This window comes from Bombina bombina, chromosome 1 (assembly GCF_027579735.1).
Source record: "Bombina bombina isolate aBomBom1 chromosome 1, aBomBom1.pri, whole genome shotgun sequence".
NCBI lineage: Eukaryota > Metazoa > Chordata > Amphibia > Anura > Bombinatoridae > Bombina > Bombina bombina.
In genome coordinates, this window is record NC_069499.1 from 43,030,938 (window position 1) to 43,175,116 (window position 144,179).

The 144,179-nt window shown below is 39.1% G+C and overlaps 2 protein-coding genes across 4 annotated transcripts in view; both read left to right on the forward strand.

The window, feature by feature from the left end:
* Positions 1-8,673: 8,673 nt before the first annotated feature.
* Positions 8,674-89,630, forward strand: LOC128644776 (potassium channel subfamily K member 1-like). The gene is made up of 3 exons (XM_053697322.1): positions 8,674-8,989; positions 69,425-69,820; positions 89,377-89,630. The coding sequence occupies exons 1-3, from the start codon at positions 8,674-8,676 to the stop codon at positions 89,628-89,630; spliced, it is 966 nt and encodes a 321-aa protein (XP_053553297.1).
* Positions 89,631-96,519: 6,889 nt separating this feature from the next.
* SLC35F4 (solute carrier family 35 member F4) overlaps positions 96,520-144,179 on the forward strand; it is a 411,231-nt gene continuing 363,571 nt past the window's right edge. For all 3 annotated transcript variants that reach the window (XM_053697324.1, XM_053697323.1, XM_053697325.1), the window contains exon 1: positions 96,520-96,622. In XM_053697324.1, the coding sequence (XP_053553299.1) occupies positions 96,520-96,622 (103 nt within the window). The remainder of the gene's footprint in view (positions 96,623-144,179) is intronic.

Consider the following 144,179-nt stretch of genomic DNA (forward strand, 5'->3'; position numbering starts at 1 on the left):
CATCTAAACTATTTTTAGGATTCAGCAAGCAGTTGTTTTTTAAGCAACATAAATATAGATTCTTTCCTATGACAATATTTTATTCCTACATCAGTTTTCTGGTTCATGGATTTAAGTGCATTTTCCATTAACCAGTCTTCAAAATAGCTTAACATTTTCATGGTTGTACAATGCTGTGAACATTTTAATGTTACTGCACATCATGTATTCCGCAAGTTAAAAGGATCATTTAACATCACTGCATTTACATGAGTAGAACGTGCTAGGATTTAATTATACATTTAAGAGTACCTTATCTCTTTCATTTCAGTTACTTAATATGTCACAAATAGTTAAGATATTTTACTAATAGTTTAGTCTGATGTGATGCTTGCTAAATGTATTTTAAAGAATATTGAGAAACAGGAGATCTGATTATCTGGCTGTGCTTAGAACAGGTATTTTATTTTGCCAATTACACCTTGAAAAGCTCTTGTGCAATTCTGTAAAAAAGGATAATTATCTGTCATAATGAAAACTCAACGTGTTATTATAAGCAATGAGTTTATCCTTCAGGCGATATCAAGCTAATTATTCAATTTCCCATCTAATAAAAATGTATTTTTCTAATGAGAATACAGAGTAATATTGTATGTTTAAAAACAGAAGCAGGTATTTTTACAAACACACTGTACAGTTCTCTACTTACAAATAATAAAGAGGCACATAAAGGGACATTAAACACTTTCAGATAGTAATATAAAATAATAAATTGTATATATAAAAAGAATTCTGCAATATACGTTCATTATTTATTTTATTCCTTTTTCCTGTAATTCCATTTTGAAATTGTGAGCATTTCAGTTAATGTTAGAAATGGAAGTGTAGAACACTGTTATATTTCACAAAGCCATTGGCTGCACACTCTAGTGTCCTATTTATAACTGTCCCTAATTGGCCACAGCAGAGAAGGTAACCTAAGTTACAACATGGCAGCTTCCATTGTTTAATAGACACTAAAACATTACACTTATTTTGTCACTATTTAAACAGTTAATAAAACGTTAAAAAATGTATCTGCATGTTATTCACAGACTAATCTTTGAATGCCTCATTCTATTTAGCATTTATTTAGTCTTTAATGTCCCTTTAATAGTGAAAGAAGGTCCTTCCTAATATATCTGGGGCTTGAGCCCAGTGAAAAATTCAGCACAGCGATGACAATTACCCTACAATGCACATGAAGACACACATGTATCTGCACACACACCATTTAGATAACCCCACATGTGCCTATCTCCAAATATATACACACAGCTTGTGCTGTGACACTCAGTGCTGGATGAGCCTCGACTGGAGGCTTCAGCATTCTAGAAAGTCCCTTGAAATCAGAGAATGAGAAAGTGTTAGAGCATATTGCAGAGGTTAATTGTAAGCTTTCTGGTCTGGCAAGATTCTATATGACACCTCTTCATTGTTCACTAAAATGCTTTATATAATGCTCAGTAAAATAAGCTGATGATTTGTCTTATGCTCACCTAAAGCCCCCTGATTCTGCAAAAACTGAAAAATCCTAGATGAGACAATTGTACCAGTGATCAAGCAAAAGAAACATAAAAAAGCAAAAACATAATGGTATTGGTCAGAAATAAGTTAACACCCAGAAAGAGATAAATATACAATTTAAAAACAAATGACCCCAAATGGGGTACACTGACATAATAATGGGGTACACACAATATGCTGTAACATCAGGACTTTTAGGAATGATCTAGAGGATCCCACACTCAAAAAAGTCTCTTTCCAAAACCCCCTATACTGGCACTTAGACAACCACCTAACCTAAAACAGAAACTGGCCAACAGGAAGCTACCCCTTGATAAAAAGAACACTCAGAATGGAACCAAGCGCTGCAATAAAGCTCTCTGCAAACTGTGTCAACAAATTTGTGAAAGCAGCACAGCAAATCACAAGAGTAAATCCTATAACATTAAAGGGGCATATTCATGTAGATCTGCAAATGTGGTATACATAATACATTGCACTGCATGTGAAGTGGGATGTTATATTGGAGAAACAAGCCAAAATCTGCACCTTCGGATGAACTTACACATACACTCAATTAAAATCACTGTGAAACAAAATACTGTACCCCTGTTGGTCACCATTTCACCCAACCTGACCACTCCATCCAAAACCTCAAAATCAAGATTCTCAGGGGCAACTTCAAAGCCACCATGGAAAGAAAAACCTTTGAGATTAAAATGATAATGCACTTCAATTTGCTAAATTCTGGACTAAATGTGGAATCTGGTTCCTTAACACATTATCAAAACATTTTTGTAATGTACTTTCATATAGTCAATTACGTTGTATATTCCACACTCTCTATGCATAGGAACACAGGTAAGCCTATGTCAACACTTTTGTCATTATTATTATTCCCTTTTTTTTTCTTTCCTTTCTCCTTTTTTGACTATTTTATATTCCCCCTTTATACATAATTTCACATCTTTACACATATTGATTCAATGTTGATATAAATCTTTATGTCAGTATATGCTCTATGTAAAACCATATATTTCCCCTGTCTGTTCTCCTACACTGGACACTGTCTGCCTCTGTCACCTAAGCCCCCCTCAGGATTTTTACAACACCCCCTCCTCTTCCTGCACTCAAACCTCTGTAACACTTTCAGTTCTTTTTAGCCACCATGTGTTTTAAGATATAATCTGTAAATTCAATTGAATTGGTCAGTATTGCTTCAGACTTGAGAAAGGAAGGAATTCTTCTGAAAGCTTGTCAACTTATAAATGTATAGTTAGTCCAATAAAAAAGTATCATTGCTCAATGCAATACTCTTGTTATTTTGTTATCTAAATCTCTGGACTAACAAAGCTACTCCAATATATATAGTCGTATGCAAAAGTTTAGGCACCCCTGACAATTTCCATGATTTTCATTTATAAATAATTGGGTGTTTGGATCAGCAATTTCATTTTGATCTGTCAAATAACTGAATGACACAGTAATATTTCAGTAGTGAAATTAGGTTTATTGGATTAACAGAAAATTTGCAATATGCATCAAAACGAAATTAGACGGTTGCATAAATTTGGGCACCCTTGTCATTTTGTTGATTTGAATATCTGTAACTACTTAGCACTGATTAATTGGAACACACAATTGGTTTGGTGAACCCATTAAGCCTTGAACTTCATAGACAGATGCATCCAATCATAAGAAAAGGTATTTAAGGTGGCCAATTGCAAGTTGTTGTTCTCTTTGACTCTCCTCTGAAGAGTGGCAACATAGGAGCCTCAAAACAACTCTCAAATGACCTGAAAACAAAGATTATTGAACAAAATGGTTTAGGGGAAGGCTACAAAAAGCTATTGCAGAGATTTAAGCTGTCGGTGTCCACTGTGAGGAACATAGTGAGGAAATGGAAGACCACAGGCACAGTTCTTTTTAAGGCCAGAATTGGCAGGCCAAGTAAAATATCAGAGAGGCAAAGGATGGTGAGAACGGTCAAAAACAGCCCACAGACCACCTCCAAAGACCTACAACATCATCTTTCTGCAGATGGTGTCACTGTGCATCGTTCAACAATTCAGCGCACTTTGCACAAGAAGAAGCTGTATGAAAGAGTGATGCCACGCCTGAAACAGAGTCGCTTGAGGTATGCAGACGCACATTTGGACAAGCCAGCTTAATTTTGGAAGAAGGTGCTGTGGACTGATGAAACAAAGATTAAGTTATTTGGTCATAGCAACGGGTGTTATGGATGGCGGCAAAAGAACACAGCATTCCAAGACAAACACTTGCTATCCACAGTAAAATTTGGTGGATGTTCTATCATGCTGTGGGGCTCTGTGGCCAGTGCCGGTACTGGGAATCTTGTTAAAGTTGAGGGTCGCATGGATTCCACTCAGTATCAGCAGATACTTGAGAATAATGTTGAGGAATCAGTCACAAAGTTGAAGTTGCACCGTGGCTGGATATTTCAACAAGACAACGACCCAAAACACTGCTCAAATTCTACTCTGGCATGTATCAGATGAATAAGTACAATGTTCTGGAATGGCCATCCCAGTCCCCAAACCTGAATATCATTGAAAATCTGTGGGGTGATTTGAAGCGGGCTGTCCATGCTCAGCAACTATCAAACCTAACTGAACTGGAGATGTTTTGCAATGAGGAATGGTCCAAAATACCTTCATCCAGACACTCATAACAGGCTATAGAAAGTAAATAAAAAGAGAGAAGCGCTCAACCTGAGAAACAGCAAAACCCCAGACGTACGTTTCGGCCTATTGTGGGCCTCGTCAGTGAGGTGCAGCCATATCCCTCTAGGCACACTGAGCAACGGGTCCACGTCTGGATTCCCGCATCACACTTAGGGAGACTTCCCTAAGTGTCATCATTTGCATAAATAAAAAGAGAGAAGCGCTCAACCTGGGAACGAACAATAGCATAATAGTTTGTTCTGTGGCTAGTTACCACCCAAGAAGCAACCTCTTTTTGCTCAACATGTGCCTTTCACAGAGAAGAACTTTCCTGAAGCATATCAGTCTGATCCTGACTTCAAAGTACAGTCCAGCCCCGAAATACCAGGCAATCCCTCTCTGAACGAGAGAATTACTGGCCATAATTTTGGCACTTAAGGAATGGAGGCATCTTCTCGAGGGTACTAGCGGGCCAGTGCTCATTCTTACTGACCACAAGAATTTAACTTATCTATCTGAAGCAAAACGTTTGTCGCCCCGACAGGCCAGATGGGTGCTATTTTTGTCTCGGATTAATTATGTGGTCTCCTACCTGCCTGGTAGTAAGAATGTTAGGGCTGATGCCCTCTCTCGACAATTTTCGCCTCTGTCCAAGGAGGAGTCTGTACCTACTCCTGTTATACCTCCTGACCATATTTTGGCTGCCATACGTACTAATTTGACTTCTCCCTTGGGGGAAGAGATCCTGGCTGCACAAACCAATGCACCTCTTGAGAAACCTAGTGGTAAGTGTTTTGTTCCTGAGAATCTTTGAACTAAACTTTTGCACACTTACCACTATCCTAAAGCCGCAGGTCACCCAGGCAAGAACCAAATGATTTGGTCTGTCACTCGACAATTCTGGTGGCCAGGTCTTTGTTCTGATGTTGCTGCTTATGTTGCCTTCTGCTCAGTTTGTGCACAGAATAAGACTCCTCGACATCTTCCTGTGGGTCTTCTTCAACCTATTGCTAATGGTGAGAGTCCTTGGACACATCTTTCCATGGACTTCATTGTCGAGCTTCCTGTTTCCAATGGCAATACTGTTATCCTTATGGTGGTTGACCGTTTTTCTAAAATGTCACATTGCATTCCCTTGATGAAGCAGCCTACCGCTCAGGAGCTTGCTTCAATTTTTGCCCGGGAGGTCTTCCGTTTACATGGGTTACCCAAGGAGATAGTGTCGGACCGGGGTAGCCAGTTTGTCTCCAGATTTTGTCGTTCCTTTTGTGCTCAAATGGGGATCCAGCTTTCCTTCTCCTCTGCATATCACACTCAATCCAATGGGGCTGCGGAACGGTCTAATCAAGCTCTGGAACAGTTCCTCCGTTGCTATGTCTCAGATCACCACAATAATTGGTCTGAACTGTTACCTTGGGCGGAGTTTGCTCGTAATAATGCTATTAATGCTTCCTCCAAGATATCCCCATTTATGGCGAATTATGGGTTTCAACCATCCTTGTTGCCCGATTTATTCATGTCTCAGGGTATTCCAGCTTTGGAGGAGCATCTCCAGCAACTCCGTTCCACGTGGGTGCAGATTCAGGATTGCCTTCATCGTTCTATGCAGCACCAAAAGTTCCAGGCTGATCGTAGGCGTCTGCCCGCACCTTCCTACCAGGTTGGTGAGAGAGTTTGGCTGTCCTCCCGTAACTTGAACCTTCGTGTGCCTTCCAATAAATTGGCTCCCAGTTATGTTGGTCCTTTTCGAATACTTCGACGGGTTAATCCTGTGGCCTACGCTCTTGACCTTCCTCCTGCTATGCGCATCTCCAATGTTTTTCATGTCTCCCTCTTGAAACCATTGGTTTGTAATCGGTTTACCACTGTGTTGCCTCGTCCCCGTCCTATCTTTGTTGACAACCATGAGGAGTATGAGGTCAGCAGCATTATTGACTCTCGTATGTCCAGGGGCCGTGTACAGTATTTGGTTCACTGGAGAGGCTACGGTCCGGAGGAGCGTTCTTGGGTTCCATCCTCTTATATTCATGCTCCCGCCCTCCTCCGTGCCTTCCATGCCCGTTTCCCCAATATGCCTTTTGTCCTCCCGCGGGGGAGGGGTCGTTGAGGGGAGGGTACTGTCAGGGTTTTTTCCCTGTTGTGTTTGCCATGTGCTGCTGGCAGCCATTTTACTCACCTCTCTTCCTGACTATGGTGCATTGTGGGGGATGCTGCTCAATTCCTGCACTTCCTTTTATGGCCAGACTGGTGTGCATCATCCTTTGTAGACAGGATGCAGTCTCAGAATTGTGATATCATCACTTATTATTTAAAGGGCCTCTGTTCAGTATGCTTTGCCTTTGCGTTGTCTCAAACCTGTTTGTGAGAGTTCCTGTGTATTACCTGGCTGCCTGACGTCCTTCCTGGTTCCTGATACCTGGCTTGTTCCTGACTCTGTTGTTTTCCTTGTTCCTGATTCCTGCTCGTCTGACTATTCGCTTTGGCTCCTGACTCGGCTCGTCTGACTACCAGCTCTGGTTTTGATTCCTGGCTTGTTATTTGACTTGTGGACTTTTTATTATTTTTTTGCTATTAATAAAGGTGTGATTATTTTTGCACTTCTCTTCTCAGTCTGATTCCTGGCACCCTGACACCACGGCTATCATTTCCTGTGAGATTTTGTCTACTTCTTTAGTAGGTAGAATTTAGCTGATGCATAAATTATTTTAGACTATCGAATAAATGAATATATAATGTGTTTAAATTTCTATCTTGCACTTGCAACACAAATCTCTTAGCCCTATGTGCTGATCTCAGTGCTTCTAAACAACATGGCATAACAATATTGGATCAAAGCCAGTCCAACAGCTTATTATTAAAAAAAAAATAAAAAAAAAAAATACAGAGACAAATAACAATAACAAATAAAATAAACTAAGGTTATTTATCATAATATTCCATGCATACACACACACTCTCACACATACACACACACTCTCTCTCACACACACATATTCTCACACACAGACTCTCTCACACACACACACTCTCACACATAGACTCTCTCACACACACACACTCTCACACATACACACAGACTCTCTCTCTCACACACTCTCACACATACACAGACTCTCTCACACATACAAACACACTCTCACACATGCTCTCACACACAGACTCTCTCACATACACACACGCTTTCACACATACACATAGACTCTCTCTCTCTCTCTCTCTCTCTCACACACACACACACAGAGACTCTCACACATACACATAGACTCTCTCTCACACACACACAGACTCTCTTACACACATTCTCACACATATACAGACACTCTCTCTCACACATACAAACACAGACTCTCTCTCTCGCACACACACACAGACTCTCTCTCTCACACATATACACACAGACTCACTCTCTCACACACACACACACAGACTCTCTCACACACACTCTCACACAGACTCTCTCACACATACACATAGACTCACTCTCTCACACACACACACTCTCACACATATACAGACTCACACTCTCACAGAGACTCTCTCTCACACATACAAACACACTCTCACACATGCACACACACAGACTCTCTCACACACTCTCACACATACACACAGACTCTCTCACACATACACATAGATTCTCTCTCTCTCACACATACGCATACACACAAACTCTCTCACACACACTCTCACACATACACGTTGACTCTCTCTCTCTCTCACACAGACAGACACTCACACACACACAATGTTTTGTTCAGTGCTTCACTGCCATTGGCACATTTACAAACTGTCATGAACAAACTGCTTACATGTTTGTGTTGTTATACTTAAATATTCCAGAGAATTAAAGGAATAGGAAAGTCAAAATCAAACTTGCATGATTCGGATAGAACATGTAATTTTAAGACAATTTTAAATTCACTTCTATTTTCAAATGTGCTTCGTTCTCTTGGTATCCTTTGTTGAAAAAGAATACACACATATCCTACACTAGTGGGAGCTAGCAGGTAATTGGTTCCTGCACACTTTTTTCTCTTGTGATTGGTTAACTAGATGTGTTCTTCTAGCTGCCAGTAAGTGCAATGTTGTTCCTTCAACAAAGGATAACAAGAGAATGAAAAAAAGTTGATAATAGAAGTATATTTTTAAAGTTTTTAAAATGGTATGTTCTTTCCAAATCATGAAAGAAAATGTTTGGGTTTCCTGCCCCTTTAATCCTCTAACAATGTAATATGATTGTCAGGAAACTCATGCAGCAAATGTATACAATCCTTGGAATTCCACTCCAGGTTTTTAAATAAGCCAAATGTTTGTAAACGTTTATTTACCTGAGATTGTAGAAGTAGGAAAAAAGATGTTGTGTGCGGAATTATCCTGCTCAGCTGAGATCGTCTCAGCACTGTGAAGCTTCTGTTGGGTGTGGTTCAGGTGAGGGCAAGAGCTCAGGTCTAGGCCAGAGAGTAAGATGGTGGAGAAGCACTCTGTATTCTTCTTATTGCTCTGCCTAACCTATATACTGTATGTTCTGCTGGGAGCTGTTGTCTTCTCCACCCTGGAACAACCCTATGAGGACAGACTGAGGTCACAGCTGGAGGCCCTATGGAGTGAGTTTATGGCCAGTAACCCCTGTGTGTCTGAGGTGGCTCTGGAAGAGTTTTTGCACAAGGCTCTGCTGGCTAAAAGCTTTGGGGTGTCATTCCATCGCAATGTGACTGAATATACTACCAAGTGGGACTTTGTGGCTTCTATCTTCTTCACAGGGACCACGCTGACCACCATAGGTAGGTGCAGCCTTGCTAGGAATCTCCTCTGCTCAGATGTGTAGGCCTAACCATATACATAAAAAACCTAGCTGAATGCTTCATGGAGAGACAAATGAAGGGCAGGTTGAGATCTGTTCCTGGGGATAAGAATGAGGAGCAAGAGCTAATCTAATGATCACTGCAGAGATGAAATAACATTGTATCCATTTGTATTAGAGTTTTTTTATGTTTAAACTGCATATTAATTAAATGCTTCTTTTTAACATTTAAAGGGATACCGTACTGTGAAATGTTCCCCTTTAATGGGACACAAAAAACATTTTTTTTCTCCCATGATTTAGAAATCACATACAATTTTAAACAACTTTCCAATTTACTTCTGTTATCTAATTTGCTTCATTCTCTTGACATCCTTTGTTGAAAAGCATCTAAATATGATTTATATATATATATATATATATATATAATCTAAATAGGCTCAGTAGCTGCTGATTAGTGATTGACTTACCCATGTGCATTGCTATTTCTTCAACAAAGGATATCTACAGAATGAGGCACGTTAGATAATAGAAGTAAATTGGAATGTTAATTAAAATTGTATTCTCTGTCTGAATCAGGAAAGAAAATGTTTGTGTTTCATTTCCCTTTAGCTGCAGATTACTAAATGTAATGGAAATTGGTCATTCATGTATTATTATTATTTTTATTTAAATATAGGTACAAATGACCAAATCCAGAATTCCAAAATCAAAACTTATTCTGAAATCAAAATGTTTTTATTAATATTTTTTAAAATAAAAAAATTACTCCACCCCCACCTGTAAATCACAATTCTCTCTGCCTGTTTCTTTGAGTTGATTTTTGTTGTTGTTTTTGTTCTAAAATGCAAATCATATTCTTTATTTATTTAAAACAACAAATATTACCTTTCTGATTACAGTACTGAATTATATTTCTGATGGTGCTAAGTATACAAAAGCATAATATAAAACTACCTTTATGGTGCATGTATAAGGTCTATTATAAAATGTAAATATTGCCTAAATGACATAAGAAATTGTTGTTTACACTATTTTCAATCCCCTCTTCAAACTGTCCTAATTTAGAGAGATAAATATTTAAAAATCCAAATAGTTTCTGGTCCCAAGCAGTTTGGCTAAAGTATTTTCTAACACTAAAACTATTGCTTTATTTTTCCCTCAAGAATATGACCTTTCAAATGGGCTGTCCCTGCAGAAAGAGCAGACCTGGTCATGTTGTGTACTTTGTACACAGAGTCTAAAGTTAGGAATTGAAATACTAAATAAAGCTGGCGGAATTCAATTAACAAAACCAGCTATTTCAGATACAAAGATCTCTGGTTACCTCTCATTGCAAGGTTATTTAAAGTGAAGGTCAGTTTCAATGAATCAGTGCCTGGTTTTTAAGAAACCTATTAAAAACAAGGGCACTTTAATTCATCAAAATTGACATTTCACTTGTTTTCTTTAAATACTTACCTTTTAATCCTGCCAGCCGCTGCAGCGTTTCCTCCGCCCGTTGCAAACCAGCTTCCTCCAATCATGCGTTGCCTCAGGCCATGATTCCACCGAGGGGGAAGCCGTGATTGGAGGAAGCCGGATTTCTGACGTATGAAGAGGCTTCCGACGGCCGGGGGAATCGCTGGAGCGGCTGTGAAGATTAAAAGGTAAGTATTTAAAGAAAACAAGTGAAATGTCAATTTTGATGAATTAATGTGCCCTTGTTTTTAATAGGCTTATTAAAAACCGGGCACCGATTAATCTAAATTGACCTTCACTTTAAGGAGAACATTTTTGCAGTACAATGTCCTTTTAAGGAAACTAGAAATGAAACATTCATGATTCAAGGAATGTGCAAATATTGGCTTTTTCCTAATTAATCTGTTGCCAGATTACTAAAATACAATTAAAGGGACAGTCTAGTCAAAATTAAACTTTCATGATTCAGATAGGGCATGCAATTTTAAACAACTTTCCAATTTACTTCTATTATCTAATTTGCTCAATTCATTAGATATCCTTTGTTGAAGAAATAGCAATGCAAATGTGTGAGCCAATCACACAAGGCCTTTATGTGCAGCAACCAATCAGCAGCTACTGAGCATATCTAGATATGCTTTTCAGCAAATGATATCAACAGAATGAAGAAAATTAGATAATAGAAGTAAAATAGAAAGTTGTTTAAAATGACATGCTCTTTCTAAATCACGGAAGAAAAAAATTGGGTTTCATGTCCCTTTAAATAAACTAAACTAAATTACAAAAAAAAAAAAAGATTACAAGATTTTTAACCAATCAGCCAATAGGATTGAACTTGAATCTGAATGGCTGATTCAATCAGCCAATCAGATTTTTCTACCTTAATTCCGATTGGCTGATAGGATTCTATCAGCCAATCGGAATTCGACGGACGCCATCTTGGATGACTTCATTTAAAGGAACCTCATTCGTCGGGAAGTCGTCGTGCCGGATGGATGTTCCGCGTCGGAGGAGCGAAGAAAGAAGATTGAAGATGCCGCTTGGAAGAAAACTTCGCCCCGATGGAGGACCTCTTCTCTGCCGCTTGATTGAAGACATCCCCGGATCGGATGAAGAGTTCTGCCTGGCTGGGTGAAGACAAGGTAGGGAGATCTTCAGGGGGGTAGTGTTAGGTTTATTTAAGGGGGGTTTGGGTGGGTTTAGAGTAGGGGTATGTGGGTGGTGGGTTGTAATGTTGGGGGGGGGGGTATTGTGTTTTTTTTTACAGGCAAAAGAGCTGATTTCTTTGGGGCATGCCCCGCAAAAGGCCCTTTTAAGGGCTGGTAAGGTAATAGAGCTGTTAACTTTTTTAATTTAGAATAGGGTAGGGAAATTTTTTTTATTTTGGGGGGCTTTATTATTTTATTAGGGGGCTTAGAATAGGTGTAATTAGCTTAAAAATCTTGTAGTCTTTTTTTTATTTTTTGTAATTTAGTGTTTTTTTTTTGTAGTTTAGTTTAGTTTATTTAATTTTATTTTAGTTTAGATATTTGTAGTTTATTTAATTTATTGATAGTGTAGGTGTATTTGGAACTTAGGTTAGGATTTATTTTACAGGTAATTGGTAATTATTTTAACTAGGTAGCTATTAAATAGTTATTAACTATTTAATATCTATTGTACCTAGTTAAAATAAATACCAAGTTACCTGTAAAATAAATATAAACCCTAAAATAGCTACAATGTAATTATTAATTACATTGTAGCTATCTTAGGGTTTATTTTATAGGTAAGTATTTAGATTTAAATAGGAATATTTTAATTAATAATATTAATTAGATTTATTTTAATAAGAATTTAGTTAGGGATGTTAGAGTTAGATAGGGTTATTATACTTAATATATATATATATATATATATATATATATATAATATATTAACTATATTAACCCTAATACAATTAGGGTTAATATAGCTGGCAGCGGTGTAGGGGGATTAGATTAGGGGTTAATCTATTTAATATAGGTGGCAGCGGTGTAGGGGGATTAAATTAGGGGTTAATGTAATTAATATAGCTGGCGGCGGGGTAGGGGGATTAAATTAGGGGTTAATGTAATTAATATAGCTGGCGGCGGTATAGGGGGATTAAATTAGGGGTTAATGTAATTAATATAGCTGGCGGCGGTGTAGGGGGATTAAATTAGGGGTTAATAATTTTAATATAGCTGGCGGCGAGGTAGGAGCTCACATTAGGGGGTAGGTAATATAGATGGCGGCGGTGTAAGGGGCTCACATTAGGGGGTATGTAATGTAGCTGGCGACGGTGTAGGGGGATCACATTAGGGGGTTATACTTTTAATGTAGGTGGCGGCGGGGTCCGGGAGCGGTGGTTTAGGGGTTAAATACTTTATTAGGGATTGCGGCGGGGGATCGCGGTTGACAGGTAGATAGACATTGCGCATGCGTTAGGTGTTAGGTTTTATTTGGCAGGTAGTTTAGGGAGTTACGGGGCTCCAATAGACAGCGTAAGGCTTACTACGGCTGCATTTTGTGGCGAGGTTAAAATGGAGTAAGATTTCTCCATTTTCGCCACGTAAGTCCTTACGCTGTATATTGGATACCAAACTGCGCGGGTTTGGTATACCTGCCTATGGCCCAAAAAACTACAGCCGAAGGCAGAAATATACGAGCGTAACTTCTAGGTTACGCCGTATATAGGATACCAAACCTGCGCAAAATTCGGCGTCGCCGGCTTTTGCGGGCGACTCTGCATATCGGATCGGGCCCATGACCTTTTGCTGCTTTCAGACTCCAATTGATTCCTATGGCATCCGCTGCCTCCAGGTTAGCGGATTGAAAAGCAGGTACGCTGGCCCGGAATAGTGGCGAGCGTACCTGTTAGCAGTTTGATAACTTGCAAAAGTTGTCAGATAGTGGCGAATTTGTATTCGGAACATCTGTAATGACGTAAGCATCGATCTGTGTCTGAGTGAGACTGGCGGATCGTATGTTACGTCACAAATTTCAACTTTTGCCGGTCTGTAGGCTTTGATAAATAGGGCGAATCAGGCTCTCCACAATTACGCTGCAGAATTCCAGCGTATGTGCGGTTGACGGCTTGATAAATAGGCCTCCTAGACTCTAGTCTAAAACACAGTTACACAGTATTTGAAATATCTTGGACAAATTAACAGGAATGCAATTAGCAATAGTAAGCGCTACCATGTAGCGTGCTTGAGAATGATACACACCTTAGCAAAAATGCTGTGTCAGAGAGGGTTATAGTTTATACATACTGTACATTGGTTTGTGGACTGATGAGAATAGTGAGAGAGAAGTTTAGTAGATGGTGGTCAGAGGGTATGGAACATTGGTTTGTTGACTGATGAGAATAGTGAGAGAGAAGTTTAGTAGATGGGAGTCAGAGGGTATGAAACATTGGTTAAGTGAGAAGATGGCACAGAGATTAGTGAATATCAGGTCAATGGATTTACCTTCCCAATTAGCCACAGATGGGGTTCATTGAGCCAGGCTGAGAGAGGTGGTAAGAGAAAAAGAAATTTAGGAGCTGCTGGTTAAGATTTTAAATGGGAATACTGAAAGTATAAGGCCAGAGACATTAAATGTAACAGACTACAGAAGTAGAGCTTCAGGCTCTTAAAGTGAATGTAAAGTTGAATGAGTGCCCGGTTTTTAAACATACTATTAAAAACAGGGGCACTTACATTCATTAAACTTTACATTGCAGCATTTTTTTAAAATACTTACCATTTTTTTTTTTTAGCAAGACCAGACTGGCGATCCTCTGCCCGCTTCTCATGCTGTACTTAGCACCCCAATGATGAAACCAGCTTTCTCCAATCACGGCGTGGCCTCATGAGCTGGACGCTCTGGGGTGCCATGATTAGAGGAGGCTGGTTTCGTCATTGCTGAGGTAAGTACAGAGGCGCTGCGGGCGGAGGATCGCCGGTCTGGGTTTGCTAAAGAAAAGGTTAGTATTTTAAAAAAACAAAATGCTGCAATGTAAAGTTTAATGAATGAAAGTGCCCCTGTTTTTTTTTTTTTTTAAAAGATTTTTATTGAGGTTATGTAGATAGCAAACCATAAACAAAAGTTCAGTAGCATATATACATTGGGTACAATAACAATTGTGTAGCTTGTACATTCATATAGAAAGAATTGGATTATCATGTATATGACAGCGTATAATTATAAAGACAGTACAGTACTATTGTACAAAACACTGAATATGCATATGGGAACCTCATTTTCTATTTTTTGTAGGAAATGAAAGCACCTCCACAAGACCAGCAGACCACTCATGGGCCTATGTACTTTAATGAATAGGAAGAGGAGCTCTAATGTTACATACGGTCACTTTTGGACCTTGAAATTAAGTTAATATCTTATAACGACCTGTGTCACATGAAATTAGATATAAAAACAGTAATATATACAACAAAATTATATGTCATAAGTAATGAGAGTAAATAGTAGGTAAATAGGAAAGGGGATCTTAATGGCCGCAATATTTGTAAAAATATGAAATAGGTATCAAGGGGAAGTACGATGGAGTCTGCGCTCCATTGTTTAACCAGTAAACAGATTTGAGGGGAGGGAAGATGGAGCAACTATTCTGGAAATTATGATCTCAGGGCAAACTGTATGGATATTTTCTCAAACCCAAAATTTCCTAAAACTATCTCAAGACAGTACATCTTAGCAACTAGTAGACAAAACGCCAACTTATAGTGTCTAGCAATAATTGGCAAACGTTACAACAGTAATATAAATATAATTCCCATCCTACCAAGAATGGTAACATATAGTACATTCCAGTATTTTCTGAAGTTAACAAAAAATGTATTATTGGGAGATAATTGCAGTCAAACCAAATTACAGATTTTCTACATTTGGTCTCTCAAGAATATACAAGAAGCCCATAATTTTAAGCTAAACTGTGAATAAAATAAACTGGTAGTATCACCCGTATCAAAACATGATCTAGAATCTGGTGGATAATTCTAGCAGCACAGAATTTACAATTGCAATTGCAGCTGCAGCAAAAATATAGTTCTGTAATATTATTCTTGCTTGATATAGCATGATCCTATAAAAGGAGTTCACTATCTATTAAGTGCACATCTAAATAACTGGCAAGCTTTAGGTGAAAATACCATATATAATAACAACCTATCATAGCAGAGAAAGGTGCAGCTTTTGTGGAGTATATGATGGGCACCTATGTACTATGACTCTATTAATGTAAATTGAGCCAGAAGAGACATTTACAGGCTGCATGTGAAAAGGTATTAGGATCTATAAAACATATAAAACATATAATATGCAGTACTGCTATAACTAGATATGCTAAACAGTAATGAAAAGGCAACGTTTGGGGTATGTAGAAATTTTCCATACACTGGTATAGTCTCAGGCTAAACAACTTCCTGAGTATAACTAGACTGTGGACAACGTTTGTCGTGTTGTTGGGATATCACTGACTAAATACAACAGTTCTCGCATACTTCTTGAGGACTTAGCATACCAGTTCAGAATTTTGATAGTAAATACCTTAATGGCTGGGAGAGTGTCATTGTATATGCTAATATGAGAAAGTCCCGGTGAATATGTCATTCTCAGCCCACTCCACAGCATATGGAGCTGAAAGTGTTAACTAGGGAAACGGGTCCTAAGTGTAAAAGTTGTCGGCTCCAAGGACCCAGTGCCATCGTTTGAATTATTTCTACTGCAATATATGAGCGAGCTGCAGATAAAAACTCGGTCGGCAGCAGCCCTGGAAAACCTCCTGGATCAAAAGGGACAAATAAACCAATATGCTGTTCTAGTTCGGTCTGAGAGGAACTGCAGAGCGAGAAGGTGAAAGATTCAGCTCCATTGCAATCGCTGTCTCGATCTGCAAAGTCCCTGAAGCCAGCAGCAACGTCTAGCCACACAGACGGCAGTACCAAGGCTCTGGATCGCTGTGCCTGAACTCGCAGCTTATTTTGAATTGCTTGGGTGACTGACTCGCCTCTTATGTTCGCTCCTCCAGCAGATTTAGGTCTAGTATGATCCCGGCCACATGACTCCTCATAGAACCCCGGCATCTCCCGGTCTGGAGCTATGGAAAGTGTAGGTTCCCCAGCCGTAGAGAGCGTCTCACTTATCGGGCTATAAAGGTGGGGTGTCGTTGCACTGACCGGCACTATCTGAGTGGTTGAGTGGACACAAGTATGTTCCCCTGTCTGTGGCCCAACAGCTCCATGCAGCCTGAGGAGTCCACTGAGCTCTTTCTCTAGGCTTTGAAAGTGATTGGACAGTAGCTGGGTGACTGTGTACTCCCATCTGTTCAGCGCCTCCATTATCAGGATATAGGTAGCGGTATCTCTGTTCCAAGAAGCAGATAGCTTTTTGTTTGATTAGAAAAGGGAGAGCAACAACTATGTGTTGCTAATAACCCGGAATCCGTGGGGACAGGGGGGGGGGTAAAAATGCAGCAGCCCCGACTACACAGTCAGGCAGAGTCACTAGGTAGGCCTGATTGCCACGTGTTCTGTCCCTATGCGGTCTAGCTGAGGAGCATAGGAAGATCCGTTTATGTAGATTTATCTCGTCAACTCCTCCAGGGCAACTCCAGGCACATTGATTGAGATGTCCAGTACAGTAGTTGTGGTTTTAACAGAGAAACATATAATTAAACCCTAGTAAGAGTCGAGAGCTCCTCTCGCACACGTCCTTCCGCAACAGCTGCAGGCTCCGCCCCCCAAGTGCCCCTGTTTTTAATAGTATTTTTAAAAACCGGACACTCATTCATTCAACTTTACATTCACTTTAAATTGTAACTCTCTTATACAGAGGTATAACAGAAACTTGCCAAAGAATGCTACAAAGGGTGTTGAGGAGGATGTGAGGACAATGGCAGTAGAGAAATCTACCTGGGAGGACAGCAGTGTTAGTTTAGCTCCTTAATAGAGTGCAAGCCCTGAGTAGAATATCTCTTCCTAAGATGCCATATATCTATATACAAATACCTCTGTCTCCTAAATATTCTTACTGGCTCCTAACTTTTAAACAGATTTGTCAACCCCTGGCCTAAAAGATTTAAAGTAAATGTAAATTTTGATGCTAAAGCGCCCGGTTTTTAAAAATTTAATTAATCAAAATTTACATTTCACTCCTGTTGTGAAAAAAACTTACCTTTTTAAAGGACCAGTCAACACAGTAGATTTGCATAATCAACAAATGCAAGATAACAAGACCATGCAATAGCACTTAGTCTGAACTTCAAATGAGTAGTAGATTTTTTTTTTCTGTCAATTTTAAAAGTTATGCCTGTTTCCACTCCCCCTGTACCATGTGACAGCCATCAGCCAATCACAAATGCATACACGTACCATGTGACAGCCATCAGCCAATCACAAATGCATACACATTTATTCCGTGAATTCTTGCACATGCTCAGTAGGAGCTGGTGACTCAAAAAGTTTAATTATAAAAAGACTGCACATTTTGTTAATGGAAGTAAATTGGAAAGTTGTTTAAAATTGCTGCTCTATCTAGATAATGAAAGTTTAATTTTGACTTGAGTGTCGCTTTAATCTTCCTTCGGTCGTTACAAGCCATTTCTGAAGTCAGAAATGATGGATAGGTAATCCTCGAATCATGGCTCCCCCCCGGGGAATCGGTGTCTGATTCAACGTCGTGATTGGAGGAAGCCGGATTCCTCATTTTAGACCCAGGAAGAGGCTTTGCAACGGGTGGAGGAAGCTGGTGCAGCTGTCAAGTTTAAAAGTTGTTGTTGTTTTTTTTCTTTTTTTTTTTTTTTTTCTTCACACAGCAGGAGTGAAATGTAAATTTTAATGAATTTATGTGCCCCTGTTTTTAATAAAATTTTTAAAAACCGGGCACTTTAGCATAAATATTGACATTCACTTTAAGCTATATATCTGTACTATATGAATCATTAAATGAATCATTTAGTATTCTGTGTGTATATGTGTATGTGTGTGTGTGTATATGTATATATATATGTGTATATATGTGTATATATGTGTGTGTATATATGTGTATATATATATATATATATATATATATATATATATATATCTATATCTCTGTTGTGTAACAAATGACCAGCATTAACCTCCCGGGCAGCTGCATCCCAATAAATGACTTGCTTGAAGGGACATTATACCCTCATTTTTTCTTTTCATAAATGTTTTGCAGATGATCTATTTATATAGCCCATACAGTTTTTGTTTTTTTTAAATGTATAGTTTCACTTATTTTTAAATAACATTGCTCTGATTTTCAGACTCCTAACCAAGCCCCAAAGTTTTATGAGAATACCCACGTATACCTATTCCAGCTTGCTCTTGTTTGTGTAAAGGGTCTTTTCATATGCAAAAAAAGGTGGACGGGGGAGTGTCTTATTTCCCACTTGCAGTGGGCTTTCCAGCTACCTTTTCAACACAGCTAAACTGAGAGCTTCTAAGTAAGTCTTTAAACAGTTTTATACTGGATTTTTATATCAGTATCTGTGCATCTTATTCTTTATAGTAGTGTCTATTACATTCAGTTATATGAAAATTAGTGTACACTGCTACTTTCATTAAATTTAGCAATATATTGTCAGAGCTGTTTAATGAACAAAAGACATTGTGAGACCCAATGACAAACTACAGTGTATTAGGTGGTTGAGCAGAGTCTTTTGTGAGAAACCCTTTTTCTTTTCTGTTTCCACTGGGAGGAAATGACTTAATTGGAGCAGTTTTCCATTCCTTGGAAGAGGTTTGATTATTAGGGGTTTTATATGGATTTGCAGAAGCTTTTTGCTTTTTAAAATCTTACTGTGTGTTTTATCATTTAGTAAACGGTGTTGTTATCTCATATGGAGGACACAAATTGATCTCTGCGGGACAAATAGCTGTATGGCGTGTACTCATGGGCATTCACAGAAACATTTTCTGGGGTGTTTAAAAATGTCCTAACCATGCATATACAATGTATACATAATAAATTAATATTTTGTAACATCCATTCTGTATTGCACATTTAAAATATTTTACCAGGAAGGATACATTGAGAAGCAAGTAGTACTGATAACCAGTCAGTAATGACAGTATAATCCAGGCTCATGCTAGAAAAAAAGTAAAATTAGATTATAATCACAAATGTAGTTACAATTACAATGGTAATGTCAATTATTGATTATATACTGTATGTGTGTGTATGCATATTAAGCTAACTAAAATGTACCAAATGTTATACCAAACACATGCATAAAGTGATGGTAAACTTTCCCCTTTGGCTAAACAGATCTGGAATGTTGGTGATATTTTATTTTGAGTTTAATTCATCAGTTGTAATGAAGATGCGCTATAACTTACTTTTTAATGTAGCGCTGAAATTCAAATTCCCGGTGCCCTGGCCACCCACTATATAGCAATTGGTGCTATAGCTACAACAAAAGTGCCATTTGGCTAGAGTACTGATTGGAGAACAGTTCAAACTGTTAGCTCAACAAATATATTACTTCTGAAGTGGGTGGCGAGGGCGCCAGCAATTTTAATTTTAGCACTACATTAAAAAGTAAGTTTATAGCGCATATTCATTACAATACAAAGGGCGGAAGTTTATTATCCCTTTAAAGGACGTGATGCACTTTTTTTTCTGTGTCATATAAAAAAATGTCTCAGAATGTATTGGTGTATTTGCTTTTTGTGCAAAATAAATCAACTTTTTCTGTGGTAGCTATCCCTATCAGCCAATGAGCAATAGGGTCCCAGGACCCAAATGTATACAATAGGGTGCTTACTGTTAGTTTCACCTTTAATTTAAACCTATTTTACTTTTTTCATACAAAAAATAGTTTTAACATGTTCAACAGCTGTTTTTTACATATACATAATTAAAACATCTGAGTGATAAATTCCTTATCAGAAGGGTTTAACTGCTTGTTCTATAATAAATCACTGTCAGCTGATCAGTGTTGCTGAGGGTCTCACACAAACCATTGGGCATACTGAATGTGACTTATGGGTCCTTAACTTGATCTATTAAGATAAGTGATTTGAACTTCTACATCTACTTTTTTATATGTAGAGGATCATATGAAGAGACTCACAACTGTGATCCTGACCAAAAATCTAACTTTGCATGTATAATTTAGGAACATGTCAGCCAATCACTGGGCTGCATGTAGGAAGGTCAGGGTTCTGTGTTCCATATAATGCAAACCTGGGTCACTGCAACATTTTTTCTTTCATACAAGTGTTGAGAGTCCACAATCCATGACTCCTGTGAATTACTCTTCCTGGCAAAGGAGAAGGCAAAGATTCCCAAACCCCAAGAGCTCTATAAAACCCTCCCACCTTACTGGTAATCAGTCTTGTCTTTGCCTCAGCAGGAGGAAGGTGAAGAATGAAGGTGTTTCTTATGTTGTTCTGTGAGCGGTGTTCTCAGACTGATGTGAGGCCCATTTCCACTCAGAGAGCTGCTGTTAGACGTAGAGATGTATTGAGAGTATGTAGTAGAGGCCGAATCCCTACCCTATGGGAGTTAGTCACAAGTCTTTCACAGGTGTTGCAGGGATCTGTCCTTAGTTTCCTCCTGTTGGGTGATTGGTATACTCCTATTACATATCCTCTGCTGTTATGTTTCAGCACTGGATGTCCAGTAGTTTGATGCCTATGGGTAAGTACATATTTTTATTTAGGAGCACTCATTGAGCCAGTTGGGCTATGTAATTTGTGCACTATTGTACTCAACAGTATTTATTATGTTTTTTTTTTTTTTTTTTTTTTATGGGTTCTTTTTAGTTTTTAAGGCTCTATTCCCCTTTAATTTTTTTCTTTGAACATTTTCTTTTATGTTTGGATTAGCACGTGTTGGGTCAGTGAAGTTTTTGCATGATGGTTTGCCTGATTTGCACACATTGGCTAGTGGAGATTTTGCACACAGGGTTTACTTTTTTGGCACACTTTTGTATATTTAACCATGCTGTTAATGCGCTCAAATTTGGAAGGCACGGGTAACCAGATTCTTATTGTTCTCTTTTTTGCGCAGCGTTTTTTCTTTTTGATGTCTTGTTGGCGCTCCGTAACCTTGCTGTGTTTTTTTTTTAATTTTTTAATTTTTTTTTATTTAATATTTTATTGAGGATATAACATACATAAGTTCCAAATGGATCAATGTCATACACAGCAAATCACATACATATTGTTATTGCAATATTACAAGTGCAGCACAATTGCAGAGTAACAGTAAGAAATGCAGGTATTAGGATGAACTTTATGGTATGACATAGGTTAAATTTCTCAACATATGGCAGATGTGGTCTCAAATAGGCACGTAGTCCTCCCTTTTTTTTAAATTTTTTTTTATTTTATTTAAAGAGGGTACAATAAACAAAGGTAACCCCTACTTGCGGGTGTCAAGGCTTATGAGCCTAAAATCCCCTTAAAAGAGCAAATGGTCTCTCTTTTGACATTTTAACAGTAGCGTGTATTAATAGGGGGGGTATAGTAGGGGTCACTTATGAATATTGAGTATGCAGGGCCACTTTTGGACCCGTGATAAGTGTGTATGTGTGTGTGTATGTATGTGTGTGTGTGTGTATATATATATATATACATCACTAATGACTCTGGCGTTCTAGGAGTATAACGCGGACGCTGTGTTCCGCACAAGTTCAGATTATGAAACTTGTCTTGAAGAAGGCCTAAGAAAAGGCCGAAACGTTGACAATACACTTTTGTTAGAACTACAATAAAAGATTACCTTATGTATGAAGTCCTGTGAGTGCCCTCCTTCCCTACTAGTATTATATATATATATATATATATATATATATATATATATATATATATATATATAATTTGTAAACGTAGCAATTAAACAATATGGCATTTAGAAAGTAGATTTCTCAGTGAGAACAGTTGCTAAAACTATCAACATTGTATTTACAAAACCTCCAATCATGTTTACATAAAATAGTTTTTTCTCAATAATATGACCCATGGGAAAATAATTTGAATAAACTAATCCCTCATCATCAGAGGCCACTCTTGGACCTCCTTGTCCTCTGGGATATGTCATATGGGGATATAAGCTGTATGAACTAGTTATGAAAATATGGTAAACAGATTTATTAATGAGTAGAGACCACAAAGTGAACAGATAGCTGTCTTAGTATCTAAGGAGTAACCACTGCTCTGATCACTCTTGGTCCAGCTGGACTATTTAGATTGTATCAACAGTCTGTTGCTGAAAGGCTACCCTTGGACCACTAGGTAAGTTAATAGGTAGAACGTATATAGAAGCTTATACAGCATATATAGGATATATCTTAGATGAAGAACCACATTCCTATTTTAAACATAGAGGTGTGCACTTTTACTATAGGTGTAACTATTAGACATTATAGCACTCTAGGCAGATGTTAGTATAGTAGACTTGTACGAGATATGATTTCTTGGCTAACATCCATAGTGGTAATTCATGGTAATAAGATTCAAACTATGGAAAAGTGCTTACAGGGTTATCTATGACATAGAATAGAGAAGAGTACATTCTGCAGTCACAACCTAAGCTTTAACATGTTAAAATATTTTAAAAGAAAAACACTAGCAGATGAATACTTTATCTATTATGCCATAATTCCTTACTACCCACAGAGGATGAAATGATTCTACTCCGTCTCGGCCGCCAACAGAGTAGTGCAGTGTTGAACCTATGTTGTTATAAGACCTTCTGCAAGTTAGGGTATACTTACAATTGGTAAGAATGGAGCTATCCTGTCTAGAAAAATGAAGGATCAAACCAGGTGCATTAGAATGGACTAGTTATGCTACCATGCTGTGTATTCATAAGGAGACCTGTGTTGAAAACTGCAATGCCTATGACTAGGGCCACTATTATGCAAAACTGGAGAAAACAGCAAACATAGACGTCTAGAGACACCAGCCCACAGCAGGCCCGTGTTCAAGGTGTAGATGAGCACTAAGTCCGTTCAACCGATTCCCACTTTCTTGCGCTGTGGAGAGGTAGAGGCATAACAGGGCTGAACAGAGTACAGAAGTGGTTGTCGGTACTCCTTCCCCCACCATATATCTCTCCATGGCAAACTACCTCCTTCTCCAGAACAGAAAATTCCTGTTGTCCAAATGTATTAGACATTGCTAGCATCATATTATTTCGACTAGTGTCCTCCATAGGAGCCTGTATAAGCAAACTGGTCTCCTCAGCGTTCTCCTCGTTATAGGAAGCCAGTTGAGCAGGGCCAATTTCCGTACATTGTTGCAGTTCACCTTGGGATGAACTTATATCGAGTACTCCTTTTCCATTCCGTTGGCCATTTATCACCATCTTTTTGTCGGTTAACTGTATAGTGAATCAATCTGAAAACAGGATTGCATAACCCCATAAACTGGGGGGGGGGGTGGTTATCGTGCAGCAGCCCCAGACCTATGCTGAACATTACACACAGGGTCCACTTTCAAAGCCGCAATGTAGTTAGATCGCAGCTGGGCACAAGATGGCTTCTAGGTCTGTGTGGTAGTTACCACATAGCTGTTACAAAGAGCATAGGCGAGATTGCAATCAGTTTCTCCACTCCCGGGATGTTTAAAGATTCTGCCTGGGAAATCGCTATCGGGGATGTAGGTTAGAAGAAGTTATATAATTTGATATTTATAGCTGATAAAGCCTGCTAAGTCTAGTACCCGGAACTTCACTTAGACGCGTCCTGCCGCAATGGAAGCAGGCTCCGCCCCCCACTGCTTTTTGCTTGGCAGGGGTACATTTTTCCTTTACAGACACACAGGGAAATGGTTAAAAGAGGAATAACCTATTTCCAAAAGTATGCATAGAGAGCACTCTGGGCCCTGACTAGAAGGAGGAATTCCAAGATTAGGATAAATAAAATATAACCTTTATTATACAATTAAAAACCAAACATAGGGGGGGCGGAGTTTGACTGAGCTCAGAGATGGACGTGTGATCTCTGAGCTCTGAGCTGGTATAACAAATAGTCAGCAATACAGTCCCAATACTTGACTGAACTGTTTTAAAATATTGGGTGAGGTCTCTGGACACTGGGGCTACAATCCGAAGAGAGGCAGGGGGCAGTTGGAACTGCAAAGAAGCTTTTTGTTTAAGTGGATTTGCGCCGAAAACGGACTGACCCCCGCAGCAACAATGGCGCGCTGAAAAAGTGCCATCTATAGCATCGGAACCAGGGGTTAGTGTGGAAACTACACTAGATGTGAGGTAAAAAGCGGAGGGGTGGACATATGAGCCACTAACGAGCTAGCTATATAGACCGCTCCGGTCCCAGAACGTCACACTGGTAAGCCGTCCCCATTTCTCACTCACATAGGCCTGGTGACTACCGCTCCATGCATTAAATTACAGCTAACGGCCGGAAAAGAAGGCTACCCAGATCCACCGCCGTTTGTCTCTCTCTCACCATCGAGATCTTTGTAACAAGGGCCTTTAAGAAAGGAGGGCAGACACGGCAGGTTTTCTCTTTTAGTCAATAAATAAGAGACACTCAGCGCATAATGTTATAAGTTAAGGCCGCAGGAGGCACAATGTCATAAGAATACAACAAAATAAAAATGGGCTATATCATACATTTTGGAAGTGGACTGAAACTGTCACATATTATATAACTATGGTGTAAAAATACTATAGGATCAAAGGTGTAAGGTGTGTCCTGATGCTTGCAGCATAACCCCTGCTACACATGCCCACACGGCAATAAACAAAAAAATATTGGAAGATAGCTATATTGTGCCATACCGAGATAATCGGCTGATTTCACCTCCTTTAACTAATTAAAGACATTATTTATCTGAACAACAGAGTTTCTATGTGATAGTAGAATACCACTCCTAGCCTGAGACACTTTTCACCTACACAGCAGGATATCTACATATCAGTAAGGCATTATCACCAACTTGAAGGCTACCCAAAACCATAAGATACTCCTCTACAATATTCAATTCTTATCTCTGACAACAAGTAACTAATATGTCAACCAAAAAACCTACTAAGGGAGATAAGACAAGTAAATCTTCAAATGTGAGTACCTTCTTTAAACCTTCACGCCACAGTAAACCAACAGACACAGTGACAATGGAGATGGAGGGAAACTCAGACATTGAATTAGACCCTTCTCCTCACAATGAGACACACCCAGTAACAAAAGCGGATCTTAAAGACCTTATTTCAAAACAAGACATTGCAGCAAATTTTGAAAAATTGTGGGGAAAGATAGATTCAATGCATTCTGCTGTCACATCTAGCCTTACCGACATAAGAGCTGATATAGCAGACCTGGGAGGTAGATTGGAAGCTTTGGAAGAGCACAGAGACCCAGTAAACAATGAAATAGAAGCTACTTCTCAGGCCCTACAGTCACAAAAACAAACCATCAACGAGTTACAAGATAAGGTCGATGACCTAGAAAATAGGACACGCAGAAATAACAGGCTTAAGGGGGTCCCAGAATCAATCACTAACCCAGATCTCAATATATACTTGAAACACTTGTTTAGAAATATTACAGGAGAATCAGAAGAATCAGAGTTTGCTATTGAAAGAGCTCATAGAGCGTTAAGAGCAAGGCCTAAAGAAGAGGCACCTCCTAGAGATGTCATAATAAAATTCTCATTCTTCCCAGATAAAGAGAAAATCCTTCAAGCTTCCAGAAGTAAACCAACCTATAAATTTCAAGGAAGCGTTATACAATTCTTCCAAGATCTCAGCATCAGGACCCTTCAAAGAAGAAGCTCCTTGCGTCCTCTAACCTCTCTCTCCTACGCAAAAGCCAAATTAAATACAGATGGGGCTTTCCCTTTGCCCTACATATCCTTAAATACAACAAAACCTTTACAGTCCATGATGTTGAAGATATCTCCTCCACCTGCAAATCATTGGGACTGGAGGTCCCGATCATACCATCTGAGGATCGACCGCATCCATTGCAGGGTGCTCCCAACCAAGCAAAGTGGACACAAGTAAACCGAAAAGAGCCAAAAAATGATACAATCCTAATGTTGAAGGAACCACCCACCTTGTTTTTTCTCCTTGTGTCTGCATGCGAGGAACAGGATCACCATCTAGATCCGTCATGCGGAGGCCCATTCCTTCGGGTACTATCTGGCTATAGTCCCTATTAGAGAAACTTTGGCTATACAGTCCTTGGGAAGAGACAAAACTGATAACCTCCCTTATACAGAATGAGGGAGGAAATTGAAATAAGTTGTTTCCTGTTTAGAATACATGTTCAGTTATTTTAGTTGCACTTTCAGCAGTGGCGGCTGGTGAATTTTTAGGATGGGGGTGCACAAGACCCTCCCCCTATTAGAAAGACACGCCCCTTTGAAAATCCACGCCCCTTTTTAAAAACCACGCCCCTTTAACAAGCCACACCCATTTTTAAAAGCCACACCCCTTAGTGAAAATCACGCCCCTCAAATGGCCCCACCCATTTGAACCAGCGGTGTTTTTGGTCATCGTCTTCTTGAAATATCCAGCCCCGGCCTGGGGGTAACTTCAACTGAAGTTTGTGACTGATTCCTCAACATTATTCTCAAGTATCTGCTGATATTGAGTGGAATCCATGAGACCCTCAACAATATTCCCAGTAGTACAGGTCTTTGGAGGTGGTCTGTGGGCTGTTTTTGACCGTTCTCACCATCCTTTGCCTTTGCCTCTGGCCCTCTCTGATATTTTACTTGCCCTGCCACTTCTGGCCTTAACAAGAACTGTGCCTGTGGTCTTCCATATCCTCACCATGCATTGCTCACTGTGTTCCTCATAGTGGACACAGAAATCTTAAATCTATGAATGCATACTCTTCAGTACAGCCATGTTCATGTGCGACAGTGCACAAATGGAGGAGCCTACACTACCTGCCCATGTCTAGTCTTAAAATATACATGATGGTGCTCAGTTAAATTATATAATAACATATATATATATTAACCAAATGATTAATTAAAGCTGCAAAATAATAAGAATGTTGAATGTACATTTATGAAAACATATATATTCCTGGATTTAAAGAACCTTCCACTTTATAGAGAAATACAACCACATTTAAATTACTGTTGCCCCAGCCCCCAGTGTTCGATATTAGGCAATGCAGCCAAAGGCCTTGGCAACATGAAGATAAATACACCCACATTTTACTTTCTACAAAAGAAGATTATTTCTATTACACTAGTGCTTAATAATTAACTTCAACAGTAAAGATTAAAACAGAATGTTGATAACTCAAGTACAATTTTTGTAAATTAAGTCAATCCGCCTGTCTTTTTTTGAGGCAAATAAATCAATAACATTTTCGGTGAATGTAGGCATGTCATTGATCAATTGTTTTTCAATTGTGAGCATGGCTAGAGCAGTCAGTCTTTCCTCAGTCATGGTGCTCCTTAGAAATGTCTTAACTCGTTTTAAAGTTGAGAAACATCTCTCAGCCTCAGCAGTTGTCACGGGAATAGTCGAAATAATTTGCAACAGTTTGTAGGTCTCCGAGAAAGTACTGTCCAAGTTATTTTCTATTACAAACTGTAGAAGACTGATGGCACCATTCATATTTCGGAAATCTGGTCTTCTGTAAATTACTCCTAGTTCAGTTTTCAGCCGATCTTTCTGTAATGTGTGATAAACCGCTGATGTTTGTTCAAGAAGCTGATTTGGAAAATTTTTCTCGTAATCTGCAAATTTTTCCGCTTGGAGGAGAGAAACAGCTGAGTAGTGAGTTATAAAAGAAAATCTATCTTTTACTTGATTTGTGATAACATCGCATATCTCTTTAGCTGCCACAGTCTGAGCAATGTGAATATTTTCTCTCTTCCTTTTCCTAGATGTTTCCTCTGTTTCTGATATCGTCATGGTCACTGTGTCCATTCTTTCCCTTTCGTTTTCCATTGTCTGCTGGAAAGTGTTAATATGTTTTCGAATAAGTGCCGCATCTGTTTGTGTTTTCTGAAGTTGGTTGTATAACACATCTACATGTGGCATAATATTGTGAAAAACTGTAAGCCAAAACACGAATACCGAGTCTTGTAACATACGCCGAATAGCCCCCGCTTGATTTATAGCTATTTCTTTTTTCGATGTTGACTCTATTTTTTCCATGCATTCAATTAACTGTTCCCTGTTTTCAAAAACTGTATTGACGGTTCGACTCTTGAAATTCCACCTGGTGGCTGAACCATGAGGTATCCTTCTTCTAACAGTTTCATCTAGAATAGCTATCCTTTGTGGCGAGTTACTAAAAAAGTTAGTAATGTCACTTAGATTTGAAAAAAATACTCGAACTTGTTGATTTTGACTGCTTGCTTGGCTGACAATTAAATTGAGCTGATGTGCATAGCAATGCACAAAATGTGCATTCTTGTAGGTACGTTTAATTATAGCCTGAACACCTGCATGCTGACCACTCATCACGCTTGCACCGTCGTAACTCTGCGATATCAGTTTCTCTGGGTTGTCTATAACTTTTTCCAAAGTAGCTTGAATACACGTAGCTAAAGATTCTGCATCATGTCCAGCTGGATTAGTGAATTCCCAGAATCTCTCAACCGGTTGTCCGTTACCTATAATGTATCTAAAAACAACAACCAATTGGAAGGCAGATGAAACATCAGTAGTTTCATCTGCTATCACTGCTACAAAACTTGCATTTGAGATTTCCTTCTTTATTTGGTTCTGGCAAACAGTAAGCATACAGTCTAATAAATCGTTTTGAATTTCTTTTGACGTTCCTTTAAAAACAGTGGCACTAGCGAGATGTTCTTTTAGAGATGCATCAAGCTCTGCTGAGAAGTTTATAAGACCTCTGAAAATGCCTGGATTTAATGAATCATCGCGTTCGTCATGTCCTCGAAGTGCAAGCTCAAATGCGCCGCAAAATAAAATACAATTAATTATTTTGGAAAGAACATAGCGATTTTTGGTTACTTGCTCATTATGTCTTTTAATATTCAAACGATATGCACTGTCAAGTTGTTGCCGAATATCAACCCTTCCTAGCAAATTAAACTCTAATGTGGAGTTTAAATGTGATTGGGAGCAATTATGTTTATTGGTTTTTTGACTTAAATGTGATAAATCGGCGACCCCATAACTCACCCAGCTTGAATCCCCACTTTGTTTTGCAAACAGGAGACAATAAAAACAAAAGAGCCTGTTAGATAATTCACAACCACAAATCCATGGATATTTATCATATACCTCGGGTTTGAATTCTCTTTTGTAATCTCTAGTTTTACATTTTGTCACCTGGGTAAGGTTAAGCATAGGTGTTGGCCTGAGCATTTTAATTTCCATTTTTCTTTCAATGGGCAACGTTGAAAAATGTAATTGCTTTAGCTCAGATACACTAATTTTACTAAGTGCCATCTTAACTGTTAGTTTACACACAAAGAACAGTCCTTTGCTCTTATCTAATATATAACTTGTAGGTAGGTAGCTCTGCAGCTGTTAGAAAATATACAACTTAATAGTTTAGTAGTTTGACGGTTGTTATGTAATATATAACTTGTAGGTAGGTAGCTCTGCTGCTCTGCAGCTGCTAGAAAATATACAACTCCACTTGAAAAGATAGTTTAATAGTTTGGCGGTTGTTATGTAATATATAACTTGTAGGTAGGTAGCTCTGCAGCTGTTAGAAAATATACAACTTAATAGTTTAATAGTTTGGCGGTTGTTATCTAATATATAACTTGTAGGTAGGTAGCTCTGCAGCTGTTAGAAAATATACAACTTAATAGTTTAATAGTTTGGCGGTTGTTATGTAATATATAACTTGTAGGTAGGTAGCTCTGCAGCTATTAGAAAATATACAACTCAACTTGCAGTAATAGTTTAATAGTTTGGCGGTTGTTATGTAATATATAACTTGTAGGTAGGTAGCTCTGCAACTGTTAGAAAATATACAACTCAACTTGAAGTAATAGTTTAATAGTTTGGCGGTTGTTATGTAATATATAACTTGTAGGTATGTAGCTCTGCAGCTGTTAGAAAATATATTAAAAGTTTAATAGTTTTGTGGTTGTTATGTAATATATAACTTGTAGGTAGGTAGCTCTGCAGCTATTAGAAAATATACAACTCAACTTGCAGTAATAGTTTAATAGTTTGGCGGTTGTTATGTAATATATAACTTGTAGGTAGGTAGCTCTGCAGCTATTAGAAAATATACAACTCAACTTGCAGTAATAGTTTAATAGTTTGGCGGTTGTTATGTAATATATAACTTGTAGGTAGGTAGCTCTGCAGCTATTAGAAAATATACAACTCAACTTGCAGTAATAGTTTAATAGTTTGGCGGTTGTTATGTAATATATAACTTGTAGGTAGGTAGCTCTGCAGCTATTAGAAAATATACAACTCAACTTGCAGTAATAGTTTAATAGTTTGGCGGTTGTTATGTAATATATAACTTGTAGGTAGGTAGCTCTGCAGCTATTAGAAAATATACAACTCAACTTGCAGTAATAGTTTAATAGTTTGGCGGTTGTTATGTAATATATAACTTGTAGGTAGGTAGCTCTGCAGCTGTTAGAAAATATATTAAAAGTTTAATAGTTTGGCGGTTGTTATGTAATATATAACTTGTAGGTAGGTAGCTCTGCAGCTATTAGAAAATATACAACTCAACTTGCAGTAATAGTTTAATAGTTTGGCGGTTGTTATGTAATATATAACTTGTAGGTAGGTAGCTCTGCAACTGTTAGAAAATATACAACTCAACTTGAAGTAATAGTTTAATAGTTTGGCGGTTGTTATGTAATATATAACTTGTAGGTAGGTAGCTCTGCAGCTGTTAGAAAATATATTAAAAGTTTAATAGTTTTGTGGTTGTTATGTAATATATAACTTGTAGGTAGGTAGCTCTGCAGCTATTAGAAAATATACAACTCAACTTGCAGTAATAGTTTAATAGTTTGGTGGTTGTTATGTAATATATAACTTGTAGGTAGGTAGCTCTGCAGCTATTAGAAAATATACAACACTAGTAGGCAACGGCAAGTAGTTTTGCGGTGCTGGTTGTTATAAAATATATTGCAGGCAGCTGTTAGAAAATATCAACTACAACTAATAGGTAATATCTTATAATAATTATAATAATATAGCTCACTATATATAAAATATCAAATGTTAAATATGCCGGTTTACTGCCTAATTTTAGTATCAGCAGCAGCACAGCAGTTAACTGGTTTTTTTGTGAAAAAAAACTTTGTTCTTTTTTTTCAAAACTTCTAATTGCAATCTGCTAATTAATCTGCTAAATACTTAAATTAAATGTATTAATGTTTAATGGTAAACCACCGTGACAGCCGTCAACGGTCAAGAACTAGTAGTATCAAAAGCAGCACAGCAGTTAACTGCTTTTATTGTGAAAAAAAACTTTGTTCTTTTTTTTTCAAAACTTCTAATTGCAATCTGCTAATTAATCTGCTAAAATACTTAAATTAAATGTATTAATGTTTAATGGTAAACCACCGTGACAGCCGTCAACGGTCAACAACTAGTAGTATCAAAAGCAGCACAGCAGTTAACTGCTTTTATTGTGAAAAAAAACTTTTTTTTTTTTTCAAAACTTCTAATTGCAATCTGCTAATTAATCTGCTAAAATACTTAAATTAAATGTATTAATGTTTAATGGTAAACCACCGTGACAGCCGTCAACGGTCAAGAACTAGTAGTATCAAAAGCAGCACAGCAGTTAACTGCTTTTATTGTGAAAAAAAACTTTGTTCTTTTTTTGCAAAACTTTTAATTGCAAAAATCAGCTAATTAATCTGCTAAAATACTTAAATTAAATGTATTAATGTTTAATGGTAAGCAACCGTGACAGCCGTCAACGGTCAACAACTAGTAGTATCAACAGCAGCACAGCATTTAACTGCTTTCTGTATTTGTAAAAAAAAAATAAAAAAAAAATATTTTTTGCAAAACTTCTAATTGCAATCTGCTGACAAAAATATTATTTTATTATTCCCAAATTACTCCACTAAACTTACTGACTAAAGCCAATTTTTTTAAGAGAGAAGAACTCTACCTAAGTACTCTAAATGTTAAGTTAAAACACAAAAATAACTTTTTTTTCTCACACACACTGGTGTCTGTCTCACACTCACTCTCTAAGTAATCTCAACTCTGTTGTGTAAGTTTAATTAAGTTAACTAACTACAGTTAGTTTAAAAGTTTAAACTAAACTAATAAGCTCAGCAGCTGCAGGCCTGCAGCAAAATAAGGCCCACTGGCCAGTGCCCACTACTAAGGCAGCTTAAGCTAACTATTGGCAAAATTATCTATTAATAAGTAAGTCTGTCTGTTATGTTATTCAATTAATTTATGTCAGGAGTCCTGGACTCAGTGTCAGCACTCAGCAGCCACCACCAACAACACCACGTCTGCTGCCAGCAAGGGCTAAATCGTTTTTTTAGAGGCAAGTAAAGTTGAACAAAACAGGTCAGAGCTCTGTAAACAAGGCTCCTATCCGCTCAACGGCTATCTCCTCAATGCGATTTTCGCGCCGTTGAGCGGGAGGAGCCTTGTGGGGGCGGTCACGTGACGCTAGTAGCGTATCAGAGGCGAGACTCACCATGACAGGCAGACCGTGGGTGGAGCCAGAGCACAGGCTGAAGTCAGCTCGCACACTTCAGCCTGTGCGAATAGGGCTCTATTACCAGTGCCGGGCTGGGAGGAGCAACGCCTGCACAGTGATGCATAGAGATCACTGTGCAGGATAGGGTTTTGCTTGATCGCACGTGCGATCAGTGTCTGCTCTGCCATGTCTCTGCCAGGTGTGCACAGTGCGCGCACTCGCGCAGTGAGAGCAGCCCGAGGAGGAGACGCTAGTGACTGATGCGGTGACGTCAGCGTCCACCTGGGTCCTAGCTCCCTCCTGCTTCAAATCTAATCTATCCTTGTGTGGTATATAATATTTTTAAATATTACCGGTCCTACAGCAGGCTGAGAGGGCGGCTAGTGGGGTGGCTACAAAAAACAGAGCCTACATTATATTATAATAAATAATAACACACACACACTAATAAAAAAAAAAAAAAATTAAACAAAAAAAATTAAACATTTTTTTTTTTTGCTGATTTTTTTTTTTTTTTTTGGCTCATTTTTTTTTTTCCCTCCTTGCCCCCTGGGGGGTTCACGTGCGAATGTGCACAACTGGAGGAGCCTCCACTGACTTTCAGGCTGCTGACACTTCAGCTAACTTTTTTAACTTTTATTACTCCCCAGCTCCATTCCCTTACCCTGAACTGTTAGTAGTAATAATGTATACTTACTTACTAGTCAGGTATAGAAGTTGTTATTTTATATTCTGTTTTTCATGTTTGTTTTCTATTAATATCTTTTTTTTTTAACATTATTTAATTTTTTTTTTTAAGGATGCCGAGACTACTCCTTCCTCCAGGTCAGAACAACATTTTAATGTCTTATTGATGGAATCATCTGCTTCCACAGGGTCGTATGTATCAAAAGTTTATATATCTTTGCCAACACAGAGGGTACATTATATTTCACTAACTACATGATCCCAAAAATTCACCTTATATCTCACAATGTGAGAGGCTTAAATACCAACGTTAAAAGACATACAGCCATGTCTCAATATCATCATCTAGGGGCCAAACTTTTATTTCTCCAAGAAACCCACTTTACTAAGGACATAATCCCAAAATACTGGACCAGAAACTTCACACAACACTTTCATGCAACAACAGACACTAAAAAACGAGGGGTGTCGATCCTTATTCATGCTAATCTAGCATTCAAACACGAATCCACTATTGCAGACAAAGAAGGACGATATCTTATAATCAAAGGCCAGTTTGGTGAGTCTAAATTTATTCTATGCAATATTTATGCCCCTAATGACAACCAACACTATTTTTTTTAACCATGTCTCCAATTTGCTTACTAACTGGTCCCACTATAAAGTTATAATGGCAGGTGATTTCAACATCACCATGACCAAATTTAAAGAGTCCAAGACTAAACTCACAGCTAAACAACTTAGGCACAATAAAATAGTAAATTCTATCCAAGAACATCTAGCACCACATGCTTTATCTGACTCATGGTTTACATTATATGGAAATACATCAGACACTATCTTTTATTCGGGAGCCCATAAGCAATACACAAGACTAGACTATGTCTACATTAGCCAAATCTTACAACCACTTCTACAAACTTCAAAAATTCAACCCTGTGTATGGTCGGACCATTCAATATTATCCTTATACCTAGAGGGATTTGTGGATACCAATAGAGCAAGAACCTGGACTTACGATCCGTCATATTTAAAAAAAAAAAAAAAAACATACACAAAGATAAATATGTTAAATCATTAACTGAATTTTGGGAACTTAATAAGGGAACTACATCGAATCCATTATCTCCCTGGGCGGCACACAAAACTTACATGCAAGGATTACTCATTCAAGACAAATCCACCAGTAACAAACAGTATAGAACTCAAATAACACAACTACACAAAGAAATCTCTGACCTGGAGAAACTTCACAAGCTCACCCAGAAAAAAGAAACCTTATCTATCCTAACAGTTAAGAAAGACACTTTAGCTAACATCCTACACAACCAATCAATTAGAGCGATTCAGAAACTAAATACACAATATTACATCCACAAAGATAAACCCGACAAATACTTAGCAAATAAACTAAGAGATAGATGTAAGGCATCTATTATCCCCTCTATCTTATTGGCAAATGGCAACCCCGTTTCCCACCCACAGCATATAGCAGATACGTTTGCAGACTTTTATGGGAAGTTATATGATGGTAATAAAGTAAAATATTCAAACACCATAGAATCCCAAACAACACAGTTTCTAAAAGAAGCCAAGCTACGCACACTTACAAAAGAAGACAAGGACACACTAAACGCACCAATTTCTAGGGCAGAGATCTTGTTGGTCATTAAAGATCTCAAGACGGGGAAGGCAGCAGGACCGGATGGATTTGCGGGGGAATACTATAAAACATTTAAAGAAATACTAGCTCCACACCTTACAGATTTTTGTAATCTAATTCTAGAGGGACATAGTATCCCGAAAGATATGTTACAAGCTAAAATAATAGTGATCCCTAAACCTGGCAAAAACCATAATTTGTGTGCAAATTACCATCCTATATCGCTTATCAATCAAGATCTGAAAATTCTAATGAAGATCTTGGCCAATAGACTAAAGCATATTCTTCCAAAGCTGATTCACCCAGATCAGGTGGGCTTTGTGAAGGATAGAGAAGCACCAGACAATGTACGTCGGTTGTTAAACATCATAGACTATGTGGGGGGTACACGGATGCCTTCTCTGCTCCTTTCGTTGGATGCGGAGAAGGCATTCGATAGAGTGGATTGGAGATACATGTCGGCGGTGTTGCATCAGATGGGATTCGGGGGTGCTTTCATTAAAGCCCTAAATGCTATTTATTCAAATCCCTCAGCCCAAGTGTCTGTCTCGGGATATAAATCTAAGATCTTCCCTATATTAAACGGCACGAGACAAGGGTGCCCGCTGTCCCCTCTTCTTTTTGCGATTTGTATAGAGCCTCTGGCAGCTAAAATTAGACTAGAATCAGACATATCAGGGGTAAAAATCAAGGATAAGGAATACAAGTCGACACTTTTTGCGGATGATATCCTTTTAACATTATCCAAACCCCTAACTTATACACTCTCCTAGACCAATTCTCTCATATTTCATATCTCATATCTCTCATATTTCAGGATATAAAGTTAATCTAGATAAGTGCGAGGCAATGTCTCTAGGGCTACCACAGCACACCAAAAAAAATATAGAAATTAATTTTCAAATCAGGTGGGTCACTCATTCGCTCAAATACTTGGGAATACACCTCACACCTCAAATTGACCAATTATATAAATTTAACTATGAACCTCTCTATAAAGAAATTAGGAAAAAATTACACAAATGGAAGACATACACTTTTTCGTGATTAGGTAGACTGGCATCAGTCAAAATGTCAATCTTGTCCCAGATATATTTATTTAGGACTCTCCCCATAAAAGTGCCACTAAATGACCTAAAGATACTGCAAAAGGATTTAATAGCATTCATTAGAGGGAATAAAATGGCACGGATAACAAATACCCTTATTACCAGACACTGAGTACTGGGAGGAGTAGGAGCACCCAATATAATAGATTATTATAGAGCAGCGAGGCTAGCTCAGACAGCACTAATGGGAAGTAAGACCGGGAAGATTATTTGGACTGATTTGGAAGCCAGACTAAGAGATTCAGCATACCCAGATGATATTTTATAGACAGACCACTCCTCGAGAGAATTCTCAAACAAACCAGGTTTACAAGTTACAATACACACATCTCAAATGTGGTCCTTCTTGACTAAACGACAGAAATTACTATCCAATCAAACACTAGTATGCCCAATCAGATCTTTAACCCCCATAGATTTACATCATACAATGGATAAATGGGCCAATAAAGGCCTATATAGAGTGGCAGACTGGATGGACGGTAGAAAACCTAAAACATTCAATCAGATACAGACCCAACTTGATACAGTAAAGTTACAATGGTTTTAGTACCTTCAAGTTAACTCAGCGATTTGTGATTATACTAGAGACTTCCAACCAACCATTACTACTCCGTTAGAAAACCTACTTAAATCCACTCACAGACCTAAAGGGGCCATTTCCAAACTGTATATACAGATACAAGCATCTAGTGATCCACATAAACCCAAACTGCTCATTAACTGGGAATCATACTTGAATATATGCAAAGATAAAGGGTGGTGGGATGACGTGTTTCATTCAGCCTGTAAAGGACTACTAAGTGCAGATATGAGAGAAAACACAATCAAGACCATGTTTAGATGGTACTTGACCCCGATTAAAAGGGCCCATATATCTTCTAGCCATAATAGAAATTGCTATAGGGGATGTGGGGAAATAGGTTCCTATTATCATATGTGGTGGGAACGTAGGACAATACAGGAAACTTGGACTAAAATATCTAATTTACTTAGTTCTGTCCTGGAGGAAAATATCCATTTAACCCCTCAAGCTTTGTTACATTTACCCCTTCCAAAATTTAACAAGCAGATAAACACGTGTTTAAAAATTGTTTGCATGGTCACTAGGGTGTGCATTGCAAAATACTGGAAAACCTTGGACCCTCCTTGGGAGGAGGTACACAATAGGATTTCCCTAACATACCGAATGTATGAGTATGCTTTACATGTACTAGACACACAGACACAATTTGAAAAGATCTGGTTTTACTGGACATTAAATAAGGTAGCTAGCACTTAGCTCTAGTCATTTTCTCGATGAATAAGAGGAGGAATTTTCAACCGCTGACTTGAGGGGGACAGGAGAAGAGGAGAGTCTCGGCAATTCATCCTACTTTTCTTTTTTTTTTTTTTCTTTTCTTTCCTTTTGGTTCATTTTTGTTTAATTTTCTTTCAGACCCAAATTAGGTATAAGGGGATCTAGAGAGATCTGTTAGAGTGCAATTTGGGTCTTTTTGATCTTAACCTGTTAATGTTATGGATGTTTATATAACCTACTGTTATAGGTCTATGAAAAAAGATAACCTTGAGAGAACACATCTTGGAACCACCTGGAAATTGTAAGACTGTTAGATTCAATCCACATGTATGCACAATGTTCTTATTACCAAGCTTTTAGTAAAATGGGTGGTCAATTGATGTGATGATATTTGTTGTTATAATTTATTTATCCTTATCCATTAAACAAAATAACCATCTCAACTATACCCTCCCCGCTAACACCTCTTTGCGAAAATCCAGATTCCCCAATACCATTCCCCACCCAAATAACTCAAACACCCAACATTGCAAACTCACTACCCTGCCTTACAATCATTCAAAATGGAAAAATCAAACCCCTAACTGAACTAACCCCCATCCTGGATAAAATACGCATAGAATGGTTTAGATACCATCAACTAACGGACTTTCTCACCAAACACCCACATAAGTCGCAACTTTTTCGCTCCCAGACTAGCTTCGAGGGCAGCTGCGTCCATGACACCCTTCAAAGGGGCTTTCTATCTTTTGCATATCAATTGCTTATACAACCAAACAGCATGTCCCTCCCCTCATACACGCAAAAATGGGAAGCAGAGATTGGCACTGCTCAATCCCTAAAGGAATGGCAAAACATCTTCTCCTACATGACAAAATCCTCTTCGTCCATTTACGTTCTGGAAATGAACGTTAAGCTACTATACAGATGGTATTACACTCCCCATCGACTACACACTATTTTCCCCACACACTCGCCGGAATGCTGGAGAGGCTGCCAAAATATTGGCACCCCTACACACATATGGTGGACATGCCCAATAGCTCAAGTATATTGGGAAGCCATCAGAGTTGAATTCGAAAAGGTCTTATCTTTAAGCTTCAAGCTTGATATTTGGCTTTTCATCTTTAATAAATTTCCCAAAATAACATGCAAACTACGACTAGCCCTGCTGACTATCATGACAAACTCTGCAAAACGACTAATTCCCAAAAACTGGAAAGGTAGTACACTCCCATCTATCCATGTCTGGAGAGAAACAACCACCCAATCCCTCCAACTAGAAAAATATCGCTATTCCCGTAACAAACAGATAGCCGACTACCACTCGATATGCTTTTTGTGGGAGGAATACTTTAATCAGAAACCCCCCACATTCGAGACCACTGCCCTTATATCCCCCCCTCAAACTTAAAATTATTAACAACCCCTGAACGATGAACTACCATCCTAATCTGGAAAGAAGGTCATTCCAATAGTCCGACAATCAGTGACATAATAGTTTCTACTCTGCAGGAGCTGTATATTTATATTATTATTTACATTTGTATTGTTCACTGTAACTGTTCATTTATTTATGGGTTTTATTTCTCCCTCATCTAGTTCAAATAACTTACTTGTGCAACTTAAACTTGTTTATTTAATGATAAATATATCCACAACTTATTTTTGTTTACAAAACAAAAACATTTTTTGTATCATAATCCAAGTATATGGAAACATTATTATCACAACGTTGCATATGTAACTGTTTCTATTTTGCATTGTATGCAGTGATTATATGTTAATCAATAAAGCTTTTGGAAAAAAAAAAAAAAATTATTTATCCTTTTTAATAAAAAAAATGTAAACATAAAAACCAAACATAGTCGGTTAAATGACATACAGATTAAAAATTGCTCCGGTATAAGTACAGAGTGGATGAGATCACTAGTAGAAGGGTTCAGCCTCTATCAATACACATATAAACCGTGATCTCAACGAAAAATGTTCCAATATATCACAAACCTAGTAAACTAGAGGACATTTTTTTTTAAATCCTCAATTTATGTAGTTAATAATAGAGCTGATAGTTCTGTGATTAATAACGTAGTCCATAGAATTCTAATGAGTACACACAACTGCTATAGAAAATATATAAGATTCTTACACATAAGGTATGAATATAATTCAAACCAGTAGTGCTTGTGTGTATCAATAGCGTCGGTGATTCTACTTGAGTTCCTCAAGAAGTGAGTACATCATAGTGAAAACTATGTTGATCGGTCCAAACCCAATATAAAGTCTGTGGTAAATAAAAGGTTAATAGTAAGGAGCATGCACTCGTGGGGTATATATTGACTCTATAGCAACTGAGTGAGTGTTTGAGTCAGTCTAAAGACAAAGTTTCTAAACGGAAACCTGCCTATGAAAGTTCTATAGATATATGTAAAAGTAGGTGCTAAGTGGTTAATATAAATATAAGTTATTTATGATAATATATGTTAGAGGTATCTATGATTTAGAAAGTGTCCCCTTGATGACCGTGCACAGGAAATTGTCAGGAAACAGAGTGGCTATATAAAAGCCGTAATTTAAGTTGAGGAAGAATAAATACAGATGCCCCTCGGATAAAGAATTGATTAATCCGAATGGTGATTAATGCTAAAAAAGGGGTAATTGAACATAAGTTTGGAGTTACAAAAATTATATACTAACCACAGAATTCAAATGCCTCTGACAACGAGACCGTTAAAAAAATATATATATATATATATATTCACTGCGTCTTCAAGTTTATTTATTTAGCACAGATCAGGCTAGTAATAGTACACTAAGCCAGAGTGTCAAAATTATGGTGATGTAACAAATATATCAGGTCGATCTTAATATGAGGCTTTAATCAGAGCATCGTCTAATAGTTATCAGTTGGAATTACTGTGTGTATTTGAATAAATAAATAAAATCTGGCACAACCCAGATTGTGAGTATGTTAACTAATGTATAATTGACTAAGGATAGCATACAGCTAGGTTTAAAGGGACATTGGATCGTGTTGGACTTAAATATAATTCAAAAAGTATATATTGCTTTGTTTCAAATTAATTATCGTCAACACATAAATATTACTCTAGCGTGTCTCATATAAATAGTCTGTGAGTTATGAACCAGCTAACAGACCTTAGATAATTGTTATGTTCATGATTAAATAGAGTCTGGCATATGCCCAGCCCTGAATATGGTAGTCCTAACGCCTATTCACATAAGGTGTGCACTCTAATTCAGGCTAGGCGAAGTCCGGCACAGCCCAGACCGGAATGTATTGAGTTAGTTATGCGGTCAAACAGAGTATGCGCTAATGTTCCAAATGAGAACAGTATGACGTTTAATAGCTTAGATTACTATGTAAAAAGTATCAATCGTATGGTCTCAGTTTAGTCACAATTCATAGAACATTCATGCGATATAGGCACATTGATTACTGGTAGTGACTCAGAATTGTAGATTGAGTCTTGTGTAACCCCTTTCCAGAGTGTATAAACTCTAATCTATAATTACTACAGGCATGCACTCAAGTTCAAGCTGAGTAAAGTCTGGCACAACCCAGACAATAAGTATATTAACTGAATGTACGATCAGACCAGACATGCGCTCTAGTTTCAAATGGAAACATTGTAACGGGTTTGTTTTAAATGGCTATCAAGTAAATATCACGCACATCGTCTCACTTCAGTCACAGTTCACAGAACATTTCATACTTGCTAGAAAAATAAATTTGAGGCACCGGTAATAGCTAATGAATATCAGTACACAATTGTAAGCTAGTTAGCCGGGCTGAAATATAAGTAAATAATTAAGTATGTCAGCTAAGCTAGGTCTGGCACAACCCAGACCAATCACATATTAACACTAGGTGTGTGTTTAGGAGTAACGTACATCTTGTGTACTACCGAGCTATTTAAATAACATGAAGATAGAGTGTGAACGTGTCACAGCTCTCCTCTGACGCGTTTTTGCCATTTTTCCTTTGCTTAAAGAGCTCTTTTTAGGGGATAGAGCCTTATGGTTGTGTGCTACTTTTTGGAGTTTTCACTAATTATGGAGCCCTCTGTGTCTGTCTCTAAAACCTCTTTAGAAGCTAATTCCTCTGAACACTTTCCTATCAATGTGATTTGTGTTTATTGTAAACTTGCTGATGTGTTGCCTCCAGCTCAGCTGTACAGTCCTTATTACGCATTCTGATCAGACTAATGCTGCTCTTGCTTCTAAATGTATCTGCCCTCCTACTGTTTGCTCAGATATTTTCTCCAGGATTCAAGCATTTTGTACACTCTACTATACCCAAAATGCTATGCCTCCTTCAAGTATGCAAAAAAGGTCAGTTTATGATTTACTCTCTACAATTTCTAAGCCTGTATTACATAATGTTAAGGATCTTGGTTCTGATGAGTCATCCTGTGAGGGTGAGATACTATCTGTTGATCAGTACTCTGTTTATGATCATGATTCTGAGTCATCCCCTTTTCTGTTTAAGGCTGATCATATTTTTATGCCCTTTTAAAAGAGGTGTGTATCTTAGGTTTTCAAGATCCTAAGGTATCTGAGGACAAGCATGTTAAACGTTTGGATTTAATTTTTAAATGTACTGCTATGTTTACTGAGGTTAATTCTTATCCTTAATGCTGTCTCAGAGATAGGCTTGATTCAATCCTTAGAAACGGACGTCTCTTTTAAGCTTTCAACTAGATTTAAGAAAATGTATCCTTTGCCAGCTTCTAATGTTGAGCTTTGGGAAACAGTTCCTAAGGTGGATGGGCCTATATCTGCCTTGGCTAGATATACCACCATTCCTTTGGAAGGTAGTGCTTCTTTAAAGGATCCTATGGATAGCAAATTATCTTTTTATAGGATAGTTTTCCAGCAAGCAAGTTTATTCGTAAGGCCAGTAGCTTCAGATGATTCTGCTAGTGAAGATTTTCTAAACCTTTTGGGTCTACTTAAAGGGACAGTTTACACATAAATCAAGGACCAATATACCAATGGTAAATGACTGACCTAGTAAATAAATAAATAAAATAATAATAATAAAAAAATATATATAAAGAGTATTATTGCATTGAGCAATGATGCTTTTTTTTAATGGACTAACTATACATTTAGGGCTAGATTTATCAAGATGAGGCGGACAGGGGCGCATATGCGTTCCCCTGTCCACCGCAGCTCACCTCTGGCGGGGCGAATTTCCCCGGAGGAATTTACCATTGCACACGAGCACTATTTTACGCTTGCGTGCAATCCTGCCCGCGCACAGCCAATCACTTGCGGGCAGGAGCTGTCAATCTCCCCGGTCAGACTAGACCGCGGAGATTGAATTTTGCCACCTTAGAGGTGGCAAAAGGTTAGGAAAGCAGTGGTCTGATGACTACTGCTTGTTAAATACGGCGAGCAGGTTCTCTTGTGAGAAACTGTAGCTGTAGGGGCTCAAAGGCTGGTGGAAGCCTTTGATAAATTGACCCCTTATAAGTAGATACATTTTGAGAAGAGTTCCTTCCTTTCTCAAGTCTAAAGCAATACTGAACAATTCAATATTTTTTTTACAGATTATATCTTAAAACACAGGATAGCTAAAAAGACAGTGTTACAGAGTTCTGAGTGCAGGGAGAGGAGGAGGTGTCGTAAAAATCACGAGGGGGGGCTTAGGTGACAGAGGCAGACAGTGTCCAGTGTAGGAGAACAGACAGTGGAAATATATAGCTTTACATAGAATATATATATATATATATATATATATATTCTATTTATTTATTTAGTACATTTTAACTTTATATTTCCTGCTCCTGATATTACTCTGGATAGGACTGACACTCACCAAGGAAAGGGCAGAGCTGCGCTTGTGGCTAACACTCCCACCCACCATTCATATACCATATGCAAATCTAAGCTGACTCGAGTAGAATGTTGTATACAACATTGTATGCAGTGATATCTATATATTTCTATATTATGTATGCAGCTATTTTAAAAAATCTCTACTTCTGGCAGAACCCCCCCCCCCCCATTGTGTCCATGCTCCATATAGCAGAGACCGGCAATGTGTGCAGCAGCGGTCTAGGCCAAGTCTGTGCAAAGAGCTCACAGAATGTTTAGCATAGTCTTCAGGTGGGCTAAAAAAACAAAAACAGAACATTATGCTAGTATACATTACAAATAGAAAGCTATGTAGGCACTTGTTTCTAATAACTGTGACCTGACATCATTTTGTCTTAGTCTTCTGCACGCAAGTGATCAGATCGATCAACAGCAGTGCATGCACTATAAGGAACTCCGCTGTTGATTAATCTGATCACTTGGGTATAGAAGATTTAGACAGAATGATGTCCGGCCACAATTATTAGAAACAAGTGCCTACATAGCTTTCTATTTGTAATGCATACCAGCAATGGGAAATAAAATGCGATTTTATGCGGTGCAGCTCCGTGTTCCCTCTAGCGATGATATCACCGCTAGGGGGGCGCATGCGTTGTGTCGGTACAGAGCAAGACCGGAGTGGATGCATGGCCAGAAAATATTCTAAGGGGAATAGGCAGGACAATTCCAAAACTGACTTTTGTAAAAAAAAAAAGTATTTACAACAAAGATAAGGTTGTATATTGATTGATCAACACCAATATATTTAATTATTTAAGTACTAAAATTTTTGAGTAAACTGTCCCTTTAAGTCTGTCAATGCTTTCATTTGTGAGGCAGTTATAGACATAATTAAGATTAGTTTTAAGTGTATGTCATTAGTAGTTCTCTCTAGAAGGACTTTGGTTTTTTTATAGTTCTGGTCAGCTGATATGGGTTCCAAATCCAGACTGTTATCTCTTTCTTTATAGAAAAAAGATATGTGTGTGTGTGTTTCTGGGTTACATTCTATTTTTTTTTTTTTTTTTTTTTTAATGTAAGAAAAGGTAAGTGAGCTTTTCTTCCCAAAAACTAGAGACCTAAGAATATATTTAAAGCCCCTAATTATTCTCATTCCTTTCATCAGAGTAAGGAACACAAATCATCTTTCTCCTTTCAGCAATAAAATGATCTTCCAATTCAGCATGGAAGCCTAGTTTAAACTAAAACAGATCTAAACAATCTAAGAAACCTTCTCTCTCCTCCAAGTTAGCATGAAGTTGTGGCCCTCGATCCAGATATTCTGGTAGGGGGCAGGTTACAGCTTTTTTTTTTTAGGAGGTTTGGTTCCAGTTTGTTCAGGATCTCTGGGTTTTGAATATAGTTTCTAAGTTTTTTTATCAAATAGGTCTCAGGGTAAGGCCTCCCAGAGGAAAGTTTCTGTCTCATATTCCAAAGGCTCCTTTTTAAAGTAAAGCTTTCTTCAGTCTGTTTTGGATCTAAAATCCAATATTGGAACAGGGGTTGAGTTTCTATCTCTTCATTGTTCCAAAGAAGGAAGGGACTTTTAGACCAGTTTTGGATTTTTAAGCCCTGAACAAGCCTATCAGGGTTCCTAATTTCAAGATTGAAACTATTTGGTATATTGTGCCTTTTGTGTAGCAAAGTCAGTTTATGTCAACAATAAGTTTGAAGGATGACTACCTTCTTGTTTCTATTTACAAGAATCATTATTATTTTCTAAGGATTGCATTCCTGAACAAACATTTTCAGTTTGTTGCTCTTCCTTTTGGTCTGGCTACTGCTCCCAGAATATTTTCAAAAGTTTTGGGTACTATCTTGTCTTTTGATACTCTCATCCTTTTTGTGTTTTCTTACCTAGACAATATCTTGGTACAAGCTCCATCTTTTCATTTATCAGTATCTCACACCAACAGACTTTAGTTGTTTTCTTCAGCTGCGGGGTTGGATAATCAATTTTCCAAAGAGTTCTCTTGCCCCCTAGTCCAGAGTTACTTTTCTTGGTTTCCAGATAGATTCAGTTTCTAGGAGGCTTTCTCTGACTGAACAAAGAAGGTTGAAGCTGATTTCAGCTTCTTCAAATCTTCAGTCTTTTCTGTGTCCTTCAGAAGGATTTTGTATGGAAGTTCTAGACCTAATGATTACTGCATCAGATGCTTTTCAGTTTGCTCATGAGCCCTCTGTAGCTTTGTATGCTTAGGCAATGGTGCAGGCATCATACTCCAGCTTCTCAGTGGATTTATTTGGATCCAAATACAAGACAGTCCCTATATCGGTGGCTACATAATCAGTCCATTATTCAGGGGGCTTCTTTTGTTCTTACTATTTGGACTGATGACTACAGTTGAAAGTCATTCAGGCTGCGGTACAGCCTGGAGGTCTCCGAGAACACAGGGAGTTTGGTCTCCTCAGGAAGCAAGGTTACCAATAAATGTTTTGGAACTCTCCGGCATGTTTCAGCAGTGGCATATACTAATCGTAAGGGGAGAACTTGCCGTTCCTTAGCCATGAGAGAAGTATTTAGGATTCTTTCCTTGGCAGAAGACAATTGTTGTTTAATCCAGTGTTTCTCAACCACAGTCTTCTCGTAGCCTTAACAGGCCAGGTTTTCATGATGTCTGAACCAGAGCACAGGTGAAATTAGCTGATCATTAACCATGGTTACTAACCTGCTGTCACCCATCAGCTAATTATTTCACCTGTGCCCTAGTTCAGATATCCTGAAAATCTGGCTTGTTAGGGGTACTTGAATCATGGTTTAGAAACACTGGTCTAATCTCTGCAGTTTATTTTCTAGTGGTGAGTAACTGGGAAGCAGATTTATTCATTACTCAGTCCCTGCATTCAGTGGAATGCTTTCTGTATCTGGATACTTTCTATTAGAATGTGATTCTTTTTTGGTTTTAAAGAGAGAGATCTGTTGGCTTTTCTGTTGATCATTTAGCTGCTAAGGTTTTTTGTGAGGTCCAAGGGATCCTCAGGCAAAGTTTGAGGATGCTCTAATAGCTCCTTGGCGGTTTTTATTTAGCCTATACCTTTTTCTCCTTTTGCTTCTTTTTCCAAAGGTAATTGCTAGGATCAGGCAGGATAGTTAATCTGTGATTTTATTTGTTCTGACTTGGCCTAGAAGAATCTAGTTTGCGGATCTAGTTCAGATGTCTAGTTGCCCTCTATGGTCTCTTACTCTGCATCTAGATCTTCTTTCTCAAGGTCCGCTCTTTCATCAGGATCTTAAGTTTCTAAGTTTGATGGTTTTGAGATTAAGGGGGATATTTATCAAGCCATCAACCGCAAATACACTGGAATTCCTCAGCGTAATTGTGGCGAGTTGATTTGACCCAGTTATCAAAGCCTACAGACCAGCAAAAGTTGAAATCTGTAACGTAACATACGATCCGCCAGTCTCAATCCGACACAGATCGATGCTTACGTCATTACAGATGTTCCGGCACTATTTGACACTTTTTCAAAGTTATCAAATAGTGGACCGGTACGCTCGCAGCTATTCCGGCCCTGCGTAACTGGTTTTCAATCCGCCACCCTGGAGGCCATGAATGCCATAGGAATCAATGGCAGTCTGAAATCAGTGAAAGTTTATGTTCGATGCTGCCAGATATCCCATTGATTTCTATGGTAGAAAACCAGTTACATTTACACCCAACACCCTAAAATAAGCCCAGAGTTTAAACACCCCTAATCTGCCGCACCGACATCGCTGCAACCTAAATAAAGTTATTAACCCCTATCCTGCCGCTCCCGGACCCCACCGCAACAAAATAAATGTATTAACCCCTATTCCGCTGCTCCTGGACCCCACCGCAACTAAATAAACGTATTAACCCCATAACCCCTAAATTAAACTAAATTAAACTATTAATTAACCTACCCTAACTATTATACTACGATTACATTAAACTACCAATTAAATTAACTATATTACATATAAAAAAAAAACTAACCCTACTCAAATTATTTACAAGTTACAAAAACAAACAAACCACAGTATCAAAAATAAAAAAGAATTACACCTAATCTAATAGCCCTATCAAAATAAAAAAGCCCCCCTAAAATAAAAAAACCCTAGCCTAAAATAAACTACCAATGGCCCTTAAAAGTGCCTTTTGTGGGGCATTGCCCCAAAGAAATCGGCTTTTACCTGAAACCCCCCCAACAGTAAAACCCACCACCCAACCAACCAACCCCCCCAAATAAAAACCCTATCTAAAAAACCTAAGCTCCCCATTGCCCTGAAAAGGGCATTTGTATGGGCATTGCCCTTAAAAGAGCATTTAGCTCTTTTTTTACCTGCCCAGACCCTACTCTAAAAATAAAACCCAACAATCCTATTGGCTGATTGGAAGAGCCAATTAGATTTTAGCGGCTCTAATCCTTTTGGCTGATTGGAACCTTTCATCCAATAGGAATGCAAGGGACACTATCTTGGATGACGTCACTTGCATTCAAGATCCAGGCGGAGACTGTATTGAAGAGGAGCTCTTCGCCGGATGTCTTCAGGATGGACCCGCGCCGGATGGATGAAGATAGAAGAGACCGCATGGATGAAGGCTTTGCCGGCTGGATGAAGATAGAAGAGGCCACCCGGATGAAGGACTTCTTGCGGCCCGGATGAAGCCTTCTTGCCAGCTGGATGGATCCTTCAAGTGGAACTTCAAAAACTGTAAGTGGATTGCCGGGGGTTAGGTTTATTTAAGGGTTTTTTGGGTGGGTTTTATTTTTAGAGTAGGGTCTGGGCAGGTAATAGAGCTAAATGCCCTTTTAAGGGCAATGCCCATACAAATGCCCTTTTTAGGGCAATGGGGAGCTTAGGTTTTTCTAGATTAGGTGTAATTCTTTTTTATTTTTTTATACTGTGGTTTGTTATTTTTTGTGTTGGGTGCACTTTTCCTCCTTAGCCCTGGCTGATAGGGGTCCACTACGCAATTCTCCAGAGCCCTGGGGACCAGCAAGAAAAATCACACAGGCACAGAGTGTTTCTCACTAGTTCCGTTTATTATCAGTATTCAAAGTAGTTTTATAGTAGCTCACACATTACAAGAGGCCAGAGAAAATGGAGGAATGCAGTTTGAAGAAGTAACAGAAAATGTCCATATAAGCATATATGAGAAATATATATGTAAAGGAAGTTGTGGAATGCTGCTTGCTGTAATACAGGCAATCATATGAGTTTCAAACTACCCTTATGTGTCAGTTTCAAGTTACCCACTAGCATAATATACGCATCATTCCCCTCTTTGATCACAACGTGATCACATAACCTGTAATGTTCCTACAACACGGAAACTGGAACATCATGTGGAGTCCATTATACAAATAACAATGGAGTTATAAATAACATTGTAAAGTTCCTTCAATACAAGCTATCTGGGTCTACCTCTAATTAAATTTTGGAGTTGTACCTTTTCTGCATCTCGTATCATACCTGATATTTTTTTCCGCAGAGTACAGGACATGTAACAGTTAAACAATGTGAGTAAAATCAAACAAATTACAATCAATAGTATATGGTAAAAAACAAATTTAACCATCTTCGTGCCAGTAGGGGACCATCCTGTCAGGAAGTCATACCAGTGGTGGCTTAAATCTTGCTGTATTTGTGAAGAAACAGTTAGTAATTTGTTTTTAACAAAGTGGGTCTGTATCTCCCCATGAGAGATAGCTTTAGCATGTTTTTGTAGGTGAGTGAACATTTCTTTTTGACATAGAAACATAGAAACATAGATATTGACGGCAGATAAGAGCCATAGGCCCAGCAAGTCTGCCCGACCTTACCTAACAGTATAAACTTATCTAGTTCGTAGGATAGCCCTATGCTTGTCCCATGCATTTTTAAAGTCCCCCACAGTGTTTGTTGCTACTACCTCTTGAGGAAGTTTATTCCATAAATCAATCACTCTTTCTGTAAAGAAGTGCTTCCTCAAATTACTTCTGAATCTACTACCCTTTAGCTTGAGCTCATGACCCCTTGTTCTTGAATTTTCCATTTTATGTAAAATACCCACAGCCTCAGTTTTACTAAACCCTTTAATGTACTTGAAAGTTGCTATCATATCACCTCTTTCCCTTCTCTCCTCTAAGCTATACATATTTAGGTCAATGAGCCTATCCTGGTAAGTTTTATTTTTTAGACCATGTACCATTTTGGTAGCCCTCCTTTGCACAGATTCAAGTTTGTTAATATCCTTCTGAAGATATGGTCTCCAGAACTGCACACAATACTCAAGATGAGGCCTAACTAATGATCTATAAAGTGGCATAAGAACCTTACTATTTCTGCTGCAAATACCTCTACCAATACATCCAAGCATTCTGCTTGCCTTACTCGCTGCATTACTACATTGTTTACTAAGTTTTAAATCATCTGAAATAATAATTCCCAAGTCCTGTTCCTCGTCTGTAACAGTCAGTAAAGTGTCATTGAGTCTGTAATTAACATTTGGATTTTTCTTCCCTAAATGCATCATTTTACACTTTGCTGTGTTAAACTTTAGACCCCAGTCGTTTGTCCAATCCTCCAATTGTTGTATATCACTTCTCATTTTGTCTACCCCCCCTGGAACATCCACTCTGTTGCAAATTTTTGTATCATCTGCAAAGAGACATACTTTCCCCTGTAGCCCTTTGCTGATATCGCAGATAAATATGTTAAACAAAACAGGCCCCAGAACTGACCCCTGAGGAACACCACTAGTAACAGCCCCTCTGCTGAATGAACTCCATTTACTAAGACACTTTGTTTTCTGTCCTTAAGCCAGCATTCCACCCAGTTCACAATTTTTGAATCTAGACCAAGGAGATATAGTTTGTGAATAAGTTTGTGTGGGACGGTGTCAAATGCTTTGCTGAAATCTAGATATGCTACATCAACTGCTCCTCCCTTGTCTAATACTTTTGTTACATAATCAAAGAAGTCAATTAGATTAGTCTGACATGATCTCCCTGAAGTAAAACCATGCTGATTTTGGTCCTCTAAATTGTTTGTCTTTATGTAAGTCATAATTCTTTCTTTTAAGAGGCTTTCCATTAATTTCCCTACTACTGAAGTTAAACTAACTGGCCTGTAGTTGCCAGATTCTTCTCTACTGCCCTTTTTATGAAGGGGTATTACATTTGCTATTCTCCAATCATCTGGGACAGCTCCTGTTAATAGTGACTGATTAAACAGATCAGTTAATGGGACAGTTAGCACTGATCGAAGTTCTTTTAAAACCCTTGGATGAATATTATCAGGACCCACTGCCTTTGTAACATTTATTTTTGATAATGCTAACAAAACCTCATCCTCTGTAAAAAGATTACTGTTAAGCTTGTTTCTATTTTGCGTAGCATCCCTTAATGTAGACATTGTATCTTCACAATCTTTAGTGAAAACAGAACAGAAGTAATCATTGAGACAGTCTGCAATCTGCTTATCTCCTTCTATTATTCTACCATCAACTGATTTCAATTTTACTATTCCTACCTTATTTTTTCTTCTTTCACTGATATATCTAAAGAATGTTTTGTCCCCATGTTTTACTGACTGTGCTATCTTCTCTTCTGCATGAGCTTTAACCTTCCTAATTAACTGCTTAGTCTTTTTTTGTTGGAGTCTCCATATTTTCATATCATCATCTGCTTGTGTGTGTCTGTAATTTTTATAAGCTATCTTTTTTGTCTTTACAGCATGTGCTACTTCTTTGGAAAACCAAATTGGTTTCCGCTTTCTTTTACTTTTACAGACATGTCTAATACAGTGTGCGGTTGCATCTAAAATGGCGCCTTTCACAAATTCCCACTGTTCTTGAACCCCTGTAATAAGAGTTTTCCCCTTTAAATAGTTCTTTAGGTATTCTCCCATTAATGAAAAATCTGCCGTCCTAAAGTCTAAAACTTTTGTTTTAGTCTGGGTGGACAGTTCCTGAACATGAATACTAAACCAAACAGATTGATGATCACTGGATCCTAAGTTCTCACCTACAGACACATCTGAAACTGTATCACTGTTTGTAAGTATTAGATCTAATATAGCTTCCTTACGAGTTGGTTCCTTGACTAATTGTTCAAGTGATTCCCCTAGCAGAGATTCAAGAATATACCTGCTTCTAGCCGATCTAGCAGAAGGAATCTTCCAGTCTATATCTGGCAAATTAAAGTCCCCCAGTACTATAACCTTACCCTTCATGGTCATTTTGGTTATTTCATCTAATAACAGATTGTCCAGTTTTTCATCCTGCAATGGAGGCCTATATACAACCCCTATTCTAAAAACATTTTTATCTCCAATTTCCAAAGTCACCCAAATACTTTCCACCTCATCATTTGTTCCTACAATTTCATTAACCTTTATATTTTCATTTACATACAAAGCAACTCCTCCACCTTTCTTTCCTACTCTGTTCTTTTTAAATAACCTGTATCCAGGTATGACTATGTCCCAGTCATGCAAATCATTGTACCATGTTTCTGTTATAGCTACTAAATCCAAGTTGTCCCTAGTCATTATTGAAATGAGTTCAGGTAATTTATTTCCTAAGCTGCGAGCATTTGTGCTCATGGCACGAAGAATTTTTCTACTAGAATTTCTAGAATTGTTACTTGGACTAACAGTTTTGGCATGCTGTGGGGGGCAGGTGGATATATTAATGCTACCCCCCTTTATTAGTTTAAATGATTTCTAATAAAGTATTTGAACTCCTCTCCCAGATACTCTGTTCCTTTAGCATCCAAATGCAAGCCATCTCTCCTAAATAACCTAGTATCTTTCCAAACAGAGCTATAATGGCCAATAAAACCAAATCCTCATTCCCTGCACCACTTATCTAACCAAGAATTAAATGTTGTTATCCGCTCCATCTTTCCTGCTTCCTGGTCATACACAGGTAAAATAGCAGAAAATGATAGAGTTGATGCCACAGTCTCTAAATGATTACCTAGGTCACAAAACTCTTTCTGAACAGCAGCAACATGATTACTAGCCAGATCATTTGTTCCTAAATGTACAATCACATCTAACTCACTTCCCTTTCCTGTTGACCTTGCATTAATCGAAGGATGATAGAAATAGGTAATTGATAAGAAGAAATAGGTAGGGCATGGGGCACAAATAAGGTGTGTTTGTGAATAATAAGTACAGGGTGCAGAAAGTAACTAGTACCATTCCATGTCAAAAAGCTAACATTAAAAACACATCCAGAAAATGGTAGTTGGCTGTTGACTACAAGAATGCCGACTGGCACAGAGGTGGAGATACAAACAGTTTGTGGAGCTATCTCCAGCATAACAGAAAAATTCTCAGGATATATCTGCCACGTGCAAGAATTAATCTCGGATGCTAATAAACAGGGTTCAAAGATTGGGGAGGCATGTCTACAAGCTAAACCATGATCAGTTCTATCACAGTGTTAAAGGGATGTGGTGGTGTTTTCAGCAGGGATTATATATTTACCAATATATGTAGGTTTCCACCACGTCCAATTGGAATGCAAGAGATTAAAAACTGGGTGAGGTAAAGCAGAAAATGTACAAGCTAATTTAACAACATCAGGTGTGTAGGCAGTAATCTATACTAGACAAGAGTGTTTTGAAACATTAACATTATGTTCCCATTCAACACACTTTATGCTAGAAGTGTCAATATTCAACCATACATTATCCTTGGGGTTATCTAATTTTAATAGGGCACATAGTTTATCACTCTTAGGGAGCATAAGAATATTTTCCAAATCTAAACGTTGTTGACTCATATACATAACGTAAACCACAAAGGCTCCAACTATTACTACCTGAGGCTAAATTCTCCACAGCCATTGTGATGTTATTGTCAGGGTGCCAGGAATCAGACTGAGACTAGAAGTGCAAAAATAATCACACCTTTATTAATAGCAAAAAAAATAATAAGTCGAATAACAAGCCAGGAATCAAAACCAGAGCTGGTAGTCAGACGAGCCGAGTCAGGAGCCAAAGCGAGTAGTCAGTCGAGCCGGAATCAGGAACAAGGAAAACAGCAGAGTCAAGAACAAGCCAGGGATCAGGAACCAGGAAGGACGTCAGGCAGCCAGGTAATACACAGGAACTCTCACAAACAAATCTGAGACAACGCAAAGGCAAAGCATACTGAACAGAGGCCCTTTAAATAATAAGTGATGACATCACAATTCTGAGACTGCATCCTGTCTCACATGGATGATGCACACCAGTCTGGCCATAAAAGGAAGTGCAGGAATTGAGCAGCATCCCCCACAATGCACCATAGTCAGGAAGAGAGGTGAGTAAAATGGCTGCCAGCAGCACATGGCAAACACAACAGGGAAAAAACCCTGACAGTTATTCAAATATTTATACATACTAGATTCAAGTTGTAGACCCTTTCTTTGAGGTTCATATATAGTAGGGGCCCATTGCCCTATCAAATGTAATGCTGATCCAATATCTGCACCAGCGGCTGATATTTTGTTATATATAATTTCACTATCAATACCATTAAGAACACCTAAGGTTACACCAGTTCCCCCTAACAAAGTATCATACCACTCACGTCGTCTGCCTGAAGGGCAACATAAAGAGACATCTGGGGTAGAAATATTCAGGGAAATGTGTACCATATGGGAGAATGTTGTACTGTTTACACAAGTGTTGGTGAGGGGTATTGTATGTAACTTTGTAACATTGGGTGTTGTGTATGGATTACAGAATTGTACAAAACCACCATGCACACTTGTATACCCACTCATATACTTTGTACTCTTAAATACAAGGTATGTATTCTGAGGCCATGTAATCACTGCAGTTTGATTTCCACCATGTTGTATGGTTGTTATGTTAGGCGTTGATAGATTGTTATGTTTAAGAAAAGATAGAAAAGATTGTATGTTATTGAATTTTGTTGTATCATTTGGATTTGGTTTACTCAGTTTTATTGTAAAATCATTCAGCATTCCTACGAAACGTGGGGGAAGGTCTGACAAGAGGTAGCTTGTATAGTTGGTGTAAGAAGTAACTTGCATGCTACGTTGTTGTGTATCATTGTATGGGGTTAATGTTAATATATTTGAAATGTTATTGTAACATAGATCTTTAGATGTAGATTCCAAAATGAATACCTCATATCTTTTTTTGATATTACACTATTTTGGATCCTTACCTTCTAGGTTTATGTTATAATTATGTGAAGCATCACTGTACCAAGCAAACAAATTATAACATTTTACAGATACACGAGGTGTCCTATGTAATGGTGCAGACCTTTTTGGTCTTTCTAAAGGAATAGAGTTATTATTTGTGTTAAATAGTTCACAAACAAGTGTAAAATGTCCAGCATCTTCAGGTGAGTAATAACATGCCGTTATTAATACTATTGGGATGTACACAAAAATCAATATCCCCATCAGGAAAAGAAAGATCTTGCAGGAATGTCTTGGATCCATGATTGAGATCGTCATCCTGGACTTTGTGAGGAGTGATCGATACGTTATCACCCACTTCTCCTTTGTGAGGGGTGACCGATACCTTGTCACCCACTTCTCCCCTCTTTGGACAGAGTTTCACTCATGAAGCATGTATCCAGATATCCTTGTCGTCAGTTAATACTGCAGTCCTGGTCACAGCAATAACAGTAATGGACTTACTTAATGGGAAACTTCCTTTCTTTGCTTTATTCAGCTGGCGGATGCAGACAAGATCTCCAGGCTTGAAAGGATGGGTAGGTTCCTGTGAGGGAAGAGGTAAACAGGAAGACACGTCACCATAGATGCCATTCAACTTATCAATCAATTCCTTTACATATTGTTCCTTAATACAATCTAAATCACAATTTTTAATAAGCGGGCCTTTTACCCACGGAGTCGGGAATGGTCTACCCATTAGAACCTCAAATGGAGACAACCTGGTTGTCCGATTTGGGGTAATTCAGATTTCTGCTAAAATTGCAGGTAAATAGTTTTGCCATTTAATCCATGTACCCACTGTTGCCTTTAAAAGTTTTTTTTCCTTGATTGTGTGATTCATTCTTTCTACAATCCCTGAGCTTTGAGGGTGGTATGGAATATGAAAGTTCCAATTAATCTGTAACCATTGTACTAACTCGTGTGATTTTACTAATGAACGCTGGACCGTTATCAGAATTAATCTGAAGTGAACAACCAAATCTGGGGGTTATTTCAGTGGCTAAAATTTTAGTGACTGTTTTTGCATCTTCCATCTGGGTAACAAAGGCTTCTGGCATATGGTCAGTAGGACATGAAGGTGGGGCTAAAACAGCATACATATGGGCTGGTGTTTTACAATTACTCTGAGTGTATGCTGCCTCTTTAGCAATTCTGTCTGCTAGTGCATTACCAAGGGAAATTGGGTCAGATTTGTGTGTGTGTGCATGGCAATGTATGATCGCTATGTCCTTTGGGAGTTGTATGGCCTCTAAAAGGTCATTGATCAGGTCTGTATGAGAGATGGTCTTACCATCTGATGAAACAAAACCACGTTGTTTACATATCATCCCAAAATCATGCACAACCACAAAGGCATAACGAGAATCAGTGTAAATGTTAACAGATTTATCCTTAAACAATTTACATGCTTTTGTGAGTCCTATTAATTCTGCAGCTTGTGGAATAGAGCCTGCATCTAGCACAATGTCTGGTAGTTGCACAACGGCATAGCCTGTCTTATAAATACCGTCACTGGGCCGGGAGCAAGAGCCATCAACAAACACATTATCTGCATGGTCAAAAGGTTTGTCTATCAGGTCAGGTCTTGGTGTGGTAATGTGGTGTATTACCTCTATACAGTCATGGTGTGTTGGAAAGTCGGGTGAGCCTGTGAGTAAGGCACAAAGTATTCGGGCTGACCCTGAGGATACACTACAATATTTAATAGTCAGATTTGTATTATTCAGTAATATACATTCATAACCTGAAAGTCTTTGGGAAGTCATATGTTAGGTAGTGACATTTTTTACAAGATGTAAGACTTGGTGACTAGTGTGTAGTACTATCGGGTGGCCTAGTGTGATTGTTTCAACCCTCTCTACAGTGATGGCGCAAGCCACCAATGCTCAGAGACACACCGGCATCCCTTGTACCGGTATTGGAACTACTTTGGAAAAGAAAGCTACGGGACGCATATTGCCTCCACCATGCTCTTGAGCACAGACAGCAGCCATGGCTTTACTATTGTCCCTCGCATACAAATGAAATGGTTTACAATAATCAGGTAGACCTAATGCAGGGGTGCTTATAATGCTAGTCTTTAGAGCTATGTAGGATTTAGTTATGTCTGTGGTCCATTGTATACGTTCTGGGCTATCCCCTTTTATGGCTTGCCTTAGAATGGAATTGTGATGGGAGCACTCAGGAATCTGTTGTCTGGAATAGTTAAACATACCTAGAAAGGTGAGCATGTCTTTTCTAGTGGCTGGCTTTGGGATCTGTTGAATAGCTTGGATTCGTTTGGGACTAATGGACCGGTAGCCTTGGGAAAGCACAAAACCAAGGTAATCCACTTTTGTCACTCCTACTTGTAGCTTATGTTTTGCTATTTTGTGACCTTCGGCAGCAAGGTGTTTTAACAGACTAATCATATCTGCTGTATTTGTCTCCTGGTTAGGACTACACAACAGTAGGTCATCGACGTACTGAAGGAGGACGGAACCTTGGCTGGGTGTCCATGACCGCAAGGTACATGGGAGCACCTGCGAACAGACTGCAGGTGAGTCCACATAGCCTTGAGGGAGGCGGGACCAGGTAAGCTGACGCCCATCATAACAAAAAGTCATAAGTAGCTGTGTCTCAGGGTCCAATTGGACCGAAAAGAATGCATTAGCTAAATCAATGACTGTAAATATACGGGCGTCATGTGGAATGGCTGTGAGTAAGGTTGTAACATCTGGGACTATTGGGGATCACTATTTCATTAATCGCCCTTAGGTCTTGTACTAACCTATATTCATTGTCCTTCTTTGGGACTGGATTTATGGGAGTATTATAGGGAGAAACTACTGGATGGAAGAATTCCTTGTTTAAGGAATTCCTCTATCATGGGCCTTATCCCCTCTTTCTTTTCTCTAGACAATGGATATTATTTAATAAACACTGGAGTGGTGTTAGGTTTTAATCTGGCTTTATACGGGGTACACTGAACTAAACCAACGTCAAGTTTTGAAGATGTCCATACAGAGGATGGGACATCTGTCAATATGTCATTATAAAAACACAGGTTAGTGGACCCTAGACTCACGTCTAACCTACCCTGTCTAGTGACAGCTACTTTTACTCCAAGGGGACCCATAAGATCACGACCCAAAAGGTTAAGGGGACACCCAGTTATAATACGAAATGGGTACAAAAGGTGTTGGCCAGTACAGGGTACCCTAACTTCAAGTTGTTATGTGATGCAAGTCTGAGGTCGCACTCCATTATTCCCTAGAGAAGGTTCAGATTTTTCAGTAGTGCCACCATACATATCCAAGCATAAGGCGGAGCATGTAGCTCCGGTGTCTACTAGAAATGGTAGGGGTTCTCCCTCCACCTCTAGGATCAAGTATGGTTGTTAGTGATAACTTGTTGACACCACTGGAAAAGTTGGAGTGCTACCTTCTGGGCACCCCTATGGCCATTGTATGTTATGTTTGGGTGCCTCCACAGGTGCAGGGGCTATGTAAGGCTGTCGGTTATACTGTCGGGGATTGTAAGGAGGGCCAGAATTATTAGGGGGTTTTGGGCATTCATTTTTCCAATGTCCCTGTTCCCCACAGTTAACACAATGTATTCTGTTTGTAGTATACTTTCCCCTAGCTCTTCCTCTACCTCTCACATACATTCTGTTACTCCCTGCATTATTCCTTTCCTGGCCTGGCATGGGTCATAATGTTGTAAACTCTGCTTTTGATAAAAAGCAACATTTTTTCCCCTCTAATTTCTTGATGTCAAAACAACCTGACCCTTCCATTTCATGAATTCTTTTCAGGAAGTCTGCTGGAGTCAACTCCGGCCATTCAGAGACAAGTTGTTTCACCAACAAGGAAAGCTGAGGTTGCATATTACTAATGCAAGTCTGGACCTTCAGAGAGCCCATTGCCTCCCCTGATTCCATTCCAGCCTCTTCCTTCCAGAATTTATAAAAGCATTTAACAAATTCTACTACTGTTTCCTTTGTATTCTGCTTGCACGCTAGTGCAATTGACATACTTTGTTTATCCTTCCATACTCTATGCATGTGATATACCTTTAAGGTATATCCCTCCCACCTACTTCCTCTCTCTATATAAACCACCTGTTAACACCTTATCCCTGCCTGATTATTGGTGTTGATTCTTAGAGTACACTTATTCCTGAAATCTGAACCTCTCTACATAATCTTCAGGTCATCTCGCTATAATTCCTTTCCAGGAATTACCTTTGTTTGTGAATTCCCTTCACTGCCTCCGTTCTCATTCCGGATCATCTGCTGAGTCTCCCAAGTCTCCCAACTCTCCTGCTCAGCCTGCTCCAGCTGATCTCTCCTACGCAACACCCGGAAGTCACACTCACACAGCGTTCCGCTCCACACGCTGCAGACGCTAAGTATTGAGAGCACTATCTCACTTTCTATCTTCAGCTGGAAGCTCCGGTAAGCGATATAATAGCCATACTCCTGTAAACCGGAAAGTTTCACTTGATTGCTTAAACTCCGCTCATTCATGTAACCGGATCCTCAATGTAAATACTTGTATATATATATTTTGCCTGTGTGAGTGTGTGAAGACGGTTGTATGCGGGACTGTTTGTTTTCCAAGCTTAAGTCACTTTGTTTTCTGGATTACTTGTACATTTATTCTGGGAAATATCCACAAATACTAAAATACAGGCCTAAGATATTACTAAAGGTAACTCTATACTTGGGACATTAATCCATTTCAATATAAATACGCTCACAGCATATCTTTCCCTAAAACTGAGACTCCACATTTAGGGGAGATTCTGCAAAAGAGCAACAAACCTTTTTATGGTTATAACCGTATAATCAGGCCTTAAAAAAATCTCTGCTGTATATCTATCCATAATAAAATGGACCCCACAGAGATTCAGACTGTCTTTAATAATATCCATCAAAAATTGGATTATCTGGCTCGTGGGTTAACAGAGGTACAAGCAGAGACTGCCACTTTAAGAACTCTAATGAAAGAGTGTTTAACCCCTAAACCCTCAGAAATACCAGAACCACAGGTTCAGCCTCCTATCCCTTTCTCTGGTAAAAGATCCACGTTTAGGGATTTTAAAAATGCATGTGGGTTGTTATTCTCTCTCAAGCCCCGCACATATCATTCTGAGAGAATAAAAGTGTGCACAGCAATTTCATATCTCACAGGTGAACCCAGAACATGGGCAAATCGCTTTTTTGAGTCTAATAACCCTATATTGGATTCCCTAGAGGATTTCTTTTCAGCCATGTCTGAATTATATGAAGATACCCACACTCAAATTATAGCTGAGACTAAACTACGCTCCCTGAAACAGGGAAAACGAACCGTGGAGGAATACACCACGGACTTCCAGATGTGGGCCAGCGATTCTTTATGGAATGAAGTCAGTTTACGCAACCAATTTCGTCTAGGATTATCTGAAGTATTGAAAGATGAGTTGTCTCGCCTAGACATGCCTGAAAGTCTTGCAGGGTTAATAAAAATAAGTACCACTCTGGATCGCAGAATTCGAGAAAGAAAGGCAGAGAAAGGAAGTTTTGAGAATCCTCCTAAACATTTCTACTCATCAAATCCACTGCATGAAAAAGTTCCTACAAGTTCCATTCCCATGGAGATAGGAACCATTAGGGGTCCACTATCCCCCGAAGAAAAGACCAGGCGCCGTCTTTCCAATTTGTGCTTATATTGCGCAAATAAAGAGCATGCAGTCTCAACCTGTCCTTTGTTGGAAAAACAAAAGAAGGGTAAGAAAATAACTTTAGAACATTTATACAATGATAACAAAACAGATCAATTAATCACCTCTCTCTTTTTACAGTGGGACCAAAACAATCTTCAGACTAATGCTTTTGTCGATTCAGGGGCTTCTGGGGTGTATATTGACACAAATTATGTTATTGCTAATAAAATACCCACGGTGTGCAAACAAAATCCTGTGTACGTTACATTAATAGATGGTTCCACCATACAAAAAGGACCCATAACGCATCACACTATACCACTTCAGATTACAATATCTACTTCACATTCAGAGTACTTATCTTTTGATATAATACCAATCTCTATGCACAACATAATTCTAGGTTACTCTTGGTTAAAAACCCATAACCCTTCAATAGACTGGTCACTCCATAAAATCTCATTAAATTCTAGTTATTGTCAGAATACTTGCTATCCTCATGCAAGCATTGCTAGTATCCAACCGATACCAGTGGTTTATCAGGATTTGGAGGATGTGTTCAACTTAAAGGAGGCTGAAAACCTCCCTCCTCATAGAATATTTGACTGCCCAATTGATTTAATCCCTGGCTCTCAAATACCTCATGGAAGAGTTTATTCTATGTCTCAAAAAGAACTTTCTGATTTACGTTCCTATTTAGATGAAAACCTCAAAAAAGGATTCATCTCTCATTCCACATCACCTGCTGCAGCCGGTATGTTTTTCGTAACAAACAAAGATGGTACACTCAGACCAATTATTGATTATAGAGCTCTAAATAAAATCACAATAAAAAATCGTTACCCCTTACCTTTAATCCCAGAATTACTAGAAAGACTGTCTGAGGCCACAATATTCACAAAACTCGACCTAAAAGGTGCCTATAATTTGATCCGAATAAAAAAGGGCGATGAGTGGAAGACCGCATTCCGAACTAGGTACGGGCTTTATCAATACAATGTAATGCCTTTCGGTCTTTGCAATGCCCCGGCAACCTTTCAATATTTCATTAACAAAATATTCCATGACTTAATTGACATATGTGTCATCATTTATTTAGATGATATTCTGATATATTCCAAAACACTTGCTGATCATGAGAAACATGTACGATGGGTTCTAACAAGACTTAGAGAACATGTTATATGCAAAACAGGAAAAATGTATATTTCACACTAATCACATAAAGTTTTTGGGATTTATTATAACACCAAATAAAGTCCAAATGGACCCAGATAAAATTACCACTATCCTAGATTGGCCAATTCCTACAAACATTAAAGCTTTACAAAGGTTTCTAGGATTTGCAAATTTTTATAGAAAGTTTATTGAAAATTTCTCTTCCATAGTAAAACCACTGACGTTTTTAACTAGTTGTAAAAACAAATACTTATGGACAGATGAGGCTCAAAATGCTTTCGATACTCTAAAGAAAAGTTTTACCACAGCACCAGTCTTAAGCTTACCTGATTATCGACTACCTTTTATAGTAGAAGTAGATGCGTCAAACTCTGGTATAGGAGCAATCTTGTCACAGCAAGATAAACATACTAACGATCTCCACCCCATAGCCTTCTACTCTAAAACTTATTTACCTGCTGAAAAGAACTATAGCATTGGTGATAAAGAGCTTTTAGCTATAAAAAACTCGTTAGAACATTGGAGGCATTTCTTGGAAGGTACATTAGAACCTTTCAAGATTTATACTGATCACAAAAACTTAGAATTCCTTAAAACAAATAAGACCCTCTCTGCCCGTCAAGTCCGATGGTCCTTGTTTCTGGATCGATTTAATTTTCAATTGACATACAAGCCTGGAACTTTAAACATTAAGGCTGATGCCTTATCCAGACAGTATGATAATCAACCACATCTCATTACTACTACTCCAATAATACCTGAGAATAAGATTATTGGAGCCCTCACAACTTTCGAAACGGAAGTTCTAACTGCTCTCTCCAAAGATACAGAGATACCAGACTCTTGTATTAAAGATCCATCAAATAATTTATTCTATCACAAAGACAGATTGTATATTCCACCTCAGCTTAGAAAAACCGTTTTGTCCTATACCCATGATAATGTCTTGTCTGGACATACAGGCATACAGAAGACAATAGAGTTAACAAAAAGGTATTTCTGGTGGCCACATATTGATCAATATATATACGATTATGTCTCCTATTGTGATGTTTGTGCTCGCAACAAATCAGAACACAAAAAACCAATTGGCTTATTAAAATCCATACCAATACCTGATAAACCCTGGAGCGTAATATCAATGGATTTTATAGTTGATCTACCCAAATCACAAAAATATGATACTGTATTTGTGGTAATAGATCATTTGACAAAATTAGCTAATTTCACGCCCTTAATAGGTTTACCCACTGCTAAAATCACTGCTCAAGCTTTTATAGACTCAATTGTACGTCTTCATGGGTTACCCAAAGTCATAATCTCTGACCGTGGAACCCAGTTTACTTCTTCTTTTTGGAGATCCCTTAATAAGCTTTTGAAAATTGATGTTAGGTATTCCACGGCTTTTCACCCTCAGACTAATGGCTTAACGGAGAGATTAAATCAATCTTTGGAACAATATCTTCGGTGTTACATCACCCATTTGCAGGATGATTGGATCTCCTATTTACCATTAGCTGAGTTTTCCTACAACAACTCCATCTCCTCATCCACAAAAATGACACCATTCTTTGCAACCTATGGTTATCATCCAACATCCATCACTCTCGCTAAGTCACCTGTAAATTCTCCAAGTGCCATGGATTATGCCTTTACTCTACAAGCGAGACTGGATTTATTAAAAACCCATCTCACTGAAGCAAAGGATAGGCAGAAGTTTTATTATGATAGGAGACACAGACAAACACCAGTTTATAAAACTGGTGATTTGGTACTCTTGTCTACAAAACATCTCAGATTACAACTGCCTAGTAAAAAACTGGCAAATCAGTTTTTAGGTCCATTCCCCATAGAGATGATTCTCAATGACAATGCAGTTAAACTAACTCTACCAAGGGATTTCAAGATTCACAATTCGTTTCATGTGTCTCTACTGAAACCCTATAAATCTGATCCTCTTGGACAATCCGCAGTTCCTCCGACTCCTGTTGTTCTTGATGGTCAGGAAGAATTTGAGGTGGAGAAAATTCTTGACTCTAGGTTACGTCGCGGACGTTTGGAATATCTTGTGAAATGGAGGGGTTACGGACCGGAGGAGAATTCCTGGCAGCTTCATTCTGATGTTCATGCTCCAGTTCTTCTGAGACGTTTCCATCACAGGAATCCTTTCAAGCCTTGTCCGGCTTCTCTGAGGGGGGTCCCTTGAGTGGGGGGAACTGTGATATACCTTTAAGGTATATCCCTCCCACCTACTTCCTCTCTCTATATAAACCACCTGTTAACACCTTATCCCTGCCTGATTATTGGTGTTGATTCTTAGAGTACACTTATTCCTGAAACTCTGAACCTCTCTACATAATCTTCAGGTCATCTCGCTATAATTCCTTTCCAGGAATTACCTTTGTTTGTGAATTCCCTTCACTGCCTCCGTTCTCATTCCGGATCATCTGCTGAGTCTCCCAACTCTCCTGCTCAGCCTGCTCCAGCTGATCTCTCCTACGCAACACCCGGAAGTCACACTCACACAGTGTTCCGCTCCACACGCTGCAGACGCTAAGTATTGAGAGCACTATCTCACTTTCTATCTTCAGCTGGAAGCTCCGGTAAGCGATATAATAGCCATACTCCTGTAAACCGGAAAGTTTCACTTGATTGCTTAAACTCCGCTCATTCATGTAACCGGATCCTCAATGTAAATACTTTTATATATATATTTTGCCTGTGTGAGTGTGTGAAGACGGTTGTATGCGGGACTGTTTGTTTTCCAAGCTTAAGTCACTTTGTTTTCTGGATTACTTGTACATTTATTCTGGGAAATATCCACAAATACTAAAATACAGGCCTAAGATATTACTAAAGGTAACTCTATACTTGGGACATTAATCCATTTCAATATAAATACGCTCACAGCATATCTTTCCCTAAAACTGAGACTCCACATTTAGGGGAGATTCTGCAAAAGAGCAACAAACCTTTTTATGGTTATAACAATGCATTTCTATGCTTAATTCTCTCCACATTGCGTCACGTCCCTCACGTGTGTTTAGGGCATAGCTAATTGTTGGATCATGACTCAATTTACTAATAGTCTGTACATTGTCCCAGTCCCAACCTGATTCAGGGTCATAGTCTAGAAGTGAATCAATGGTAATTCTTATGTCTGTCTGTCTGTCATGTTTTTGTCCCTGTAACTTTCTTTTTAAATACATAATACAAGCTGATGGATGTTGACGGGGATTTGGGGCTCCCTTAGTAATTTCCCTTAATTCAGCCGGGGACAAAGGTTTCATAATTAATTGGTCTCCCACAGTGAGAAATGGCATACTGGCTTCTGGTTCAGCTGCCTCCTCCCCTTCTACTTTTTCATTCCCTCGTCTATATTGTGGGGTCAATGTAGGGGGGCAGGAAGGTGTTACTGGTTTGACCTTAATCGGGGGTTTGGGCATAATTGGGGGTTTAGCGACCTGGTATCGGGGAGTTACAAAAGGTTCCGGCATGGTCCATCCCTGGGGTACCTGAGTAGAGGCAATAGCCATGGTCTCTAGATCAATGTCATTCGGGGATGGAAGGCTAGGATATAGTTTGTTCTATGATTGCAAAGATAGGCAAGGGGCGTGGGGGGTTGAATATGATGTCTGTCTTTGCTTCCTACTTTTACCCTTCTTTTTATTCCCATCCACATCGATATATTGCCAGTGTGCAGCGACTATCAGCCAATTTTCACCACCCTTTTTCATATAATTCATATCCCACCCTGGGTCACCCTTATACCATGGAAATGCTTCTTCATCACCTAGACACTACCCTTTTACCATATTCATGTGAAATGTATCATTATCCCCTTCTCTGGGGAATGGATCGGAGCTTCTCATGGCTTCCGTCCATCCTGCTATACTATTAACCCAGGGGACAACATACACGTATCCCTCGGGCGACACCCTTCCCACATAACTTTACAAGTCTCTCCCAGTCTAGATGGTGGAAATTGTTTAGACTGGGATTTGTCCATTCTCAACTCCTAACTTATCCTTTAAAAATTTACAACAAAAAAATGCAATTCTTTACCTTTAAGAGCAATTAATTATTGTATCTTTTGCAAAAACCAAACTAACTGGAATGGCTGTACTGAACCGAAGCACTCCGGTAATCCGCAACCAGTTATTGTGCTTCAATGCTTAAGTTTGCAACAAGATAAAATATCCCTATTCCGTTTCCTTCAGTTGTCACTTGCGTTCACCTTTTCTGTGTCAAAGGGTTTCCCCTAGCCAGAGAGATGGGGCATATTACAACGTTCAGTAACCTAACAGCAATACATATTAGCAGCAGTTTACTTTTTTAACACTTTATACAATAAGCAACATTTTGCCATACAGCGTATTTAAAAAGTAGATATGTGCAGCGTCAGAAAATTTGGTTCGGATTGATTCGGACCAATTCGAATTTCGGGTCGGATCGATTCGAATTCAGAAGAAATCGAATGAATTCGTTTCGGATTCATTCGGATTCATGGGAAATTTGGTTCGATTCAAATCGATTCGGAATTTCGGTCAGTGTTAAGTGGGATGTGCTGTGTATTACACTAGTATACTGTACAATACTAGTGTAATAGACGGCCATCCGAATCTACCGAATAAATTCGAATCGATTTGGATTTATTCTGTAGATTCGGCACTACCGCAATTCGAAAATTCGAATCGATCCGAATTCGACATATTCGTCCGAATTTCGATTCGGACCGAATCGAACCGCACATGTCTATTAAAAAGCAAGAGTGAGAATCAGTAGCTTTAACCTCAGCCAGACTTTAACCTATGTAACCTGATTTCTACCAAATCTATTATTCCCATTTTAGTCTACCAAAGACTAACTAAATTGGAATCTACCAAAGATTCACATATATATATTTCCCAACTATTCCTATGTGGATGGGACTTTAGTGATCCCGGGGTAAGAGAAAAGGTCAGAATAAAAAGACTCTGTTCACTTACCTTACGGGATCTCCTGTCCCATCCCACTTCTGACACCAGTTTGTTGGGTACACTTTTTCTCCTTACCCCTGGCTGATAGGGGTCCATCACACGATTCTCCAGAGCCCTGGGAACCAGCAAGAAAAATCACACAGGCACAGAGAGTGTTTCTCATTAGTTCCGTTTATTATCAGTATTCACAGTAGTTTTATAGTAGCTCACACGTCACAAGAGGCCACAGGAAATGGAGGAATGCAGTTAGAAGAAGTAACAGAAAATGTCCATATAAGTATATATGAGAAACCTATGTAAAGGAAGTTGTGGAATGCTGCTTGCTGTAATACAATCATATGAGTTTCAAACTACCCTTATGTGTCAGTTTCAAGTTACCCACTAGCATAATATACCCATGATTTTGTAACTTAGTAATTTTTTATTGTAGATTTAAATAATTTGAGTAGGGTTAGGGTTTATTTAATATGTAAAATAGTTAATTTAATTGGTAGTTTAATGTAATTGTAGTATAATAGTTAGGGTACGTTAATAGTTTAATATAGTTTAATTTAATTCTACAGGTAAGTTTTAATTTATTATAAGATAGGGATGTTGTAATTTTAATATAAAGTTAGCGGGTTGTTAGGTTTAGGGGTTAATAGCCTATTTTAGTTTATGGCGATGTGGGGGGCTGGCAGTTTAGGGGTTAATAGGTTTAGTTAGTGGTAGTGATGTGGGAAGCCAGGGGTTTAGGGGTTAATACTTTTATTTAGTTGCTGTGGGGTCTGGGAATGGCGGAATAGGGGTTAATACTTTTATTTAGTTGCGGCGTGGGTCCAGGAGCAGCGGGATAGTGGTTAAACATTTTAGTATAGTGGCAGCATTTTTGTGACAGGGTATAAATAAAGGGTTGGAAGGCCTTTATTTCCTTGTGTATGGTTTTAAGCTTTTTCCTAGTTTTATTTTAGAAATCCTAAGATTCTGTATTTTCTTCAGGGTTGCTTGGATTTATCTGCCAGTTCTTTGAAGTATCAGTTTTTGTTATTGTTTCACATGAAGATTGTTAATCTTATTGTCATATTTTTTTTCTCTCCCTTCTTTGAACCTTAATTTGGTTTTAATGTGTTTTGTCTTTTACAGGCTCCTCCTTTTTTTGAGCCTATACATATGTGCTTTTATCTCGGAAAGCTTTTTTTATTTCTTTTGCCAATTTTTTTCTGTTAGGAGAGTTTGAGTTGTCCAATCTCTTTTTCTCTCTTCTTATCTTGTTTTTTTCATCCGAATATACAGCAGTTTGGAGGACAGAGTTTGATTTTTGTTGTTGCCTAAAGTGGTGTCTTCGGACAATATAAGTTGGAAATGTTTGTTCTTTTTGTCACAAGATTTCTATGGAGAGGGTTCACCATAATTTGTCTTTGAAGTTTCTTTTCTGCAAGTTATACAGCGTTTTAGATAATCCTTTAGTCTGTCTGTTTTAGATGGGTCAGTTTCCTCCTCGATGGATTATTGCCCTTTTTCCAAAGTAACCTTTGGTGGAAAGTCTTTCAGGCAGTAATCTCTGGTTGATTTCGTATTGTGAAAAAATGAGTAAGTAGATGCTTGTCCCGCCTCATTACTCATGAACTTCACTGCTTAGGTATAAGTTTCTCAGGAGTAATGATTTGTTGACTCTCACCACCTGTATGAAAGAAAGCATAATTTATGCTTACCTGATAAATTTAATTTTTCATGGTGGTGAGAGTCCATGAGACCCCACACTGTTATTTTTTTGCACATCTTTTTTCCATGCTCCTTTATTGCTAATATTCCTTTTCCTACCTATCTTGTTTGCTATATGGCAGGCTGGTTACCAGTAAGGTTGGAGGGGTGTTATAGAGCTCTTGGGGTTTAGGAATATTTGCCTCTTATTAGTGTCCAGGAAGAGTACTTCCCAGGAGTAATGGATTGTGGACTCTCACCACCAAGAAAGAAATGAATTTGTCAGGTAAGCATTAATTGTTTTCTAATTATACATAAACATTTAATGTCCCTTAAAACTGGGTTATATATATATATATATATATATATATATATATATATAAGAGAGGGTTGTTGTCAGCACTATCAGTTTTACCAATAAAAAGGGGTAGTAACACAAAGGTCCAAATGTTTAGTACTTGTCAGACCTTTGGTGCAAGGGGAGAGTAGAGAAATTTTATTCACAAAAGTAGAAATACAGAGCCTCTCCTGTCCAGCACTAACCAATCCCTAAAAAATATAATGGAATAAGCAATTCTAAAGTGACAACCCTATAGAAGCATAAAGAAATAGTAAATATCAAAAACATCAAACAATTGCTGCAAACAGGCAGCAATTGTTTGATGTTTTTGATATTTACTATTTCTTTATGCTTCTATAGGGTTGTCACTTTAGAATTGCTTATTCCATTATATTTTTTAGGGATTGGTTAGTGCTGGACAGGAGAGGCTCTGTATTTCTACTTTTGTGAATATATATATATATATATACAGTATATAGTTTAAAGGTTAAATCAATAGCTTTTTACATGTACAGTATTACTAAGATTTATTTAAAATTGAGCAAGGTTATTGTGAGTTTAAAATCAGTTTTTTTTAATTGCATAAAAATGAGTCACAAGTTCAGGGAATTTTAATTTTTAATGTTTATTAACATTTTTAATACTTTATATTTTGTATTTCAGGCTATGGTCATCCATTCCCAATATCATTAGGAGGAAAAATATTTTGTTTGGTTTATTCAATATTTGGAATTCCGTTCACATTGTCTGTCCTCTCTATCACTGCACGCAACTTGCTCATCTTTCTTCGGGACAAGCCGATACACCACATTCAACTCCGATTCAACATATCGAGAAAAAAACTGGAGTGGTTACATGCTGCCATTTTAATGTGCTTCTTATCAATTATTTTCTTTTTTGTCCCCGCAATTGTGTTTAATGTTGTTGAAGGGAACTGGGACTATGTAGATGCTCTTTACTTTTGCTTTATTTCTCTAACGACTGTAGGATTAGGAGACTATGTTCCTGGAGAGCAAAGTGGCCAAAAGATGCCGGACCTGTATAAGCTATCTGTTACATGTAAGTCAATATTCTGGCTCAGTACTTCTTTTTAATATACAGTTTTTTTTTTTGAAGAGAGAGAATATTATATCCATTCCACTTTTATACTAACAGTTTTGAATTGTGTATGATCCCCCCCCTCCTCAATCTTGGGCTGTACGGTGGGATAAATAGCAAGTGTCCTTGCTATATCTGATAATCATATATGATATGGTTCTACATCTCTGCATATACTCTTCTCAAGTCAGGGGCAACTTTGCGATTTTCAGGAGACCAGAGATCAAACGTATATAAGATATTGATAAGCTTACCAAACTTCCATATATACGGAAACCTAAATATAGAGATGCCAGAAATGCATTAGTTGAAGAGATTCCAAAGTAATGCAAAATGGGAGTGGTGGCATGAGGACGACTTCATTATGGCCTATGACATTATTTAGAGATGGTTTTTGGTTAAGTTTTTCTGTTGCAGATTATAAAAACTATTGGCTATATATGATGTTTTTTTTTTGTTTTGTTAATATGTAACATGATTTTTACATGCTAACTGCTTGTCCTTGTAGGTTATAAGATGTAGGAGTGCCAAATGACAACATTTTTAGATAACAGAGCCTTGAAGGGCCATTGTAGTCAAAAATGACATGTTTTAATCTGTTAAACCATGTCATTTTAGACTACCAACCCTAGACTACACAAAGGGGTAAACACTCTGTAGAAATACCACTTTGCACTCACAAAGTACTGCTGAGTGGAAAATACCGCTGATCCAATCAGCAGTGCTAGTTCCACATTCGAGTTGTGCGACTAGGTTGCTGATTGCATCAGCGGCGGTTTCCAATTGCGACCAGCAGTGTCTTAAAATCACATGTTCTAAGCGGATTAGAGCATCTAGTTTTTTTTTTTGTTTTTTTTTTACTATAATGACCCTTTACATGTGTGTGTGTGTATGTATATATATATATATATATATATATATATATATATATATATATATATATATATATATATATATATATATATAAAACCCCTTTCTTCACGTTTATGACATAAGATAGATATGTATGTATTTTCATAAGGTTTCTCAAGACTATGTTTTTTGTGTCTAGATAAAGCAGGTAGTAACCTTCATGGTACGTTTGTGCTTTTTATTTGTTGAATTTTCTTTTTTTTTTGCTTGAAAAGCTCAATGCTGTACTTGGGAATTTCTTGCACTGTCTTAGACGAGGATAATATTTTAAGGAGTGTTGTCACTGTGCAAAATAGTGCAAAATGATGAGGGTGTTATCAGCATAACTTCTGTCTAGGGCTGGTAAAGTTTGATTTCTACAGGTAAAAATCTCTAAATCAGGAATTCCAAAATCCAAAGATTCTAAAATCCAATTTTTTTATTTTTTTAAAGATTTTTTTATTGAAAATATCAACAATTCAATGCAACAGCAATACAATCAGTCTACTGAAAGTATAAAATAAAAGTGGGTGATTGCAATATAGTGGCAAAATACATTCATAAAAAAACCTAAATATCTATATAGAATTGACATATTCTTCCCAAATAAACTAAATAGCATAATAATCATCTATTTTACGTATGGCAAAAGAGTGTTGTTTTTCCAAAGACAATGTCAATGTAACAGAATTTATTCATTCTTCCAAAGATTCCCCCCCTCAGAATCTGGAGATTAATTGTTTAAAGGGACACTGAACCCACATTTTTTCTTGTGTGATTCAGATAGAGCATGCAATTTTAAGCAACTTTCTACTTTACTCCTATTATCAAGTTTTCTTCATTCTCTTGGTATGTTTATTTGAAAAACAAGAATATAAGTTTAGATGCCAATTTTTGGTGAACAACCTGGGTTGTTGTTTCTGATTGGTGGATTCATTTAACCAACCAATAAACAAGTGCTGTCCAGCGTACTGAACCAACAAAATAGCTTAGATGCCTTCCTTTTCAAATAAAGATAGCAAGAGAACGAAGAAAAATTGATAATAGGAGTAAATTCGAAAGTTGCTTAAAATTGCATGCTCTATCTGATTCATGAAAGAAAAAAAATGTGGGTTCAGTGTCCCTTTAACATTAAACTCAAAAGCTTAGTTCTAAACCTACATTTTAATTTGGTTGGTCTGTTAAAGAGACAAGCTACAGGATCTCTAGATAAGTTAAATTGAAGTACTTGATGTGACGCATAATGATAGTATTCAAGATTAGGGACTCCCAAACCACCCTTATCTTTTGGCATATACATAGGTTTCATAGAGACTCTTGTCATACGGCTGGACCAAATATGAGGGTTTATAACTATTTGTAAATGATGTAAGCAATGCTTAGGTAGTGGTATAGGCAATGCCTGAATAAATATAATATTCGTGGTAGCATCATCATTTTTAAATAATTTATACGGCCTAACCAGGATATGTTTTTCTGTTCCCAACCCTGAAGGTCCCTGTGTATGTTTTGTAATAATAGAAGTAGGTTGAATATAACTGATAAAACATTTTATCCATCACAATCTAGGGGGGACACTATAGATCTTTTTCACAGCATAGTGGAACAAGAAATAACTAGGCTAAACAACAAAGAAACTCAGAAACTAAGGAGGTCAGATAATCTAACTAATAAAGAATGGAAAGCCCTAAGAGAATTACAAAAAAATGAGAACATAGTAATTTCCAACTCTGACAAAGGGGGCATGATAGTAATAGTTGACAGAATGGCTTATACTAATGAAGCATATAAACAGCTTAGTGATAAAAACACTTACAAAAGATTGACATTTAATCCAACCTTAAAGTTCATAAGTGAATTGGAAAAACTTCTGGTTGAAGGCAAAAAATTGGGAATCCTTAATGAAAGGACAGCAGAACACTTATTAACAAGATACCCAGTTGTCTCCACATTTAAGCACATACCTAAAATGCATAAGGACCCCCTCAATCCCCCGGGGAGACCTATAATTTCCACCATAGGTACTCTGGGGGAACGTTTGGGAGAATGGATTGATGGTTTCCTCCAGCCAATTGTGAGGAATATGCCCGGATATTTGAGAGACACCAAACAACTACTTAGAAAACTAGAAGAGTTTGTTTGGAAAGATACTTATCTACTACTCACTATAGATGTGGTGTCTCTCTATTCGTGCATTCCCCACCAACAAGGCCTCCTAGCGCTGGAGGAGATCCTCAAGCTATACACGGAATATGATATGGTTTTCATCAGTTATCTGGTTGACACAGTTAAATTCCTATTAAAACACAACTATTTTGTATTTGAAAACAACATTTATTTGCAAAATAGAGGAACCGCAATGGGGGCGAAATTTGCCCCCTCATATGCGAATATCTATCTTGGATATTTTGAGATTTTCAAAATATTTGGGGAATTAAATGACTACAAGGATAATGTTTTATTTTATACGAGATTTATCGATGATATCCTTGTAGTATGGCAAGGTGACATCAAACAGCTTGAGAACTTTGTTAAGACCCTTAATGACAACAGCATGAACCTAAAATTTACATACACTTGGCATAGAGACAGGATAACTTTTCTTGATGTACAGATTAAAATAGATACCATTAACAATGTCTTATATACAGAAACATATAGAAAAGATATTTCAGGTAATACCATACTGCGATCAGATTCCCACCATCCTACACATCTCAAAAGAGCAATCCCAAAGGGACAATTTATGAGATTGCGCAGAAATTGCAGCAATCTCAGGGACTATAACACCCATGCAGAAGACCTAAAAAATAGACTGATCAAGAGGGGTTACAAAGAAAAAGCCCTTACAGAAACTATTGAACTAGTCAGATCAATGGATAGGGCAGAATTACTCAGTGATAAACAAAGAGAAAGAACAGGAAACAATAATCAATTAGTCTTCTCAACAAAATACAGTAATCAGTACCATAAAATCTGTAAGATTGTAGAAAGGTATCTTCCCATGCTAAATAAAGAACCATCATTAACCAACATAACAACAGAAGGTGTAAAATTTGTATCAAGACGAGCCAAGACAATAGGTAACTATGTAAAAAGAAATTTTGCAAAAAATGAAAAAGGGTCTACACGAAATTGGCTAACTAAAAAGAATGGGACCTTCAAATGTGGTGTAAGACCGTGCAAAAGTTGTAGCTATGTCAAAACGGGAGAAATCTTCCACTCAAATACTACTAAACAAGAATTTAGGATATTCCAACACTTAACATGCACATCGAAGTATGTAGTTTATCTTATCTCCTGCAAGTTATGTGGATGCCAGTATACAGGCAGAACCATCAGACCCCTAAAGGACCGAATTCGAGAGCATTTGTTGTCCTTAGAGCCCTTTGAACCAAAAACACCAGTGGCTGAACATTTTTCTAGACATAGACCAGGTCATACATTCGATGAAGATTCATTGAAATACGTCCTATCTTTGTTTGAATTTCAAGCAATAGATTGTGTCACAAAACAAATCACAGGAGGGGATAGATTAGCTTATCTAAACAAAAAGGAAGCCTTTTGGATACATAAACTCCAAACAGGCTTCCCAAAAGGTATGAACAAAATATGGGATCTAAAATTATTTATAGGCTAAATTATAGTTAAAGTATAAACATGAATTTGCACTAGTCTTAAATTAGTTAATATAATAAATAAAAATAAGCAATTGATTAAGAATTAAAATTTAAGCTTATCTAATACCCTGAAATTAAATCAAATCAATAAGTGAAAAGAAAGTATTAAAAATGTGCATTACCTATATTAATAACACAAAAAAAAAACAAAAAAAAAAAAAAACTTAAAATCCAGGAATGTAAATAGTCTCCCCATTATAATTATAAATATAATTGTAATTATAATTGTAATTATAATTATATATAAAAAATCTATTCTAAACCAACATACCATATAATTCTCCTTTAAGCAGCTACTTATTAGTTTTCTACGATAATTTCTAACATAATTACAATAGTGAGAGAAAATAAACATTTAAGATCTAAAAACATTTTTTGGATCTAATAAATTTATTATTATGTTAGTAATTCCTTTAAAAATTAGGAAATAAAAAACTTTGAGATAAGTTAGAAATTCTATGTAAATATTTGTAGAATATTTATAACTTTGTTGCCTATTATATATGTTTTTAAAGTATACATGTGTATCATACAATATTATCAATGCAGTTTGTAAAGGTCATTGAAATTTCTAACAGCATTGTTAAGGGTTAAATGAGAGAGGTTTAAATATTCACAGGGAGAGCAGCTGTGTATCCCTGATGAAGTGCTTGTTGTAAAGCAGGAAACGCGTCGGATGCAGCACCTGTGTGCTGAGGTTGTATGAATAACAATAGTGTGCCTTCCATAACTGGAATTTTAACTAAATTTTCAATAAATGCTTAATTTTATTACTACTAATATTGGTACAGCCTGCAATTTCTTTCCAAACCCCTTTACATGGACTGTTTTGTAATAATGACAGATAATTTAAAGGGACGGTAACCCAAAAAATTCTTTCATGATTCAGATAGAGAATACTTTGAAAGTACCTTGGGTGGTCACGGAATGACTTTCAACTAGAAAGCCTTTGCTAACACTGGAGTGTGACGACTGTGAATATAGCAGCTGCGGCATACACTGACACCAGGAGCTGTATCAAGTAAGGGGATTATCGAGCTGGAGACACTTCGTTATTAAGTTGCATTGATACGCACAAGGAGCCGTAAAGGGGAAAACCCAGTGGAAAGTAAATGCATGTTTATTGAAGTGTATGTTGAATGGCATGGGCATCATTGTATCGATGAACTATATGAAGTGTAACACAGCGAAGTCTGTTGTCTAATGTGCTCACAATAAGGATCAAGTCTGTTTAAGGAATATTCTCCCCTTCTCAGCTGAAAGTGTTCTCATTAGCCGCAACCTATACAACAGTTGCTAAGAGCGTGCAGTTGCACTATGTGTTCCTTCCTTTCTTTCAGGAACATTTGGGCATTTTGGATACAACTGAGTGGCTGTTTAGAGACGTGCTTTCAGCACTAAGTGCCTCTTTTCATAGAAGTCTGTTGACATCTCCTGCTCTTTATATATGTTCCTGACTTCCCTTGTAGTTTTATTTTATTCATAGCATGTATATACTTGTTTGGTTTACGTACTCTGATATTTATAATTTGGATATTTTGTGCTGCCTTGTCATTCTTTAGCAGTATATTTTTCTACTGCTCTTTTCTATTTACGTGTTAGACAGTATTTAAACCTATACCTAGGGCCCTAGGGGTATTTCCTATACACCCTATTATAGCGGAGATCATCTCCAAGGAATGGGAGAGACGGCATCCTTTAAAAGATTGTTTCCTGTCCCTACTTCCAACGCGGAGGTATGGAATAATGTTCCTAAAGTTAATGGCGCCATATTCATGTGGGCTAAGGGCACTAGCATTCCGGTTGAAGATGTAACTTCCTTTAAGGATCCGTTCGATAGAAAGCTTGAGGGATACTTAAAAAGGGTGTTTCTGCAGATGGGCAACCTTATTTAACCTGCGGTAGGAATAGCAGCAGTGACTGGGGCCACCAAGTTCTTGTGTGAATCTGTAGCGGATGTAAGAACTGTTGAAACTCCTCTTGAGAAGATCCAGGAGCATATACAATCCCTAAGGTTGGCAAATGCCTTCATCAGGGATGCTATTCTTCAAATTATTCACATCAATGCCAAGAACTCTAGCTTTGCAGTTCTGACCAGGAGGGCCTTGTGGCTCAAGTCGTGGTCGGCGGATACTGTTTCTAAGTGAAGGCGACTATCCTTTTCTTCAAGGGCAAGTCCCTGTTCGGTCTGGGTCTGGATTCTTTTATAGCTACGGTTACAGGTTAAAAGGGAGCTTTCCTACCGCAGCACAATAAGGCTAAGCCCAAAGGTTATTTGGTGTAACATTTTTCTTTCTTTTATCCGAGCACAAACAAGAAGAGTGTGGAAGCGCCTAAGACGGATTTACCCATTGCTACCTGGAAGCCCAACTAGGGGTGAATCAAGAGCAAGCAGCCCAAACGGGCTTCCCAGGACAATAAGTCAGCATGATGGGATTGCCCCCGACCTGGGACCAGGTCGTGTGGGGGGCAGCCTTTCTCTGTTTCAGAGGGAGTGGGCTCAGTCTGTCTAGGACCCTTGGGTACTGGACATAGTTTGTCAGATTCAGAATAAGTTTTCAGTCTCATCCTCCAAGGGACCGCTTCCTTCTTTCAAGAGTAAAGAGATCGGCACTACTCCACTGTGTGGAACATCTCATAGCCATGGGTGTGTTGGTTCCAGTTCCTCCAGCAGGGAAAAGGGTTCTATTCTAATCTCTTTGTGGTCCCCAAGAAAGAGGGCACCTTCAGTCTCATTCTGGACCGGAAGGGTTTCAACAGGTTTTAAAAAAAGGAGGAGATCCTGATAGTGTTAAAAACAATGCTTTATTTCATGATTTAAAAGTTCACAACAGGAACCGGTAGAACAGAACGGTCTTATGCGTTTCGGCAAAAGCCGCAATTATAGATCTAGTAAAACAGATTAAGGAACACCTTTAAAAAGGGGGTGTAACGTTACTATTGGTTAGAGGTATATACACCCCTATTGACCCTTTCCATACCTTAATGACACCGCTTGCGTCTACCTTAATATGAATAGGTATTTGGGTTGAACACTTTTCCTGTGTAGAATAGTATTGGTTTACAAAATAATTTTGTCTGTATACTTTCTGTATTAGTATGTCCCACCAATGTAATGTCTAAAAACTTTAAATGCCTTCTACTCCATTCAAAAGTGAGCTGCACCCCATTGTTATTTAGAAATATGGCTCAGTCCATCTAGAACCCTTGGGTACTGGACATAGTTTGTCAGAAATACAGAATAAGTTTTCAGTCCCATCTTCCAAGGGACCACTTCCTTCTTTCAAGGGTTTTGGGAAACCCAGTAAAGGGATTGGCACTACTCCACTGTGTGGAACATCTCATAGCCATGGGCGTGGTATTTCCAGTTCCTCCAGCAGGGAAAAAGGTTCTATTCTAATCTCTTTGTGGTCCCAAAGAAATAGGGCACATTCAGTCCCATTCTGGACCTGAAGGGTATCAACAGGTTTGTAACAGTGTTTCCATCTTCAAGATGAAAACTATAAGATCCCTCCTTACCCTGGTCCAAGAGGGTCAGTTCATGACTACAATAGACCTGAAGACTGCATACCTTTTTTATATTCCAATACACAGAGATCACTACCATTTCCTGTGGTTTGCCTTCCTGCGCCTCCATTTGGACTGGTTATGGCACTCTGAGCGTTCACCAAGGTGCTGGGACCTCTGCTTGCAGTGGTTCACCTGCAGGGAGTTGCAGTAGCTCCTTACCTAGACCACATCCTGGTTCAGGTTCCATCCTTGCCATTGGCTCAGGACCATACGCAGAGGTTACTCTCCTGTCTTCATGTGCATGGTTGGGAGGTCAATGTGGAAAAGAGCTGCTTCGTTATGGCCATGAGAGTAAACTTTCTGGGATCGATCATAGACTCAGTGAGTATGCGCATCTACCTCACAGATCAGTGTAGAGAGAAGCCCCAGACAGTATGTCGCCTGCCTCAGTCCAATGCTCATCCTTTGGTAGCGAAATGCATGGAATTGAAAGGTCTTATGGTTGCGGCTTTGGATGTTATACCGTTTGCTCCCTTTCATCTGAGACCACTACAGTTGTGTATGCTCAGACAATTGAAGGGAAATTAATCAGATTTGTCGCAGGTCCTCTAACTGGACACCCAGGTGAGAGGAAGTGTCAATTAGTGGCAGTCTCCAACTCCAGTTTAAGGAATGTGTTTTTGTTGCCCCTCTTGTGTGATTATCACCACAGACTCTAGTCTGTCCTGCTAGGGTGCGGTGTGAGGTTCCCTGAGAGCCCAAGGAACTTGGTGTCAGGAGGAAGTGTCTCTTCCAATCAACTTTCTCGAGTAAAAAAAAACAAAACGCAAAGGGTTACCGCAAAACATAAAAGCAACGTTATAAGGAGCTTGCCTTCTAACATTGTTTTTATGTTCTGTTGAGAATCCAGCATTACTTGACCTTAACAAGCACCTGAAAAGGCCTTTAAGATGCCGAAGTGCCATTGATGGATGTACACTCGCCATAAGCTCATGTTTTCCAAAGGTGGTTTGATATAAACATAAGCTATGGACACTCTCTTGCTATTACCTGGCTTTTGTAGACGGAGCGGCTTCATACGAGTGGAAGCTGGATGTGATCCAAAATTAAAAGCAAGCTATCCAGATATATACAAGCCGAGACAGGGAGTCTATCAGGAACTACCTGCTCCTAAGAAATGTAAGCTGTCAATCCGATGTGGAGGCAAGCTAAGGGGCAGTGACCTGAATGTGTGGCTGATTGATATCGGTTGCTTTGCTGAGGATCAATAATGGAAATAAGGCAAAGGTGTATGCATCCCACACAGTGCATTCTGTTAGCTACCACCTATAATATGTGCAGCATATAAGGTGTTTTGCTGATGGGAACAAGGGGAATGTGTATGCCTCCTGCACAGTGAATGCTTATCGCTACTATACACAAAGTATTTGGCACATAAGGTGTTAATAAGTCTGGGCGATACTAGCCATTGCTATCTGTGTCTTTGATTCTATAGAGGACTGTTTCGCCAGCAGCGTGCTAGATTTGTGAGCATGTGACACGCTAGCCTGCTTTGAGGAAACCATACCCACGAAAGTGGGCTGGATTAAGAAAACGCTGTGGACATTTGTCTATTAAGGTATTGCTTGTTAATGCGGCTGAACTAGCCATGTGATTAATTAACTGCTAGTCTGCAATATTCAACTCGTTAATGGCAGCTGCTGATTCTCACTTGTATGTGTATGTATTTATATTTCTTTCATGTAATTGGCAAGAGTCCATGAGCTAGTGACGTATGGGATATACATTCCTACCAGGAGGGGCAAAGTTTCCCAAACCTCAAAATGCCTATAAATACACCCCTCACCACACCCACAATTCAGTTTTACAAACTTTGCCTCCCATGGAGGTGGTGAAGTAAGTTTGTGCTAGATTTCTACGTTGATATGCGCTTAGCAGCAGGCTGAAGCCCAGTTTTCCTCTCAGAGTGCAGTGAATGTCAGAGGGATGTGAAGAGAGTATTGCCTATTTGAATACCATGGTCTTCCTCTAGGGGATCTATTTCATAGGTTCTCTGTTATCGGTCGTAGAGATTTCTTCTCCTACCTCCCTTTTCAGATCGACGATATACTCTTATATACCATTACCTCTACTGATTCTCGTTTCAGTACTGGTTTGGCTATCTACTATATGTAGATGAGTGTCTTGGGGTAAGTAAGTCTTATTTTATTCATGACACTCTAAGCTATGGTTGGGCACTTTATATGTAAAGTTCTAAATATATGTTTTAAACTTATATTTGCCATGATTCAGGATAATCAGTGTTCCCTTTTTCAGACTGTCAGTTTCATTTTTTGGGAAAATGCATATGAATTAATATTTTTCTTACCTTAAATTTCAATTGACTTTTTTTCTAAATTGCGGGCTGTTTTGGCGCGAGACTTTTTTGGCACAAAAATTTCGTCATTTCCGGCATCATAGTTGACGCCGGACGTTTTCACATAGTTGCGTAATTTTTTACGTATGTGTGTTACGGACGTTTTTGGCGCTAAAAAATATGGGCGTCATTCTTGGTGCCAAAAAATGTGGGCGTCATCTTGTCCAGTTTTTTTCACATTATTTCAGTCACTTTTTAGTTGCTTCTGGTTTCTAGAGGTTTGTTCTGTTTTGCATTTTTTCCCATTCCTGAAACTGTCATTTAAGGAATTTGATAATTTTGCTTTATATGTTGGTTTTTCTATTACATATTGCAAGATGTCACTACCTGACCCTGGATCAGAATCTACTTCTGGAAAGATGCTGCCTGATGTTGGTTCTACCAAAGCTAAGTGCATTTGTTTTAAACTTTTGGTAACTGTTCCTCCGGCTGTAGTTTGTGTTAGTTGTCATGATAAACTTTCTAACGCAGATAATATTTCCATTAGTAACAATCCATTACCTTTTGTTGTTCCTTCAACATCTAATGTTCAGGATGTTCCTATTAATGTAAAATAATTTGTTTCTAATTCTATTCGGAAGGCTCTGTCTGTTATTCCTCCTTCTAATAAACGTAAAAGGTCTTTTAAAACTTCTCATATTTCAGATGAATTTTTAAATGACCTCCATCATTCTGACTTATCTATTTCTGATGAGGATCTATCTGGTTCAGAAGATTCTGCCTCAGATATTGACACTGATAAATCTTCATATTTGTTTAAGATGGAGTTTATTCGTTCTTTACTTAAAGAAGTGTTGATTGCATTAGATATGGAGGAGTCTAGTCCTCTGGATATTAAAACTAATAAGCGTTTAAATTCAGTTTTTAAACCTCATGTAGTTATTCCTGAAGTTTTTCCAGTTCCTGATGCTATTTCAGAAGTAATTTCTAGGGAATGGAATAGTCTGGGTACTTCATTTACGACTTCTCCAAGGTTTAAGAAATTGTACCCTTTGCCATCTGATAGATTAGAGTTTTGGGAAAAGATCCCCAAAGTTGATGGGGCTATCTCTACTCTTGCTAAACGTATTACTATTCCTACGGCAGATAGTACTTCTTTTAAGGACCCTTTAGATAGGAAGCTTGAATCCTTTCTAAGGAAGGCTTATTTATGTTCAGGTAATCTTCTTAGACCTGCTATTTCTTTGGCTGATGTTGCTGCAGCTTCCACCTTCTGGTTGGAGGCTTTAGCGCAACAAGTGACAGACCATAATGCTTATAGCATTGTTAAACTTCTTCAACATGCTAATAACTTTATTTGTGATGCCATTTTTGATATCATTAGGATTGATGTCAGGTATATGTCTTTAGCTATTTTAGCTAGAAGAGCTTAATGGCTTAAGTCTTGGAATGCAGATATGACTTCTAAGTCAACGTTGCTTTCTCTTTCTTTCCAAGGTAATAAATTATTTGGTTCTCAGTTGGATTCAATAATTTCAACTGTTACTGGGGGGAAGGGAGCCTTTTTGCCTCAGGACAAAAAATCTAAAGGTAAATATAGGGCTGCTAATCATTTTCGTTCCTTTCGTCAGAATAAGGAACAGAATCCTGACCCTTCCTCTAAAGGAACAGTTTCCGTTTGGAAACCTTCTCCAGTCTGGAATAAATCCAAGCCTTTTAGAAAGTCAAAACCAGCTCCCAAATCCGCATGAAGGTGCGGCCCTCATTCCAGCACAGCTGGTAGGGGGCAGGTTACGATTTTTCAAAGATGTTTGGATCAATTCAATTCAAAGTCTTTGGATTCAGAACATTGTTTCACAAGGGTACAGAATAGGTTTCAAGGTAAGACCGCCTGTGAGAAGATTTTTTTCTCTCACGCATTCCAGTAAACCCAGTAAAGGCTTGGGCGTTTCTGAAATGTGTTTCAGACCTAGAGTCGGCTGGGGTAATTGTGCCAGTTGCAGTTCTGGAACGGGGTCTGGGGTTTTACTCAAATCTGTTTATTGTACTAAAGAAGGAAAATTCCTTCAGACCAGTTCTGGATCTAAAAATATTGAATCGTTATGTAAGGATACCAACATTCAAAATGGTGACTATAAGGACTATTCTGCCTTTTGTTCAGCAAGGGCATTATATGTCTACAATAGACTTACAGGATGCATATCTTCATATTCCAATTCATCCAGATCACTATCAGTTCCTGAGATTCTCTTTTCTAGACAAGCATTACCAGTTTGTTGCTCTTCCGTTTGGCCTAGCAACAGCTCCAAGGATCTTTTCAAAGGTTCTCGGTGCCCTACTCTCTGTAATCAGAGAGCGGGGTATTGCGGTATTTCCTTATTTGGATGATATCTTGGTACTTGCTCAATCTTTACATTCTGCAGAATCTCATACGAATTAACTTGTGTTGTTTCTTCAAAGACATGGTTGGAGGATCAATTTACCAAAGAGTTCCTTGATTCCTCAGACAAGGGTAACCTTTTTGGGTTTCCAAATAGATTCAGTGTCCATGACTTTCTCTAACAGAAAAGAGACGTCTGAAATTGGTTGTCAGTCTCAATCATTCCCTTCGGTAGCTTTATGCATGGAAATTCTAGGTCTCATGACTGCTGCATCGGACGCGATCCCTTTTGCTCGTTTTCATATGAGACCTCTCCAGCTTTGTATGCTGAACCAATGGTGCAGGGATTATACAAAGATATCACAATTAATATCCTTAAATGCCAATGTTCGATCTTCTCTGACTTGGTGGTTGGATCACCATTGTTTAATTCAAGGGGCCTCTTTTGTTCGTCCAACCTGGACTGTGATCTCAACAGATGCGAGTCTTTCAGGTTGGGGAGCTGTATGGGGATCTCTGACAGCGCAGGGGGTTTGGGAATCTCAGGAGGCGAGATTACCAATCAACATTTTGGAACTCCGTGCGATTTTCAGAGCTCTTCAGTTCTGGCCTCTTCTGAAGAGAGAATAGTTTATTTGTTTTCAGACAGACAATGTCACAACCGTGGCGTATGTCAATAATCAAGGTGGGACTCACAGTCCTCGGGCTATGAAAGAAGTATCTCGGATACTTGTATGGGCGGAATACAGCTCCTGTCTAATTTCTGCGGTTCACATCCCAGGTATAGACAATTGGGAAGCGGATTATCTCAGTCGCCAGACATTACATCCAGGTGAATGGTCTCTTCACCCAGAGGTATTTCTTCAGATTGTTCAAATCTGGGGACTTCCAGAAATAGATCTGATTGCTTCTCATCTAAACAAGAAACTTCCCAGGTATCTGTCCAGATCCAGGGATCCTCAGGCGGAAGCGGTGGACGCGTTGTCACTTCCTTGGAATTATCAACCTGCTTATCTCTTTCCGCCTTTAGTTCTTCTTCCAAAAGTGATTTCCAAAATCCTAATGGAGCGTTCGTTTGTACTGCTGGTGGCTCCAGCATGGCCACACAGGTTTTGGTATGCGGATCTCGTTTGGATGGCCAGTTGCCAACCTTGGACACTTCCGTTAAGGCTAGACCTTCTATCTCAAGGCCCATTTTTCCATCAGGATCTCAAATCATTAAATTTGAAGGTATGGAGATTGAACGCTTAATACTTAGTCATAGAGGTTTCTCTGATTCAGTGATTAATACTATGTTACAGGCTTGTAAATCTGTGTCTAGAAAGATTTATTACCGAGTTTGGAAGTCTTGCATTTCTTGGTGTTCTTCTCATAAATTCTCTTGGCATTCTTTTAGAATTCCTAGAATTTTACAGTTCCTTCAGGATGGTTTGGAAAAAGGTTTGTCTGCAAGTTCCTTGAAAGGAAAAATCTCTGCTCTTTCTGTACTTTTTCACAGAAAGATTGCTAATCATCCTGATATTCATTCTAACCCTAACCCTAACACCACCCTAAGTTAAATATAATTAAAATAAAACAAAATTTACTTTAATTAAATAAATTAATCCTATTTAAAAATAAATACTTACCTATAAAATAAACCATAAAATAGATACAATAAAACTAATAATTACATTGTAGCTATTTTATGATTTATATTTATTTTATAGGCAACTTTGTATTTATTTTAACTAAGTACAATAGCTATTAAATAGTTAATAACTATTTAATAGCTACCTAGTTAAAATAATTACAAAATTACCTTTAAAATAAATCTTAACCTAAGTTACAAATACACCTAACACTACACTATCAATAAATTAATTAAATAAATTAACTACAAAGATCTAAACTAAAATGCAATTAAATAAACTAAACTATATTACAAAAAAAAACAAACACTAAATTACAAAAAATAAAAAAATATTACAAGAATTTTAATCTAATTACACCTAATCTAAGCCCCCTAATAAAATAAAAAAGCCACCCTACCCTATACTAAATTACAAAAGTAATCAGCTCTTTTACCAGCCTTTAAAAGGGCTTTTTGCGGGGCATTGCCCCAAAGTAATTAGCTCTTTTACCTGTAAAATACAAGACTTCCCCCCCAGCATTACAACCCACCACCCACACACCCCTACTCTAAAACCCACCCGATCCCCCCCCTTAAAAAAAAACCTAACACTACCCCATTGAAGATCACCCTACCTTGAGCCGTGCTCACCCAGCCGGTCACCGATGGGCCAAAAGAGGACATCCGGAGCGGCAGAAGTCTTCATCCGATCGGGGCAGAAGAGGTCCTCCATCCAGCAGAAGTCTTCATCCAAGCGGCATCTTCGATCTTCATCCATCCGGCGCGGAGCATCCTCTTCTTCCCGATGACTAATGACGAATGAAGGTTCCTTTAAATGAAGTCATCCAAGATGGCGTCCCTCGAATTCCGATTGGCTGATGGGATTCTATCAGCCAATCGGAATTAAGGTAGGAAAAATCTGATTGGCTGATGTAATCAGCCAATCGGATTGAAGTTCAATCCGATTGGCTGATTGGATCATCCAATAGACTTGACCTTGCATTCTATTGGCTGATCCAATAAGCCAATCGGATTGAAGTTCAATCCGATTGGCTGATTGGATCAGCCAATCAGATTTTTCCTACCTTAATTCCGATTGGCTGATAGAATCCTATCAGCCAATCGGATTTTGAGGGACACCATCTTGAATGACGTCATTTAAAGGAACCTTCATTCGTCGTTAGTCGTCGGGAAGAAGAGGATGCTCCACGTCGGATGTCTTGAAGATGGACCCGCTCCGCGCTGGATGGATGAAGATCTTAGATGCCGCTTGGATGAAGACTTTTTAAATAGGATTAATTTATTAAAGTAAATTTATTTTGTTTTATTTTAATTATATTTAACTTAGGGGGTGTTAGGGTTAGACTTAGGTTTAGGGGTTAATAACTTTATTATAGTAGCAGCGACGTTAGGGGCAGGAGATTAGGGGTTAATAATTGTAGGCAGGTTGCGGCGATGTTAGGGAGGGCAGATTATGGGTTAATAAAATTTATCATAGTGTTTGCGAGGCGGGAGTGCGGCGGTTTAGGGGTTAATACATTTATTATAGTGGCGGCGATGTTCGGTCGGAATATTAGGGGTTAATAAGTGTAGGTAGGTGGTGGCGATGTTGGGTGCAGCAGATTAGGGGTTAATAAATATAATATAGGTGTCAGTGATGTTAGGGACAGCAGATTAGGGGTTCATAGTGATAATGTAGGTGGCAGCGATGTCCGGTCGGCAGATTAGGGGTTAAATAATTTTTTTATAGTGTTTGCGATGTGGGGGGGCCTCGGTTTAGGGGTTCATAGGTATTTTATGGTGTTAGTGTACTTTGTAGCACTGTAGTTAAGAGCTTTATGTTCCGGCGTTAGCCCATAAAACTCTTAACTACTGACTTTTATATGCGGTAGGTGTCTTGGAGGTAGAGGCTCTACCGCTCACTTTCTCCAAGACTCGTAATACCAGCGTTAGGCAAATCCCATTAAAAAGATAGGATACGCAATTGACGTAAGGGGATTTGCGGTAGCCTCGAGTCGCGGAAGAAAAGTGACCGGTAGAGCCTGTACTTGTCAGACTCGTAATACCAGCGTTAGATAAAAAGCAGCGTTGGGATCTCTCAACACTGCTTTTTAAGGCTAACGCAAAACTTGCAATCTCGCCGTAAGTGTAAAGTTGCATGCAAGCTATGGAGCAGTATAATACTTAATTATTAGGTTATCAAGCCACTTGCTGATTACCAACAGAATTACCCGGCTTACATGTATTTGACCAACAGCACCATCCTACTAACGAGAAATAAGCAAACCTTCTGACCAGGCATCGATATGTTGCTTTAGGTATGGGCTACAGATCAAAGCCATCAATATATACATGTATTCTCTGACAAAATACATATCATTTACAACATGCTACAGAAAAATAAAAAATATAAAAAGTATATACAGAATACAGGATATAAACTAGGCGTTAAGTACAAAGTTGCATGCGCACTAAGGAGCAAGGTTATATTCCAAAAATCAATTGCCAAGTTATATGCCAGTTACAAGCAACAATGCCAGTCCAAATGTACATTAAGCCCCCTAGGTGTCATTGTTCCTAGATCAAAAATCCACCTTGACTCCCTTTGGAGGAGGATTTTGGCCCTATCCCCTCCCCTAGTGAGGGGGGCATGGTCAATGATGATATACTTAAGGTTATTTCCTTATGCGCAAACTTTACTATTGAACTGCTATGTAATATGATGCCTGCTATCTAATGTTGGTCAATATCTGCCTACCTATGTATTTATCCTGCATCCCACATATAGCCCTGTTACGTGGGTATCAGCTGTATTTTTGTTTTTAGCTGTCACTTCGGTTTATTTCGGTACGGCGTCCGGTTGCCATGGTAACACTGACATTTTTGTCACTTGATGCGGTGTCACTTCCGGTCGCGGCCGCAATCTACCGGCGGGTGTTTGGTGATTAGTAGGGGTATATAGGGGGTAAGTATTTGTTGTTTGATATGCCTATTTTGAAAATGGGGTTATCCCCAAAAAGTCAATAAAGACACGATTTGCTACCGCAAGACCCTGTGACTCCCTTCTTTTGCTGGTTTGTATTTACCTTGGAGTGCACCCGGGGCACCACGGACCGGTTTGTGCCTTGTTCTTAACCAGGAGTGCTTCTACCATCTTCCTTTGATTTTATATATATAATATTCTCACTCTGGAAAAAATTAAGAGACCACTGCAAGCTTATCAGTCTCTCTGGTTTTACTATTTATAGCTACTGTATGTGTTTGCGTAAAATAAACATTTTTGTTTTATTCTGTATACTACTGACATTTCTTGCAAGTTCTAAATTTAAATATTGTCACTTAGAGTATTTATTTGCAGAAAATGACAATTGATCAAAATAACAAAAAAGATTCAGTGTTTTTAGACCTTGAATAATGCAAAGAAAACAAGTTCATAGTCATTTTTAAATACAATACTAATGTTTTAACTAAGCAAGAGTTCAGAAATCGATATTTGGTAGAAAAACCCTTAATGGAAGACAGCATGCCAAGACGAATGAAAGCTGTAATTGAAAAATCAGGGATATTCCACCAAATATTGATTCCTTGCTAAGTTAAAACATTAGTATTGTTTTGTTTAAAAATAATTATGAACTTATTTCATTTGCATTATTAGAGGTCTGAAATCACTGCATCTTTTTTGTTGTTTTGACCAGTTGTCATTTTCTGCAAATAAATGCTCTAAATTACAATATTTGGAATTTGGGAGAAATGTTGCCAGGAGTTTATAGCATAAAGCAAAAAAAATATGAGCTCAAATCAGTATGGTATCAGTATGTCAAAGTAATCTAATTAGATTCTACAAGGAAGTAAGTAAAAATATAGATAAAGGGGAATCAGTTGATGTGACGTAGTTAGATTTTGCAAAGGCGTTTGATACAGTGCCACATGAGAGATTAATGCACAAAATTAAGGGACTGGGAATAGCTGAAACTGTTAGCTCATGGATAAATAACTGGATAAAAGACGGGGACCAAAGAGTAGTAGTAAACGGATCATACTCATTGGACAAAGGTAATCAGTGGAGTGCACCAGGGATCTGTACTGGGCCCTGTTCTCTTTAATATTTGTATTAATTACTTGGATCAAGGATTCAATAGCAACATCTCTATTTTTGCAGATGATATAAAAAATAGTGTAAGGTCATTAGGGCAGGATGAAAATGCTTTACAATGTTCTCTAAAAAATTAGAAGATTGGGCAGATAAATGGAAAATGAGATTTAATACTGGAAAATCCAAGGTTCTACATTTTGGAAGTAAAAATAAGCAGGCAACCTATTATTTAAATGGAAACTATATCACAATAAAAACATCTACATGGGCTGGATGGAACTGAATCGCATGTTTGTGGAGGACTTCCCATACAAGAATAATATTGTTTTATACAGTCGCTTTATAGATGATCTGATAGTGATTTGGCAGGACACAGACAATTACAATAGATTAATTTCTAGAATGTATGAATGAGTATAATCTTTCATTTACAAGTCACTATAGTCACACAGATTGTTTTTAAATGTGACCATGTTTTGTGTAAATGTTGTGATTACACCCCCCAAGACCAATACTAGTACAGGTCATAATTTTCCAATTAAAGATAGGATAGACTGTACATCCCAAGTTGTGATATATCTAATCACTTGTAAATTTTTGTTATTTTTAATATGTATTTAACTTTCAACTTGTCCTTATGCATTACTTTAAGAAAATTAAGTAGCTAAATTTAAATAGCAATGAAAAGTTTGATAGCTACAGTACTTTAATAAACCAATAGGAATCCTTGTATATTCATCTTTGTTTACTATTGGTTATTTTAGCCTGTGTATTTACTATATATGTATCCATTCTATATATGTATGCATACTGTATATATACATTCTCTAAAAGCAATGTTTTAATATGAACTGCTAATACATTAACTGTTTGAATTATTTGTGCATGGAATAATGAAAATTTTCCGATTCCTTACATTGTGTTGTGGGATTTTTGTTATTGGTATTATATATAGGTTCTTTTGACGTCTTTTTTTATTTTTTAATTTTTTTTAGGCTACTTACTCCTGGGTCTTGTTGCTGTGCTCATCATCATAGAGATGCTGAAGAGTCTTCTTAATTTCAATCAAGTTTTCAACATATTTTTACTTGGAGGTGAAGAAAGCAGAAGAACTGAGGGAATAGAGTGGGTTCTTCCACACGATTCTGAAGGTCCGTGCATGCAGCCGAAACCAGACGAAACAACCAGACGACGGCTCACTCACTCATTATCTCCTGATAAAACATATGGGTCAATAAATACATCATAATACTCATTCTTAGCAAATATATTTTGTGTGGATTGGTTGAAAGAAACAAAATATTTATTCTTCAATGTATTATTTGAAATATGTTTTCATTCTCTACGGCTTTATAAGATGCTCTTGATTGTTCTATGAGAAAATGCCTAATATGTGTACATTTTATTGCACATATAAAAGATCATTTGTTTTGAGGATATAAAATATACTTTCAGTGTATGTGAATTGTTTAGTTTTGTTTTTTCTTTTAATTTTGATGGTTGCTTTCAATGGTTTGAACACCGACTTAATCTCCCAGCACATCAAAGTGACAGGCAATGTTCTATTTATTTACAATCGCCTAGATTTAGAGTTCTGCGTTAGCCGTCAAAAGCGGCGTTAAGGGGTCCTAACGCTGCTTTTGGCCGCCCGCTGGTATTTAGAGTCAGGCAGGAAAGGGTCTAACGCTCACTTTCAAGCCGTGACTTTTCCATACCGCAGATCCCCTTACGCCAATTGCGTATCCTATCTTTTAAATGGGATCTTCCTAACGCCGGTATTTAGAGTCTTGGCTGAAGTGAGCGGTAGAGCCTCTACCGACAAGACTCCAGCCGCAAAAAAAAAGTCAGTAGTTAAGAGCTTTATGGGCTAATGCCGGTTTATAAAGCTCTTAACTACAGTGCTCTAAAGTACACTAACACCCATAAACTACCTATGTACCCCTAAACCGAAGTCCCCCCACATCGCCGCCACTATAATAAATATTTTTAACCCCTAATCTGCCGACCGCACACCGCCGCCACCTACATTATCCCTATGAACCCCTAATCTGCTGTCCCTAACATCGCCGACACCTACATAATATTTATTAACCCCTAATCTGCCCCCCCCAACATCGCCACTACCTAACTACACTTATTAACCCCTAATCTGCCGACCGGACCTTGCCGCTACTCTAATAAATGTATTAACCCCTAAAGCTAAGTCTAACCCTAACCCTAACACCCCCCTAAATTAAATATAATTTTAATCTAACAAAATAAATTAAATCTTATTAACTAAAGTATTCCTATTTAAAACTTAATACTTACCTGTAAAATAAACCCTAATATAGCTACAATATAACGAATAATTATATTGTAGCTATTTTAGGATTTATATTTATTTTACAGGCAACTTTGTATTTATTTTAACTAGGTACAATAGCTATTAAATAGTTATTAACCATTTAATAGCTACCTAGTTAAAATAATTACAAAATTACCTGTAAAATAAATCCTAACCTAAGTTACAATTAAACCTAACACTACACTATCAATAAATTAATTAAATAAATTACCTACAATTACATACAATTAAATAAACTAAACTAAATTACAAAAAAACCCAAACACTAAATTACAAAATGTAAAAAAAGATTACAAGAATATTAGGCTAATTACACCTACTCTAAGCCCCCTAATAAAATAAAAAAGCCCCCCAAAATAATAAAGGTCCCTACCCTATTCTAAATTAAAAAGTAAGCAGCTCTTTTACCAGCCCTTAAAAGGGCTTTATGCGGGGCATGCCCCTAACTAATCAGCTCTTTTGCCTGTAAAAAAAAAATACAACCCCCCCAACATTAAAAACCACCACCCACATACCCCTACTCTAACCCAAACCCCCCTTAAATAAACCTAACACTACCCCCCTGAAGATCTCCCTACCTTGAGTCGTGTTCACCCGGCCGTGCACCGATGGACCAAAAGAGGACATCCTGAGTGGCAGAAGTCTTCATCCTATCCGGGCAGAAGAGGACATCCGGACCGGCAGACATCTTCATCCAAGCGGCATCTTCTATCTTCATCCATCCGGAGCGGAGCCATCTTCTTCCAGCCGACGCGGATCCATCCTCTTCAACCGACGCCTACTCGTCGAATGAAGGTTCTTTTAAATGACGTCATCCAAGATGGCGTCCCTCGAATTCCGATTGGCTAATAGGATTCTATCAGCCAATCGGAATTAAGGTAGGAAAAATCTGATTGGCTGATCCAATCAGCCAATCAGATTGAGCTCGCATTGGATCAGCCAATCAGATTTTTCCTACCTTAATTCTGATTGGCTGATAGAATTCTATCATTGGAATTCGAGGGATGCCATCTTGGATGACGTTATTTAAAGGAATCTTCATTCGGCGAGTAGGCATTGGTTGAAGAGGATGGATCCGCGTCGGCTGGAAGAAGATGGCTCCGCTCCGCCCTTTTAAGGGCTGGTAAAGAGCTGGTTACTTTTTAATTTAGAATAGGGTAGGGACCTTTATTATTTTGGGGGGCTTTTGTATTTTATTAGGGGGCTTAGAGTAGGTGTAATTAGCCTAATATTCTTGTAATCTTTTTTTATTTTTTGTAATTTAGTGTTTGGTTTTTTTTGTAATTTAGTTTATTTAATTGTATGTAATTGTAGGTAATTTATTTAATTAATTTATTGATAGTGTAGTGTTAGGTTTAATTGTAACTTAGGTTAGGATTTATTTTACAGGTAATTTTGTAATTATTTTAACTAGGTAGATCTTAAATAGTTAATAACTATTTAATAGCTATTGTACCTAGTTAAAATAAATACAAAGTTGCCTGTAAAATAAATATAAATCCTAAAATAGCTACAATATAATTATTCGTTATATTGTAGCTATATTAGGGTTTATTTTACAGGTAAGTATTTAGTTTTAAATAGCAATACTTTAGTTAATAAGATTTAATTTATTTAGTTAGATTAAAATTATATTTAATTTAGGGGGGGGGGTTAGGGTTAGACTTAGCTTTAGGGGTTAATACATTTATTAGAGTAGCGGCGAGGTCCGGTCGGCAGATTAGGGGTTAATAAGTGTAGGTAAGGTAGCGGCGACATTGGGGGGGCAGATTAGGGATTAATAAATATAATATAGGGGTCGGCGATGTTAGGGGCAGCAGATTAGGGGTACATAAGTTTAATGTAGGTTGCGGCATTGTCCGGAGCGGCAGATTAGGGGTTAATACTAAAATGCAGGTGTCAGCGATAGCGGGGGTGGCAGATTAGGGGTTAATAAGTGTAAGATTAGGGGTGTTTAGACTCGGGGTTCATGTTAGGTGCAGACTTAGAAAGTGTTTCCCCATAGGAAACAATGGGGCTGCGTTGGGAGCTTAACGCTGCTTTTTTGCAGGTTTTTTTTTTCTCATCCCAAATTGCCCCATTGTTTCCTATGGGGGAATCGTGCACGAGCACGTTTTGCCAGCTTACCGCTACCATAAGCAATGCTGGTATTGAGGGTTGAAGTGGCGGTACATTCGGCTCAACGCACCCTTTTTGGAGCCTAACGCAGCCCTTCAGACAACTCTAAATACCAGCGTTGTCTTAAGGGTGCATTGGGAAAAAAAGCTGCGTTAGCTACACGGGTCTTTACCGACAAAACTCTAAATCTAGGCGAATGTTTGGAAAACCTTGCAGTATATAGAGCCTACATATATTTAATAGAGTTACAAAATCAAAATGTGAATGTAAGTTTAGAACTCCATGGGTGCACATTTATCTGCCATAACTGGCCTCCTCTCCACTGCTACTTTTTTCTTCACAGAGCTAGTGGGAGGTACAGACAGAGGCATTACTACCTGCCCCATAGAAAGTAAGCAGAGTATGGAAGAGCAACACTTTGCATTATGATGGGTCTTGTAAGTATCAATTTATGGAGGTGCTAATCCTTTTTGTTATTTTTTTTTTTATAGTTTGATTTTGGAATTCTATTAAAGATCTGCAGGCTCTGTATACTGCAGCGTTTTCAAAACTGTGCAGATAAAACTCATGTTAAAGGGAAAAGCCAAATTATATTTGAGTACCTAGTTTTCATGCACTACACATTTCCAAAAAAGGATAACAGGTGACAGTCTGACTTATACGACTGATGAATAATCATCACACACATTTAAAGGTACAGTGTACACCAGAATTTGTATTGTTTTAAAAGATAGATAATCCCTTTTATTACCCATTCCCTAGTTTTGCATAACCAACACTGTTATATTAATATACTTTTTACCTCTGCGATTACCTTGTATCTAAGCCTCTTCTAAACCCCCCTAATCACAATACTTTTTATATATTATCTGTTAACTTGCATTTTAGCCAATTTAGTACTTTGTTGTGCTGACTCTTAAATAACTCCACAGGCATGAGCACAATTTTATCTATATGGCACACATGAATTAGCAGTGTCTTGTTGTGAAAAGCTAATAGAAAAGTGTGTGATAAGAGGCTGTCTGTAGTGGCTTAGAAAAAGGCAGAAATGTAGTAAATGCATTTTATCTTTTTAAACAATAACAATTTTGGTGTTGACTATCCTTTTAACAATATGTGAGTTGCATAAGCATTATAATAAAGTGTTCGCCCATTACTGTGTGAACAAATAGTGTAAACTTGCTATGGCCACTTAGTAGAAACTTTCAATCCATTCGTACGACTTTTTCCATCCCAAGTACCACTAAGAGCAAACATTCTGTTTTTTACTGGTTATACCAGCGCACATTATCGTGCCCTGGTATTACAAAGTGGAACGCTAATATCGCTTGCACACAAGTGATATTTAGTGCTCCACTTGTAATCTAGTCCTAAGTATCTCAAAGCCAGCAGATGATCAGTTTGAAACAGGCGTTTCCTTTAGGAATTTGAAATCCAAGGCATTTATCAGTAGAAAGGGAGAGGAGATATTATAGAGACAGTAAACACCTTGATATTTAATATAAAATTTTTATTTATGCATTGTAAGCAATTATGCAATATTCTTTTAGAATGTATTTTGCCTCATTTTCATGAAACAAATTTATGAATTTACCAATATACAGCCCTAAATTTCAAACTATATTTATCCTAATCTATGTTTCCCAGCCTTTTTAATAATATATGTCTGTATTTCTGTACGGTCTGTCCCTCTGTGTCTTTCTGCTAGTCCCTACCTTTATCTATATTTATAAAAATATATACTATGCCTGTGTTAGTTCTCTATATTTAATAACATACCTAATGTGGAGCATATCTGATATAATCAGTGGCTTCTAACCTTTTTTTTTTTATATACATACACGTATTCACTGTAAACTCTGTTGCAGGACACTGAGATGCTAAACATTAGATGTTATATCTTTGAAACTATTTAATGCCTTGGTTTGGAAGCATATAAGCTAATGCTTATTATTGCCCTTTTGTATACTTAAAGGGACAGTCTAGTCCAAAATAAAGTTTCATGATTCAGATAGGGCATGTAATTTTAAACAATTTTCCAATTTACTTTTATCACCAATTTTGCTTTGTACTCTTTGTATTCTTAGTTGAAAGCTAAACCTAGATATGCTCATATGCTAATTTCTTAGACCTTGAAGGCCACCTCTTTCAGAATGCATTTTAACAGTTTTTCACCACTAGAGAGTGTTAGTTCATGTGTGTCATATAGATAACACTGTGTTCCTGCACGTGGAGTTACCTGGGAGCCAGCACTGATTGGCTAAAATGCCATTCTGTCAAAAGAACTGAAATAATGGGGCAGTTTGCAGAGGCTTAGATACAGGATAATCACAAAGGTAAAAAGTATATAAATATAACTGTGTTGGTTATGCAAAACTGGGGAATTGGTAATAAAGGGATTATCTGTCTTTTAAAACAATAAAAATGCTGGTGTAGACTGTCCCTTTAATCTTATTACTCTAGCGTGTTATAGTTTACTTGCTACATTCTATATACCATTCGTCTTGCCTTGTTCTAGCTACCTAGTGTTTCTCTTGCCTTGATAAATAATAGCATCCCTCTTCTATAGTAATATAAATAAGGTAATTCCTTCTCTATTGCTTTGCGTCGAATTCCATCATTTTTTGGCTGCCAAGTTTCTATTTCGTTCTGCATTGCTATGTACTCTATGCTGTATTTATGGATGAAATGGTTATGCAGTCACTGCGCCCCCTAGCCCTGATGTCGCACTTTGCAGGGACAGATCCTGAGTGACACAGAGCCGGCCTGTGTGGGGTAATGCGGTGATGTGGATCCGTCCTACTATACAGCCAGAGTAATAGAGCTGCACCACAAACAGCTAAGTAACCAAGCCCGCCTGGGACCTCAGGTATACGGAAGCAGCACATCTTGGGGCCACATCAGGATTTAAATAGAGCTGCAGATAGACAATCAGCCACGGGGGTTCTCGGGACTGGTGACTGCAGTGGGGTTTACTTTAATCATTTAGGAGATTCCGGAGATCAAAAGACTGAGCAACGCGTATATATCACAATCCGAGGCTTATTCTGGCTCAGGACACCTTTATATTAGTGAGGAGAAAACAGGACACGAGTTAAATAAGGATAAGAAGTGACAGAACAGAGCACATTGTCATAGGCAGGATGATAGTGCATACTGCGGTAGCACTGAGCAAGTGACCACTGGAAATAGGAGCACTGTTGGCATTTGGGACATTTGAAAGTGTCCCAATTTCTACAGGAGTCCAAATTAGTCTTGGTCTGGAATCAGGACCCTGGAGAACGGCCTTGAACCGAGCAGACATTCAGCACCTTGGATAGCACCCTGTGAAAGAGAATTGAATTCAGGACCTTGGATAGCACCCTGTTAAAAAGAATTGAATTCAGGACCTTGGACAGCAGTCTCCAGACGCTTATTAGAACAGCCTTGATCAGACCTGAGCTTTAGTACAGCTGCTATGCAGATCAGTGAAATTCTGCACACTTGTCCGGGACACTATTGAGACTTGGTCAGGACATCTTTTAGATTTCCTTCTAGTAAAACAGACTAGGTCCGAACATTTAGTAGGGAAAGTGCTGACCTTGTTTATCACCAGAAAAAGGAGCAAGGTGCAGGAGACTCGCTTTCCTGATAGTTCCCCACCCCCAGCCTGAGCCCCGCAACCCTTTTCTGTATGGATGTCAAACCAGCTCCCAACGGTGTGGCCACTATCGAGGACAGAATCTTACGCATCACTGGATACTATGGCTACTACCCAGGTTATTCCAGCCAGAAACGTAAGCTACTTCTCATAAATATGAAATCCCTGATTAAATGATGCCATATTGCAATAGCAGCAAACTTCGTGGTATGCATGATAAAGGCAGCATGCTTCATTGTGTTATACATAGCTACATTTATGAATTCATATAGTATATTGATTTGTTATGTAGTAGGTGAAAAACATGATGTTATGAAAGTGAATTAGATCTCTAGAGATCCAGTCCTAGAACTGATTAAATAATTAGTAGTTGATTTACTGTGAATTTACTGTAATGATATGTCAGCACCTGTTAAGGGAAGTCTGTAATTAATACGAATTTTATAAAGAAGGAACAGCTATTGATCTCATGTGATAGGTTTCTGATCAATATGCCTACTGTAAAATATCACATCTTTTGTTTTCTTCTTGTACAAATCATGCATACATTAATTCTAAATCACTCGTCTTCATACACTGCTGCAGTCACATAGACTTTGTGCAGACGTTCAAATAACATTTATTTAATTTTTATATGTTCTTATATTTTAACTTTTTTTCTGAATCTATTGCTATCCATGATAAAGCACTAGCTAAAATTATTATATATACATTTTGTGGTTACATTAACTTAAACAGACAAGTCTAGAGATTATTACCATGCACATATTTTACTGTACAATTTCAGCATTTGGTTGAAATGCATTTTAGGTATCAAACGTTATATTAGAATATAATAATTATCTATAATACAGTTTTGAAATTTCTGCACCTGAAATCTGATGAAACAGATGATGCAGGAAACTCATTAGACTAGATAAGAAACACTACTGGCAGGATTTTATGAGTCGATATCAAACCTAAAATAGACTTTTATAACCTTAGCTCTTTGCATCAGAAATACAGTTTGTTTTGAACAGGATTAAAATATATAGTGCAGTGTACTTGACATTACTAAAATAAATGCATTGCAAAGTAAAAAATATTGTTTCTGGGTAACCAGATTTTAAACTTTGGTACAATGTGCTGTTTTTGCCTGTGATGGCCAATAATGATCTAACCCTGGGTTATCCTACTGGTATTCCTAGCCCACTCTAATCATATCAACCATGGCATTGTTTTAAACTTTTGTATACCATTCATCCAGAAAATAATTGTAGCTCAGACATTGTCTGTTAAAAACTTCTAACTTTTATGATTTAGAGTAATTGTAAGTGCTCTCTAAAATAATGTTTCTTTGGTATGGTGGCATTACTTAAAGAGAAAATCTAAAGTTCAAGATAAACCCATTCTGATAAATGTGTATAATTTAGAATACAAATTATGTGTAGTACTACATCTTTTACAAAGCTATAATAATTTTAAAATGTATCAGATTGTCCAATGTTAAAAACCTTTGCTGATCTGTTGTGATTTTTTACTTTTATTTTTTTAGTAATTCAGGATCTAATATCTACCAAATATTTACAAAACAAACTAAATATGTCTACCTCCCAATTTATCCTAATAATCATTATTAGTGCAAGTTATTATTCTTACTCTTTTACATTGGATAGGTTATATCATTTCTCTACCAGTTTGATATTTTGGAAATAGAAGTTTTAATGAGAATAATTTGTATTTTGAATATTTTACAGGAATATTGTTTGGTTATGCTAAAACTCACGCATTACACACCCTTTGTACTGTGCATACTATCTTTTTATATCTACATTTTTTCCTTGACATTTACCACACGTGAAAATTTTTCTCTTTCCTTTATTCTTAGTGTTGCCAGTTCTTGCTCAGTACAACTTTCTATATAAAACATTTGCTTTAGTGCGTAGCTTAAACCCATAGTGTAGCGTGCAAGTTTAAGTCATTATACAACTGAATCAGCTGATTACTGGAGATCAGGGCCACTGAGTGTCATTATCCAATTGAATCAGGATATTAATGCAAATAAAGACTAGAGAGAGCTGCCTTAGAGAAAATACTATTGTTTCACAAAGAAAGGTGTGAATGTTAGATTTTTGAAGTTAGCCTTGGTCAGGGATGTAGTAAACAATGTACCATTTCCTATTGTTCTTTACCCCTTGTTTGTTAAACATTAATTTGTACGAGTTTTAGATAAATAGAAAGCTGGAATCACTTTGATCCCATATCCTCAATTCTGTTACCAGCTGCTCAGCCCCATAACTAAAAGCTATGTACATTTATCTAAACTATAAAGGAATGGCTAACTCCTTTTATTGTTAAATGTATCACTTAAAGGGACAGTCAACACCATTTTTTTTTTAAAAAAAGATAGATAACGCCTTTACTACCCATTCCCCAGCTTTGCACAACCAACATTGTAATACACTTTATAACATTTAAACCTCTACATTTCTTCCTGTTTCTAAGCCACTACAGACAGCCTCTTATCACATGATCATTTTTATTAGCTTTTCCCAACAGGGAAACATGCTCACACCCATGAAGTTGTGCACAACACTGAACTAATTGGCTAAAATGCAAGTTAATAGATAATAAATAAACATTCATGTGATCAGGGGGCTGTCAGAAGAGGTTTAGATACAAGGTAAAAAGTATATTTATATAACTGTTGGTTATGCAAAACTGGGGGAATAGGTAATAAAGGGATTATCTCTCTTTTTAAACAATAAAACATTTGGAGATGACGTTCCTTTTAAATTAAAGAACTGCACTTTCATTTTTTTTATTTGTATGTAACTGCACTTTCATTTTTTTATTTGTATGTGAACTGAAGGCTAACATAACCATAAGTATCATCTGGACATGTGACCATATAGATATGTTAGTTAATGTGTTTACATTATAAATATATTCCAAAGAACAACAATTTTCTGCTAATGCAGATTAAGAATATTTTACTAACTGAGAAAATTGTTTTGACTTGATTTTACATTTCATAATTATTGTGCTGAGTAATTGGTAATCCCTATAATTAAACACTTTGCTCAGTTGCTAATTGCCTTTGAGAGCAATTAGTGAAAAATGTATTATGTATTAAACTGTGGGTCAACAATATGAAATACACAGTCTTATTGTGGATAAATAAATATATTAAAGGCATTTTGTAAAAAATTCCAGTATGATATAACATTTAAAGTTAGTATTCAGATATTTATATATAAAATATAAGAGAATAAAAGTTGTGTTCATGCTGAATCATCCACTCATTAATTCATTCATTCATTTATTCATTCACTCATGGATTCATTACTTGTTTAAAATTCATGCCAAATCCATATTAAGATTAGTGACAGACTTTATATAAACATTCCCTATGTTTGTGAAGAAAAACCATTTCATACTTACTGAGATCTAAAATTAAGAACATTACAGCCACTTTCTCAGAACATAATTTAAATTGAAAATTGTGTCACTGGGTAAAATTCACTAATATACCTCTCTATCCTATCTATCTTTACTGGGGTATCTAGTCTCACCAATTCCTAAGTCATTTTATGGATCTGATTCACTAAAGAATGAAATTGGCTACATAAAATAACTTAGAAACTGTTGTAGAAGTTAGTTGTGAAACAGGAGTGACTTTAGAGGCTATTTAATTAATTTGGTATTATCAAACATTTAAGAAACGCTAAGACTTTTTTATTGTTCCATGAAAAATTGTTAAGGGCAGTGGTTTTAAGAACCTTCATTTAAAACACACATTGTATACATTTTTAAACATTACATTTTTTTTTTTTTTTTTTAAACTTTTTATTTGAGGTTAAACATAAGGTATACAAGAAATATACAATACAGTGCCACCATAAAAACTGTTTGAAATGAAGACAACATAAGATACAACTTTGTGATTGATTAGCTACATTACATAAAAAGGCATAAAGAAGTGGGCACAATACTCAGGCAGTATACCAAATCCTTTGTAAACCTCCAATTGGTAAATGAGGCCACTTTTGGACCTCCACTCTATGTGAGATAGGCATTGGAGGTAAAAAAAAACAACTAAGGAGACCACTCTTGGATCTCAACTGAACCTCATTTTCTATTTTTTGTAATTCAGGCTTTATCAACAGTTTAGGGTTATTTAAAGAACTAGAATGATTAGGGAAGACATCATGTTATTATTTTTTTTTTTTTTAGTATTATTGCACTATTGGTTTGATATAAAACATGCTTAAGTAAATACATTTTACCATATAGTGAGTTAACAGGGTGGTATAGCAGTGGAAAGCTGTAAGTAAGACTCTGCCTTGCGGGTGGCCAGAATATACCATTTAAATGCTGGGTAGAATATGAAACTCCATAAAACTTGGAGATTACAACTATGTATGCACATATTGTAAGGGATGGGAAATAGTAAGCAAATACTTATTAGCAAATAACAATTTAACGGGTTGATATAGCGGTAGGGAAAAGATCACAGAGAGGATTCTACTGTACATATCGTCCAAACATACTTATTTAAATGCTGGGTAGACTATGAGACTACACTAACTTAGAGGATGCAACTATCTATGTGGATTGGGAAGTAGAAGGGAGCTTAATGTAAGGAGTGGGTAAATGGGAGAGCATTTAGAGTAAGGGTATACCTAAGCATATATTGTCCAGCAATAATGGGTCACACACAAACAATCAATGTGAGGCTGCAACAGGAATATGCATACAATATGGTACTATATTACTAAACTTAACATCCCTATATAAACAGTAAAGGATAATACAATAGTACAAGGCATATGGTTAGAGAGTAAATAAGTCAAAAACAAGGTAGAGGGACCTGCAAACTACAAACTAGACATGGTATGTAGAGACAGCACATAAAATTATGCAGCTTATGAGAAACAGTATTTTGTATGAAACAATAATAGGACCCCCTATCTAACTGAATGATATGCTGTGGAGAATAGCTTAGAATAGCTTAGATCAGGTATTTTGTGACTAGGTTATTTCTTATGTCAAATATGTACACTATGTGGAAGTCCATAAGCACACAAGCAAAAGTTCAGCTATAGAGAAAGGCAAAATCCAATATGAACCCCAAGTAACTAAACAAAACATCATCCGGGCTAAAGAACTGCTATGAAAGCACAACCATATCGCATGTTAGCAAAATACAAGGGAACAGTAGAATAACCATCTCAGTTCCGTTATTCCGGGCATAACTCATACTCAGCCGACTCCTGCACGAACGTCTCGAAAGCAGCCCATGCCACGAGTCATTTGTAGGGTCGCCAGAAGCATTAGCTGCACGGATAGGAAGGCAAAAGTGTACTGTCTCTGTTCTCGAGCGGTCTCCCAATATAACCTCAGCAGTTCAGGGTAGCAAGGGTCTGCCTTCATTAGAAAAGTATGTGAGGAGCAAATGTTTTGCGATGGTGTGCATTGGTAGTCCCGTAGCAAATCTCTGTCAGGGGCTCTCCCACTCGTGTATAGCCCAGTGATCGGAATCGACAGTGGGGTTAGATGGGTCTCAGTCGTGCATTTAATGCTGACCTGTCGGGAAACAGCGGTGCTTGTGGTGGTCTCTTCAGTAATCGCATCTGTGGTCACTACATCTCCATTCCCAAGTGCTGTGATAGCTTGCGTCTCTGCTTCTTCATAGCTGATCAGGGTTGTTGTGAAGCGCTGGGGCCCCAACGTGCTGATATCCAGGCACATCGCCAAAGCCGGTATAACTTGTTTAGATTCCTGGGATGGCTGCAGGACTTTAGGTGTGGACGCCCTATACAGCTTTCCAGCAAGGGCCTCATGGTGTTCTGCCAAGAGATTGCGCAGAGCCTCTAAAAAGTAAGCGGCGTTCGCCATATCAACCCACTTTGTAATTCTTTAGGCCAGCACCGCAGATAAAAATTAGTGAATATGATAGCATACTTAAGAGTCTATCTTCTGAAGCACTTTGTGTGCTGCATAACGACAGGGCCAAGGGCGCCCTGCCTGGGGGTAGAAATTAGGCCAAGATCGTATAATGGCTCCAGACGCCGATGCCAGCAGCTATCCTCACAAATCTATGTTCAATAGGTGCAGAAATCAAACTGAAAGATTATTCCAGCAAAATATTAGAGAAGTCGTTGAGTTAAGGTGTGAATTTCTGCGGTTTTCAAGGAAAAGCTGGAGCAGCATACAGCTATGCGACTAGACATGGCCGCTGCCCGGAAGTTCCCCTAAACATTACATTTATTGTGTGGATTAGATTAATTAAACCCTAAGGGCAAGATTACATGTCGCGCGGTGCAAGTTTTCTATGCACGATATGGTCTTTTCGCAATCAAGTTCTATTACGCAACAATCCTTTCTGCGCTCGGAAAGTTGTAGTTCACAGTTTTCTGCAACGTAAAAAAATACATTAAAAAGTACAGTTACACTCATATTAACACTGTCTAAAAATATTTGTAAAAAAATATTGCACACAAAAGTTATAAGGGCTTAAAGATACAAGATCTCAGGTGTTCGGAAAAAAAAAAAAAAGTTGACGCAAGGATTTAACATTGACATATATACACATACATAGAGAAACATGGATTTATATGTATAGAGATATGTTTAACTATGGCAATAAGGAAAATATTTCACATTGCAATCTTATGCACATTAAATGGATAGTAAACCCCAACATTTTCTTTTATGATTCAGATAGAACATACAATTTTAAACAACTTTCCAATTTAATTCTATTATCAAATTTTCTTCATTCTCTTGTTATCCATTGCTGAAGGGACAGCATTGCACTACTGGCAGGAAGCTGAAAATATCTATTTATCCAATCACAAGAGACAAATGTGTGCAGGCACCAATTAGCAGCAGCTCCCACTAGTGTATGATATGTGAGTATTAATTTTTTTAACAAGGGATACTAAGAGAACAAAGCACATTTGAAAATAGAAGTGAATTTAAAAGAGTCTTAAAATGACACGCTCTATCTGAATCATTCAAGTTTAATTTTGACTTTCCTATCCCTTTAAACAATATTTTAGAGGGATTTTCAAAGAGATTTTCGCATATAGATCTCGAGATATCTAGATATATTCATATACATATCTCGTTATAAACAGATATATCTGTCCAAAAATCATCACATATATAGAGAAATATTTATTTCTAAATAAATAGAACATATTCCGATTTAGCTGTTTGGATTATGCAGATTAACGTGTGTGCAAAATAAGTTACTTTGCAACTTGTAATAGCTGCGCAACCCCAAAAGCGAAAAAAGCCATAACGCACGCTGTGTTTTCGTAACTGCGAAAAACAGATTTGACGCGCGACTTGTAATCTTGCCCTAAATTAGTTGCCCTTCTCTGTATTTATTAAATTGGATTTTGCTTATAATTGACATATCCATTGCCAAATATAGTCATAAGAGAGATGTTCACGGTTTGATTTCACACAGGCATTGGTTCCCAATCTGAATTGCTTTGTTCCCCTTTTTTGAAACATGTAGAAGATCCTTGATATATTGCATATGCTTCTGGCACCTAAAATTTCATTAATGTAATCCAGACTCAAATCCTATTGTAATCCTCCTCCAAGCACTAAAATGCATTCATGGTTCATTGCTCTGAACTGAATTTCTAATGTCAAAGCATCTACATAACGTTAGAAAATAGATTAAGACAAGTACTTTTAACTGTAAAGTACTTGGTGAAATGTACAAACATTAATATTTAAAACACAGAAAAATAATTTTGGCTTTAATGTGCAGTGAAATATTTTCTGTGAATTAAAATGAAAATAGTGTACAGTAAACAAAAATGCACAGACAATGCTACAAATACTAAACCCAACAATCAAGATTAGAAGAGCTTTTGCTCAAGGAAAGACACCATGAGCAATCATGAATCTATTTTCTCTGTATCCTAATTCTTTATGACACCATCAGCTGTGATAGCCCAAGGAATTTATACAACTTGGGTGGAGAATGACTATACTAATGCACAGCAGCTGACATGACCGGAAGGACTTTCTGTATTCTCACCAACTCTAGTTGATGATAGAATGAAAGTGCATGTGAAGCAGTAAAACAATAAAGTCAGATTAGGTTTTCAACCTAGAAGAAAGAAAAAACTAAACCATGTTTCAGAAAACAAAAGTTTAACTTCTGTTAGCTGGTATAGGGTCAAGCAATTCTATCTAAACCCTGCATCAGCCTGCAGGGCTTTGGTGAGCTGTCTTAGGAAAAAAAGAGATTTATGGCATGAAACTTAATAGTCTTCAAATTTTAAAGAAATAGTTGTATTCAGAGGGAAAGTACAAATTGATTTTCGCAGAGTGCATCTCATTGTCTATTTAAAGTGAAGGTAAACTTTGATGAATGAAAGCCCGGTTTTTAAAAATACTATTCAAAACAGGGGCACTTTCATTCATTAAAGTTTAGAAAGCAGCCGTTTTGTTTAAAAACTTACCTTTCTTCTTTTCACAGCCAGAGCAGCTTCCCCCACCCGGAGATCCTCTCTTCACACGTCAGCAATGACTAATCAGGCTTCCTCCAATCACAGCTTTCCCCCCAGGGGAGTCCCTGCCTGAGGCCATGCCATGATTGGAGGAAGCCGGGTTAGTCATTGCTGACGTGTGAAGAGAAGATCTCCTGGTACGGGAAGCTGCTCTGGCTGCGAAAAAAAGAAACAAAACGACTGCTTTCTAAACTTTTATGAATGAAAGTGCCCCTGTTTTTAATAGTATTTTTAAAAACCTGGCTTTCATTCATCAAAGTTTACCTTTGCACCAGGGAGAGAACTAAGGTAAACATAAGTACTGAATAAAGGGAGGACATAGGACATGTGTGAATTAGATCACTTTTATTGAAAACGTATGGTAAACAAAGTCATGCTTATTTATTAGGAAATACTTAGCTTTGATTGTTAATGGCTTGTTAGTTGCTAAAGATGGCATACACTGGCAGGGAAGAAGATAAGTCATCACACACAGGAGGAACTCCATCTCATCAGGTGACAAACACATTGTAGAAAATGTTCAGCCAAGTCTCATCTCAACATTCAACAGGAACAGTCCAGGTTCAACACTGTGATAATACCCAAAAGCAGCACTGAACCAAACTATCAGTCTGCATCTCTCTCTGCCTTTATGGTGTTAGAGAGACAGTTGCAGGCAACAGTTCTTTGCCCCCTTCCACAGAATAACAGAGCTAACATTTTATTACAAGTCTGTGACCAATATATTAACCCTACCTGCCGGGACCCATTAATCTACATCAAAACAAAGTTCCGATGTAAACAAATGAGTAAAAATTTAAATCACACGATAATTCATGTGATTTGCATTATTTAAATGATGGGATTGGGTCAGGGGGGAGTGTCTATGATGCTAGGCACACCCTCCAGCCCTCAATCCCATATAGGAAGTAGCTATGGTTTCAGGACAGCCCAACGGTTAGAATGTTCCATGCTGTCCTAACGGGACTAAAGCCCAGCGAAGTTGGGAAAGCATAGAACGTCCTTATGGTGGGAAGGAGTTAACAAGCAGTGATGTTGCTTTTATCCTGCCAATTGTTAAAAAACATTAAATTAATTAGTCTCAATAAAGTTAGTTTGTAATAGCACTGTGCGATACTGAAAGCCTATATTGTTTATGTTGCAGGCAAAACGTATGTAAGCAAAGCCTTATTTCCAAAGCTTAGATGGCTCACAATTTTATGTGTTCTCTAATAGAAAAGTTTTAATATTAACTACTATCACAGTAATTGTTTGAGTAAATATTTGTGCATGGAAAATTTTCCAATCCCTTACAGGCTCGATTACAAGTTGAGCGCAGTTTAATATCGGCCCACACAATAAAGAAAATGCTTAATTAGGTCTTTCAAATTGTTAACAAACATTTTAACATGTCAGATTAATATATAGGGGCCGATTAATCAAGCACCATATGGAGCTTGATGCCCCTGTTTCCGCACGTGCCTTCAGGCTCGCCGGGAACAGAAATTATGAAGCAGCGGTCTAAAGACTGCTGCTCCATAACCTGTCCGCCTGCTCTGAGGCGACGGACAGAAATCAACCCGATTGAATACGATCAGGTTGATTGACACCCCCTGCTAGTTGCGGATTGGCTGCAAATCTACAGGGGGCGGCATTGCACCAGCAGTTCACAAGAACTGCTGGTGCAATGATAAATGCTGACATTATATTAAACCTTATATTAAAGCTTAATACATAGGGAACAAAGGGTGAATAATTAAAAATGGTTGAAGGGTAAGGGAAGGGGTGCAGGGTTAAGATCGATGACAAGTCGCAGTGGAAAGGGAAGTATTAAGGGTTTATGTATGTGTATGTGTTTGTGTGTATATAGCTGTTCGATATATAATGTTCAATTGTTGGGGCATGATACTCAAAATTGTTCTCTTTTCAATCTGGAAGATATTGTTTTAAAATATATTGCAGAGCTTTGCTTTTTGAAAAATTGATGTTCAGGTTCTGTTTAAGCCAGCATATTCTATGGGAATTGTCCCTGTCAGCCAATGAACATTGGATTCCTAGGACTCTGTGTTGTGGTTAGTTTCACTATAACTTTAAATAGCTTTTACTCAATCTTTTTTGATGTAAAAATATGTTTTATATGTTTAACTAATGCTCTTTTTATATATACACGGTTGAAAGAAAAGAAAAAAAACTGTCCCTTTAACATAACAGGGATAGTTTATAGCAAATACATAAATTAAAAACTCCACTACCATGAGCGGAAGCATTGTGCTAGAACAGATTTTTTTCTTTTGTATAATCTGACAATAATAATCTAGTGTGTGGCCTTAATAGAAATCTGTTACCCAAGGGAAATTAACGTGCTAAAATAGCTTTATGCGTCCATGCTATCTGATATGAATTCCTGTAGCGAGCACCATACTAATTCCATTGACTTGTAATACTAGTGTATGAATGAAAATGGAGAAAAAGAAGCAACACAAGGTGTAGAGATGCCTGAGGTTTAGTTAAAAATATACTGTCTTGAAATAAAGGGCGGGGCCGTGGACTCAGATGAACAGGGAGGGACAAGACAAGAAGACCTAAACAGAAGGCACCACCGCTTGAAGAACCTATCTCCCAAAAGAAGCCTCATCCGAGGCAAAATAATCAAATTTGTAAAAAGTATGAACAGAAGACCAAGTTGCAGCCTTGCAAATCTGTTCCACAGAAGCTTCATTTTTGAAAGCCCAAGAAGAGGAGACAGTTCTAGTGGAATGAGCCATAATTCTCTCAGGAGGCTGCTGTCCAGCAGTCTCATAAGCCAAACGAATTATACTTCTCAACCAGAAAGACAGAGAAGTAGCAGTAGCTTTCTGACCACTAAATTTCCCAGAGAAACAGACAAACAGAACAGAAGACTGGCGAATACCCTTAGTCACCTCCAGATAGAATTTAAAAGCCTGCACAACATCCAAGTTGTGCAACAAACGTTCCTTATAAGAGGAAGGATGAGGACATAAAAAAGGAATAACAATTTCCTGATTAATATTCTTAGTCGAAACAACTTAGGAAGGAAAACTAACTTAGTACGAAGAACCGCCTTAAGGAGAGTCACACTGCAAAGCTGAGAGTTCCAAGACTCTCCGAGCAGAAGAGAAAGCAATAAGAAACAAAACCTTCCAAGATAATATCTTAATATCTATGGAATGCAATGGCTCAAACGGAGCCTGCTGCAAAACTTAAGAACAAGGAGGAGCAGCAGACTAAAACACAGGCCTGATTCTGACCAAGGCCTGCCAAAAAGATTACACATCTGGCACAACCGCCAGACTCTTAAGTAGTAAGAAAGATAATGCAAAATCTGACCCTTCAGGGTACTGACTGACAAACCCTTCTCCAAACCTTACTGGAGAAAGGACAAAATCCTAGGAATCCTGACCCTACTCCAAGAGTATCCCTTGGAATCACACCAATAAAGATATTCACGCAATATCTTATTATAAAACTTTCTAGTAATAGGCTTGCAAGACAGAAAAATGGTCTCAATGACCTACTCAGAAAAACCATGCTTAAACAGAACTAAGCGTTCAATCTCAAAGCAGTCAGCTTCAGAGAAAACAAGGTTTGGAAGAAGGAAGGAACTCTGAATCAGAAGGTCCTTCCTCAGAAGCAGCCTCCAAGGTGGGAGAGAGATATCTCCACTAGGTCTGCATACCAGATCCTGCGAGGCCACGCAGGGGCTATAGAATCAACTACGCTCTCTGCTGAGTGATATGAGTAATGACTTGTGAAAGGAGAGCAAATGGAATAAACAGGCAAGCCAGCCTGAAATCCCAGGGACCACCAAAGCATCTATCAGAGATGAGACACTTTAGGTCTAAGAATGAAAAAACTCCCTCTTATTGTAGGGAACCACAAACATGGATGATATAATCCCTGTTCCCGCATACAGCATGACTAAGGGGTGATTCCCCGAAACGTCGCTTTTTTATAGTGTTTCCAATAGAAGTTTTTTAAGATTATTGCAAGTGCCGGTGACTCTCTGTACTTTTACCTCTTACTTTGGGTAAAGCAGTATACCTTTGTCACACGTGCACTTCACCCAGAAGTGCTGATTTCTACATACCTTTGGACTATAATCCCTGTTCCCTACAGGCACTGGAACTACCACCCACAGAGAAGAGAGGTCCCGTACTTCAAAATATTAGGGAGGAGGAACCTGACTCTGGGAAGAAAGGAGAATACAATTTATAAACCATGAGATACTATGTCCCTAGTCTATTTGAGACATATGGTATCTTTTATTGAAGACAGAGATACTCAGTCCCTCACTTGGTCTCTTTCATCTTGTCCTAACAGATCAGGACCAAACAAGGTCTTACCCTTGTAAGCAAGTGCCAGGAACTTGGACTCAGGGAAAAAATCCACTGACCAAGAAAAACCAAGCACGGTGAAACCAGATTTCTTGGCCTAAGACTGAAACACTGGCATGCTAGAATCAGAAATAGAAGAATTAGCTAGCTTGAAAGCCTAATTCTGTTCAGAATCTTCTCCAAAGGAGTCCCTACCAAAAAGGAATCAGACAAGGCGTCGCACCCATAAGATGCCACACTTGTTTACGTAAGCCTCCAGCTTAGTCCATTAAACCTGAAAAGAGAAGCTATCCTTTCCAGGGATTGGAGTTTACATAGCCATAGCAGAAAAGGCCTCTACTACTGTAGGCACTGTGCGCCATGATATGGGACAGGGAAAAATGAACCCTGACTTCTCCCATTCTAAGAAAAAAAAACCCTACTAGCATGGTTTGGATCAGGAAAAACTTCCACCAAGAACTCCTAGGATTTATAAAGTTTACTAAGCTCTTTAGGATTGACAACGACAGACAAATTGGAGTCGCTCCAAGGTAGCCAAAACCTCCATTAACGATACACAAAGGCGTACAGGCTAAAATCTGAAGATTACTACTCCAGCATCAGATAAAGGAATTATACTGTCCGAATCTAAGATTTCACCCTCAGAGGCTACCGACATATCCTCCTCATCAGGCATATGAGTGAGAAGAACCTGTGTAGCAAAGCGGAAAAGAGACCTTATTATCTAAATCTCTAAATTCCTATTTGCATTTTCCCTTTAACAGAGGAAAATCAGATAATGCCACAGATACCATAGAAGATAGCTGTACCGCAAAATCTATAGGCAAAATTACTCCTCCAGGAGATTGAGAGGAACCGCAGGGCACTGTATGTGACACCATGAAGGCTTGGGATGTTTAAGGAGAAAGCTGGGGCATTGCCTGAACAGCATTAACCTTGGGTTCAGTGGCAACAAGCTATCTCTACCAGAGAAGATCTAACTAGGCAAACAGCACAAGATTGCACAATGAACAATATGTGCTAAAAAAAAATCTTTAATTTTAATACTGATAGAAGTTATCTAATCAGCAATTGTATGTACTGTAACTTTAAATAACTTGAATGTACTGTTATGTACCGATAAAAGTATGTACTGATACTTTATTCATGTGTTTCTATCAAAACATCTGACTCCTGATGCCCTCTGTTCCTGTATAGTTATTTTTTATCTATCTAGGACCTAGAAGACAAGAGGCACTTACCTGCAGTCTGGCCGTCCGGCAGCTTACATTGTATGAGAAGACACATGCTCCTCACAGCTCCTTGGGCAGCAAAGTGTTAGGAAAATGCAGCAAGGCCCACCTTACAAGTTCCTAACTGCTTTAAAGCCACCGCTGCCCTGCTGAAGAGACTGACGTGGAGTACGGCTAGACCCAATCCTTGAAAGAGGAGAAGATCAGAGTAAACCCACTCTGCCTGAAAATAATAAAATCTTGCTTGCAGCGGAAGAATCCAATTTTCTTCAGACTAAACTTTACTTCCTCCATGCATCAAGGCAAAGAGAATGACTGGGGGTTGTGGGTAGGGAAGTGATACTTAACAGCTTTGCTGTGGTGTTCTTTGCTTCCTCCTGCTGGCCAGGAGTGATATTCCCAACAGTAATTGATGAACCCGTGGACTCACCATATTTTAGGAAAGAAATTAGAAAGTTGTTTAAAATTGCATGCTCTATTTAAATCATGAAAGAGAAATAAAATTGGGTTTCATGTCCCTTTAAATATCCAACAAGCATTGTACCTTCCCTCTTCTTCAGGGATATATGTGGCATATAAGTGTTGTATCTTTTTGTTTGAGCAGTTCTAGAAAAGGAATATTTCTCTTTGGTTTTGTGGATGTTTAAAATAGGAAATGCACACTTGGGGACACAGTGCTTTGAGCATCTTTGAGTTCTAGATTTAATTATACATCCTATACAAAGCATTTACTCATGCAAGCGAGGCTGTAATTATCTCGTAAGGTAATACTTTCAAGGCATTTTACAGCAGATGCCTACGACAATGAATGTGTTTGTGCGCGATGCAGAAATTACAAATGTTCAAGATGAGCTTCTTATAAGGAGTAATTAGAATATAAGGGGCAATTAGAACATGGTTGTCTTTTATTTAAATTTAATTAGAAGTGTACATTTTAGAAGAAGGATTGGCCTTTATATATATTACCCATTTATTTCAGTAGTATTTTCATTCCCAGCAGTCCTGTCTATTTAAGCAAACTGGTCATAATTATCTTAAAGGGATACTAAACCCAATTTATTTCCATGATTCCGCTAGAGCAGCAATTTTAAGCAACTTTCTAATTTACTCCTATTATTAATTTTTCTTCATTCTCTTGGTATCTTTATTTGAAAAGGAGGAAGTTATTGAGCCGGCCCATTTTTGGTTCAACACCTGGGTAGTGCTTGCTGATTGTTGGCTAAATGTAGCCACCAATCAGAAAGTGCCATTCAGGGTGCTTAACCAATAATGGGCCGGCATTCCTGCTTTTCAAATAAAGATAGCAAGAGAACATTTTTTTTTGATAATATGAGTAAATCAGAAAGTTGCTTAAAATTACATGCTCTGTCTGAATCATGAAATAAAGAATTTGGGTTCAGTATCCCTTTAAATGACCATTCTATTTCAAATGGGGCTATCATTCATATGAAAGATATGAATGTTTCTTGCTTGAAAAAAAGGAAAAACCTGTTTAAACAGAACAATACTAGTGGTGTATTTCCTACTCATTGGTTGATAAGTACATTTCTCACAGCTGTTGAAAAAGAATGTGGACATTTTGAATGAAACAGAGAAAAAATATATTACAAAGTGCCTTCTATTACTTGTTTGATTGAAAGTAGCACTACCCAGTTACAGAAAATCCCATTCCTAGAAAGCACAAGGTTATGCATAAAGTTATCTTCATCAGTGATACATCGTTGGCCCATCAGTAGTGATTGCATGTGTCTATATGGTGCTTTAAGTGTGTGCATGTAGGTCTTGTCTAACCTGTAATTATAAGAGTCTGAGATGCCGATCTAATTGAAATAAAATGCAATTTATGCTTGTCAGATCTTATTTTCCACATACATTGTGAACAGTCTATCTTCTATGCAATTTACTTCTGTCTATATTATCTCCTTTAACTTTGTACTCTTTGTTGAAACATACATTGTTTCTATGAGAGCATACTGTGGTAGGCTCAGAACATGAACATTGTTATAAACACTGTTGCAATTTGCAAACACTTCTGCAATATAGTGCTCCCTACACATGCATGCTCATAAGCCTACCTAGGTGTGCTCTTATGGAAGTACAATAAGTAACACAAAGAATAAAAGAAAGAAATAAAAAAGGTCAATTTGATTTTTTTTTTTAAATCACATGTTTTTTTCTTAAAGGGACACTTAAGTCAAAGTTAAATGTTCACAATTCAGATAGAACATGCAGTTTTAAGAGACTTTCCAATATACACAGCCACAGTCTTTTTATATACACACCAGCTACTACTGAGCATGTGCAAGGGCTCACAATGTATATGTGTCTGTGATTGGCTAATGGCTGTCACATGGTACAGGGTGCTGGCAAATTGAAGTACATTTTGAAATTTGTCAGAATATATCTACTGCTTATTTTAAAATCAGAGTAAGTGCTATTGCATTGTCTTTTTTTAATTAAATTTGTTGTTGATTTTGCAATTCTACTGTGTGTAATGGTCCTTTATTCATTAAAGTTTGTCCTACCTGCGACTTTGAGATCACAGCCCATTCCTAAGACATTGGGAGCAACTTCAAAGAAATGAAGGGCCCCATGTACAAAGCCACGGGTGGACAAGGTTCCAGACTTAGAATCCTGTCTATCCAAAAATAAGTGGACACTGCCTGTATGTGCAGTTCTACAAGCACTAGCTTGTGCAGCACCGCCCCCTGCTCTCATGCTACCAATCACATGTGAGAAGGGCCTGACAATCACCCCAAATGAACATTTTTGGAGAGATTTATCTCTGCCAACTCAGAGATGGTACGAGGCAGTGGTCAGATGAGCCCTGCAAGGGCTCCATAAAAGCTTTTGCTGCTTAGTACAGGGAGCACAAAGTATCAAATGATATAATGTCAGATTTTCTAGTAACAATTATAATGAATAGAAATAATTTGCAAAGTTGGTCACAAATTAAGTATGAATGAGAACAGACTACAGAGTATAAAATCCAGATTATCAAATATTTTTTGCTATATTCACATTTTTCTGGGGTTTGCAACAAAGTGAAAGTATATTTTTAGATTTGTTTAAGTAAAGCCTAATTGCACCTGGTTATTAAAAAGTGCATTTAGTATGCTGAATACATTGGGCAGAGAAACTAACTCCAGAGGGCTTTGTATGAATGAAATGAACACATCGTTCTTTATATATTATTATTCGGCATACACACAGAGTGAGCAGAATATCAATCAGACACAGATGACAAAGTACTGCCCATCTCGGCTTTAGTCATCTGCAGCTCTGAGACATTTCTTGGCTGAGAAGACTTCAAACCTACAGTTAAACAATTCATGCTTGATTTTGCCAAGTCACTTGTGTTACTGTGTGTTTATGTTTATTAATTAGTTAACAGCACTTTTTAGAGTGTTAGTTTATGTTGAAGATTGCAACAGTTTCATTATAAAAAGGGTGGAATGTAGGAAAGTTGGATAAAAAAAAATAATAATTTAAAAAGAGAGCTGTGAAGTGTTTTCAGGTATATGCACTAAATGGCACAAATAAATAATGAATAGGGTAATAGTGTCTTTATGACTTCTATATGCTTGGCATTATTGCAGGAGATTAGATACTTCACACAGGCAATATAGAGTCTTCATAAATTCTATATGCGTGGCATTATTGTAGGAGATTAGATACTTCACACAGGCAATAGAGTCTTATGAATTCCTTATGCTTAGCATTAAATGGGCAGTAAACTTGCAAACTAATGTTATAACTCTGCACATAGTGCAGAATTATATAACATTAGCTTACCGGCAGATGTATACATTAAAGTATTGCAGAAATTTTTTATGTAAAAGTTAATTTTACCAGAACACCACTCCTTGCTCTACTGAGCGGGTCTGGTTTTTGACACAGCGCATTGAGGCAACACTGTCTAGTCACAGTGTGCCCGGTCGCGCCATTAAAATGAATGTAGCTCGCTCCCGCTACTAGACCAGAGCGGTATAAGCTACATTCATTTTAATGGCGCAACCGGGCACAATGTGACTAGTGATGTCGCGAACAGTTCTGCCGCGAATAGTTCGCAGCGAACATAGCATGTTCGCATTCGCAGCGGACGGCGAACATATGCGATGTTCGATCCGCCCCCTATTCATCATCATTGAGTAAACTTTGACCCTGTAGCTCACAGTCACAAGACACATTCCAGCCAATCAGCAGCAGACACTCCCTCCCAGACCCTCCCACCTCCTGGACAGCATCCATTTTAGATTCATTCGGAGCCTGCATTCTTAGTGAGAGGAGGGACAGTGTAGCTGCTGGTGATTTAATAGGGAAATCGATAGCTAGGCTAGTGTATTCAATGTCCACTACAGTCCTGAAGGACTCATCTGATCTCTGCTGTAAGGACAGCACCCCAAAAAGCCCTTTTTAGGGCTAGAAAATCAGTCTGCTTTTTTTTTTTCCTGTGTAATCTAATTGCAGCCTGTCTGCCAGCTCAGGGTCACAGCGTATACTGTGCCCACTTGCCCAGTGCCACCACTCATATCTGGTGTAACAGTAGTGTACATTTAAAAAAAAAAAAAAAAACTTTTTTAATTTGAAATAATAGCAGTCATTTTCCTTCACACGTGTGCGTTTGAGGTCCTGCCAGGGCACAGTGTGACACCAGTGCAAGTCATATCTGCTAAAACAGTAGTGTACATTTAAAAAAAAAAAAAAAACTTTTTTTAATTTGAAATAATAGCAGCCAGTCAGTTTCCTTCACACGTGTGCGTTTCAGGTCCTGCCAGGGTGCAAGTCATATCTGCTAAAACAGTAGTGTACATTTAAAAAAAAACAAAAAAAACTTTTTTTAATTTGAAATAATAGCAGTCAGTTTCCTTCACACGTGTGCGTTTCAGGTCCTGCCAGGGCACAGTGTGACACCAGTGCAAGTCATATCTGCTAAAACAGTAGTGTACATTTAAAAAAAAAAAAAAAACCTTTTTTTTACTGTGAAATAATAGCAGTCAGTTTCCTTCACACGTGTGCGCTCCAGGTCCTGCCAGGGCACAGTGTGACACCAGTGCAAGTCATATCTACTAAAACAGTAGTGTACATACATTTAAAAAAAACAACCTTTTTTTACTGTGAAATAATAGCAGTCAGTTTCCCTCACACGTGTGCGTTCCAGGTCCTGCCAGGGCACAGTGTCACACCAGTGCAAGTCATATCTGCTAAAACAGTAGTGTACATTTAAAAAAACAATCTTTTTTATTGTGAAATAATAGCAGTCAGTTTCCCTCACACGTGTGCGCTCCAGGTCCTGCCAGGGCACAGTGTCACACCAGTGCAAGTCATATCTACTAAAACAGTAGAGTACATACATTTAAAAAAAAACAACCTTTTTTTACTGTGAAATAATAGCAGTCAGTTTCCCTCACACGTGTGCGTTCCAGGTCCTGCCAGGGCACAGTGTCACACCAGTGCAAGTCATATCTGCTAAAACAGTAGTGTACATTTAAAAAAAAAAAAAAACTTTACACTACCTGAACGATACAACATCATACCTGATGTTTTAAAGCACATTATTCCAAACAATTTAGGAATGTTAGGTGATTTATGCCCTTTATGGATTAAAACCAGACTCTGCATCAACTATGTAATTTTCCATGGGAGTTTGCCATGGATCACCCTCCGGCATGCCACAGTCCAGGTGTTAGTACCCTTGAAACAACTTTTCCATCACTTTTGTGGCTAGAAAGAGTCCCTGTGGGTTTTAAAATTCACCTGCCTATTGAAGTCTATGGCGGTTCGCCCGGTTCGCCGGTTCGCAAACTTTTGCGGAAGTTCGCGTTCGCCGTTTGCGAACGCAAAATTTTAGATTTGTGACATCACTAATTGTGACTAGACAGTGTTGCCACGATGTGCTGTGTAAAAAACCAGACCTGCTCAGTAGAGCAAGGAGTGGCGTTCTGGTAAAAAAATTCTGCAATACTTTAATATATACATTTGCTGGTAAGCTAATGTTATATAATTCTGCACTATGTGCAATATTACAGTATATAACATTAGTTTGTAAGTTTACTGCCCCTTTAATGTAGGAGATGAGAAACTTCACACAAGCAATAGAGCCTTTATGAATTCCATATGTTTGGTGTTAGTGTAGGAAATGAGATATTTCCCACAGGCAATAGAGTCTTTATGAATTTCGTATGCCTGGTGTCCATGTAGGAGATGGGATACTTCACACAGGCAATAGAGTCTTTATGAATACCATATGTTTGGTGGTAGTGACTTTCTGAATTCTGTATGCTTGGTATTAGTGTAGGATATGAGATACTTCACAAAGGCAATAGAGTCTTTATGAATTTCATATGCCTGGTGTCCATGTAGGAGATGGGATACTTCACACAGGCAATAGAGTCTTTATGAATTCCATATGCTTGGTGGTAGTGACTTTCTGAATTCTGTATGCTTGGTATTAGTGTAGGATATGAGATACTTCACAAAGGCAATAGAGTCTTTATGAATTTCATATGCCTGGTGTCCATGTAGGAGATGGGATACTTCACACAGGCAATAGAGTCTTTATGAATACCATATGTTTGGTGGTAGTGTCTTTCTGAATTCTGTATGCTTGGTATTAGTGTAGGATATGAGATACTTCACAAAGGCAATAGAGTCTTTATGAATTTCGTATGCCTGGTGTTAGTGTAGGAGATGAGATACTCACAAAGGCAATATAGTCTTTATGAATTCTGTATGCTTGGTATTAGTGTAGGATATGAGATACTTAACAAAGGCAATAGAGTATCGTAAGCCCCTCACAGGTAATACAATTTTAAGAGCACTCACATCAACCAAAACATACTAATAAAGCTATCACCAAAGGACAATATATGAGATTGAGGAGAAACTGTATGACTTTGAAAAACTATATTAGACAAGCTATAGAATTGACGGATAAGTTAATAGCTAGAGGATATAATAGAGAAGTTTTTGAATGAAGTAGTATTACTAAATAGAAGTGACCTATTAAAGGACAAACAAAAGAAAACTGATTACTTATGGAAGACTGTTTGTTTCAATACACGTTATAGTTAACAGTTTTGAGATATCTGTTCCATTAACAGAGAATACTTACCAATATTGGGGAAAGATACTTTATTAGAACAGGATGTAATCAAGAACGTGAAATTTGTATTTAGAAGGACTAAAACTATAGGTTATAATTTGTTTAGGGATTTCAGTTAAAGTAATTTGAAATCTAATACTTGGCTGACAAGAGGTTTTTTCAGATGTGGTACTAGACCTTGCAAAAGTTGTGAATTTGTTGTTATATCAGCTAGTTTTACAACTCGAGACTCGAGTTCAATTATTACTTGAACTAAAATTCTATGGCCTAGATTTGGAGTTTGGTGGTAGCCGTGAAAACCAGCGTTAGAGGCTCCTAACGCTGGTTTTAGGCTACCTCCGGTATTTGGAGTCACTCAAAAAAGGGTCTAACGCTCACTTTTCAGCCGCAACTTTTCCATACCGCAGATCCCCTTACGTCAATTGCGTATCCTATCTTTCCAATGGGATATTTCTAACTCCGGTATTTAGAGTCGTGTCTGAAGTGAGCGTTAGAATTCTAACGACAAAACTCCAGCCGCAGAAAAAAGTCAGTAGTTAAGAGCTTTCTGGGCTAACGCCGGTTCATAAAGCTCTTAACTACTGTACTCTAAAGTACACTAACACCCATAAACTACCTATGTACCCCTAAACCGAGGCCCCCCCACATCGCCGCTACTCGATTACATTTTTTTAACCCCTAATCTGCCGACCGCCACCTATGTTATCCTTATGTACCCCAAATCTGCTGCCCCTAACACCGCCGACCCCTATATTATATTTATTAACCCCTAACCTGCCCCCCACAACGTTGCAGCCAGCTACCTACAATAATTAACCCCTAATCTGCCGACCGCAAAGAGCCGCCACCTACATTATAGCTATGTACCCCTAATCTGCTGCCCCTAACACCGCCGACCCCTATATTATATTTATTAACCCCTAATCTGCCCCCCACAATGTCGCCTCCACCTGCCTACACTTATTAACCCCTAATCTGCCGAGCCGACCGCACCGCTATCATAATAAAGTTATTAACCCCTAATCCGCCTCACTAACCCTATAATAAATAGTATTAACCCCTAATCTGCCCTCCCTAACATCACCGACACCTAACTTCAATTATTAACCCCTAATCTGCCGACTGGAGCTCACCGCTATTCTAATAAATGTATTAACCCCTAAAGCTAAGTCTAACCCTAACACTAACACCCCCCTAACTTAAATATAATTTAAATCTAACGAAATAAATTAACTCTTATTAAATAAATTATTCCTATTTAAAGCTAAATACTTACCTGTAAAATAAATCCTAATATAGCTAGAATATAAATTATAATTATATTATAGCTATTTTAGGATTAATATTTATTTTACAGGTAACTTTGTATTTATTTTAACCAGGTACAATAGCTATTAAATAGTTAAGAACTATTTAATAGCTAAAATAGTTAAAATAATTACAAAATTACCTGTAAAATAAATCCTAACCTAAGTTACAATTAAACCTAACACTATACTATCATTAAATGAATTAAATAAAATACCTACAATTACCTACAATTAAACCTAACACTGCACTATCAATACATTAATTAAATACAATACCTAAAAATAACTACAATGAAATAAACTAACTAAAGTACAAAAAATAAAAAAGAACTAAGTTACAAAAAATAAAAAAATATTTACAAACGTAAGAAAAATCTTACAAAAATTTTAAACTAATTACACCTACTCTAAGCCCCAAATAAAATAACAAAGCCCCCCAAAATAAAAAATGCCCTACCCTATTCTAAATTACTAAAGTTCAAAGCTCTTTTACCTTACCAGCCCTGAACAGGGCCCTTTGCGGGGCATGCCCCAAAGAATTCAGATCTTTTGCCTGTAAAAAAAAACATACAATACCCCCCCCCAACATTACAACCCACCACCCACATACCCCTAATCTAACCCAAACCCCCCTTAAATAAACCTAACACTAAGCCCCTGAAGATCTTCCAATCAGATTGAGCTTGCATTCTATTGGCTGATCGGAACAGCCAATAGAATGCGAGCTCAATCTGATTGGCTGATTGGATCAGCCAATCGGATTGAACTTGATTCTGATTGGCTGATTCCATCAGCCAATCAGAATATTCCTACCTTAATTCCGATTGGCTGATAGAATCCTATCAGCCAATCGGAATTCGAGGGACGCCATCTTGGATGACGTCCCTTAAAGGAACCGTCATTCTTCAGTTGGACGTCGCCGGATGAAGATGGGTCCGCGGTGGAGGTCTTCAGGATGGAGCCGGTCCTCATCGGATGAAGATAGAAGATGCCGCTTGGAAGAAGATGGTTGCCGGTCCGGATCTACTCTTCTTCCCGGATAGGATGAAGACTTTGGACCCTCTTCTGGACTTCTTCAGCCATCGGATGATGGATGTCTAGCCCCCTCTTGGGTTGGATGAAGATATCGGAGCCAGGATGGATCGGTGTGATACCCGGTGAGGTGAAGACAAGGTAGGAAGATCTTCAGGGGCTTAGTGTTAGGTTTATTTAATGGGGGTTTGAGTTAGATTAGGGGTATGTGGGTGGTGGGTTGTAATGTTAGGGGGGGGTATTGTATGTTTTTTTTTACAGGCAAAAGAGCTGAATTCTTTGGGGCATGCCCCGCAAAGGGCCCAGTTCAGGGCTGGTAAGGTAAAAGGGCATTGAACTTTAGTAATTTAGAATAGGGTAGGGCATTTTTTATTTTGGGGGGCTTTGTTATTTTATTAGGGGGCTTAGAGTAGGTGTAATTAGTTTAAAATTGTTGTAAGATTTTTCTTATGTTGGTAAATATTTTTTTATTTTTTGTAACTTAGTTCTTTTTTATTTTTTGTACTTTAGTTAGTTTATTTCATTGTAGTTATTTTTAGGTATTGTATTTAATTAATGTATTGATAGTGTAGTGTTAGGTTTAATTGTAGGTAATTGTAGGTATTTTATTTAATTAATTTAATGATAGTATAGTGTTAGGTTTAATTGTAACTTAGGTTAGGATTTATTTTACAGGTAATTTTGTAATTATTTTAACTATTTTAGCTATTAAATAGTTCTTAACTATTTAATAGTTATTGTACCTGGTTAAAATAAATACAAAGTTACCTGTAAAATAAATATTAATCCTAAAATAGCTATAATATAATTATAATTTATATTGTAGCTATATTAGGATTTATTTTACAGGTAAGTAGCTTTAAATAGGAATAATTTATTTAATAAGAGTTAATTTATTTCGTTAGATTTAAATTATATTTAAGTTAGGGGGGTGTTAGTGTTAGGGTTAGACTTAGCTTTAGGGGTTAATACATTTATTAGAATAGCGGTGAGCTCCAGTCGGCAGATTAGGGGTTAATAATTGAAGTTAGGTGTTGGCGATGTTAGGGAGGGCAGATTAGGGGTTAATACTATTTATTATAGGGTTAGTGAGGCGGATTAGGGGTTAATAACTTTATTATAGTAGCGCTCAGGTCCGGTCGGCAGATTAGGGGTTAATAAGTTTAGGCAGGTGGAGGCGACGTTGAGGGGGCAGATTAGGGGTTAATAAATATAATATAGGGGTCGGCGGTGTTAGGGGCAGCAGATTAGGGGTACATAGGGATAATGTAAGTAGCGGCGGTTTACGGAGCAGCAGATTAGGGGTTAATAATAATATGCAGGGGTCAGCGATAGCGGGGGCGACAGATTAAGGGTTAATAAGTGTAAGGTTAGGGGTGTTTAGACTCGGGGTACATGTTAGAGTGTTAGGTGCAGACGTAGGAAGTGTTTCCCCATAGAAAACAATGGGGCTGCGTTAGGAGCTGAACGTGGCTTTTTTGCAGGTGTTAGGTTTTTTTTCAGCTCAAACTGCCCCATTGTTTCCTATGGGGGAATCGTGCACGAGCACGTTTTTGAGGCTGGCCGCTTCCGTAAGCAACTCTGGTATCGAGAGTTGCAGTTGCGTTAAATATGCTCTACGCTCCTTTTTTGGAGCCTAACGCAGCCTTTATGTGGACTCTCAATACCAGAGTTATTTTTATGGTGCAGCCAGAAAAAAGCCAGCGTTAGCTACACGGGTCCTTACCGACAAAACTCTAAATCTAGCCGTACATTTGTTAAATATGTTATCAACTGTAGGTTATGTCATAAACAATATGTAGGGAGTACTACTAGAATGTTGAAGGACAGAATTAGGGAACATTTATTATCTCTCACTGTGTCTCCACCTAAAACCCCAGTTCTAAACATTTTGCATTACACAATGTTCAACCAGATACTGTCTTTGAATTTCAGGCAATAGATCATGTTCCTAAGAGTAACCAAGGTTGTGATAGAGTGGCAGAACTCCTTAAGCGGGAGGTGTTCTGGATTTTTACTCTTGATTTAGGCAAACCCAATTAGATCAATTTAAAATCTGATTTGAAAGTTTTCATTGGATAAAACAAAATTTATGCTTACCTGATAAATTTCTTTCTTTTGCGATGTACCGAGTCCACGGTTTCATCCTTACTTGTGGGATAGTATCCTTCCCTACAGGAAGTGGCAAAGAGAGCACCCACAGCAGAGCTGTCTATATAGCTCCTCCCTTAACTCCACCCCCCAGTCATTCAACTGAAGGCTTAGGAAGAAAAAGGAGAAACTATAAGGTGCAGAGGTGACTGAAGTTTTCAATAAAAAATACTATCTGTCTTGAATAGACAGGGTGGGCCGTGGACTTGGTACATCGCAAAAGAAAGAAATTTATCAGGTAAGCATAAATTTTGTTTTCTTTTGCAAGATGTACCGAGTCCACAGTTTCATCCTTACTTGTGGGATACCAATAGCAAAGCTTTAGGACACGGATGAAGGGAGGGACAAGACAGGAACTTAAACGGAAGGCACCACTGCTTGCAGAACCTTTCTCCCAAAAATAGCCTCCAAAGAAGCAAAAGTATAAAATTTGGAAAAGGTATGAAGCGAAGACCAAGTCGCAGCCTTACAAATTTGTTCAACAGAAGCATCATTTTTAAAAGCCCATGTGGAAGCCACCGCTCTAGAAGAGTGAGCTGTAATCCTTTCGGGAGGCTGCTGTCCAGCAGTCTCATATGCCAAATGGATGATGCTTTTCAGCCAAGAGGAAAGAGAGGTAGCCGTAGCCTTTTGACCTCTATGCTTTCCAGAATAGACAACAAACAAAGAAGATGTTTGACGGAGATCTTTGGTTGCTTGCAAATAAAACTTCAAAGCACGAACAACGTCCAAGTTGTGCAACAGACGTTCCTTCTTAGAAGAAGGATTAGGACACAGAGAAGGAACAACAATTTCCTGATTGATATTCCTGTTAGTAACAACCTTAGGAAGGAATCCAGGTTTGGTACGCAAAACCACCTTATAAGCATGGAAAACAAGATAAGGCAAGTCGCATTGTAATGCAGATAGTTCATAAACTCTTCAAGCTGAAGAGATAGCAACTACAAACAGAACTTTCCAAGATAGAAGCTTAATATCTATGGAATGCATGGTTTCAAACGGAACCCCTTGAAGAACTTTAAGAACTAAATTCAAACTCCATGGCGGAGCAACAGGTTTAAACACAGTCTTGATTCTAACTAAAGCCTGACAGAACGCCTGAATGTCTGGGACATCTGCCAGACGCTTGTGCAATAGAATAGACAAAGCAGATACATGTCCTTTTAAGAAACTAGTTGACAATCCCTTCTCCAATCCTTCTTGGAGAAAGGACAAAATCCTAGGAATCCTGATCTTACTCCATGAGTAGCCTTTGGATTCGCACCAATAAAGATATTTACGCCATATCTTATGATAGATTTTCCTGGTGACAGGCTTTCGAGCCTGAATCAAGGTATCTATGACCGACTCAGAGAAACCCCGCTTTGATAAAATCAAGCGTTCAATCTCTAAGCAGTAAGCCGCAGAGAAATTAGATTTGGATGCTTGAACGGACCTTGAATCAAAAGGTCCTGTCTCAGCGGTAGAGTCCATGGTGAAAGAGAAGACATGTCCACCAGGTCTGCATACCAAATCCTGTGTGGCCACGCAGGTGCTATCAAAATCACCAAAGCTCTCTCCTGTTTGATTCTGGCAATCAGACGCGGAAGGAGAGGGAATGGTGGAAACACATAAGCCAGGTTGAACGACCAGGGTACTGCTAGAGCATCTATCAGTACTGCCTGAGGATCCCTTGACCTGGACCCGTAACAAGAAAGTTTGGCGTTCTGACGAGACGCCATCAGATCCATGGTGTGCCCCATAGCTGAATCAGTTGAGCAAACACCTCCGGATGGAGTTCCCACTCCCCCGGATGAAAAATCTGACAACTTAGAAAATCTGCCTCCCAGTTCTCTACCGTTGGGATATAGATTGCTGATAGATGGCAAGAGTGAGTCTCTGCCCATCGGATTATTCTGGAAACTTCTATCATCACTAGGGAACTACTTGTTCCCCCCTGATGATTGATATAAGCGACAGTCGTGATGTTCTCCAACTGAAATCTGATGAATGTGGCCGAAGCTAGCTGAGGCCACGCCTGAAGAGCATTGAATATCGCTCTCAGTCCTAGAATATTTATCGGTAGGAGGGCCTCCTCCTGAGTCCACAAACCCTGTGCTTTCAGGGAATTCCAGAATGCACCCCAGCCCAGTAGGCTGGCGTCTGTCGTCACTATAAACCTGCGGAAACACATTCCCTGGGACAGGTGATCCTGTGACAACCACCAAAGAAGAGAATCTCTGGTCTCCTGATCCAGATTTATCTGAGGAGATAAATCTGCATAATCCCCATTCCACTGTCTGAGCATGCATAGTTGCAGTGGTCTGAGATGTAAGCGAGCAAACGGAACTATGTCCATTGCCGCTACCATTAGTCCGATTACCTCCATATACTAAGCCACTGACAGCCGAGGAATGGAATGAAGAGCTCGGCAGGTGGCTAAAATTTTTGATTTCCTGACCTCCGTCAGAAATATTTTCATGTCCACCGAGTCTATCAGAGCCCCTAGGAATGAAACTCTTGTGAGAGGGGAAAGAGAACTCTTTTTTACGTTCACCTTCCACCCATGAGATCTTAGAAAGGCCAACACGATGTCCGTATGAGACTTGGCTAGTTGGAAATTCAACGCTTGAATTAAGATATCATCTAGATAAGGCGCCACTGCTATGCCCCGCGGCCTTAGGACCACCAGAAGGGACCCTAGCACCTTTGTGAAAATTCTGGGAGCCGTGGCCAACCCGAAGGGAAGAGCCACAAATATGTAATGCCTGTCCAGAAAGGCAAACCTGAGGAACTGTTGATGATCTCTGAGAATAGGGATGTGTAGATACGCATCCTTTAAGTCCACGGTGGTCATATATTGACCCTCCTGGATCATTGGTAAAATAGTCCGAATGGTCTCCATCTTGAAGGATGGGACTCTGAGGAATTGGTTTAGGATCTTGAGATCTAAGATTGGTCTGAAGGTTCCCTCCTTTTTGGGAACCACAAACATATTGGAGTAAAACCCTTGTCCTTGTTCTGCTTTCGGAACAGGGCGGATCACTCCCATGGTATGTAGGTCTTCTACACAGCCTAAGAACGCCTCTCTTTTTGTCTGGTTTGCAGACAATTGCGAAAGATGAAATCTCCCCCTTGGAGGAGAATCCTTGAAGTCTAGACGGTATCCCAGCGATTTCTAAAGCCCAGGAGTCCTGAACATCTCTTGCCCAAGCCTCAGCAAAGAGAGAAAGTCTGCCCCCTACTAGATCTTCTCCTGGATTGGGGGCTACCCCTTCATGCTGTCTTGGAGGCAGCAGCAGGCTTCTTGGCCTGTTTACCTTTGTTCCAAGCCTGACTTGGATTGAGCAAAGTTCCCATCTTGCCTTGCAGCAGGGGAAGAGGAAGTGGGACCACCTTTGAAGTTTCGAAAGGAACGAAAATTATTTTGTTTGGTCCTCATCTTATTTGTCTTATCACTGGAGGGAAAGGTCATGCCCTCCCTCAGGATATCTGAAATTATCCCTTTCAGTTCAGGCCCGAATACGGTCTTACCCTTGAAAGGGATGGTCAAAAGCTTAGATTTTGATGACACATCAGCCGACCAGGACTTAAGCCATAATGCTCTACGTGCTAAAATGGCAAAACCTGAATTCTTTGCCGCTAATTTAGCCAGTTGAAAAGCGGCATCTGTAATGAAAGAATTAGCTAGATTAAGAACCCTAATTCTATCCAGAATATCATCTAATGGGGTTTCCACTTGAAGAGCCTCTTCCAGAGCCTCAAACCAAAAGGCAGCTGCAGTGGTTACAGGAACAATGCACGCTATAGGTTGGAGAAGAAAACCCTGATGAACAAAAATTTTCTTTAGGAGACCCTCTAATTTTTTATCCATAGGATCTTTGAAAGCACAACTGTCCTCAATATGTATAGTTGTACGCTTAGCTAGAGTAGAAATAACTCCCTCCACCTTAGGGACCGTCTGCCACGAGTCCCGCATGGTGTCGGATATGGGAAACATCTTCTTAAAAGTAGGAGGGGGAGCGAACGGAATACCTGGTCTATCCCACTCCTTAGTAACAATGTCCGAAATCCTATTAGGGACCAGAAAAACAGTGTAGACAGGAACCTCTAAAAATGTGTCCATTTTACACAATTTATCTGGAACTACAATAGGGTCACAATCATCCAGAGTCGCTAAAACCTCCCTGAGCAACAAGCGGAGGTGTTCTAGCTTAAATTTAAAGGCCGTCATATCTGAGTCTGTCTGAGGGAACATCTTTCCTGAATCAGAAATCTCTCCCTCAGACGGCAAATCCCTCACCCCTACTTCAGAACATTGTGAGGGTACATCGGATACGGCTACTAAAGCGTCAGAAGGCTCAGCATTTGTTCTTAACCTAGAGCTACTGCGCTTCCCTTGCAACCCAGGCAGTTTAGATAAAACCTCTGTGAGGGTAGAATTCATAACTGTGGCCATATCTTGCAAGGTGAAAGAATTAGACGCACTAGAGGTACTTGGCGTCACTTGTGCAGGCGTTACTGGTTGTGACACTTGGGGAGAACTAGATGGCATAACCTGATTTCCTTCTGTCTGAGAATCATCCAGCGCCACACTCTTATAAGTCAAAATATGCTGTTTGCAATTTATAGACATATCAATACATGTGGGACACATTCTATGAGGGGGTTCCACAATGGCTTCTAAACATATTGAACAAGGAGTTTCCTCAATGTCAGACATGTTGAACAGGCTAGTAATGAGACAAGCAAGCTTGGAAAACACTTTATTCAGTGAAAAAACAACAATTTTAAAAAACGGTACTGTGCCTTTAAGAGAAAAAAAGGCATACACGATCTGCAAAACTGCTTAAAAATGCATTAAACTTTTCAAATTTTTTACAGCAGATTCAATAAGCTTTAGTAAGATTGCCCCACAAGCAAATGAAACATTTAACCCTTAAATATGGAAACCGGATTTACAAAGTGCCAAAAACCAGAAAAAAACCCTGTCAGCACCTTGCCACAGCTCTGCTGTGGCGCCTACCTGCCCTTAGGGATTGGAAATGTGGGGTTAAAGCTTAGTTTTGGCCCAAAAAGTTCACCAGGACCCGGTGTTGTAGCTTGCTGCTTGTCAAGAGAAAACAACTGTGCAACTGAGGCGCAAAATGAGCCCATCTCACTCAATGTTTCTAAGGCCTCCCAAAAACACACAAAGTTTTTTAACTAGCCATGTGGGTTCTAAAACCCCAAAAAAGCCAAGTGTACCCTCAATAAAGTTGTCCCTCAAAAACTTATTAACAGTACTCCCAGTACACACAACCGTTTGTTCATATCATTCAAACTGAGTGTCAACCATAATTTCAATTAGCCCTTTATGCAAGCTTAGTAATGCCACTATAAGTCTAGGATTACTGCTTACCCTTACCCTCATGGGGATACTGTCAGCCTTTCTGAAATATCACAGTCTCTCCAGAAAAAAATACTGAACATACCTCATTGCTGTATAGCATGAAAAAGTATAGTTCCTCACACTGAAGTTTTCCTGTACTCCTCAGCCTCTGTGGGAACAGCATTGGATCTTAGTTACAAATGCTAAGATCATCATCCTCCAGGCAGAAATCTTCATCCATCTCCTGCCTTAGAGTAAATAGTACACACCGGTACCATTTTAAAATAACAAACTTGCTTGAAGAAAATAAAAACTAACACCTCTTTCACTTTACCCTTCCTGCTTAGAGCCGGCAAAGAGAATGACTGCAGGGTGGAGTTAAGGGAGGAGCTTTATAGACAGCTCTGCTGTGGGTGCTCTCTTTGCCACTTCCTGTAGGGAAGGATAATATCCCACAAGTAAGGATGAAACCGTGGACTCGGTACATCTTGCAAAATAAATATATATTTTTCCCATCACATTCAGATATCTCTTACATTTAATTTTTGACACTTCAAATCACAAACACATATCACACAGATTTTCATAACACACCTTTTTCCATATTTCTTACACTTAGCCCCCCCCAGTTTTTTCCTTCTCACAGTCAAACACCTTTAGATTCATATTTGACACTTTATCACGCTAACTCATATTACACAGATTTTTGCACCTCTACCCTTTACACACTTTTACCCTATATTTTTAACTTAGTTTTTACCTCCTTTTTTCTTTATTTCATCCTATTTTATCCCATAAGACATTTAAAGAATTTAAATTTTAGAGTGATGGATCGTGTTTAATTCATTCCTTATTTTTATTTTTATTTTTCCCCCATATATTTTAAAACATATATGCTTAAACAACATGATATACCAGTATATTAGATGGATCATACAAAGCTAACTACTCCAGTTATATGTATATATATATATATATATATATATATATATATATATATATAGTGTAACGTAACATGATATAGTGAATACTGCAAAGAATAGAAGAATTCTATACATACAATATGTTAGATGACATGGTATAACAAACACTGTGAAGAATGTTATTGGACATCTTATCTTATAATGGTTAATGCGTTTTCACCCTTAAAGGGATAGTAAAGTCAAAAATAAACTTACATGATTCAGATAGGGCATGCCATTTTAAAAAACTTTTTAATTTACTTTTATTATCAAATTTGCTTTGTTCTTTTGTTATTCTTAGTTAAAAGCTAAACCTAGGTAGGCTCATATGATAATTTATAAGCCCTTGAAGGCCGTCTTCATGTGTTTCATATAATTAACATTGTGCTCACGCATGTGAAGTTATTTAAGAGTCAACACCAATTGCCTGAAATGCAAGTCTGTCAAAATATCTGAGATAAGGGGGCAGTCAGCAGAAGCTTAGATACAAGGTAAATACAAAGCTAACAAGTATATTTTTATAACAGTGTTGGTTATGCAAAACTGGGGAATGGTAAATAAAGAAATTATCTATCTTTTTAAACAATAAAATTTTTGGTGTTTACTATCCCTTTAAGTGAGATAAAGGGTTAAAAGTATCCTATAATATAAAAGGCCAAGTGTGTTTTTCCGAAGCTGTCATGCGCAGTAGAGACAGTGCGAGGCCAAACACACGTGGCCTTAGAGTCTATCTGATCTTCTGTCCGAGTGTCTGTGTGAGAATGGTGGGCGGGAGCGGGCATGGCCAGGAGGGGTTGTGCGCAAGTGTGCACGTGAGAAAGAGATGAACAGAGAGGTGGGAGAGAGAGAGCAAAAAATGTGGGGGGACTAAGAGCACTAAGAGAGGGGAGAGAGAGAGAGCAAAAGAGAGGGGGAGAGAGAGAGAGCAAAGAGAGGGGAGAGAGAGCAAAAGAGAGGGGAGAGAGAGCAAAAGAGAGGGGGAGAGCAAAAGAGAGGGGGAGAGCAAAAGAGAGAGGAGAGAGAGCAAAGGAGAGGGGGAGAGAGAGAGCAAAAGAGAGGGGGAGAGAGAGAGCAAAGAGAGGGGAGAGAGAGCAAAAGAGAGGGGAGAGAGAGCAAAAGAGAGGGGGAGAGCAAAAGAGAGAGGAGAGAGAGCAAAGGAGAGGGGGAGAGAGAGAGCAAAAGAGAGGGGGAGAGAGAGAGCAAAAGAGGGGGAGAGAGAGAGCAAAAGAGACGGGAGAGAGAGAGAGCAAAAGAGAGGGGGAGAGCAAAAGAGAGGGGAGAGAAAACAAAAGAGAGGGGGAGAGAGAGAGCAAAAGAGAGGGGGAGAGAGAGAGCAAAAGAGAGGGGGAGAGCAAAAGAGAGGGGAGAGAGAACAAAAGAGAGGGGGAGAGAGAGAGATAAAGAGAGGGGAGAGAGAGAGAGAGAGCAAAAGAGAGGGGGGAGAGAGAGAGAGCAAAAGAGAGGGGGAGAGAGAGAGCAAAAGAGAGGGGAGACAAAGAAAAAGAGAGGGGAAGAGAGCAAAAGAGAGGAGAGAGAGAGCAAAAGAGAGGGGGAGAGAGAGCAAAAGAGAGGGGGAGAGAGCAAAAGAGATGGGGAGAAAGAGCACAAAAGAGAGGGGGAGAGAGAGCAAAAGAGAGGGGGAGAGAGCAAAAGAGAGGGGGAGAGAGAGAGCAAAAGAGAGAGAGCAAAAGAGAGGGGAAGAGAGCAAAAGAGAGGGGGTGAGAGCAAAAGAGAGGGGGAGAGAGAGCAAAAGAGAGGGGGGAGAGAGAGAGCAAAAGAGAGGGGAAGAGAGCAAAAGAGAGGGGAGAGAGAGAGAGAGAAAGAGCAAAAGAGAGGGGGAGAGAGAGCAAAATAGAGGGGAAGATAGCAAAAGAGAGGGGAGAGAGAGAGAAAGAGCAAAAGAGAGGGGAAAGAGAGCAAAAGAGAGGGGAAAGAGAGCAAGGGAGAGGGAGAGAGAGATAGAGCAAAAAGAGGGGGAGAGGGAGAGCGAGAGAGCAAAAGAGAGGGGAGAGAGAGAGCAAAAGAGAGGGGAAGAGAGCAAAAGAGAGGGGGGAGAGAGAGAGAGCAAAAGAGAGGGGGAGATAGACAGAGCAAAAGAGAGGGGGAGAGAGCAAAAGAGATGAGGAGAAAGAGCACAAAAGAGAGGGGGAGAGAGAGAGAGCAAAAGAGAGAGGAGACAGAGCAAAAGAGAGGGGAAAGAGAGCAAAATAGTGGGGAAGATAGCAAAAGAGAGGGGGAGAGAGAGCAAAAGAGAATGGAGAGAGAGAGAGCAAAAGAGAGGGGAAGAGAGCAAAATAGAGGGGGAGAGAGCAAAAGAGAGGGGGAAAGAGAGAGAGCAAAAGAGAGAGGAAGAGAGCAAAAGAGAGGGGAGAGAAAGTGAAAGAGCAAAAGAGAGGGGGAGAGAGAGCAAAAGAGAGGGGAAAGAGAGCAAAAGATAGGGGAAAGAGAGCAAAGGAGAGGGGGAGAGAGAGAGAGAGAGAGAGAGAGAGAGCAAAAGAGAGGGGGAGAGTGAGAGCAAAAAAGAGGGAGAGAGAGAGCAAAATAGAGGGGGAGAGTGAGCAAAAGAGGGGGAGAGAGAGAACGCAAAAGAGAAAGTGGAGAGAGAGCGCAAAAGAGAGGAGGGAGAGAGCACAAAAGAGAGGAGGGAGAGAGGTCAAAAGAGAGGGGGGGAGAGAGCAAAAGAGAGGGGGAGAGAGAACAAAAGAGGGAGAGAGAGAGAGCAACAGAGAGGAGGGGAGAGAGAGCAAAAGAGAGGGGAAGAGAGAGCAAAAGAGAGGGGAGAGAGCGGGAGAGAGAGGGCAAAAGAAATGGGGAGAGAGTAAATGAGAGGGCAGAGAGCAAAATAGAGGGAAGAGAGAGAGCAAAAGAGAGGGGGAGAGAGTGCGCAAACAAGAGGGGGGAGAGAGAGCAAAAGAGAGGGGAGAGAGAGCAAAAGAGAGGGGAAGAAAGAGAGAGAGAGCAAAATAGAGGGGGAGAAAGAGAGAGAGAGCAAAAGAGAGGGGAAAGAGAGAGAGAGCAAAAGAGAGGGGAAAGAGAGAGAGAGAGCAAAAGAGAGGGGAGAGAGAGAGACTGCAAAAGAGAGGGGGAGAGAGAGCAAAAGAGAGGGGGAGAGTGAGCAAAAGAGGAGGAGGAGAGAGAGAGAGAGGGGGGATATAGAGAATGCAAAAGAGAGGGGGGAGAGAGAGAGCACAAAAGAGAGGGGGAGAGAGAACAAAAGAGAGGGGGGAGAAAACAAAAGAGAGGGGGGGGGGAGAGAGAGCAAAAGAGATGGGGGAGAAAGAACAAAAGAGAGGGGGGAGAGAGAGAGCAAAAGTGAGGGGGGAGAGAGAGAGAGCAAAAGAGAGGGGGAGAGAGAGCAAAAGAGAGGGGGAGAGAGAGAGGGCAAAAGAGAGAAGGAGAGAGAGAGCAAAAGAGATGGAGAGAGAGAGCAAAAGAGAGGGGGAGAGTGAGCAAAAGAGGGCGGAGAGAGATAGAGAGGGGGTGAGAGAGAGAACACAAAAGAGAGGGGGGAGAGAGCGCAAAAGAGAGGGGGGAGAGAGAGCAAAAGAGAGGGGGGGGAGAGAGAACAAAAGGGAGGGGGGAGAGAGAACAAAGAGAGGGGGGAGAGAGAGCAAAAGAGAGGAGGGGAGAGAGAGCAAAAGAGGGGGGGAGAGAGCAAAAGAGAGGGGAGAGAGGGGGAGAGAGAGAGCAAAAGAAAGGGGGGGGAGAGAGCAAACAAGAGGGCAGAGAGCAAAAGAGAGGGGGGAGAGAGAGCAAAAGAGAGGGGGAGAGAGCGTGCAAAAGAGAGGGGGGAGAGAGAGCAAAAGAGAGGGGGAGAAAGAAAGAGAGCAAAAGAAAGGGAGAGAGAGCAAAAGAGAGGAGTTGAGAGAGAGAGCAAAAGAGAGGGAGAGAAATAGCAAAAGAGAGGGGAGAGAGAGCAAAAAAGAGGGGAAAGGGAGCAAAAGAGGGGAGAGAGAGCAAAAAAAGGGGGAGAGAGAGCAATATAGAGGGAGAGAGAAAGAGAGAGAGAGGAGAGAGAGAAAGAGAGCGCAAAAGAGAGGGGGGAGAGAGCAAAAGAGAGGGGGAGAGCAAAATAGAGAGGAGAGAGAGCAAAGGAGAGGGGGAGAGAGAGAGCAAAAGAGAGGGGGAGAGAGAGAGCAAAGAGAGGGGAGAGAGAGCAAAAGAGAGGGGAGAGAGAGCAAAAGAGAGGGGGAGAGCAAAAGAGAGAGGAGAGAGAGCAAAGGAGAGGGGGAGAGAGAGAGCAAAAGAGAGGGGGAGAGAGAGAGCAAAAGAGGGGGAGAGAGAGAGCAAAAGAGACGGGAGAGAGAGAGAGCAAAAGAGAGGGGGAGAGCAAAAGAGAGGGGAGAGAAAACAAAAGAGAGGGGGAGAGAGAGAGCAAAAGAGAGGGGGAGAGAGAGAGCAAAAGAGAGGGGGAGAGCAAAAGAGAGGGGAGAGAGAACAAAAGAGAGGGGGAGAGAGAGAGATAAAGAGAGGGAAGAGAGAGAGAGCAAAAGAGAGGGGGGAGAGAGAGAGAGCAAAAGAGAGGGGGAGAGAGAGAGCAAAAGAGAGGGGAGACAAAGAAAAAGAGAGGGGAAGAGAGCAAAAGAGAGGAGAGAGAGAGCAAAAGAGAGGGGGAAAGAGAGCAAAAGAGAGGGGGAGAGAGCAAAAGAGATGGGGAGAAAGAGCACAAAAGAGAGGGGGAGAGAGAGCAAAAGAGAGGGGGAGAGAGCAAAAGAGAGGGGGAGAGAGAGAGCAAAAGAGAGAGAGCAAAAGAGAGGGGAAGAGAGCAAAAGAGAGGGGGGAGAGAGAGAGCAAAAGAGAGGGGAAGAGAGCAAAAGAGAGGGGAGAGAGAGAGAGAGAGAGAAAGAGCAAAAGAGAGGGGGAGAGAGAGCAAAATAGAGGGGAAGATAGCAAAAGAGAGGGGAGAGAGAGAGAAAGAGCAAAAGAGAGGGGAAAGAGAGCAAAAGAGAGGGGAAAGAGAGCAAGGGAGAGGGAGAGAGAGATAGAGCAAAAAGAGGGGGAGAGGGAGAGCGAGAGAGCAAAAGAGAGGGGAGAGAGAGAGCAAAAGAGAGGGGAAGAGAGCAAAAGAGAGGGGGGAGAGAGAGAGAGCAAAAGAGAGGGGGAGATAGACAGAGCAAAAGAGAGGGGGAGAGAGCAAAAGAGATGAGGAGAAAGAGCACAAAAGAGAGGGGGAGAGAGAGAGAGCAAAAGAGAGAGGAGACAGAGCAAAAGAGAGGGGAAAGAGAGCAAAATAGTGGGGAAGATAGCAAAAGAGAGGGGGAGAGAGAGCAAAAGAGAATGGAGAGAGAGAGAGCAAAAGAGAGGGGAAGAGAGCAAAATAGAGGGGGAGAGAGCAAAAGAGAGGGGGAAAGAGAGAGAGCAAAAGAGAGAGGAAGAGAGCAAAAGAGAGGGGAGAGAAAGTGAAAGAGCAAAAGAGAGGGGGAGAGAGAGCAAAAGAGAGGGGAAAGAGAGCAAAAGATAGGGGAAAGAGAGCAAAGGAGAGGGGGAGAGAGAGAGAGAGAGCAAAAGAGAGGGGGAGAGAGAGAGCAAAAAAGAGGGAGAGAGAGAGCAAAATAGAGGGGGAGAGTGAGCAAAAGAGGGGGAGAGAGAGAACGCAAAAGAGAAAGTGGAGAGAGGGGGAGAGAGAGCAAAAGAGAGGGGGAGAGAGCAAAAGAGAGGGGGAGAGAGAGAGCAAAAGAGAGAGAGCAAAAGAGAGGGGAAGAGAGCAAAAGAGAGGGGGGAGAGAGAGAGCAAAAGAGAGGGGAAGAGAGCAAAAGAGAGGGGAGAGAGAGAGAGAGAGAAAGAGCAAAAGAGAGGGGGAGAGAGAGCAAAATAGAGGGGAAGATAGCAAAAGAGAGGGGAGAGAGAGAGAAAGAGCAAAAGAGAGGGGAAAGAGAGCAAAAGAGAGGGGAAAGAGAGCAAGGGAGAGGGAGAGAGAGATAGAGCAAAAAGAGGGGGAGAGGGAGAGCGAGAGAGCAAAAGAGAGGGGAGAGAGAGAGCAAAAGAGAGGGGAAGAGAGCAAAAGAGAGGGGGGAGAGAGAGAGAGCAAAAGAGAGGGGGAGATAGACAGAGCAAAAGAGAGGGGGAGAGAGCAAAAGAGATGAGGAGAAAGAGCACAAAAGAGAGGGGGAGAGAGAGAGAGCAAAAGAGAGAGGAGACAGAGCAAAAGAGAGGGGAAAGAGAGCAAAATAGTGGGGAAGATAGCAAAAGAGAGGGGGAGAGAGAGCAAAAGAGAATGGAGAGAGAGAGAGCAAAAGAGAGGGGAAGAGAGCAAAATAGAGGGGGAGAGAGCAAAAGAGAGGGGGAAAGAGAGAGAGCAAAAGAGAGAGGAAGAGAGCAAAAGAGAGGGGAGAGAAAGTGAAAGAGCAAAAGAGAGGGGGAGAGAGAGCAAAAGAGAGGGGAAAGAGAGCAAAAGATAGGGGAAAGAGAGCAAAGGAGAGGGGGAGAGAGAGAGAGAGAGCAAAAGAGAGGGGGAGAGAGAGAGCAAAAAAGAGGGAGAGAGAGAGCAAAATAGAGGGGGAGAGTGAGCAAAAGAGGGGGAGAGAGAGAACGCAAAAGAGAAAGTGGAGAGAGAGCGCAAAAGAGAGGAGGGAGAGAGCACAAAAGAGAGGAGGGAGAGAGGTCAAAAGAGAGGGGGGGAGAGAGCAAAAGAGAGGGGGAGAGAGAACAAAAGAGGGGGAGAGAGAGAGCAACAGAGAGGAGGGGAGAGAGAGCAAAAGAGAGGGGGAGAGAGAGCAAAAGAGAGGGGAGAGAGCGGGAGAGAGAGGGCAAAAGAAATGGGGAGAGAGTAAATGAGAGGGCAGAGAGCAAAATAGAGGGAAGAGAGAGAGCAAAAGAGAGGGGGAGAGAGTGCGCAAACAAGAGGGGGGAGAGAGAGCAAAAGAGAGGGGAGAGAGAGCAAAAGAGAGGGGAAGAAAGAGAGAGAGAGCAAAAGAGAGGGGGAGAAAGAGAGAGAGAGCAAAAGAGAGGGGAAAGAGAGAGAGAGCAAAAGAGAGGGGAAAGAGAGAGAGAGAGCAAAAGAGAGGGGAGAGAGAGAGACTGCAAAAGAGAGGGGGAGAGAGAGCAAAAGAGAGGGGGAGAGTGAGCAAAAGAGGAGGAGGAGAGAGAGAGAGAGAGGGGGGATATAGAGAATGCAAAAGAGAGGGGGGAGAGAGAGAGCACAAAAGAGAGGGGGAGAGAGAACAAAAGAGAGGGGGGAGAAAACAAAAGAGAGGGGGGGGGAGAGAGAGCAAAAGAGATGGGGGAGAAAGAACAAAAGAGAGGGGGGAGAGAGAGAGCAAAAGTGAGGGGGGAGAGAGAGAGAGCAAAAGAGAGGGGGAGAGAGAGCAAAAGAGAGGGGGAGAGAGAGAGGGCAAAAGAGAGAAGGAGAGAGAGAGCAAAAGAGATGGAGAGAGAGAGCAAAAGAGAGGGGGAGAGTGAGCAAAAGAGGGCGGAGAGAGATAGAGAGGGGGTGAGAGAGAGAACACAAAAGAGAGGGGGGAGAGAGCGCAAAAGAGAGGGGGGAGAGAGAGCAAAAGAGAGGGGGGGGGAGAGAGAACAAAAGGGAGGGGGGAGAGAGAACAAAGAGAGGGGGGAGAGAGAGCAAAAGAGAGGAGGGGAGAGAGAGCAAAAGAGGGGGGGAGAGAGCAAAAGAGAGGGGAGAGAGGGGGAGAGAGAGAGCAAAAGAAAGGGGGGGGAGAGAGCAAACAAGAGGGCAGAGAGCAAAAGAGAGGGGGGAGAGAGAGCAAAAGAGAGGGGGAGAGAGCGTGCAAAAGAGAGGGGGGAGAGAGAGCAAAAGAGAGGGGGAGAAAGAAAGAGAGCAAAAGAAAGGGAGAGAGAGCAAAAGAGAGGGGTTGAGAGAGAGAGCAAAAGAGAGGGAGAGAAATAGCAAAAGAGAGGGGAGAGAGAGCAAAAGAGAGGGGAAAGGGAGCAAAAGAGGGGAGAGAGAGCAAAAAAAGGGGGAGATAGAGCAATATAGAGGGAGAGAGAAAGAGAGAGAGAGGAGAGAGAGAAAGAGAGCGCAAAAGAGAGGGGGGAGAGAGAGAGTGCAAAAGAGAGGGGGGAGAGAGAGAGCACAAAAGAGAGGGGGGAGAGAGAGCACAAAAGAGAGGGGGAGAGAGAGTAAAAGAGAGGGGGAGAGAGAGCAAAACAGATGGGAGAGAGAGAGCAAAAGAGAGGGGGAGAGAGAGAGAGAGAGCAAAATAGAGGGGAAAGAGAGCAAAATAGAGGGGGAAAGAGAGCAAAATAGAGGGGAGAGAGAGCAAAAGAGAGGGGAGAGAGAGCAAAAGAGAGTGGGGGAGAGAGAGCAAAAGAGAGGGGGAGAGAGAGCAAAAGAGAGGGGGGAGAGATGGCAAAAAAGAGGGGGGAGAGAGAGCAAAAGAGAGGGTGAGAGAGAGAACACAAAAGAGAGGGGGAGAGAGAGAGCGCAAAAGAGAGAGGGAGAGAGAGCGCAAAAGAGGGGGGAGAGAAAGAGAGCAAAAGAGAGGAGTAGAGAGTAAAAGAGAGGGGGAGAGAGAGCAAAAGAGGGGGGAGAGAGAGAGCAAAAGAAAGGGGGGAGAGAGAGGGCAAAAGAGAGCGTCAGAGAGAGAAAGAGCAAAAGAGAGGGGGGAGAGAGAGCAAAAGAGATGACAAGAGAGAGCAAAAGAGAGGGGGAGAGAGAGCAAAAGAGAGGGGAAGAGAGAGGGAGAGAGCAAAAGAGAGGGGGGAGAGAGAGAGAGAGCAAAAGAGAGGGGGAGAGAGAGAGAAAAAGAGAGGGGAGACAAAGAGAGAGCAAAAGAGAGGGGAAGAGAGCAAAAGAGAGGAGAGAGAGACCAAAAGAGAGGGGGAGAGAGAGCAAAAGAGAGGGGGAGAGAGCAAAAGAGATGGGGAGAAAGAGCACACAAGAGAGGGGGAGAGAGAGCAAAAGAGAGGGGAGAGAGAGCAAAAGAGAGGGGAAAGAGAGCAAAAGAGAGGGGGAGAGAGCAAAAGAGAGGGGGAGAGAGAGAGCAAAAGAGAGAGAGCAAAAGAGAGGGGAAGAGAGCAAAAGAGAGGGGGTGAGAGCAAAAGAGAGGGGGAGAGAGAGCAAAAGAGAGGGGGGAGAGAGAGAGCAAAAGAGAGGGGAAGAGAGCAAAAGAGAGGGGAGAGAGAGAGAGAGAAAGAGCAAAAGAGAGGGGGAGAGAGAGAAAAATAGAGGGGAAGATAGCAAAAGAGAGGGGAGAGAGAGAGAAAGAGCAAAAGAGAGGGGAAAGAGAGCAAAAGAGAGGGGAAAGAGAGCAAGGGAGAGGGAGAGAGAGATAGAGCAAAAGAGGGGGAGAGAGCAAAAGAGATGAGGAGAAAGAGCACAAAAGAGAGGGGGAGAGAGAGAGAGAGCAAAAGAGAGAGGAAGAGAGCAAAATAGAGGGGGAGAGAGCAAAAGAGAGGGGGAAAGAGAGAGAGCAAAAGAGAGAGGAAGAGAGCAAAAGAGAGGGGAGAGAAAGTGAAAGAACAAAAGAGAGGGGGAGAGAGAGCAAAAGAGAGGGGAAAGAGAGCAAAAGATAGGGGAAAGAGAGCAAAGGAGAGGGAGAGAGAGAGAGAGAGAGAGAGAGAGCAAAAGAGAGGGGGAGAGAGAGAGCAAAAAAGAGGGAGAGAGAGAGCAAAATAGAGGGGGAGAGTGAGCAAAAGAGGGGGAGAGAGAGAACGCAAAAGAGAAAGTGGAGAGAGAGCACAAAAGAGAGGAGGGAAAGAGCACAAAAGAGAGGAGGGAGAGAGGTCAAAAGAGAGGGGGGAGAGAGAGCAAAAGAGAGGGGGAGAGAGAACAAAAGAGGGGGGGGAGAGAGAGCAACAGAGAGGAGGGGAGAGAGAGCAAAAGAGAGGGGGAGAGAGAGCAAAAGAGAGGGGCGAGAGAGGGGGAGAGAGAGCAAAAGAAAGGGGGAGAGAGCAAATGAGAGGGCAGAGAGCAAAATATAGGGAAGAGAGAGAGCAAAAGAGAGGGGGAGAGAGTGCGCAAAAGAGAGGGGGGAGAGAGAGCAAAAGAGAGGGGAGAGAGAGCAAATGAGAGGGGGAGAAAGAGAGAGAGAAAAAGAGAGGGGGAGAAAGAGAGAGAGCAAATGAGAGGGGAAAGAGAGAGAGAGAGCAAAAGAGAGGGGAGAGAGAGAGAGACTGCAAAAGAGAGGGGGAGAGAGAGCAAAAGAGAGGGGGAGAGTGAGCAAAAGAGGAGGAGGAGAGAGGGGGGATATAGAGAATGCAAAAGAGAGGGGGGAGAGAGAGAGCACAAAAGAGAGGGGGAGAGAGAACAAAAGAGAGGGGGGAGAAAACAAAAGAGAGGGGGGGAGAGAGAGCAAAAGAGAGGGGGGAGAGAGAGAGCAAAAGAGAGGGGGGAGAGAGAGAGCAAAAGAGAGGGGGGAGAGAGAGAGCAAAAGAGAGGGGGAGAGAGAGCAAAAGAGAGGGGGGAGAGAGAGGGCAAAAGAGAGAAGGAGAGAGAGAGCAAAAGAGATGGAGAGAGAGAGCAAAAGAGAGGGGGAGAGTGAGCAAAAGAGGGGGGAGAGAGAGAGAGGGGGTGAGAGAGAGAACACAAAAGAGAGGGGGGAGAGAGCGCAAAAGAGAGGAGGGAGAGAGAGCAAAAGAGAGGGGGGGGGGAGAGAGAACAAAAGGGAGGGGGAGAGAGAACAAAGAGAGGGGGGAGAGAGCAAAAGAGAGGAGGGGAGAGAGAGCAAAAGAGGGGGGGGAGAGAGCAAAAGAGAGGGGAGAGAGGGGGAGAGAGAGAGCAAAAGAAAGGGGGGGAGTGAGCAAACAAGAGGGCAGAGAGCAAAAGAGAGGGGGGAGAGAGAGCAAAAGAGAGGGGGAGAGAGCGTGCAAAAGAGAGGGGGGAGAGAGAGCAAAAGAGAGGGGAGAGAGAGCAAAAGAGAGGGGGAGAAAGAAAGAGAGCAAAAGAAAGAGAGAGAGAGCAAAAGAGAGGAGTTGAGAGAGAGAGAGCAAAAGAGAGAGAGAGAGAGAGAGAGAGAGAGCAAAAGAGAGGGGAGAGAGAGCAAAAGAGAGGGGAAAGGGAGCAAAAGAGGGGAGAGAGAGAGAGCACAAAAGAGAGGGGGGAGAGAGAGCACAAAAGAGAGGGGGGAGAGAGAGTAAAAGAGAGGGGAAGAGAGAGCAAAACAGATGGGAGAGAGAGAGCAAAAGAGAGGGGGAGAGAGAGAGAGCAAAATAGAGGGGAAAGAGAGCAAAATAGAGGGGAAAGAGAGCAAAATGGAGAGGAGAGAGAGCAAAAGAGAGGGGAGAGAGAGAGCAAAAGAGAGGGAGAGAGAGAGAGCAAAAGAGAGGGGGAGAGAGAGCAAAAGAGAGGGGGGAGAGATGGCAAAAAAGAGGGGGGAGAGAGAGCAAAAGAGAGGGTGAGAGAGAGAACGCAAAAGAGAGGGGGAGAGAGAGAGAGAGCGCAAAAGAGAGAGGGAGAGAGAGCGCAAAAGAGGGGGGAGAGAAAGAGAGCAAAAGAGAGGGGTAGAGAGTAAAAGAGAGGGGGAGAGAGAGCAAAAGAGGGGGGAGAGAGAGAGAGCAAAAGAAAGGGGGGAGAGAGAGGGCAAAAGAGAGCGTCAGAGAGAAAGAGCAAAAGAGAGGGGGAGAGAGAGCAAAAGAGAGGGGAAGAGAGAGGGAGAGAGCAAAAGAGAGGGGGAGAGAGAGCAAAAGATAGGGGGGAGAGAGCAAAAGATATGGGGGAGAGAGAGAGAGAGCAAGGGGCGGGACCGCTGTACTACAAAAAATGGCCTGTATACACGGGCTTTAGGACTAGTAAGCATATAAAAGGTAACACCTGCACCTAATAGATAGCCCTGATAAAGTGCTGAGCATTTGCCTAGTAGGCAATGCCTACGAGTGACTACTTATGAATATTGATATTAATGGCAAGGCAAAATAAAAGCTACATTTAAATATTATCTGACTGATGTCTGCTTGGATTTTGTTGTAAGTGTAGGAGATGAGATACATCACACAGGCAATAGTGTCTTTATGAATGTGTTTAGTGTGAAACTAATAATGATATCCTTCGGCAAGATTATGAGTTGTGCGTTAGGGTAAAAAAGCAGTGTTAAGAGGTCCTAGCGCTGCTTTTTTACGCCCGCTGGTATTACGAGTCTTGAAGGTTTAAGGTCACTGCACACTTCTTTGGCCTTACCGCAAAATGACTTACGTAAACTTTGTAAAGTCTTTTTTCTATGGCACTTCTATAGCGCCGGTATTACGAGTCTGACCTGGGAGGCCAAAAAGTGAGCGGTACACCCTACCCTGTTAAGAGTCCTAACGCATTTTAAAGTCAGTAGTTAAGAGTTTTATGGTACAATGCCGTAACATAAAACTCATAAGTAAAGTGCTAAAAAGTACACTAACACCCATAAACTACCTATTAACCCCTAAACCGAGGCCCTCCCGCATTGCAAACACTAAAATAAAATTTTTAAACCCTAATCTGCCGCTCCGGACACCGCTGCCACCTACATTATATTTATGAACCCCTAATCTGCTGCCCCAACATCGCTGACACCTACATTATATTTATTAACCCCTAATCTGCCGCCCCCAATGTCGCCGCAACCTACCTACACTTATTAATCCCTAATCTGACGCCCCCGTCGCCGCCAATATAATAAACATATTAACCCCTAAACCGCTGCACTCTCGCCTCGCAAACATTAGTTAAATATTATTAACCCCTAATCTGCCATCCCTAACATCGCCGCCACCTACCTACATTTATTAACCCCTAATCTGCTGCCCCAATGTCGTCGCCACTTTACTAATTGTATTAACCCCTAAACCTAAGTCTAACCCTAACCCCCCTAACTTAAATATAATTACAATAAATCTAAAGAAAACTTACTATTAATAACTAAATAATTCCTATTTAAAACTAAATACCTATAAAATAAACCCTAAGCTAGCTACAATATAACTAATAGTTACATTGTAGCTATCTTAGGGTTTATTTTTATTTTACAGGCAAGTTTGTATTTATTTTAACTAGGTAGAATAGTTACTAAATAGTTATTAACTATTTAATAACTACCTAGCTAAAATAAATACAAATTTACCTGTAAAATAAAACCTAACCTAAGTTACACTAATACCTAACACTACACTATAATTAAATAAATTAACTAAATTAACAACAATTAATTAAATTAAATTAAATTAGCTAAAGTACAAGCCACCCCCCACTAAATTACAGAAAATAATAAACAAATTACAAGATTTTTAAACTAATTACACCTAATCTAATAGCCCTTTCAAAATAAAAAAAAGCCCTCCCAAAATAAAAAATATCCCTAGCCTAAACTAAACTATCAATAGCCCTTAAAGCTCTTTTACCTGTAAAACAAAATACAAACAACCCCCCCAACAGTAAAACCCACCACCAACACAACCAACCCCCCAAATAAAATACTATCTAAAAATACCTAAGTTCCCCATTGCTCTGAAAAGGGCATTTGGATGGGCATTGCCCTTGAAAGGGCAGTTAGCTCTTTTGCGGCCCAAAGTCCCTAACCTAAAAATAAAACCCACCCAATACACCCGTAAAAAAAACTAACACTAACCCCCTGAAGATCACAAGTACAGGGTATCACAAGAAAGCCCTGAATATAATATATATGGATACACTTAAGAATAGAGGGGATAATGATGGTTAAACCAATACAGAACACACGTGGCAAAATCGCCTGTGACATCTAAGCAGGTAAACTTAGAAAAATTCCATCCTCAAGGGGATAAAAACTACTAATTGCTGCAGTCTTTAGTTGTTGTTAATTTTAAATATGCATAAAAACATTAATATAGCACCTTTTAATGCAGCATTTAGATACTTAAAGTGAGATTAAACTCAGATGTTTTATTTCAGTATTCAGATAGAGCATTGAAATTTAAGCAACTTTCCAATTTACTTCTAGTATCTAATTTGATTGTTTTTTTTTCTTGTTTTTTTGTTATTGAATAGCATACCTAGGTAGGCTCAGAAGCTGGAAGATAGTTGTTGATTGGTGCTTGCACATATATGCCTCTTGTCATTGGCTTACCAATGTGTTCAGCTATCTCCCAGTTGTGCTTTGGTGCTCCTTCAGTAAAGGATACCAAGAAAATTGGAAAGTTATTTAAAATTAGATGAAAGAAAAGTTTTGAGTTCCATATCCCTTTAATGAACAGGATAAGAGAAGCAGTAAAATCTTTATATATATATATATATATATATATATATATATATACTGTATATATATTTGCACAAGAAAATTTAAGTCTATATAAATTTATATGAATCTAAGAGGACTATATATTGTTTAATAATTTTTTTTATCATTTTAAAATGATAAATGACACAAAGAAAATAAAATGTATTTACTATCCCTTTAAAAACAAACCAGTCGATGAAGGAGATTTACAAAATAAAATATTGTTATCTGTTTCACAATTCTGCCTCCCTCAAAGGTGAAAAATGTATTTAATTGTCATTAGTAAAATGTATTATTATTATTATTTTTATTAGTAAATGATAAAGAGCCACTAATTTCTGCAGCACAGTAGAACAGTTTATCATATACATGAGTACTATACAATAACAGATTGTAGTTTATACACTATAATATCAGTGAGCAGTTTCCCTTTAATACATCATTTGTGTTTTTATTTCATGACCAATGTGATCTAACAGATGCTACGCCATTAAAGGGACATGAAACCCAACTTTTTATTTCATGATTCAGACAAAGGGACCTATTTATCATGATGTGAGCGGACATTATCCGATGTAGTGTGTCATGTCCTCTGCACATCGATAAATGCCGACAGCATACGCTCTCTGCATTTATCATTGCACCAGCAGTTCTTGTGAACTGCTGTTGCAATACCGCCCCCTGCAGATTCGCGGCCAATCGGCTGCTATCAGGGGGTGTCAATCAACCCGGTCGTATTGGATCAGGTTGATTTTTGGCAATGTCTGTCCGCACCTTCAGAGCAGGCGGACAGGTTAGGGAGCGGCGGTCTTTAGACCGCTGCTACATAACTTGTGTTTCTGGCTTGCCAGAAACACAGGGCATCAAGCAACATACAGAGCTTGATAAATAGGCCCCAGAGCATACAATTGTAAACAACTTTCCAATTTACTTATGCTTTTCCACAAAGGATACCATGAGAACAAAGCAAAGTAAAAAACAGATCTAGATAGGCTCAGGAGCTTGGAGCTAGCTGCTGATTGGTGGCTGAACTTGTATGCATATTTTCATTGGCTTACAAACATGTTCAGTGAGCTCCCTGGAGTGCATTGCTGCTTCTTCAGTAAAATATACCAAGAGAATGAAGCACAATTGATAATAGAAGTAAATTGGAAAGTGGATTAATAATCTGTAATCTATCTGAATCATGAAACATTTTGGGTTTTATGTCCCTTTAAAGGCCAGATTACAAGTGGAGGGCTAAATATTTCTTCCGTAAAAGCGATATTTGCGCTCCACTGAGTTTGCATTGCTGGGAAGCATTGCGCTAATGAGTTTGCGCTTCCATAGACTCCAATGGGAGCCTCATTCTCATGCCGTGAGACACAGCATGAGAACTGGAGCAGCAATGGCAGTAAATTGTATATATATATATGTATAAAATCATATACGTCTATATTTAGTGAATACACACAGTTCCCATAGACCACAATGTAAAGGCACTTTTCAGTGCCGTTTTGTTTTTTTTCTTACACCCCACTCTTGCCAACTTTACCCCAAAAATACTGTCTAGTGCAGTTACATTATTGAAAAATAAAA

Excerpts from the sequence above, each read along its gene's own strand:
- LOC128644776 (XM_053697322.1), top strand. The coding sequence starts at position 8,674 with ATGGTGGAGAAGCACTCTGTATTCTTCTTATTGCTCTGCCTAACCTAT. Across the intron at positions 8,990-69,424 it reads GACCACGCTGACCACCATAG|GCTATGGTCATCCATTCCCA; the intron begins GTAGGTGCAGCC and ends TTTGTATTTCAG. Across the intron at positions 69,821-89,376 it reads GTATAAGCTATCTGTTACAT|GCTACTTACTCCTGGGTCTT; the intron begins GTAAGTCAATAT and ends AATTTTTTTTAG.